General features: G+C 39.6%; 4 protein-coding genes and 3 long non-coding RNA genes across 8 annotated transcripts; 2 read left to right on the top strand and 5 right to left on the bottom strand.

Annotated features, from left to right (window-relative positions):
* Positions 1 to 9,150: 9,150 nt before the first annotated feature.
* LOC309496394 (uncharacterized protein) lies at positions 9,151 to 27,579 on the bottom strand (the record flags this gene model as incomplete). The annotated part of the gene is made up of 7 exons (XM_082166388.1): positions 9,151 to 10,082; positions 10,655 to 10,786; positions 11,119 to 11,169; positions 11,344 to 11,698; positions 13,663 to 13,737; positions 26,974 to 27,053; positions 27,222 to 27,579. 7 exons carry the CDS (start codon positions 27,577 to 27,579, stop codon positions 9,781 to 9,783), a joined length of 1,353 nt encoding a protein of 450 aa, XP_082022514.1. The 3' UTR covers positions 9,151 to 9,780.
* Positions 27,580 to 40,071: 12,492 nt separating this feature from the next.
* On the top strand, positions 40,072 to 40,835 carry LOC309496789. The gene is made up of 2 exons (XR_014205241.1): positions 40,072 to 40,589; positions 40,680 to 40,835. It is a non-coding gene; the product is annotated as an uncharacterized lncRNA (long non-coding RNA).
* An 18,531-nt stretch (positions 40,836 to 59,366) lies between these two features.
* Positions 59,367 to 61,119, bottom strand: LOC309497465. Its single transcript, XR_014205532.1, has 2 exons — positions 60,755 to 61,119; positions 59,367 to 60,009 (listed from the first exon to the last, which is right to left on the bottom strand). It is a non-coding gene; the product is annotated as an uncharacterized lncRNA (long non-coding RNA).
* Positions 61,120 to 62,846: 1,727 nt separating this feature from the next.
* On the top strand, positions 62,847 to 95,735 carry LOC309497406 (uncharacterized protein). Of its 2 annotated transcripts, none has more exons than XM_082167679.1 (2): positions 62,847 to 62,902; positions 93,687 to 95,735. In XM_082167679.1, the coding sequence occupies exons 1-2, from the start codon at positions 62,864 to 62,866 to the stop codon at positions 94,650 to 94,652; spliced, it is 1,005 nt and encodes a 334-aa protein (XP_082023805.1). In that variant the 5' UTR covers positions 62,847 to 62,863; the 3' UTR covers positions 94,653 to 95,735. The 2 variants fall into 2 exon arrangements, with proteins under 2 accessions (XP_082023805.1, XP_082023804.1); XM_082167678.1 differs by lacking the exon at positions 62,847 to 62,902 and adding an exon at positions 89,836 to 89,904.
* Positions 65,708 to 67,474, bottom strand: LOC309496393 (protein FAM13A-like; the record flags this gene model as incomplete). Its single annotated transcript, XM_082166387.1, has 7 exons — positions 65,708 to 65,753; positions 65,972 to 66,049; positions 66,254 to 66,309; positions 66,534 to 66,660; positions 66,873 to 67,050; positions 67,136 to 67,342; positions 67,417 to 67,474. The coding sequence occupies 7 exons, from the start codon at positions 67,472 to 67,474 to the stop codon at positions 65,708 to 65,710; spliced, it is 750 nt and encodes a 249-aa protein (XP_082022513.1).
* Positions 68,490 to 70,490, bottom strand: LOC309497290. Its single transcript, XR_014205467.1, has 3 exons — positions 70,198 to 70,490; positions 69,451 to 69,485; positions 68,490 to 69,147 (listed from the first exon to the last, which is right to left on the bottom strand). It is a non-coding gene; the product is annotated as an uncharacterized lncRNA (long non-coding RNA).
* Positions 95,736 to 113,388: 17,653 nt separating the features above from the next.
* On the bottom strand, positions 113,389 to 114,399 carry LOC309497261 (uncharacterized protein; the record flags this gene model as incomplete). Its single annotated transcript, XM_082167490.1, has 3 exons — positions 114,062 to 114,399; positions 113,628 to 113,722; positions 113,389 to 113,439 (listed from the first exon to the last, which is right to left on the bottom strand). The coding sequence occupies exons 1-3, from the start codon at positions 114,396 to 114,398 to the stop codon at positions 113,389 to 113,391; spliced, it is 483 nt and encodes a 160-aa protein (XP_082023616.1). The 5' UTR covers position 114,399.
* Between the last annotated feature and the right edge of the window lie 8,304 nt (positions 114,400 to 122,703).

Genomic DNA, 122,703 nt, shown 5'->3' with positions numbered 1-122,703 from the left:
TTTCGTTCTACTAGGGATTTACTTCTGAAAGCTCTACAATTTTTTAGAGAATGAGGTCTTTTGTGAAGAGGGCATTGTTTATCTGGATCCTCATTTAAGTGCTCTAGAGAGAATTTTCCAGAGTTTTCTACCTCTGTTCTGTTCACTGAGAAGGAGGCCTTCGGTTTCCATACTTTGGTGAGATGTTGCTTCTCAACTCTGAAAGGCCCAGTGCTGGGAGCGTAGAGGAAAAAACTGGGATCATTCCGCATCTCTGCCTGTTGAGAGACAAAGTCGACAAAAAACGAAAAAGGAGGATATGAAACACAATGCTCTCTTTTGTAGTAAGACCCCTTACTCATCCATTGCTCTTGAATGCTGTGAGGTAATTTCTCTAAAATTGGATTTATTCCTCTCGCTGTGTCAAGAAAGTTGAGCCCAGGGAAATAACCTTCTTTCTTTGCTGCTAATACACACATAGTATGTCTATATTAGTGAGTATGTTTGTAGTGTACTTTAGTGTATGTATGTACAACTTTAGTACTTTAGTGTATGTATGTAGTGCATGTATTGTCTGCACCTGTTCTTAACTTTAATTTTGTTTTATTGTTGTGTGTGAGTGTGTATGTGTGTGGTTGTGAGTGTGTGAGTGTGTTAGTGTATGTTTGTGTTGTGACTATTGTTTTATGTACTTAATTTTACTTTGTCTGTTTTTTTATTATGTTTATTGTGTGCTGCTACCTTGGCCAGGGCTCACTTGTAAATGTCTATCTCAATATCTCAATGTGATTTTCTTCCCTGGTTAAATAAAGGTATAATTAAAATAATTAAAAAAGTATGTATATATGGTCAGATCTGTTTCAGTCTGTTTTGCTCCCCCCCTTTTCTTGACCCACATGTTTCTTGTCTTATTTTCGATGGGCTTAGATGAAGATTGTTGCAACTTCGCCTTAGACAAGGGATCGTCCGTGATCTGATAGGGGTCAGACCAGTAAGGCAGGAAGTTTTCTGGCAGACATTGGGAGGCAGTTTGGCATGGATGCGTGAAGCTGTAGTGCAGATTTTCGTCTCTGTTGTTGCATTCCTCTTGTGATGCCTTCTGGTCGTGACAGACTTTCTGAACTTCTGTGCTTACTGTGGTTACTGTAGCACACACCTGATTCTTGAGTTTGGATCTCGTTTGGTGGTTTCTTGGTGAGTGATGGGTAACCAGGATGGTGTTTTCTGGTACCTCTAGGTTTTCGTCTGTGGTTGGCTGTGAGAGACCCCTTTGTCCTGTGTTGTTGTAGAACAGGTGGTCGTCATCTTCATTATGAAGGTGTACCAGATGATCATTGGTCTTCCGTTTCATTGCTAGTCATAACAAGCATGACTCATCTTGTTGGTCACCCATGTTTACCTTGTTTTTGATGAACACTTTCAGTTGCCTCATAAGTTTTTCCATGTCTTCTGAGGGGACACTGTCTTGTTCAGAATCTCTGCTGATGGTATTGGCGGAACTCCAGCAACTGCAGTCATTGTTAAGAATGGACAGCATGTGGTTATAGGCTCACTGAATATAAACCCAACAGATCACTCAGATCATTAGCATCGCATCAGCTAGAAATACCAAGGGTTCACTCTAAACATGGCGAGTCCGCTTTTAGCTATTATGCCAGCCGCAGCTGGAACCAGCTTCCAGAAGAGATCAGATGTGCTCCTACAGTAGTCACATTCAAATCCAGACTCAAAACACATCTGTTTAGCTATGCATTTACTGAATGAGCACTGTGCCACTGTTCGTCCGACTGTTTGTACTGTAGGCCTACTGTATTTAATTTTTCTAAACTGTTTTAATTCTTATTTCTTTTTATTATTTTAACTTCTTCTATGTAAAGCACTTTGAATTGCCATTGTGTATGAAATGTGCTATATAAATAAACTTTCCTTGCCTTGCCTTCTGTTAAGCTTCAGTATCACGGTCATCAAGCATTCACATGTGGATATACACTGGCAAAGAAACCTGTCATACCAACAAAAGAAAACAAAAAAGGAAAACAAAAGGGAAAAGAATACATAATCCAAACGACACAATATTTAAATCACAATTCATATCTAAAATAATTCAAGCTGTTTTAAGGAGCCAGACTACAGGAGTGTTAGTTTAATATAATAGCCCAAAAGACAAAAAAAAAAAAAAGTCCAATACTTCATCACATATCATACAGACCGATAGGGCAGAATCATTTTTGAAAACTTCGTCATCCAGCGGTTCAAAACACCAACATCCACTGCAGTCTGACACAGTCTGCCGTACGAACAGGAGAGTGAAACAGCAATACAAACGGGTATATAAAACAGCAGCACATACGAAACAGCCGCAATAAATCAAGCAACAGGCAATCTAAACCCCGATAGCCCTTTACGGCCCCCATAACATGAACACACGTAGAAGGAGAATGACACGACCACACTTAACTATGATTTTTATAAAGCCTCTAAAACCGCGCCTCAGTAATTGTGCCGTACTGGTGTGCTCAATGTCAAGACGAGGTTTAACGACAGTGGGCTTGTCTTCCTATTTGAGATCTAATGAGCCAAAACAAATATTAGAGACTCTCAACCTGTCACAGCTAATATTGATGTTATAGCCACAGGAAGAAAATCCTCTAGATTTTTGCTCTAATTTTTTTTTTAGGAAGGGGTCGTAAAATGATAAATGGTATAATTTTACCTTGTCTCTGTCGGCTCGTAGTGGTAAATCCCTCGATGTCCACATAAAATGAGATTACTGCTTCTAAATTCCTCCTCTTGTTTAACTCGGAGTGCAACCTCATCCATCTTGTTATTATTAAGAGATCTCATGTTAGACAGCGTTATTGTTATGATGTGGAGGACGCAGTAAGATCCAAATGCAGCTTTATTAGAGTAATCAACAGGCAAGGTAAATCAGGGGCAGACAGAACAATGGAGATAATCTCAGAGCAGAAACAGATAACAGGCAAGGGTCGAGGCAGGCGGCAGGAATCACAGTCCAATGAACAATCCGGGTCAAGACAGGCAGCAGAAGAATCAGAAGTCGGTATACACAATCCAAGGTCAGTAACAGTACAGCAAACACAGGGAAAACGCTCAGAAATTGTACGCCGGGGCAATGCAATACTTCGCAGTGAACTGAAGAGTGACAGAGGTTTATATGGGTGTATGTGAATGAGCTGCAGGTGGATGAGATGAGTGTGGATGAGCTGCAGGTGTATGTGCAATCAGTCCCAGGTAAGCGGCATGATGGGAAGTTGAGTTTGTGATGTGATCAGTCTGGTGTGGAGTGCCCTCTGGTGACTCTCAGAGGCACTCCAGCTGGTGATCGTTACATAGCCCCTCCCCAAAGAGCGGCTTCCAGACGCTCCAAAAACAGTCCAGGAGGGAGGTGGAGCGGAGGAGGATCCGGGGGCGGGATGGAGGGCCAGGTCCGTGGGGCAGAAAAGGACCTGTAGATTGCAGCAGAACGGATGTCCAGGGTGGATCAGGCTGTGCAGGCGACCAGGGCGGAGCAGGCTGTGCAGGCGACCAGGGCGGAGCAGGCTGTGCAGGCGACCAGGGCGGAGCAGGCGACCAGGGCGGAGCCGACCCTTCAGGCGTCCAGGGAGGAGACAACCCTTCAGGCGGCCATGGCACAGGAACAGACACTGGCTCAGGAACAGACAGCGTGACAGCGGCCATCTCTGTTGAGGGCTCAGGTTCAGGCGTGTCGGTGACTATCTCTGCTGAGGGCTCAGTCGACGTGGCAGCGGCCATTTTGTCCAGAGACACTGGCTCGGTGGCGGCCATCTTGTCTGGAGACACTGGCTTGGCGGCGGCCATCTTGTCCGGAGACACTGGTTCGGCATACGTGACTTGAACAGACTCTGGATCGGCGGCGGCCATCTCGTCCGGAGACACTGGCTCGGCGGCGGCCATCTTGTCCGGAGACACTGGCTCGGCAGACGTGACTTGAACAGACACTGGATCGGTGGAGGCCATCTTGTCCTGAGACACTGGCTCGGCCGTGGCCATCTTGTCCGAAGACACAGGCGTGGTTTCGGCCATCTTGTCCGAAGACACAGGCATGGAGTCGGCCATCTTGTCCGAAGACACAGGCGTGGAGTCGGCCATCTTGTCCGAAGACACAGGCGTGGAGTCGGCCATCTTGTCCGAAGACACAGGCGTGGAAAGAGGAAGAGGAACAGATTCAGGCTCAGTATCAGGATCATATTCAGGCTCAGGAACAGATTCAGTCTCGGCGGGACGAGACTCTTGACGGGCGGACGTGACGTGAAGCTCAGTCTCTGGGTCGGCAGAAGTGACGTGAAGCTCAGTCTCTGGGTCGGCAGAAGTGATGTGAAGCTCAGTCTCTGGGTCAGGAACAGCGCGCTCTGAGCTTGACGGGACCAGCGTCAGCGAGGGCTTTGAGCTGGGTAGGACCAGCGGCGAAGAGGACTCTGAGCTGGTTAGGACCAGCGATGAAGAGGGCTTTGAGCTGGACAGGACCAGCGGCGAAGAGGGCTCTGAGCTGGGCAGGACCAGCGGCGAAGAGGGCTTTGTGCTGGACGGGACCAGCAGTGAACACAGCTCTGGACTGGCGTGAAGTGCAGGCTCGACTGGAGTGGCGTGAAGCGCAGGCTCGACTGGAGTGGCGTGAAGCGCAGGCTCGGCTGGACTGGCGTGAAGCGCAGGCTCGGCAGGAAGATACCCAGGCAGGAAGGTCTCGGTGAAACATGATTTATGCAGGATTGTCTCGGCGGGACGAGACTCCTGCACGATGGCCCCTATGGCAACACGTACTGACCTCAGCGGGGAATCGGCCACACTGGATACCAGTCCTGGACGATAATAGACCGATCCGGTGACTAGCTTGATGGCTGCCGTGACGGGAACAGTCTCTGGAAACGCCCCCTCAGCAGTAGAGGGCTCGGGGAATTCTGCTAAGACGTAACGAGGCTCTGGACGGTCTGCTGAGACGTGACAGGGCTCTGGACGATCTGCTGAGACGTGACAGGGCTCTGGAAGATCTGCTGAGAAGTGACAAGGCTCTGGAAGATCTGCTGAGAAGTGACAAGGCTCTGGAAGATCTGCTGAGAAGTGACCGGGCTCTGGAAATTCTGCTAAGATGTAACGAGAGTACGGAGAGGTATAGCAGAATTCTGGTTCGACGGGTGTGGTAAGTTCATGGGAACCCTCATCCACAGGGCCCGCAGAAAAGGATGATCTGCTTAACCTCAGAGCAAATTCAATATATTGACATAGAGTCCATTGAGGGGTGTTGTCAGGCATGAGATAATTTAACATGTCCTCAAGCCCATATCGGAAACTGTCCTTTAAGACTGCCTCGTCCAAGTCTACCCCATGGCAGAGCTCACAAAATTGTTCAACATATTCGATCGGTTACCTTGACTGAGGCGGAAGAGACGGATTAGTGGGTCCATGGTGGGTCTCGGTCTTCTCTCAGCTGCTGGATCTGAAGTGGCGAAGTATTCTGTTATGATGTGGAGGACGCAGTAAGATCCAAATGCAGCTTTATTAGAGTAATCAACAGGCAAGGTAAATCAGGGGCAGACAGAACAATGGAGATAATCTCAGAGCAGAAACAGATAACAGGCAAGGGTCGAGGCAGGCGGCAGGAATCACAGTCCAATGAACAATCCGGGTCAAGACAGGCAGCAGAAGAATCAGAAGTCGGTATACACAATCCAAGGTCAGTAACAGTACAGCAAACACAGGGAAACGCTCAGAAATTGTACGCCGGGGCAATGCAATACTTCGCAGTGAACTGAAGAGTGACAGAGGTTTATATGGGTGTATGTGAATGAGCTGCAGGTGGATGAGATGAGTGTGGATGAGCTGCAGGTGTATGTGCAATCAGTCCCAGGTAAGCGGCATGATGGGAAGTTGAGTTTGTGATGTGATCAGTCTGGTGTGGAGTGCCCTCTGGTGACTCTCAGAGGCACTCCAGCTGGTGATCGTTACAGTTATCATTGGAAGGGGATGACAGCTTCCTCGCCTCCACAATCTATTGCAAATTCCTCCTCTCGATCCTCACTTCATAATTCTTGATTTGCTTCTTTTGTGCAGACATATACTTGATGGAATCTCCGTATCGACAGCATAATTATTATATATTAAAGATAGCAAGAAGTCTCTTGAATAAGTCCGGCTCGACATCATAGAAGCCAATTGATCTTCGAAGGCTTCGCCCGCCAGCACCAATTCAACTAACGCCAATACCACGCTGATCATAAACACATCTGCTCCCAATTTAAAAGAACAATAAAATGGATAAAATAACAACTTAGATACACAAATAAAATGTCACCAGACAACAGTGAGACACAGGGTCAGTCATTTGCAAAAAAAATATAGTAATATTGCCTACAAATTCGAGCACAGCGCATTCTGCGTCCTGACTGAAAGGGCCATTAGTGATTGAGAGTTCTTGGTGTGATAATGTAATGTAAGTATTGAATGTCAGTTATGGCATGTTCATTTGTGGAATGTGCAGTGAACATAGCCAAAGTTACAGCACAGTAACTGTAACGTTAATTTAAAATAATTTTCCGTATTTATATTTGACAAATATTTTACCCATATTTTAATTAAAATTGCATTGTGGTTACGATAGTGAATTAAAGCTTTACGAAGAAATGACTTTTCCCTCAACTGTATCATAAGTATCATTACTAATGTAATCAACACATTAGACACTAACAACATCTTGTGGACAAAACGTGGAAGAACCCGCCTTTCTCTCCGAGATGACCCAGCCATTTTTAGCCTATTTCATATAATAAATCCAAATAAAAAATACTCTTTCAAATATATTTTTACTTTAAAATGTTTATTAAATCAGTCTCTGAATAGCCTACATTTCTGCGGGGGTAAATGGGCAAAGTGTTGGAGATATTACGTACTTCAACTGACTATTTTATGATAAAGTAGCCTACATTTATTTTTATAAAATATGACTTGAGCGCTCAGACTCAGTCACCTGCTCTTCCTCTGCAAGTGACGTCACTAGCAATCACATGTTGAAACCACTGTATAGTTTACTGTACCTGTTTTTTTATTTTTTGGGGGATGAAAGCATTGTTAATAGCAAAATCCATCTTGTGAAACATATTGTAAAATACAACATGTAATAAATAAACACTGGGAAAATCACTTAAAAAGCAGTTGTTTTCCACGGTAGGTGCATTACACTATTTTACTGTAATTGTAGGGGCACAAACACATTTATACATATTTTTTTCGTCAAATAAACATTAGAAAATACTGCTCTGAAACAATTTGTGCTGAGAAGACCACTATATAATGACGTAAAAGTTGATGATGATGCCAAAAAGATTTGCATGTGCAGGGTAAGATTTGTGGAAGTGTACGTAAGATTGTAAATTAAATTTAAATTCATATTTATGTTTATGTCGTTAGCGTAAAGCTGCAGTTTCACAATACATGAATTACACTTATAGTACAGAACAAAACAACAGTAAATGTTGCAAATCTTTTTATTTATGCTTGAAACACAATTTACACGTTTACACCTGCCATTTTATAATCTTTTAACATACCATACCAACATTTTACACACGATTCCCCCTCCAGAGGACTAATTGTTGGTTAAACATGATGAATGTATTTATGATTATTATTTTCCTGCATTAAACACTTTAATTTAATCTATAAACAGTACTATTATTATTGTTATTATTATTGTGTGTGTATATATATATATATATATATTAGGGGTGTAACGATACACGTATTCGTATTGAACCGTTCGGTATGAGGCTTTCGGTTCGGTTTTCGGTACGCATTTTCAAACCGAACGGTTCGTTGGACCATTTTTCCTGCCGAGCAAAATTTCGTTATTTCAAATGTAGGCAGGTCGCGTGCGACCACAACATTGCCCAACATCAAATGGCAAACGTAATGGATGCGGAACGAAACTGCTTGTTATTGTGTGGTTGAAGGACCGTTTATCAGTTTGGACCAGTGCAGCGCGAGCCGATCGTGATCATGGGACACTGTTACCTAATAAGAGATCCTGTAAAGAAAGCATTTGAATTCGCCACAAAAATAATAACATTGCTGCGAGATCTAGTGAGAAATATTCACATTTCTCCGTTATTAACGGATCAAACAGTGTGTGGAAGCCAGGAAGAAACATTGTGCCATGAATGAACTATCCAGTGTCCACAGATCAGCAACATTCACCATGGATTTACTGTAGTAACACTAACTGCAACCATGGAAGTTTGGCAGGAATAGTAGGCTATAATGCCTTCAAGTAACATTACGTTGGTTTTATTTTTACATTATGAATACAATTGCTGCCCTCAAATGTTAATCTGAACTAAAATAAACCTTTGTTTAAAACTACTACAATATTACATTTCATTTTTTCCAAGGAGCTGTTTTGTTTTATATGCTCCTAAGAAGAGTCAATTATAGCTCAAGAATTGCTCAAAGTAAAAAAATATCATACTTTATGATGTTAGTTTTAATTAAAAAAAAGAATAAAAAAAATTAAATCAAGGAAATTTCTCTGGCATTTCTTTCTTTTTGCTGTATCAAAAACGTACCGAACCGAACCGCGACACAAGTGTATCGTATCGAACCGAACCGTAAAATTTGTGAACCATTACACCCCTAATATATATATATATATATATATCTCAGTGGCGGCTGCTGGTCTTTCAAAGAGGGGAAGCTAATTTTCGGCCTACATCATAAAAATTGTCTATTTATTTAAACGTAAATTCTACGTTCCTTTTCAGGAAAATGCTCTGTGACCCTGTCGTACCAACTAGCCGTCTTTTCCAGTGACTTGACCAGTGTCCTTTCAATGGCCAGCAGAGTTAAATATAATTGTATAAATGTAATAATATAATAAAGGTATAAATAATAATATAATATAGTATAGTATAATACTACTACTACTACAATTTTTTATTTTTTTTATAATGATTTTTTAATTATTGCTACTAATAATAAAAAGATATAAGTAATAATATAATAAAGGTAAAAATGTGTAATTGTTTGAAATGTATTATGAAAATTGGCAAGCAATTTCAACACGCAAATACCAAGAAATAGTTTGCAGCAGTTTGTCTTTCGACTACACTTGCAAAATCCGTCATGGTACTGAGCTCAAATAGCTTCAGCGTCAGTGACTTTTTATTGTATGAAATCGCTGTCAATCAAGAGGAGATGCAGTATTTCGACAGACCCTCCAATCATCACGCAGAAGCCCGGAGTCCAGTCCAGCCCACTCCTCATTCACTCCCAGAGACGCTGAGCGTCCGCGGGCGGGACATAATCGCAGCATTTATCCAATGACCGTCTAGTTTCGAAGCACTGAAAAAACTGTTCAAAGCTGCCCCACTGAAGTCAATGGATGCTGGGCTTCAACAGGGAAATGCACTGTGACTCTACGGGAATGTATGAGAAGGAAATCGAGTCAGCCGACCTGCTATATGTAACTGATTCTGAACAAGCTCGTCTTTGAGATGAACGTTTTCTAACGCATTTTTAGTCAATAAAATGTTAACACAATAGTACATATTTGACCATTCATTTTTTTTACATTATAGGGGAGGCCGAGCTTCCCTAACAGTCTTAAAGAAATCCCCACTGATATATATATAACCCAGCATTTTTTTGAGTGTACAGTAATCTATTACAAATTTCAAACACACACATTTTACCTCATTAATACAGGTTCATATGTTAATGATTCTTCATGGTTTTCATCTTAAATCATACACTGAAGGTTCAGAATTATTGTAATCACATTCTGCAAACCTCTTGTTCTCTTAAGGGAAACAGCAGGAAACCACTGAAAGTGTTGTAGTTATTCTGGTCATCATATATCCTCCTGCCAGACCAAAGTCTCACATAGACAACATCTCCAACCTCCAGGATCAACACAACTCCATTCGAGGAGTGAAACACATTCTGAGCTTGATGAGCATATGCCGAAACCACACGCTCTCCATTCTTATAAATGTATGCAGCTGATACAGTTGGGCCATGACCATGTACAGAGATTCTGAACATGTACGCTCCTTTCAGTGGGGCTGTGAAAACACCTAAATCAAATAACAAGAGGTACAGAATCAGCTGTTTCCTGTATGATCGCTTTATTATCAAGCACACTGTGTAATAGTTTTCGTTGTGAACTATATAATAGTGTTCGTGTAAACGTTGTCAAAACAATCCCCATTATCACGGATTCGTGGAAACTACTTTAAACGCTGTATTCTGCTGCCTGGCCAGTAGGTGGCAACATCACTTTGTAAAGAAACACCACGCACCTATAGACTGATCACGTATTACGCATGACATCACTGTTTACACAAATTCATGTTTTTGTTGTTTACACAGAGACGATAATAGTATTGTTTCCAAAAACTTGCACTTTGAAGCCCAAATTCAAACGTTTGCATTTTCAGTCCCCCAATGAATGAACGTGTGAATGAACGGCCAAAGCGCATAAACCTGAATCACATACAAATCTTTACGTGTTTAATTGAAACTGGTGTCGTGTAAACAGCCCCTAATTCTCTAATACACATTACACAACTGCAGAGAGGTCTGAATGGAGCAGAAGGGTTTTCATTATTATAAACTGAGTTTTATGACTCATGTCATTGATCATTACCTGTAATTGGGTTGTAGGCGTTCCCTATGTTTGTGAAGACGTTCCTGTAGGTTAGTGTGATTTCAGTGGTAAAAGGACCAATATATCCACTGCCAGATTGCATCAGTGCAGCTGAAAAAGCTATTTCTCTGTCTGTTATTGAAAAACATAAGCAATATTGTGATGTATTACTCTATTACACTGAGAATGTACAGGTGAAACTCGAAAAATTAGAATATCATATATATATTTAGTATAACTATATACATATGCATGATTATACTTTTCAGATGGCTGACATTTCTGTATTTAAAAACCTTTTTTTTATTGTTTTCATGTAATATTCTAATTTTCTGAGATTTTGAATTTGGGGTTTTCATAAGCTGTAAGCCATTATCATCAAAATTATAACTTTTGCAGATATTCTAATTTTTCGAGTTTCACCTGTATAGACTGAATTTAACATCGTTCAAGCACACTTTCACCTCTATTTTCCTTTCTCAACTCCACTTGACCCAGAGTAAGATTTGATATTTCTGTGAAGGAATAAAGATTCTGTTAAATGACATTTACACTGTTTATTGTAATAGATAACACAATTTACACAATATACATTCAATTTTACACTAACATTTACACTATGCAATGTATTGCATTGGTGTTTTACTTTGAGGATCATTGATAAAAGAATGAATGTTTTGGTGAGGTACCATCATTTTTCTTGTTCATCTCATCCCTCAGTCGCGTCTCTAAAGCTCTGATGTTTGTTTTCTGCTCTGTAACGGTGGCGGTCAGTTCTCTGATGTTCACTTTCTGCTCTGTAACTGTGGCGGTCAGTTCTCTGATGTTCACTTTCTGCTCTGTAACGGTGGCGGTCAGTTCTCTGATGTTCACTTTCTGCTCTGTAACGGTGGCGGTCAGTTCTCTCAGCGCTGCATGGATGTAGTTTTGTTGGCTGTCAGTTGAAGCTTCATCTCTCAAAGTGTCTGTTTGAGGTGGATTCTGTCTTCCGTCCTCAGATCTGAGCTGTTGACTGATCTCATTCTCATTGAGTCCTCCATCTACCTGATGCTGTACGACACACACAAAGGTTTCCAACAGCAGCAGTAAACATACTAAACCCTTCATTCTTCACTGATGTTTGTTTCCAGCTCTTGCTCTTCATCCTCACAGTCTCTCATGTTCCTTTTATAGTGTCCGGATTCACTGTTTTTTGTACTTTATCTGTATTACTTTAGATAAAGAAGTAGTTCAAGTTAATTGTTAATCATAATAAAAGGGATGTTCCGGGTTCAGTAGATGTTTATCTCTATTCACAACATTTGTGGCACTATGTTGATCTCAACAGAAAATAACTTTGACTCATATATATATATATATATTTTAAAATTATAATTATTTTATTTTTGTTATAAGATCAGCGGAGGGATAATCACAGCAGCACACACCTCCGGTCGTTGAATGGTTAAAATCTCACACTTTAATAATATTTATCCTAACAAAATAAAAAAGGCTGTGACTGTGAGGAAATTACCTCAAAAATGTACATCGATATGCAAGTTTGAGTGACAGTGATTATCCTGACCTCTGGTATATTTCTGACCTCTGATATAGATGGTCACATGATAGGTTTATCAGATTTATGTTGACAAAATGTTGCTGATGGAGTTTAATTCACAAAATTCCTTTAAATGTTTCCCCCCACATGCAACAACATCCTATATTAACAGAAGTAGAACTGAATAAATGCATGGATTAATAAATACAAAAAGGTAGTTTGAGGACAAAATCAATTTCATTCTTTCCTTGATGCTACTATACAACATATACATATCATTTGAATGACATGTATTACATGTATAAAACATTAAATGTAATTATTAACCTGATTTACAGCTTTTCATGTACAAGAATGGCCTAGATTTTGGGTTTCCCAGTAACTGGTTTACAATAACTTGTTTTATGGTACAGTAATGTGAGCTGTTGTTTTGTGGTGTGAACTTTGATCTTAACACCTTTAACCTTATTATTTATTATTACACGGCTCTGTGGAATACTTGATTCTGATTGGTCAATCGCACCATCCAGCGGTAAGTTATTCCCAGATAACAATTGCTCAAAACAGAAACACAGGCATTCACCACAGCATTTACCTATATGGGACAGTATGAAAATTTTCATATCACGATTATAGTGACTAAAATTATCATGATTATCAATATTATCACGGTTTTGTTCAAACGAGATGAAAGTGTTCAAAAAGAACTGATGCTCACACTAAAAACAGTTTAATATTTGAAAATCAACAAACAACAAATAAAACAAGCAGATTATAAGCAAGATTATAATCTTGCACTTTTTTAAGCAAGATTATATTCTGTGGCATTTACTTCCTTATAATGACCGTCGTCAATAGCAACGCATTATAACACAGCGCATATCCATGTATAGCAACAACGGACGCACTCTCTCGTTTCATTCAAATACAACTTGCCGTCTTGCTTCTCCGTTTTTTGGACGATTGTTTTGTACGCTGTACAAAATGGATTTATAAACAGGTAAGATTTAAAACATTAATCTCAGTTCAATATGTCCCCGTAATTATGTGGTAAAAAAAAAAAATGTTTGAACTTGATTGTTTGTCTTTGGCTCAAAGCCACTTGCCCCCTATTTGTAGTGAACAACATCCTCGATTAAGTTTTCACTCAGGACTTTTGTAAAAGCCAAAATATGACCACACCTCAGATTTGGTCCTCTCAAAAGGCTGAAAAATCTCCCGACTCCCGAGCATGGTCACTGCCTTCCGCCATTCCTTCTCAAATAAAAGAAAACCAACATTGCGCGCTGCTCCTGTGTCAGACTGTTGCTGGCTGAACAGGATTTAGAGTGAGTTATTAAAATCGCGATAATCAAACACGGTTTTAATGATAATAACATTTTTAACGATAATACTAACCGTCAGTACATTTTATCGTGGTTTATAGTGAAACCGGTAATCGTCCCATCCCTAATATGTGACACCCTCACACCAATCCACTGCATTCACTACAAGTAAACACCACACGTGCGCCCACTGCCCCTCCAGTGCCACCGCCTGGGAAAACCTAAAAAGAACAAATACAAACACATTTAAACAAACAGCTCAGCAATCCTTCATTCTCATGAACACCATGCTATGTCATTACTTCCCAACAAAATGTCTAGTCAAAAAGAGGGACTCACTCAACATATGCTGAGGACACTTAAAACACAATTTCCAGTGAGTTCAAAGACTCATTAAAACACCATATTAGATAAAAAAAAACAGTAGAAAACAAAACTCTAAATTAGACAGATAACAGTCGGTGCCAGAGTCCTACAATAAAAATGCACAAGTTAGTACATTTCTAAAACAAAACAATGAAATACCAACTATCGATACGGCTAATACCTGGTTTTAGTAGCTCATGCTATCCACTGATATATTAGTCATCAGCCCCGTTCCTGAAACATCAAAATGCTGCAACAAACAAGGAACATAACATTACGCTTAGAAAACAATAAACAAAACCACAAAAGCAGTTTCTACCTTGCCTTAGCAGCTTGAGTTATGCACTGCAATAATCATCAGCTCGCTCCTGAACGATCTAAGAGCTCAGCTTCCCATTCACCTTCTACTTTTCTGATCGTTAACTGTCTCCCTTTAAATTAGTTCTTTCACTTGGTCTAATTTGTGTGACAATTATTAATCCTAGCACCCTTACTGGTCATGCCTCACACAATTCTTCCCCAGGTCTCAGTGTCCCCCTACCTACCACATAGACTAAAAACACATCTCTTTGACCCAGCATACACATAACACATTATAGACTTCTATAATTCAATGTTAGGCTGCATAGATTAGGTTAGCCGGAATCGGGAACACTTCCCATAAATTCTGATGTACTCGTTACATCATAAGAAGAATGGCGTCTATGCTAATATTAGTCTCTCTGTTTATCCCGAGGTTTACCGCAGTCCGCCGGATCCAGTCCGTATCCAGATCTGATGAAGGACCTGCGCCTGGACACGATGATAACACAGTCCTGAAGTGTCAACTAGTCTCTCCCCTGTGAAGGGCTCCTTCCGTTCCCTTTACCTCTGTTCAAATAAAACGTTGTCAAAATTATTCCAGTTCACATGGATACGCGGAAGCAACAAAACAAATTGTATTATGAATTTTTAAGGCCAGACAAGTAATTTGGTGAGGTCAATTTGTAAAGAAAGACTACACGCCTGCGCACATATATATTCGAACGCGCATACCTATAGACTAAACACGCAATATGCATGTGTTCTCTCTGTTACTTAAATTTCCTATTATCACTGTAGCTATTTTGAAACAATCTATATTGTTAAAAGCGCTGTAAATGAACTTGACTTGACTTAATTATCTGAAAGTGTTTCAAATGAGCTTGTTAATGAAAATCTGCTTGTGTATTACAGGTGCTGTGAGAGAGTCATGCCTCCCGTGCCGCCACTGATGACGACATTGTAGAGCATGCAAAACGGTGGTTCAGCCTGGCATCAGAAAGAGGAAACTCAAGGAGCCGTCCCACTGGCAGCATCCTGACCCAACAGAAGCCTGTTTTGAAATGTGTTCGTTTTAATTTAGTAAAATGTTTTTCATTAAATAAAACAATGTTCTTGGTACAATTTATGATTGCATTTCATTTTTTACTGAGCTGTTTTTATAGTTTTATTTTTACTGGTTAAAAAGAATGAATTTAGATGTTCATGTTTTTATTGATTTCATATTTTACTAATATTAATAGAGCAATCTAATGTTGGTCAGATAGATTTAAAATATTTCTGTAGCTAGTTTGGACAGATTACTAGTTTTGAATGAGGGACCTGGAAGGTAACCAGACTGAATGACCCACTAAATTAAAGGGATAGATATATATATAAATAGATAGATAGATAGATAGATAGACAGAATGATAAAGTACAACAGAACACTAGATAGATAAGAAATATATAGATGGATAGAGAGATGGATATAGGACAACAGAGCGATACAGACAGATAGATAGAGATAGAACAACAGATAAATAAGAAATATTAGATATAGAACAACATAACAATAGATAAATAGATGCAGAGTGATAGAGATAGAACATCAGAACAATAGATAGATATGCAGTAAATATAGATTAGAAATAGATAGAGAGATAGAACAACAGAACAATATATAGATATACAGTTTAAATAGATTAGAAATATATATATAAACACACAAACAAACAAAAAAAAATCAACATTTTATTTGGTCCGGACCTAAGTAAGTGAACTAGCGGACTTTCCTGCTGTGAATACACCCTTAAAATCTGTTTTCAAACACAACACTTATTCCTTCACTATCCAACTTGTTACCATACTACACTTTATTTTACTTATTTTTAAGCAGATGAAAAATGTACAGATAATTACAAATGTCTTTAATATTATTATTATTATTATAGTTTATTTAGAAAGGGACAGATACAAAAAACAGAGAGAAACTTAACAGTCATCTGATGTATGTATCATAGAGTTTTTTGTCTCTAGTAGGGCTTTTAGTTAAACATAAAAATGCAGACTAACATTATTATAAATGAGATAGAGATCAAATTAAATGAAATACAATGAAAAGAGGAAAATTGTTCTTGAATTAGCCACATTTGTTTTTTGTTTTTTTGTTTTTTTTATTTGAAGGTGGGTAATGTTGGAATACATTTCAACTGGTCTGGTAAAGAATTCCATAATTTTGCCCCTTTTACTGAAAAGGCAGTTGTTCTACGGAAAGGGACACTACAATTGCATTTTAATGCTGTTCGGGTGGTGGGTCTGGTAACACTTTGCTGTCTTGTTATTGTTTTGCAAAGGGGTGGGGGAGCAGCGTTATTTAGGCATTTGCAGACCAATTTAACAAGGTGTAGGAATATAAAATTAGCAAAACTTAAAATCTTATATTTGCTTAAAATTTGGCAATGATGGTACCTTATTCTCTTCTTGTCCAGGATATTCAAGGCTCAGTTTGTCTTTAATATTGTCAGTGGTTTACAAGTGTAACTAAACCAACTTGACATTCAACAGTTAAAGCAATCTACTGGAATTTTTTTAATATGTGAACATATCAACATCAACAATATGCTAGGAGTTCCAAATACCATAGATAAACAAGTATAAAAAGGTATAAAATATAAATATCATATATATGGCTCTACAACCCTACAGTTATAAGCTGTAATGTTTCATATTTCACCTGTTCTCCCATCTTGATTCTAATACTTTCTTTGTTACAGATTTCAAATCTATCTGCAGCAGTCCACAGATTAGACGCCGCCAGCAAACCAGTCACTGCTTTTGGAGCTGAATGCGAATTAAAGACATGCAGCATAGCAGACAGCACAGGCACAATCAAAATGTCCTTGTAGAACAAACACATTCACCTTATTGAAGTCAACTGTTCATACAATTTCACCAACCCTACAACCCGAATCTACAACAGTACCCTTCATCTGACAACAACTCCACAAACCAAAATAACTCTGTTGCAAACCCCCATTGCTTTCACTCCTCCACACACCAGTCAGAAACAACAACCTTTACTAGAACAGATCACAGGAGAGGTTTAAGGTGCTGTGATAAACCTATCCAAGAGGTGCCCTAAATGCAATACTGCACAACAAGTACATTTGAAACAAACTTTTCACCGCTGTCAAGTCTGCAAAATAAACAGAAAAGCAACTAGCTATGTCAGCACATGCAGCGGACTGCCGACTTTCAAAACACCCGTCGAAACAGTTGAGCTAACCTGGAGAAGATTTTCTTATTCCCGAAAATACTAGTTAAAGGTGCTAAAGGTACTTTATTGCCTGTGTGTGAAGGGGTTGTAATCTCACATTAAAATGATCCACTTTGCGGGTTTTGCTATTACCTCGGAAAGCAAGTATTCTTATTTTTATGTGAAGGTGCCGGGTCGGATTTACCGCGAAAACCTGCACGCGCGCTCCCGAGCCTCTCGCCTCGTCTAGCCTACTGACTTTGCACTCAACAGTGACGACACTGCAACTTACGACATGGACTTATGACTTATGCAACTTATGACATGTCTGATAACACTAAGAAATGACCTGCTCCCAGCACAACACAGACTCCAACACAAACTCAACATATTGATAAAAAACAAACAAAAATTTTTTTTCTGCTGAAGCTCGTAAGGCCAGACGTGAATCGGATGAACTTTGGGTGAAAAAACACAGCTCAACATCGGCAGGGCATTTGAATCATGGAGAAACCTTATCTACAAACCTAGAATGTACATTTCCTGAAGAAAATGTGAAGTGGTGCTTGCAGTGGCAAAATTCGGCACGGTTGATAGGGTTCCATACTTATCATGGTACGAGCATGGAGCATTAGTTCAACGTCAAGCTGATAAAAGTAGCCTATTATTGTAACGTTGCAGTGGGAGTTTACCTTAGTTTCCAGCATATTGTGTGATGCTTTCTCCGGTGTGTTGCGTCTCAGTCTGGAAGGTACCCACAGTGCTCGCTCATAAATTCGAGCATGCGCTTGTAAAATTATTGGTTGCAATCTGAAACATCACCGCTAGAGGTCGCTGAAAACTACATACAGCACCTTTAAAGGAACCGTATGTAAGAAATGTATTTCAATTAATCATAAAATGGCTCTGATATGTCACTAGACATTAAGAAATCTTTAATTTCAAATACTTATATCCAGGGCTTGACATTAACTTTTTTCCTCACTAGCCAATGTGGCTAGTGGTTTTCCAAAGTTACTAGCCACACAGCATTTTTACTAGCCACATTTTTGTTGTTGTGAAATTACCTGATAAAAGTGGACTATGGCGTGCTAAAATTTACTTGAACTAGATTTACAACCCTTTTAAATGTAAAACCATTGTTACATCCACCCAAATCAAGACTACATAAATATATAACAATACAGGTCATTATCATTAGCTCTGATAAGGTTGTGTGTAAAGCTCCTTTTTTAAAATAAAACCATGTATTATGTATTATATGTTGCCACATTGATCCACCGGCATACGACATAACTCAAGCAGGGCAGCTAGCTGTCTCTTCGATTCTTTGTTGTCGGTCACTAGCGACAATACTCATTAGGGCTGTCAAAATTGCTCAAAAATGACCTTCGAATATTCCCTCTAAAAAAACACATAGCTTATCTTCGAACTATTCGAACATCTGGTTGCACATTTTGTCAATGACGCGCATTACGTCAATAACAGGACAAATTAATACAAAGAGACATAACTACTTGTATAGGTAGTTTATTTAAGTTTAAACATATTTGACAACGTATTACCTACACGAAAACAAGTAAATCAACTAATGGCCAAGACCGCAGACCTCACTCACTCTCGCTCGCTCACTCGCAGGCACTCTTTCTCTCTCTCTTGCCCTCCCTCAAGCTGCGTTCACACCAAACGCGAATAGAGCGTCTGGCGCGAGTGTAAAGACGCGTTTACGCGTTTCTGGAGGTCTTGCGGCATGAATGAGGCATCACGCGCTCTGTGCAGTTTAAATGAACAACAACAATAAGCAAATGTTGAGTGCTGATCAAGAGTCTTGTGCAAGCAATTTAAGGTCGCGACTCTTATATAGCAGGCTTCATTCAGTGATTGAAACAAATATTATTAACATTAATTGAAGTTTTACAGTAGAACCGACATTGAACGCTCCGAGCGAGCTGTGCTGTGGTAAACATGGAACTTTTCCTTGACATGAAACGGTAAATAATCAAACCAGTGGAAGCCTGCAGTGCATGAAACTGCTGTATCTACCTTATTCATGCAATATCTATTCAGTCAGTACAGTAGCCTACACTTCAGAAATGTTTGTTTAACGTTAAATAAAATGATCCCTCAGGCAGCGCGCCCACTCGCAAAGCAGACAGCCGCGCCTCTGCTACCGCGGGCGTTTTTCCACATTCGAATATTAATTTTCACCTTCGAAATTCTGTTTTTTAAAACTATTCGAATATATATTCGAATTTAGAATATACGTTGACAGCCCTATGGGATTTGTAGTGTCGTAGTGTCACACTTATTTCAGATGCCTTTTGAAAAGACTACAATTATTCAACCCGCCAAAGTGGCTAGTTGGAGTGACTGTGTTACCCGCCACGAGCAAAATCCACCCGCATTTGGCGGGTTGGCGGGTGTTAATGTCAAGCCCTGCTTATATCACTGACAACAGTAGTCCGGCCAGGATATTGTCATAAAAGTGAAGTTGCAGCCCTCAACTGATGTTGATGTTAGGCAAGGCAAGGCAAGGCAAGGCAAGGCAAGTTTATTTATATAGCACATTTCATACACAGTGGCAATTCAAAGTGCTTTACATAGAAGAAATTAAAATAATAAAAAGAATAAGAATAATTAAAACAGTTTATACAGATAAAAATAAAATACAGTACAGTTCAAACAGTCGGACGAACATTGGCACAGTGCTCATTCATTAAATGCATAGCTAAACAGATGTGTTTTGAGTCTGGATTTGAATGTGACTACTGTAGGAGCACATCTGATCTCCTCTGGAAGCTGGTTCCAGCTGCGGCTGGCATAATAGCTAAAAGCGGACTCGCCATGCTTTGAGTGAACCCTTGGTATTTCTAGCTGATATGATCCTAGTGATCTGAGTGATCTGTTGGGTTTATATTCAGTGAGCATATCTGCAATGTATTGAGGTCCTAGGCCATTGAATGATTTATATACCAGTAATAATACTTTAAAATCAATCCTAAATGTAACTGGGAGCCAGTGTAAAGACCTGAGGACTGGTGTGATATGTTCATATTTTCTGGTTCTGCTCAGAATCCTGGCGGCAGCGTTCTGTATGAGCTGCAACTGTCTTATGGTCTTTTTGGGAAGGCCAGTGAGGAGTCCATTACAGTAATCCACCCTGCTGGTGATGAAAGCATGAACAAGTTTCTCTAAGTCTTGTCTGGAAACAAAGCATCTAATTCTTGCAATATTTTTCAGATGATAGTATGCTGATTTAGTTATTGCTTTGACATGACTACTGAAACTAAGGTCTGACTCTAGTGTCACACCAAGATTCCTGACTTGATTTTTAGTTGTTTGACCCCTAGAGTGAAGGTATGCATTCACCTTGAGAACTTCATCTTTGTTTCCAAACGCAATGACTTCAGTTTTGTCTTTGTTTAATTGAAGAAAGTTTTGACACATCCAACTGTTGACTTCATCAATGCATTGGCACAGGGAGTCAATGGGGTTGTAATCATTAGGCGATAGGGCTAAGTAAATCTGTGTGTCGTCTGCATAGCTGTGGTAAGCAATTTGGTTCTTTCTCATTATTTGGCTCATTGGAAGCATGTACAGGTTGAACAGGAGTGGCGCAAGAATTGAGCCTTGAGGGACTCCGCATGTCATGGATGTCCACTCAGACTTATGGTCTCCTATACTCACATAATAACCTCTCCCATCTAAGTATGACCTGAACCATTTTAGGACTATCCCAGAAAGCCCCACCCAGTTTTCCAGCCTGTCAAGAAGTATGTTATGATCGACAGTGTCAAATGCAGCACTGAGGTCGAGTAGCACCAGCACTGATAATTTGCCTGAATCAGTATTTAAGCGAATATCATTTATTATCTTAATGAGCGCTGTCTCTGTGCTGTGATGTGGTCGGAAACCAGATTGAAAATTGTCAAAGTATCCATTCGAGCATAAGAATTTATTCAGCTGATTGAAGACAACTTTTTCAATGATCTTGCCTATGAAAGGAAGATTTGAGATCGGTCTATAGTTGCTTAATATGGTCTTATCCAGACTGTTCTTTTTCAGGAGGGGCTTGACAACTGCAGTTTTCAGGGAGTTTGGAAAACTCCCAGTGAGAAGTGAGGTATTTACCACGTCTAGAAGATCTGCTTCTAAACTGTTAAACACACTTTTGAAAAATGATGTGGGAAGTGTGTCAAGAGCACATGTTGATGTTTTAAGGTGCTTTACGGTTTCTTCCAAAATTTGGCCATCAATTTCTTTGAAGTCAGACATAGTAACTACTTTCTCAGGTGGTTTGATCTGTCTGACCTCAGTGCAACTCAAGGATGTGCTGATCACCTTTCTGATATTATTGATTTTCTCAGAGAAGAAAGAGGCAAACTCACTGCACTTGTTGTCTGATAGCATTTCACTGGGAATCTGGTTTGGCGGGTTTGTCAGTCTCTCTACAGTAGCAAAAAGAGTGCGTGTGTTGTTTAAATTACTGTTTATAATATTTGAGAAGAAAGTCTGTCTAGCTTTGCCCAGTTCCATATTGAAAGCATGTAGGCTGTCTTTGTAGATGTTATAATGGACTACAAGTTTTGTCTTCCGCCACATGCGCTCTGATTTTCTGCATTGTCTTTTCATATTTTGCACTGCTGTTGAGTTTCTCCAAGGTGCTTTTTGTTTGCCAATCTTCTTCCTGGCTTTCACAGGAGCAATATCATCAATTACACTTTTAACTTTTGAGTTAAAAGAATCAAGGAGAAAATCAACAGAGTCTGCAGATATGCTTGGTGTTAAGGATATAGCCTTCATAAATAGTACACTAGTGTTCTCATTTAAGCATCTCTTCTTGACAGACACAGATCTAGCTTCAATGGCAGGAGAGATCAGTATATCAAAGAAAATACAGAAATGATCAGACAGTGCTACATCCTTAATAACAATCGATGAAATGTTTAGACCCTTACTGATGAGTAAATCTAGAGTGTGTCCACGATTGTGTGTGGGTCCATGAACATGTTGAGTCAGATCAAAAGTTTTTAAAACAGTATTGATTTCTTTTGCCATTTTGGTTTCTGCACTATCTATGTGGATGTTTAAATCTCCAGCAATGGCAAAACAGTCAAACTCTGATGTAATTGTCGATACTAGTTCTGTAAAGTCCTCAGCAAAGGCTGGAGAGTATTTTGGTGGCCTGTAAATAATGATAAGTAAAATGCGTGGAGCACCTTTTAACACAATACCCAGATATTCGAAAGAAGGGTAATTCCCAAATGATTTTTGCTTACATTGATAGATATCTTTAAAAAGAGCAGCTAGACCCCCACCTCTCTTAACAGCTCTGCAGACACTCATAAAAGTAAAGTTAGGAGGGGCTGCTTCATTGAGGATTGTTGCACTGTAGCTGTCTTCTAGCCAGGTTTCATTTAGAAGCATAAAATCCAGATTGTTTGTGGTTATTAAGTCGTTGACTAGAAGTGATTTATTTTTAAGTGAGCGGATGTTTAAGAGTCCTAACTTCACAGTCTTACTTTTCCCCACAGCAATATTAGTTTGATGTGTAAGAGGCACCAGATTAGTTAGGTTTGCTGTACGGCTATTGAAGGCCTTAGACTTTCTATCTTGTAATAGAACAGCAATAGAGGAAGATACAGGCACACTGGGTTCCCGCTTGTTCTGTAAACATTTGAGAAAGTTTCTGTTTTCAAAACGGGGACCCGACACACATCACTGAGAGCTGGTATCAGTTGTTTTTGGTTCACCTCGAGCAGATGGAGGAGGGTGTGGGCCCTGACATTGTGTTAGAGACCGAAGAGTTCTCACAGGAGGGATAGGGCGAGCTGAGCCCGCAGGCTTTGCTGCAGGTTTCGAAGCTGGGGTTAATGGTGCTGGTCTTTTTTTGGTAGGTAACTGGGGGCTCGCAGCAAAAGAGTGGGATAGTCTGGTTCCAGCATGCACCAGTTCTTCCATTTTCTGTGAGAAGCACAGAAGGGGCGAGGCTGGAGAGAGGGAGAGAGTGTCTGATGAAAGGGACTGTTGCTCTGCTGTTATCAGAGGCTGTGATATGCTGTCCTGGCTTCCCTGGCTGTTTTCCAGGAAGTCGTCCTTGGGTGTTGAATCTTCAAGCAGTTCTGATATGTCACAGTCTGTCTGTGGTGAGCTCTGTGTGCAGGGCTCAGCTGATATTGTGTCCGTGAGCAGAGGTTGTTGTGGCGGAGTGGTGTTATCATATCCATTTTGCTGCTGAAGTGAAGTCCCGTGGTCATTCATACTGTGTCCAGGTGTGTGTGTGCCGTTCAGATTGAGTGGATAGGCACAAACTGCAGAAGGATGATTGAGGGAGAAGTAGATATTGTCCTTTAACACTCTTGAACCAAGTTTGTTTGGGTGATGGCCATCCCGATGAAAAAGTTGTCTCTGACTCCAGAAAAGATTGAAATTGTCAATAAAGTTCACTCCTTTTATATTGCAGGTTTTTTGCAGCCATGTATTTAGCCCAAGCAGCCGTGAAAACCTGTTTGTTCCTCTTGCTAGGAGTGGTCCACTGATGAATGTTTGAACTTTCAGTCTTTCAAGTGTTTCAAAAAGATCAATGAAATCCTTTTTAAGGAGTTCTGACTGCTCTTTATGAATATCATTCTTCCCCACATGTATGATGAGTCGATTTGCAGTCTTATGTTTCATTAGAATGTTCTGAAGTTCCCTGTTTACATCAGAAGTTGTTGCTTGTGGAAGGCAGCATGTAGTTGTATCCCTGCCGCTAATGTTTCTGATTATGGAGTCCCCCACTATCAGAGTCCTGGGCCCGGCTGCGCTCTGAGCTGAGTGCCGCTGTCTGCTCGACCTTGAGCGCCAGTTAGCACCAGTGTTAGCTACTGGCCCATTCAGTCTGTGTTCGATCACATTCAACACATTTGGGGATTCCTCATTTACATTCATTAGCACTTCAAATCTGTTCTCAAGATGTATAGGCAGTGGTAGGAGACCAGTGTTTGCAATCCTTGTCAGAGCTGTATCTGGGGTAGAGGATGCTACTGTGGCAATATGTGATGCTCGTGACAGTCTGATGTCTCGAGTGCCTTTGGGTCTCCCTCCCTGTGTGTGTCATCGATTAGTAAGTCGATCGGCTTGTTTCTCTACCTGTCGAGGAGCACTAGTTTCATGGGACTCACCAGTATGCTGAGGGTGTCCATGACGAAGCTCTGTTGTGTGCTCCGTCTGGTTTGGTGGTCCCGTAAGTAACTTTGTTTCAAGAACTGCAATCCTTTGTAAAAGTCTGTGGCAGTTAGTGCAGCAAGTAGATTCCAGAAGAGGCATTTTCTCTTATCCTTGTAGGCAGTTGTGTTTTCCTTTCCCGGAATGTAAGCTGGTCGGGTAAAAGAATTCTCAGTTTTTGTAGTAATCCAAACTTTGTCGTATGAGCACTGTGCTGATTTGCTGAAGTTAAAATTAGGTGATAAAAGGAAATAAAATAAAAAAATAAAAAAAAATAAAAAAATAGGAGATAAAATGTAAAAGCGATAGAGCAAAGCGCGGAGCAGTAAGCGAGAGCGTCCGGACAGCTGAGCAGGAAGTCAGAAATACCTTAAAAACAGTGATTTGCATGGTGGAACAAGCAATGCTAAATAGAAATATATTATCTATATCTTTGTTTTATTATTTTATTCGATTTAACTAATTGTTAACTCAACAAATTTAACTTAAAGAGCTGGGGTGGATTTCCCGATAACGTTGTCCCTTAGCGCGCCATGAAGACTCTTAAAGAGCACCTATTATGGCATTTAAAATGTTCCTAATATTGTTTTAGAAGTCCCCAACAACAGTTTTGCATGCATGCAATGACAAAAAAGACTTTAGTTTTCTTATAATATGCATTTATTTTTACCTGTTTTGACCGCGATTCTCAAATGATTCGTTTAGTGAATCACTTTTCAAAACCCCGCCTTTACGTGACGCTAATCTGTGGTGATTGGTCCGATGATGTTAGCAGTGTTTACAGAGATAATACTTATTGTTTAACACGGAGTACAATGATGCTTTTATCAATTAAATTGTGTTATAATAATGATTATAGTCCACTGCTTTGTAGTTTGTAGTAAAACATTTAAAATGAGATAAGGAATTTAATGTTATGTTAGCGAGCATAGCCCAGAGTTCATATTGTAAAAGCACAATCAGTCTTTGTTTGCGTTAGCCCGAGGCATAAACATAACGTTTAAAAAAAAAAAAAAAAAAAATGCAGTTATGAGGTATTACTCTATTCTTTAAGACAACTCCTAAAACAACGACAAACACTTCACATATCTCAATACAATTATCATTGAAGACCTAGAAGCTACACGGTGCTTGCACAACAAACCAAATAATTATTAAGCATGCTACATAAAACATAAAAGCAACACTTATTAATAACACTTACAGGTTGTGATACGGAGGAGGAAGTTGATGCAAATACACTTAGAACTGAACCTTCCTTCAATATCAGCCGGCTCGCGAATCCAAGTTTGATTGCATTTAAGTTGGTAAAGCAATCGTCTTCAAAATGGCGAGAACAAAGCACAAGGCTCGGACTATACTTCTGTGGTATAGTTGCATATATAAATTGTAGCCACTGATAGTCTTCAAATGCTTCAGAACACAGCGTCTCATCGCCGTGATGTTTTCAACATTGTTTTCAAGTTTTCCCTGGCCTTGGAGCGCAATAAGTGGGCGTATCGTATTCAAATGACTTGACAAGTTGACGTCATCTAGTCAGAGAAAAAGCTTCGGTCTTCTAACGATTCATAAAAATGACTCAGAGTCGACTCTTACTTTTGAAAGACAATAACTTTATATACGGTGCACTTTCATATTTCAAACTTTGCAGGATGTTTTTGTTCACTTAGATCTATGTTACACACTACATGAAAGGTAAATTTCAAAATTCCATAATAGGTGCCCTTTAAGGTATAACTTAACTAAAGGTATACCATTTCAAGGCGTGTTCCCCGAACCATACCTTAGGAAGCTGCTTAATACCTTCTTACGTGCGACGTTATCCGGTGCTGTCCGTGGCGATGCTGCTGAATTGGTTTATATCGATGGCTGATAGTTTTGGCAGATGCAGTTTCAACCTAAGAACAAATTTCATCGTTGAGACTGCAAAATGCTACAGAAAACGGATATGTACAAGGCAACTGCCACTGCACATGTCACTGTTTTTGGAGATTAAAGGAGATCTTGACAATCAACAATTCTGTCCTGAAAAAATGTGTGGATTTCTTTGAGGGTGAAAACTCTCTTGGCAGAACAGCTGAAATGGTTGAATGATTTTATCACAATAGTCTCCACATCTGTTTGCAGTGCATTGCTGGCATGTTTAACGGCATTGTGTATAATGTGAGCTGGGCAGTTTGCGGGCAGGATCTTGCTGTTGTTTTTTTTTAGATTTTGGTAAATGGAGTGTTTTCTGCCGTAATTCACTGCCGCATTGTCAGCCGATTATGCCGAGATGTTATGGATGCTGAGTTTGTGTCAGTAAGGTGTCAGTGCATTTGCATCTCTCGGCTGCCTGTTCAAAGACTCTGTTCTGGATGCCCTGCTCAGGAGTCCAGAATCTCACAGAGATCGGGAATGTTTTCACATTGCCTTTATTAGAGGCATCTGTTGAAATGGAAAAGAATATGTCTTTTGACTCAAGATACTGGGAGAAGTCAGATGCGAGGGGTGCCAGGACGTTTGTGACCAGTGCTTCAGCTTTTGTGCGATCGCAGGTGACGAGTTTAGCTATAGCCGAATCAGAGTACAGTTATGGTGTTAACTTCATCGCACAGTCAAGCAATCTGTATGATTGTTGGTGGGCCACACAGTGGAACACGGAGGTCAGCTCAGCAGCAGCTATTTTATTATACATGGAATCATCCTGCTTCTTAAAGAAGGACGAGACCAACGTGCTGGTCTGTACTATCGCGGTGTTGGTACAGTGTAGTTTGCTGCTAGCATGCAGCCTAACATCTGCCTCCCCTCCGTGAGAAACACCAAACTCTTTCCTACACACTTTGCAGAACGCTTTACTTTCATCGCTTAAGGCTGTGGCAATCCATGGATACTTCCCCACCCACTCCTCCCGGTACCTGCAGAGGCGGTTTTGCTTTTTAGCAGCGTGTTGGGGTTCCGGTACACCAGCCATGCCAACGGAATGAATGAAAATTAGCTTATCAATGCATATCTTAATTCGCGTCTAGCCGCCTACGGTATTTTTTTAGAACTTCAAAAAAAGAAACAAAAAAGATTCTGCAGCCAATGAGCAGCCGGTGGGGGCTGGTTGCAGGACGACTCAACCTCCGCAGACAGTTTTTAATGTTTATCATAACTACTCAAGATTTTGCTTTAGTATAATTTTCGGGACAATTAGGGCCAGATTCAGGATTCGGGACAATCGTGGTAGTGTTATGAATTGGAAGACTCAGTAGGATCCATTTGCAGTTTTTAATGAAGGAACGTCAAAACAGGCAAGGGTCAGGCAACAGCAAAACAGGGTGATCAGAGAACAGACACAGAGAGTAGTCAGGTCACAGGCAGAAGTTCAGGGCAGGCAGCAAGAGACAATAATCCAAGATCAATCCAAGTCGAGACAGGCAGCAAACAGACAGAAACAAGATAACAATCCAAGGTCAATAAACAGAACAGTAGAATAGGGGAAAACGCTCAGTGATTACAGTCCGTGGCAATGCAATACTTCGCCGTGATCTTCTGTTTGAGTGTGGTTTATATGGAGTGTCTGAATGAGATGCAGGTGAGTGCGCAATCAGTCCCAGGTATGAAGCATTATGGGAATTGTAGTTTTGTGAAGTGATCAGTCTGGTGTGGAGTGCCCTCTGGTGACTCTCAGAGGCACTCCAGTTGGTGATCGTTACAGGTAGATGGTATGGTATGGTATTCTGGGTTCTATGGGTTCTATGGGTCCACTTTTTTATGCGTCCACTTACAAGCGAAAAAAAAACATTGTGTTTTTGTAAAATAAAGAAAACAAACAGGGTGTGCTTTCTGCCTGTCCGTCTCGGTGAACTTTTTTTTTGGAGCACGTCTCTAAACTGAAACAAAACTCAGTGAATACTATTCACCCAGGCATGAGCAATATATCTTTATAATCATTCAAGTGTGTACTTTTAAATTATCTAATTCAAAACTAAATCAAATATTCTCTGTTTATGTAATCTGTATGAAAAGAGAGAGATATCAGTCGTTCTCATCTCAGATAATTATTTTTAATGTGATCCCGCCCACTGAGAGCGCGCGCTATTCAAACGCAAATGCTCTGAGGCAATCCATGCAAACTGTGAACGCCCCCACATCAGCTCGAGAAAACACATCAAGTTTAATCAGATCATTGTACTTGCTTACACCGTCTCGCAGCTCTGTGAGGAATAATACTATCGTAATAATAATAATGGAAAATGTTCCTCAGAAGTGCTGGTATTTCGAGGAGCAACGGATCCGGCTGAGCTGAGGAATACTGTAATAAGTTTTTTTCATTCTCAAGTGAATCGCGTTTCTGTGTGTGAATGAATGAACGGCAGAGATGTGCGCTGTTTACCACAGCTCGCAAAAAGACGGTTTAAATTTGAATCACGTTTCTGTGTGTGAATGAATGATCCGCTTTTAGCAAACTATATTGCTATACTGAGATGAGTAAAAATCGACTGAAATATGTTGAAATAAAATGTATTTGTATAAGCAACGTATTAAACTGCAAATTAACATTTATATTCCCTATAATAAAAAAACGATAGACATATGTTACAGACATATGAAAGACAACATTTCATTGACTAGTTTTGGATAGATTATACATTTTTACTGTAAAATAGACTGCCACATCAAATAAGCTTTAGTTTGCCAATTTTTGCTCATATGTTAAATATAGTATGTTTTATCAAAAATAAAGTAATCAAATAATATGTTATTATAGTGTTTGTTCCAATGTAGGCTATATTCAAAATAATGAATCCTTAACTTTGAAATATGTATGATAAAATGTATACTTTAGTTTTTACAAAGAAAGATTACACTTGAATTGTTGTTGTAATTGTAACCTTTTTAATAAAAAAATATATTTACAAGGTAGATGTAAACAAACTATTAAAAGGTAAATATAAGCCTTTTCTTTAAATAATTTTTATTGTGTTTTATTAGTGACAAATTTGGGGAGAGAATACATATTCCAAATCTGAAAATACAGTATGAGAATTAACTTCACAATTACTAGACATGTTTACCTTGGATATTATACAATTTGCAAGCACAATTTGTATATAAAAAAAAAAAATAATGCTTCCAATTGTGATATTGCTCTTGCATTCTTTCTTGTGGCTCAGTGACACACCTGAATGAATGGCTCATTATGTATGCAGCCCCATTATGCTGGCCATTGTCTCCTCAGGTGTGAACCACTCAATATGCATGATGGTGTTGGGTCATTGATGCCCCTGTGCATATTGCCTTTCCAAACAGAAAGTGTCTTACAAAATTTAAATCAATGTATTGTTTTATGTGAATGATTAGGCAGGATGATTTTCACATCATTTTGAAGAAAAAACTCTAGGCGACGACATCCATTAGTCAAAAGCAGAGGCGGACAGAGTACACAGCTTCATTACTTGAGTAAAAGTACAGATACCCCTTGCTAAATTTGACTCAAGTACAAGTAAAAGTACTACAGTCAGATGTCTACTTAAGTAAAAGTACTGAAGTACTTGTTTTTAAAAGTACTTGAGTATCAAGAGTACAAGAGTATATTTTCTAAATATTTTCTAATATAACTACTGCCACAGTGCTTACATTGGTAAACACAGCAAACACTTGAAGCGAAAACTATCATTAACTTGTTCAGAAAATTGAAATAGTCTGGCGAGGTGGGGCCACGGGTTGGCACATTCCCGGGATGGACCTGCTGCGTCTTCATCCATTGTTTCGTCCATGGTTTCGTCTCTTATCTAAATCTGACCATGGAGTTGACTTTGGCGGAAAGCTGAAGGTGATTGCTGATAGGCTGTCCCAATCAGTGGCGCCTGCACAATCCAATCACGTTTGAGAGGGAACCAACAAATTGAGGAACCAACAAAACAAATTTTTTTTTTTTCTTTTTTTTTTTTTTTTGAAGAAGTAACGGGTACTCACGGTTATGGATAGAAATGTAGCTGAGTAAAGAGTACAATATTTGCCTCTCAAATGTACTTGAGTAAAGTCATGAGTACTCCCCAAAAATGATACTCGAGAAAAGTACAGATCCCTCAAAATTGTACTTAAGTACTGTACACAAGTAAATGTACTCCGTTACTGTCCGGCTCTGGTCAAAAGTCTTGTGGACACATATTTAGTATGTGCTTTCCGGCCTTATTTCAGAAACTTTATTTTTTTCAATAACCATGCATAAACATTATTCTCTCAAAAATACAAACATGTACATACATGTTGCTCACATATTATGGTAGCCCTGTTTGTGCTAAATAAAGTGTAATTACACCTTTGCCATTAATATGTTTATAAGCAACTGAAAAAAGCATGAATGTCAGGGCATGTCAGAACATCTCAAGGACCCCAAAAACACCTTAGAACCCAGAGGGTTAAAGACTACTGCACTTGGCTTCCTCCTCTGGTTCAACCAAAACGTAACACTTTCTTTACAAATTTACCTCACCAAATTACTCGTCTGGCCTTAAAAAATCATAATACACATTTTTTTTGTCGCTTCCGCGTATCCATGTGAACTGGAATAATTTTGACAACGTTTTATTTGAACAGAGGTAAAGGGAATGGAAGGAGCCCTTCACAGGGGAGAGACTAGTTGACACTTCAGGACTGCGTTATCATTGTGTCCAGGCGCAGGTCCTTCATCAGATCTGGATACGGACTGGATCCGGCGGACTGCGGTAAACCTCGGGATAAACAGAGAGACTAATATTAGCATAGATGCCATTCTTCTTATGATGTAATGAGTACATCAGGATTTATGGGAAGTGTTCCCGATTCCGGCTAACCTAATCTATGCAGCCTAACATTGAATTATAGAAGTTGATAATGTGTTATGTGTATGCTAGGTCAAAGAGATGTGTTTTTAGTCTATGTGGTAGGTAGGGGGACACTGAGACCTGGGGAAGAATTGTGTGAGGCATGACCGGTAAGGGTGCTAGGATTAATAATTGTCACACAAATTAGACCAGGTGAAAGAACTAATTTAAAGGGAGACAAAACGATCAGAAGAGTAGAAGGTGAATGGGAAGCTGAGCTCTTTGATCATTCAGGAGCGAGCTGATGATTATTGCAGTGCATAACTCAAGCTGCTAAGGCAAGGTAGCTTTTTTGGTTTTGTTTATTGTTTTCTAAGCGTAATGTTATGTTCCTTGTTTGTTGCAGCATTTTGATGCTTCAGGAACGGGGCTGATGACTAATATATCATTTTGATGCTTCAGGAACGGGGCTGATGACTAATATATCAATGGATAGCATGAGCTACTAAAACGTACTCGGTTACCTAATGTAACCTCGGTTCTCTCTAGAAGAGGGAACGAGTATTGCGTAAGTTTGCTTACGCTACGGGTAAAGTCTTCTTTTCTCGAGATCTGAAACCAAAAATTATCCTTAATTTTGTATTTATTGTCAACGCAGTGCGGCAGCCAGCAGACCATAGCAGGCTGTATCAGTGTGCTTATTGGCTGACCTGCAGCAACTGCAGCAGCCTACCAGTGAGCCCCGCGTGACGTCGCCCCCTCTACGCGTCACAGCCCGCCAGAATGGGTGTGGCTTAGTGTATATAAGGACGGGCTCAACAGGCTGATCTCTGGTTTTTATGGATGAAGCGAATAAGCTTGTGGCGCGAACACGGCAGGTTACGCAGTACTCGTTCCCTCTTCTAGAGAGAACCGAGGTTACATTAGGTAACCGAGTACGTTCTCTTACGAGAGGTTCTCTCGTATTGCGTAAGTTTGCTTACGCTACAGGAACCCCTTGTCAACGGCGTGCGCGCCGAGCATCCGAGCATGAGTCCCGGGGAAGCCCGGGGAGCATAACATGCGGGAACAGGCGGCCAGCAACGCGAGCCAGCACATGTCGTAAGCACTTCATGGGGACACAGAGCGGCTCTGCCGGTCTGTGTACAACACATGGAAAAGACGGCCAGCAGCGCGGGCCGAACAAGTACATAAGCACCTTATAGGGAGAAAATAGAGCGGCACCGCCGGTCTATGCATAGAGAGCATCACCCCTTTACACAGCTGTAAGGCGGATAGGCGGCCAGCAGCACGGGCCAACACAATGCACAAGCATACGATAGGGCAGGGGTGGGCAACTTCGGTCCTGGAGGGCCACTGTCCTACAGAGTTTAGCTTCAACCCTAATCAAACACACCTAAACAAGCTAATCAAGGTCCTGAGGATTACTATAAAATTACAGGCAGGTGATTTTTTCAGGGTTGGAGCTAAACTCTGTAGGACAGTGGCTCTCCAGGACCGAAGTTGCCCACCCCTGCGATAGGGGGACACAGAGCGGCTCCGCCAGTCTATGTATGGAGAATCTCATCCCATAGTGCAGCTCAACCAGAAGAGCTAGTAGTACATGAGAGTAGTCTGCACATAACAACTGGGCAGAACGTACATATCACTTATAATGATAAAAGTTTAGCCTGCAAGGCGGGAACTTCCAGGTTATAAAACCTCACGAACGTGGAGGGGGAGGCCCAGCCTGCCGCCATACAAATGTCGTGGATGGAAATCCCGCTGGACCAAGCCCACGATGAAGCCGTGCTTCCTGTGGAATGGGCCCTGATGCCTATAGGGCACTGCAGGTGTTTGGACGCGTAAGCTGTTGCAATAGCGTCCACTATCCATCTGGAAAGGCTCTGTTTCAAGGCGGCGAGACCCTTGGTGCGCCCGCCAAACGAAATAAAGAGCTGCTCAGAACGCCTGAAAGCGGCGGAGCGTGTGATGTACACTCTCAGCGCCCTGACGGGGCATAGGAGGTTATCACTGTCCACGCTATCGGATGCTGGCAGAGCCGATAGGGAGATGATCTGCGCCCTGAAGGGGTTGCCAATCGCCTTGGGGACGTAACCGTGTCTCAGTTTGAGGATGACTTTAGAGTCATTTGGCCCGAACTCGAGACATGCAGGGCTAACTGATAGCGCATGTAGATCCCCCACACGTTTTTACTGAAGACAGAGCAATCAGAAAAACAGTTTTGAGCGAGAGGTATTTCAGGTCCACGGATTCTAATGGTTCAAAGGGAAACTCTTTCAGGGCCTCCAGGACCAAAGAAAGATCCCAAATAGGAACCGAGGGGGGTTCATCCTCCTAGCTCCCCTAAGGAAGCGGATGATGAGCTCGTTTCTTCCTAACGCACGGCTGCGCGTCGGCTCTGCGAATGCCGCAATGGCCGCAACGTATACTTTGAGCGTGGAAGGGGACCTGCCCTTTTCCAGCAGCTCTTGGAGGAAGGAAAGCACCCACGGAACCCCGCATGTGCGTGGATCCAGGCTCTTAGCAGCGCACCATTTAGAAAACATTGACCATTTAGACGCGTAGAGTCTTCTCGTAGAAGGAGCTCTAGATTGCGTGATCGTGTTCACGACCCCTTTTGGCAAAGCAACGGTTATTCGTTGATTATCCACGCATGCAGAGACCAGCGCTCTGGATGGGGATGCCAGATCGATCCACCGGCCTGGGGGAGAAGATCTATCCTCACCGGGATCGCCATGGGGCTACGTGCGACAGCCTCACCAGCTCTGGGAACCAGGTCTGGTTCTCCCATCGTGGGGCTATGAGAAGCACTGATTGGCGCGTTCCTCTGATCTCTTTGATTACCTGTGGTAACAGTGAGATCGGAGGGAAAGCGTACAGCGGGCAGCTGGGCCAGCGCGTCCTCGCTCTTCGAGATGAATCTCGGGCAATGAGCGTTGTCTTTCGACACAAAAAGGTCGACTTCCGCTTTGCCGAAAAAGCGCCATAGCGACTGGACTGTCTGAGGGTGCAGAGACCATTCTCCCGGGGGGAATGTTGTCTCTGGACAGTCTGTCTGGGCCGACATTCTTGTAGCCTGGCACGTGTGCGGCTCTCAGCGAGCGCAGTGAGCGCTGGGACCACACGAGAAGGCGTTCTGTCAGATTGCAGAGGGTCCTGGATCTGACACCGCCCTGGTGGTTCACGTAGGATACCATGGACATGTTGTCCGAACGGACTAGAACATGGTAGCCCCGTATGTGAGGGAGGAAACGTTTGAGCGCGTTCTCGACCGCTATCATCTCCAAACTGTTTATATGGAGACATTTCTCCTGGTCTGGCCACAGGCCAAAGACCGGTCTGCCCTCGAAAAGAGCGCCCCAACCTGAGTTGGAGGCGTCCGTCGAGATAACTTTGCGGTGCGAGATGGCTCCCATTGTCACTCCCCGCTGGTACCAGTCGGCCGCTAACCAGAGTTTCAGTGCTGAAACGCCGCTCTGAGTCACTCTGATTCGGATGCCGCCGGACGCCCAGGCTCGGTGAGGCACTCGAGCGATCAACCAGCGTTGCAGCGGGCGCATACGCAGTAGACCCAGCTGAAGCACTGCTGCAGCTGAAGCCATACAGTCCAGCATCCTCTGAAACGTTTTCAGGGGGGTGCGGTGCTGCCCTTCTGGAAAGACGCGGCCAGGCGTTGAACATGGCGCGCGCGCTGTGTCGACAGCCGGCCGTCATTGCCACAGAGTCCAGTTCTAAACCTAGAAAGGAGGCTGACTGACTGGGCAGTAATGAGCTCTTGGTCCAGTTGACCGTGAGACCCAGGCTTTCCAGGTGGCCGAGGAGCACTGTTCTGTGAGAAATAAGCTCTTCCTCTAACTGTGCTAGAATCAGCCAATCGTCCAAATAGTTCAGAATCCGCATGCCCTGACATCCCAGGGGAGCGAGAGCCGTGTCCATGCACTTTGTGAATGTACGGGGTGCTAAAGACAGGCCGAACGGCAGGACGGTGTATTGATATACCTGACCGTCGAAGGCGAATCTCAAGAATGGCCTGTGACGGGGTATAATCTGAATCTGAAAGTAAGCGTCTTTCAGATCGAGGGAAATAACCAGTCTCCCGGGCGAATCTGCGCGAGGATCTGTCTGGTTGTGAGCGTTTTGAACGGTCTTCTCATAAGAGCTTTGTTCAAATATCTCAGATCTAAAATCGGTCTGAGAGCTCCGTCCTTCTTGGGCACGAGAAAGTAACGGCTGTAAAAGCCTGACTCGCTCAGAGAAGGGTGTACCGGTTCTATAGCCCCTTTGCACAGAAGTTTCGCTATTTCTGCACGAAGTAGGTGTGCTACTTACCAAATTCACTCTCGTCTCGGTCCGTGCTAGAAGCGCGGGGGACGGCGAGCGAACTGCAATGCATAGCCCTGCTTTACTGTGCTCAGGTCCCATTCCGACGCGCCTGGAATAGCTTCCCATGCTTTTGTATGTGCGGCTAGGGGCAGAATGGCCTCCAGGTTTCGACTGCCGCATTCCGCGGGCTCGAGAACCTGATTCGGATGTGCGGGCGCGGTGCGCGCGCTCTCAGTGCTCGAATACGGCAGCTCGCGGATAGCGATGGCTGGCCGTTTTACACGTGATGTCCCAGTAGCTTTGGACGGGGAACATATTGTGCGAGGAACGGGGCGCCGGGACGGCGCCGGGGGCGAGACATTCGTCGGTATGTGTGAGCGCTCGTGAGCGGGCACAGGAGATACATCTGTGATGTGACCGGCAGGGAGCGGCCGTGTAACAGAGCGGGCAGTGGGTAGGTATGGGCACAGGGTTGTGGGCACATGACCAACATCTAACACTCGAGCGGCTTTGCCAGCTTTGTAAGAGTGGGCTCTGTGAGAGACACGGGGGGTTATAGTGCTTGTGTGTAGGGGTGAACACAGACGTGGGCACATTTTCTACACTTAAAACACATGTGGCGTGAGCCGGACAACCAGACATTACACTCTCATGAGATTTCTCTGGGTCGCCGTGGAAACGGCGGTTGCGTGCAGGCGAGCGGGTTGTATTACCGGCTCGTTGGATGCAAAATGCACTTCTGCAGTAGCTTTTCTAAAGGGACTGACAGAGTAATGCTTTGAAGGCTCATATGTTTAGACGCTATAATACTCGCGGGAGGGTGCGAGAGACGGGGTTAACTCTCTGTAAGTGAGAAAGCTGGCCGCGAACTCGGAGAAGCGGGCATCATAATTTGTATCTGCCGCCGGAGCCGGGATTCGAACATGGGTCTCTGTCGCGAAAGCCTAAGGCTTTGCCACTGAGCCACAGGGGAAAAACACATAAGCTTTTGGTCAATGTGAGCATATAAAGAGCGTCATCATGTCGGCGTTTGTTTGCAGGCGTGCATGTATTATAACAGGCTCGTTTACTGCAATATTAATATTTCCAGCCGCCTGAACTTGAGAGGGGACTGAGAAATGTGTGAGAAGTGGAGGTTGGTCCGACCTCGGTGGGACTAACAACACTCTCTCTCCTCCTTCGCCGGTGAGCGCTTCTGTCATCCCTTGTGAGCGGCGCAGTTGCGCGACTCGAACAGAGGGAGAGCGTTTTCGGGCAGCGCTTCTTCTTGCGCGGCCCGTCTCGACCCAGGCGGAGAGCGCAAATAACGTGGCGGTCTCCGTCGCTGAGTGGGGCTGGTAGTCCGGCCTCGGCGGGACTAACAAGAGCCACGGAAGTTGCGAGGCATTTTTAGAAAAACGCCTCGCGCTCTTTTAGGAAGTGTGTGTCGCGGCGGCGAGCGCACACACACACACAGAAAGCAATAAAGCAGTATGCAATAAAGGATATTGTCGCCGGATGGCGTAGCAGGCACGGATGGCTGAAGGTGCCGAAGACGGCCGGCTTCCTCAGATGCTTCCTGGGCTTGCTGGTCGCTTGTTTCGACGGCGGCGGCTCTCCAGATCCAGCGATGCGTAGAGCTTCGCTGAAGATATAAAAATCAGAGATCAGCCTGTTGAGCCCGTCCTTATATACCCTAAGCCACACCCATTCTGGCGGGCTGTGACGCGTAGAGGGCGCGACGTCATGCGGGGCTCACCGGTAGGCTGCTGCAGTTGCTGCAGGTCAGCCAATAAGCACGCTGATACAGCCTGCTATGGTCTGCTGGCTGCCACACTGCGTTGACAATAAATACAAAATTAAGGATAATTTTTGGCTTCAGATCTCGAGAAAAGAAGACTTTACCCGTAGCGTAAGCAAACTTACGCAATACGAGAGAACCTCTCGTAAGAGAACCAGGTATTAGCCGTATCGATAATTGGTATTTCATTGTTTTGTTATAGAAATGTACTAGCTTGTGCATTTTTAATGTAGGACTCTGGCACCGACTGTTATGTCTAATTTAGAGTTGTGTTTTCTATTGCTTTTTTATCTAATATGGTGTTTTAATGAGTCTTTGAACTCACTGGAATTTGTGTTTTAAGTGTCCTCAGCATATGTTAAGTGAGTCCTCTTTTTGACTAGACATTTGTTGGGAAGTAATGACATAGCATGGTGTTCATAAGAATGAAGGATTGCTGAGCTGTTTGTTTAAATGTGTTTGTTCTTTTTAGGTTTTCCCAGGCGGTGGCACTCGAGGGGCAGTGGGCGCACGTGTGGTGTTTACTTGTAGTGAATGCAGTGGTTTGGTGTGAGGGTGTCACATATAGGTAAATGCTGTGGTGAATGAATTGTTTGCTTGGAGTATTATTTATTTATTCACTCCACTTGTACCTCAGTTTATTGCCTGGGTTGTTTTATTTTGTTCTTTTTGATTATTATGTTTCTTTTATGTGTTCCTATGGAAGGGACTTTGTTAAATAAAACTGCTGTGTAAAAGTGTTTATATTAAAATCCTGACTGCTGGTTCATTTTTTACATGATTTACCTGTGAGCTCCTTCAGTGGGCGAGGTTACATCTAGCTTTAACCTGTTACCTTTAACAGAACAATAAAGCAGGGAGAAATTAGTTCCTGTTACAATACCCATTACACTACTTAGACACATTCTGACTCACATGTACAATACACTATATTAAACTGACAGTGTGTGTCTGCTTCCCGGACAATGTTAGGAAGACTGTTCCAGAGTTTTGGTGCTAAATAGGAGAAGGATCTACCGCCAGCAGTCGATTTTGATATTCTAGGTATTATCAACTGGCCGGAATTTTGAGATCGCAATAGACATGAAGGACTATAATGCGTTAAGAGCTCGCTCAAGTACTGCGGAGCTAAACCATTTAGTGCTTAATAGGGAGCCAATGCAGTGTTGATATGGGGCTAATATGGTCATACTTCCTGGTTCTGGTAAGAACTCGAGCTGCTGCGTTTTGGACCAGCTGTAGTTTGTTTATTATGCGTGCAGGGCAACCACCCATAAGAGCATTACAATAATCTAGCCTTGATGTCATGAACGCATTAACTAACCACACCATTGTCAAAGCAATCCCCATTCACACGGATCTGCGAAAACAACTAAAAATTCTGTTTTCTGCTGCCAGGCCATTAGATGGCGATGAAACACTATAGACTGAACACATAATACGCATGTGCATGACCCAGGGTCGTTTCTAGCCTTTTTGGCACCCTAGGCGAGATTCAACCCCCCACCCACCCCCTAAATGACTATAACTAAATATAACTAAATGACTGTCTACACACTCTTTTAATCAACGATTCCTCATGTGAAGCACATGACAGTCCAAAATGGTGGTGCAATGTTAAAATTGTAATGTTACACTGTTGTGAGTTCTTATACTTATGGCAAAGCATTAATGTTTTTCTTTTTAATAGGCAGGGAGAGAGGCCAGGACACACCAGGGAAAGGGGGAAACCTAACCTTAAATGTATATAGTTTTTTGTTGATGTTCATCTTTTTCATGTTATTAAAAGTTCCTTTTATAAAATGTCTAGATTCATTTTTATTGGGTCCTCAAATAACTTAATGTTATAGAAATTATGATTAACGTTATTAACATTACTTTTATGGCTTATAAGTAACTTAAACATATGTTTTTTTTGTCATTTTCTGGTGGGGGATCATGTTTTAAGAGCCGAGGTATTCTCCCCTCTTCCTTTTGTCCTGCCGGAAAATCCTACCCCCGCGGGTATCTGAACAGTCGTTGGTGTACGTTAGAAACTCACATTGATATCTTTGAAACGAGGCGGCAAAGATGACACGGATATATATAGATGCCATGACCTGAAAGTGTTTATTTATAGAATTTGCGGAAAAGGTCAGGTACCGTGATGTCCGAAATACAGTGAGTCTACGGTTAACTGACATGCGCACTGTCACAAGCATAGCACAGCAGCCATCTACTACATCACTCACCGATCAAATAAGGCTTTTGGCGGGACAAAAATGCACTTTTTTGCGGCCGCCAAATCAATTTCAATGCAGGAAAAACCCTGCTATAATATTCCGCTGCTGAAATGAGCATGACGTAAATCCGTCCCGTGGTGCTAATAATGCAGTCAAGAGCTGTGTCCCAATGTGAAGGCTGCATCCTTCGAAGGACTGAAGACTTCAAGGATGCAGTCAAGAGCTGTGTCCCAATGTGAAGGCTGCATCCTTCGAAGGACTGGAGACTTCAAGGATGCAGCCTATGCGTCCTCCAAAAGGACGCACCATGTAGCCTTCATAGGATTTCCTAATTGCGCAACCAGGGGCCTGTACCATGAAGCCGGTTTAGGTTGCTAGCCAGCTATGTTTCAGTTTAGTTTCCGCCAACCCTGGGTTTTAGGTACTATGAAAGTAGCTTGGCTTTAATCGGTGTTCGTTGCCATGGTATCTTACGCTGCACGGCTAACCTGCTCCGGGGCAGGTTATGTTCTGGATTCAAGATCTCAGACTGAAGTTTGACCAATCAGCTGAGAGCAAAGAAACATATAGGTGACGTAACTTATTCCCAGTGTCTGTTACAATGACTTCACCTTTTCTTCCAAATCCTGTGACATCGCAGCGCAAATTGTTTGACGAGCACTTCGTAGAGAAAGAGTTTTTAGCCAGACAAAATCCCCTTGCCTTTCCTGATAGTTAGCCTACTTGTATGAAAGATACAGATTTTCCGTGGAAGCAATGTCTTATCTTTGCGAACTTCTTGAGCCGCACATAAAGAATTTAACACGTCGAATTCATGCACTTACTGTACCGCAAATGGTATTGCGTTGCGTTTTTTTTGCAAGTGGTACATTCCTGCACGGTGGGTGACGCACAGAAGCTCAGAGAGAACACGGTTTGTCGAACCATTCGTAAGGTGGTCCTCGCTCTGCAGGAGTACATGAATAGTTTAATTAATAGTGTTCCCCGGACATTTATCGGCCATGTCCATAAAAGAGGGCTTTTATAAAATTGCCGGTAAGATATATTGATAGGGTGACATCACATGAACACATTTTTTTTTTTTTTTAAAGCAAATTGCACAAATGTACTATACAATATAATACATGTTAAGAATTATTTTAAATCTTTATTATTATTCTGTTAATCTTATGATAGGATTCCCTAGCTTTCTTAGTAGTACAAATACGTTCTATATTTATGTAAAATGATGTATATGTATGTGTAGCCTATGTGTAATATAGCCTATAGCCTATTTTTATAATATATAAAAAAATGTGCATGTATCATTTTTTATATATGATAAAAATAGGCTATAGGCTATATTACACATATAGGCTACACATACATACATAATTTTACATAAATATAGAACGTATTGGTTTAACTTACACATTAACAATCAGCAATCTTTCTCCGACAGTCTTCTCTTGCTTTGGCAGCAGAGACCGTATTGTTTCGAGCTTGAAATACATATTTAAATTCATCGTAATTCTGAATGATTATCTCTTGCTCCTCTGCGGAAAAATATATCGCTCTCGCTCTACCCGCGATTGGTTGTTCAGTGTCGACGTCACTCTTTTATGTGCACGCGCGCGTGGAGTAATCATAGCTTAAGGATCAAAGCCTGAGTTGACAGAGAAAGTTGATGAGCTTCATCATGGTACCAATAAAGCCTGATTACATCGGTTTGGTTTTGTCAACTCAAAACTAATCCTGTAACCTCGAGTTTGTTCAGCTACCTTCATGGTACAGGCCCCAGGTGTTTCTGATCACCGCTCCTCAACGGTGCGAGAGGACAGCTGCCAATCCTGAAAATTCATTTGATATAGCCTAATTGAGTAAACAGCTATGGAGCCAGAATTGGCTATTGTCATTTTTATGTTTTATATTTTACTGGAGGACATGGTGAGGATGTTTCAGCCCCGGCGCTGCCAGGTCATGTATTTTTGGTTTAGCCCTGTTTGAATATAAAACCCAATTGAATATAAAAAAGTCCAGTATTTCTCGCGCTCGTCATCGGCAGCTGTCACGGTTGCCAGGCGACAAGAACAGTCCTCCGTAGGCTAGACCGGTCCGAGCGCTTCAGATGCGCCCTTTGATATGAGACATATCAAACTTATATGAGACTTTAATTTTCGGAACTGCATATTTCATTAAATATTCACGTACAAATGTGAAGTAACCTACTGAAGTACCTTTTTTCCCCTCACATGATTTTACATTAAACTACACAAAAGTATATAATGTAACAACCTTGAAAATATTCAGAAGTAAAATGCAGGAATATCATAATATAAATACAAACTATAATAAAAACCCTGACAAGGAGTTTTTTCCCCTGCAGAATACATACCTCTAGTTTTACTCTTGATACTAAAAACTTGTTATTAAAAGAACTTTTTTCAGAAATTACTCTTTTTGAAAGTCTAATTATTATTCTAATAAATTCTAATAAAAGTCTACATAATTTTTTCTTATTTTATGTACTGTAAATGTTTGTTGATTTTGATATGTTTAACGTATGTTGTTAATAGTTGGAAAAAGTACTTTAATGTAGCCCATGGAACAAATGATTTTATTTACCAATTTTATAAAAAAAAAAAAAAAAAAAAGGTATACAAGAGTTTGTTTCAAGTAGAAATTATGACTGTCAAAAAAATAAACAATGTCCAGAACAATTCATTCTCTTTTATTTACACATTTAAAGTTGCATAAAAAATTATGTACAGATTTTCTTTCCTTTTAAAAAATAATGAAAAAAGTTAAAGAATATGTAGAAAAAATATATATTTTTCAATCATTTTCTCAAGAAGAGAAAACAGCCTGTCCATCCTCTCCCTACTCTCCTGTGCTCTCCTCGCCTTCCTGCTGGTGCTGGTGCTGGCTCCTCCTCACCGTGGGCACCCACTGCTGAACTGGGCCATGAGGACAAACCAGGGCCGAGTTTCAGCAGTGGATTTCCCACTCACACCCTCACCTGTCCCAGGACACTTGCAATCCTAAGGGCAGAGCAAATTAACCATGGCTTGTTAACAACAACAGCACAATACATTTCAGCAAAGACGTGTTTTTTTTCTCCTGAATTGCTCTAAAAAAGCTTAACACAGGGGTGCAATCTTAAGTGCATTGTTAACACTGCAAAATATGACACATCAAGACATGCATACAAAATACTTAAGAAATCATATTTCTATATACTCAAATTTGGTTAAAACCACATAGCTTGCATGACAGCACTACAAAAACACATAAAAGTGAAACCCCATTGCCTTATCTACTGCTTTTCTTATTGTTGTGGGCTTACTTCTTTAGCATATTTCTTTTAGCCTAAAACACAAGTGAGATAGACTAGTGCAATAGGTCGTTAAACTAATATTAGCACAAGTTTTGCCTCAAACTACCTGACAAATGAAGCCACGCAATGGTGACGAAGGAGTTAAGATGAAGTTTATAATAAACTTTAACTCGGTTTCGCTAGCCATTTAAATAAATGAAAACATAATACTTACATTTAAATGTGAATTTGCTGTCCACCACCGATCTCTAGTCTCGACCGCCTTTAAAAATAAATAAATAAATGCCGTCGTCAACGGCGCGCAATGACTTATGGGGTAGAATAGGGTAGGATAGGCCGCTAAGTGTTCATTTATGTATCCTTCCTTTCACGGGGAAACGAAGGACGCATTTTGCGTCGCTTTTGAATCAGGGAAGCCTTCGTCGCGTCGCGATGACGCAGCCGGCCTTCAAATACGGACTTCGGAGGATGCAGAACTGAATTGGGACAGCCTTCATCGAGCCGCGTGACGCAATCGGCCTTCAAATGCGACCTTCCAAGGATGCAGCCTTTGAATTGGGACGTCCTTCGTCGCGCCGCTGTGACGCAATCGGCCTTCAAATGCGGCCAATCGTCCTTCAAATACGGCCTTCGGAGGATGCAGCCTTCACATTGGGACACAGCTACAGTGTCATGTTTTGCTCGTCGTGATGATGGAGCTTGTAGTAGTAGAACAATTAACCAATTTGTAACATACCTGTATATTTTGCTTTCTTTTTCTCATCTTCTTTTTTCTTCATACGATACTGAGCCCCTGATGGCTTTGACCTTTTCATGATGATGAAACTCAAACATTTACTTCAAGTAAGCACGGATGACGACGTTGAAAGGCAACGGCATGAAAGGCCCTGGCATGACCTCATGGTCTTCAGAGACTTAGTTTTTGTTGTTTACACAGAGACCACTTTCAAAAACTTGCACTACAAAAAGTTGCGTTTTCAGGCAACCAAAAGCTGTTGTCGTGTAAACAAACGCCCAAAATGCATAATACGTTTTTAGTTGAAAATGGTGTTGAGTAAACCGCCCCTAAGAATGAGTGTCTGTGAGAGCAAGACTTGACTTACTTTACCTAACCTGAGAATAAACCCCCAACAAGGTGATGTACATGAGGTCTTCCATCAGACTGAAGGGGGTTTATTTTGAGAGAACCACCGGCTGGATGTACATTATCCCACTTATTACACGGCTACTTGAAATATTGATTTGACTTGAAATATTATAATAGGTCTTTAAACGCAAGGCTTCACGGAGAGAGCAGTTGCAACGTGGCAAGTTCAAACTAGAGACATTTAAGATATACGGTACACAGTCATATTACTTATTACACAGCAGTTCACCACATAAATAATTATGGAGATAAGTGATATTGATTTCAGATTAAACTGTCAGATTATAAGAAACAATTGGGTACGATTTTGAAACAGTGTACAAAACAATAGTCACAAAATGGCAGCAGCTGCGTTTGCATGAAACGATAGAGCGAGTCCATGATACTGGATGGCATAATTAAATAACTGTACACAAAATATTGATTTGACTAAGTTGTAATATTTTATAAGCTTACCAAATGCAAAACTTCCACAAAGAAAAACTGTTCCTAGCAAGCGTATAGCACTGCTGACTTCAGTAACCCGGATGAGCCTGTGTTTCTGTTTTCAGCGATTGTTATCTGGGAATAACATACAGCTGGATGGTGCGATTGACCAATCAGAATCAAGTATTCCACAGAGCCGTGTAATAATAAATAATAAGGTTAAAGGTGTTAAGATCAAAGTTCACACCACAAAACAACAGCTCACATTATGGTACCATAAAACAAGTTATTGTAAACCAGTTACTGGGAAACCCAAAATCTATGGCATTCTTGTACATGAAAAGTTGTAAATCAGGTTAATAATTACATTTAATGTTTTATACATGTAATACATGTCATTCGAATTATATGTATATGTTGTATAGTAGCATCAAGGAAAGAATGACATTGATTTTGTCCTCAAACTACCTTTTTGTATTTATTAATCCATGCATTTATTCAGTTCTACTTCTGTTGATACAGGATGTTGTTGCATGTGGGGGGAAAAACATTTAAAGGAATTTTGTGGATTCAACAAGTTAAACTCCATCAGCAACATTTTTTCAACATAAATCTGATAAACCTGTTAACTTTTGTAAGATAGAGAGTCATGTGACCATCTATATCAGAGGTCAGAAATATACCAGAGGTCAGGATAATCACTGGCATGTGACAATAGCTGATATATTTAATTTAAATAAAGTCACTCAAAAATAAAGTCACAGCCTTTTTTACTTTCTTAGGTGCTAATAAATACTATTAAAGTGTGAGATTTTAACCATTCAACGACCGGAGGTGTGTGCTTCTGTGATTATCCCTCCGCTGATCTTATATATAAAATGATAATAATAATAATAATAATAAATATATATATATATTTCTGTTGAGATCAACATAGTGCCACAAATGTTGTGAATAGAGATAAACATCTACTGAACCCGGAACATCCCTTTTATTATGATTAACAATTAACTTGACCTACTTCTTTATCTAAAGTAATATAGATAAAGTACAAAGACAGTAAATCAGGACACTATAAAAGGAACATGAGAGGCTGTGAGGATGACAGAGCAAGAGCTGGAAACAAACATCAGTGAAGAATGAAGGGTTTAGTATGTTTACTGCTGCTGTTGGAAACCTTTGTGTGTGTCGTACAGCATCAGGTAGATGGAGGACTCAATGAGAATGAGATCAGTCAACAGCTCAGATCTGAGGACGGAAGACAGAATCCACCTCAAACAGACACTTTGAGAGATGAAGCTTCAACTGACAGCCAACAAAACTACCATCTGTTCTTCACTGACATCCATGCAGCGCTGAGAGAACTGACCGCCACCGTTACAGAGCAGAAAGTGAACATCAGAGAACTGACCGCCACAGTTACAGAGCAGAAAACCATCAACAGAGAACTGACCGCCACCGTTACAGAGCAGAAAGGAAACATCAGAGAACTGACCGCCACAGATACAGAGCAGAAAACAAACATCAGAGCTTTAGAGACGAGACTGAGGGATGCTGAGAAGGCTGCAGAACAACAGACGTTTATCCTGGAAGAGCTGAACAAGAAAAATTATGGTACCTCACCAAAACATTCATTTATAAATGATCCTCAAAGTAAAACACCAATGCAATACGATGCATAGTGTAAATGTTAGATTAAAGTTGAGTGTATACTGTGTAAATTGTGTTATCTATTACAATAAGAAGTGTAAATGTCATTTAACAGAATCTTTATTTCCTTCACAGAAATCTCAAATCTTACTCTGGGTCAAGTGGAGTTGAGAAAGGAAAATATAATTTTGATGATAATGGCTTACAGCTTATGAAAAAGTTATAGAAAATTGAATATTACATGAAAACAATAATAAAAAAGGATTTTAAATACAGAAATGTCAGCCATCTGAAAAGTATAAACATGCATATGTATATAGTTATATATACTAAATATATTAGTTTCACATTTTAATTTGAATTACTGAAATACACAAACTTTTGCACGATATTCAAATTTTTCGAGTTTCATCTGTACATTCTCAGTGTAATTCAGTAATATATCACAATATTGGTTATGTTTTTCAATAACAGACAGAGAAATAGCTTTTTCAGCTTCACTGATGCAATCTGGCAGTGGATATATTGGTCCTTTTACCACTGACATCACACTAACCTACAGGAACGTCTTCACAAACATAGGGAACGCCTACAACCCAGTTACAGGTAATGATCAATGACATGAGTCATAAAACTCAGTTTATAATAATGAAAACCCTTCTGCTCCATTCAGACCTCTCTACAGTTGTGTAATGTGTATTAGAGAATTAGGGGCTGTTTACACGACACCAGTTTCAATTAAACACGTAAAGATTTGTATGTGATTCAGGTTTATGCACTTTGGCCGTTCATTCACACGTTCATTCATTGGGGGACTGAAAATACAAACGTTTGAATTTGGGCTTCAAAGTGCAAGTTTTTGGAAACAATACCATTATCGTCTCCGTGTAAACAACAAAAACATGAATTTGTGTAAACAGTGATGTCATGCGTAATACGTGATTAGTCTATAGGTGCGTGGTGTTTCTTTACAAAGTGATGTTGCCACCTACTGGCCAGGCAGCAGAATACAGCATTTAAAGTAGTTTCCACGAACCCGTGTTAATGGGGATTGTTTTGACAACGTCTGTCCGTGAAAAATGTAAAGAAAAAACTTGTCCATTTTTAGTACATTGTTGTCATGTAAACAGCCTGAAATCATCTGCCATCTTTTGAAAATATTACACAGTGTGTTTGATAATTAAACAATCATACAGGAAACATCTGATTCTGTATCTCTTGTTATTTGATTTAGGTGTTTTCACAGCCCCGCTGAAAGGAGCGTACATGTTCAGAATCTCTATACATGGTCATGGCCCAACTGTATCAGCTGCATCCATTTATAAGAATGGAGAGCGTATGGTTATGGCATATGCTCATCAGCCTCAGAATGTGTTACACTCCTCGAATGGAGTTGTGTTGATCCTGGAGGTTGGAGATGTTATCTATGTGAGACTTTGGCCTAACACGAGGATATATGATGACCAGTATAACCACAACACTTTCAGTGGTTTCCTACTGTTTCCCTTAAGATAACAGGAGCTTTGCAGAATGTGAATCCAATAATTCTGAACCTTCAGTGTATGATTTAAGATGAAAATCATGAAGAATCATTAACATATGAACCTGTATTAATGAGGTATAATGTGTGTGTTTGAAATTTGCAATAGATTACTATACATTCAAAAAAATGCTGGGTTAAATATATATATATATATATATATATATCAGTGGGGATTTCTTTAAGACTGTTAGGGAAGCTCGGCTTCCCCTATAATGTCAAAAAATGAATGGTCAAATATGTACTATTGTGTTCAAATTTTGCTAAAAATTGACAAAAAATGCGTTAGAAAACGTTCATCTCAAAGACGAGTTCATTCAGAATCAGTTACATATAGCAGGTCGGCTGACTCGATTTCCTTCTCATACATTCCCGTAGAGTCACAGTGCATTTCCCTGTTGAAGCCCAGCATCCATTGACTTCAGTGGGGCAGCTTTGAACAGTTTTTTTCAGTGCTTTGAAACTAGACGGTCATTGGATTAATGCTGCGATTATGTCCCGCCCGCGGACGCTCAGCGTCTCTGGGGGTGAATGAGGAGTGGGCTGGGCTGGACTCCGGGCTTCTGCGTGATGATTGGAGGGTCTGTCGAAAGGCTGCGTCTCCTCTTGATTGACAGCGATTTCATACAATAAAAAGTCACTGACGCTGAAGCTATTTGAGCTCAGTACCATGACGGATTTTTCAAGTGTAGTCAAAAGACAAACTACTGCAAACTATTTCTTGGTATTTGCTTGTTGAAATTGCTAGCCAATTTTCATAATACATTTCAAACAATTATACATTTATACCTTTATTATATTATTACTTATTATATCTTTTTATTAGTAGTAGTAATAATTAAAAAAATAATTATAAAAATAATAAAGAATATATATTATTAGTAGTAGTAGTATTATACTATATTATATTATTATTTATACCTTTATTATATTATTACATTTATACAATTATACCTAACTCTGCTGGCCATTGAGAGGACACTGGTCAAGTCACTGGAAAAGACGACTAGTTGGTACGACAGGGTCACAAGAGCATTTTCTTAAAAAAGGAACGTAGAATTTACGTTTAAATAAATAGACAATTTTTATGATGTAGGCCGAAAATGAGCTTCCCCTCTTTGAAAGACCAGCAGCCGCCACTGATAGATATATATATACATACATACAGTATATACTGTATATATATACAATAATAATAACAATAATAATAGTACTGTTTATAGACTAAATTAAAGTGTTTAATGCAGGAAATTAATAATCATAAACATGGGCGTCAGTTTGGTTTGAAATGTGCTGGGGACAGAGACGCATTCGGAAGTGCATTTTCAGAAGTGCTGGGTACAATGACGCATTCATTTTTTTCTCTCTTTCGCGCAGGTTATGTTTTGGAAGACGATGTCCTGTAAGTCCACTTTTCAACAGGCCCACCCAAAAGTTTCAAAAAAACAAACTTTTACTATATTCTAATTTTGTCAATAATTATAAAAAAAACGCCAATAAGCTCATAATTTGTGCTAAAATAGTGTTTAGTTTTAAAAACCATTTTAAAAAGCTGGTTATATTTTGATGTTTCTGCGCGATGTTTCTTGTATAACAGAAGATACAATACATTACAAAAATCTTCAAGATGTATAACGGATTGTCACCTTATAAACAGTCCTTTTTTAATGGAATAATACACCCTTATAATAAAGAAAAAGCTTCAGTGATAAAGAATATGAACGCAATGCATTTAATTATACATTAAGCGTTTTCCTTTCATAGAAACCCTTTATTATAAAGAAAATAGGTGGCTCTTAACGTGTCTTTCTATGGGAAGATGGCATAGCGGTGCATAGCAAATATTCAATGCAAATATTCAATGGTATTCAATGCAAAACAAATAAAATATATGGGCATTAATTAGCCCATAAACAATATTTATTTTAAAGCCTAAACGAATTTGTTTAAAGAAAAACACCAGCGTTGGGCGTTTATCTGTATAGGCTAAGTGTTTCAGCCGCCCTTTTCAAACTGGCGCAATAAAATGCAACAGAATTTGATTAGTTAAACATGAAGAGGATTATCCGTCTGGCATGGCCGCTCGCTCTAACGGTAACCTAGATAAATGTTTGCTATTATAAAGCGCATATCCAAGTGTTTGTGCGGAGTGTGGAGCGCGCACTATGACATGGATGGAGGCGCCGGTGCCATCACTCGCATTTTCCTATCAACAGTGGAAACAACTTAAAATACTCCATTTCTGGTCATACAGAATATAATAATACATCAGTCGCAACTACTTTTATTTGTGTAAACTCACAACAACAAGAAAACGGTGTGCCTTTGTAAAATAAAATAAAACGAACAGGGCGCGCTTTCATGATCTCTGTGAATTGGAGCGCGCCTCAAAAATGAACTGACAAACAGTGTATAGACAAGCCTCACAGACATGAGAAATATAACTATAAAGTTACAAAAAAAAATGTCCATCAACGAAAAAAAATCCAATCGAAAGCAAATACAGTAGCTACCATCTGATTATGTAATCCTGTCCATATGAAAGGCGCATCTAGGCTACATTAGCGGAGATATGTATGCAGGCAGCCTACACTGATTTAGAAAAGACTAGTTCATTAATAAACAATTAAATTTTACATAAGATCTCGTTATTAGACACAAATGAGGGGAAAAAATAATATGTATGTGGCAGCAATGCGTCACCGTATGATTCTGCTATATTTACTTTTTATAGCTATATTAAATCCAGGCAATTGGTTCATGAAACATTGATTAAAATTAAGATATAATTAATACAAAACGAAATTCACTTTAAAGAAAGGCAGCTGTTCTGTTTGAGGTCTCTGTGAAAGTTTTAAAGCAGTCTTTTAGTGCCGCTGTCAGACCGCTCACGTCCGTAACCGTAAACTGACACGTTGTTTTTTCCCTCATAAATGCGAACAAGGAAAATAAAATAAATATTATAATGTTTTTTTGTTGGGTCAGACAATAGCTGCATTTACATGGCTCAATCGGAATGAAATCAATCCGATTAATAAATCCGAACAAGGTGTTTACATGGACGACAAATAAAGTAATCGGGTTGATGTGCGCGTTTACATGTCACAAGCTTTACATCTGATTTGATCGTTTTAGACATGCGCAGTTACGCACAATCAGTGCACTAGACGATTCCCGCCGCCGTTCCACGATGCGCATAACAGCCACCCTCTTACCATTGCTTTTTTTTTTTTTTTTTTAAATCAGATTTAACATTTACATACTTCAGCTGCTAATTAGGAGACGACGAGCGCGTGATGCTTTGTGCCATGCTGCTTGTATTTATCAAGCAATTAAAATGCCTCTGCCAGAGCCCAGAACAAAGGCGTTTGTGGATGAAAGTCCGAAGCAAGGACTGGTGGGACAACGTTGTCTTGCACCACTTCACGGACGTGGAGTGGAAGGAAAATTTTAGGATGACACGACAGTCATTTATGACCCTATGTTCAATGGTAGAGGGGTACATGGCACCCGATGAAATTACGGTGAGAGCACCAATACCATTGACAATGCGAGTCGCAATCGTACTGTATAAACTCGGCAGCTGTGCGGAATACCGTGTCATCTCCAATCAATTTGGCGTCCATAAAAGCACAGTGAAGAAATGTATCTACATGTTCTGCAAAGGCATGGTGAGAGGTCCGTTAAAACAGCTGATCCAGGTGCCAAATGAGGAGGAAGCATTGGAGATCGCCACAAGGTTTCAGGAGATGCACAACATTCCTCAAATAATGGGAATTATAGACGGAACACATATTCCCATCCTTCCACCTTCAGACGGATACAAAGATTTTGTTAACCGTAAAGGCTGGCCTTCTTACGTTTTGCAAGCTGTTGTTGATCACAAATTATGGTAAGCCAAATTATTATTTAGCATGAATTATTTGAAATGTATTTTCTCAAAATAATTAAAAATGTAAAAATAATTAAGAGTAATAACATATCATGCTTGTTTTAAAAACTGCATTTTTGCATACAATTTTATAAACTATTTGCATACTTTAAGTGGATTTAATATATATATATATATATATATATACACACTTCTGTATAGTTTTTGGAGCATAAGCTGTAAAATGCCAGGCAGTGCTCATGATGCCAATGTTCTACGCCAGTCTGACCTCTTCCAAAGATCCCACCTGCTACCAAAGGTGAGGCTGGTGACAGCTTTACTTTTTAAAGGGAATATTAATTTAATAATACCATGTAATTCTTTTTTTATTTTTAGGGTGTGAAGAACATCGAGGGACAAGACAGTAGGCTTTTAATAGTTGGGGACCCTGCATATCCCCTCCTTGACTGGCTCTTGAAAGGATACATAAATTCTGCACATTTGACCCCTGAGCAAGAATCTTTTAATGCCTACCTGAGCTCACTACTGGTGGGAGTTGAGAACACGTTCGGGATTTTGAAGTCAAGGTGGAGGGTGCTGCTAAAAAGAAGCGATTTTCACTTCACCTTCACACCAACTGTGATTACTACCTGCTGTGCACTGCATAACTTTTGCCAGGCCGAGAAGGACAATGCCAACAGCAGGTGGTTGGAAGAGGCTTGTGACCTCAATGCTATCTATCCTCAACCTAACCACTCAGTGAATATGGAGTGCAATGCTACTGGTAGCAATGCAAGAATAGCTCTGACCAATTACATGTCCACCCACTTTCCCCTTCGTACAGGACATTTCCACTAAATGCAGCCTTTAAAAAACACCTCTGAGATGAACATATAACTTTTAATGAGAAACAGTTTCATACAACAAATACAAGGTAGCTCTTAAAAGTGCCAGTGCAATACTTATTGCAATAGTTTCAACAAAAATGTTCATGTTAACAGGTGCAATAACAAAGTGAAGTTGCAAAAACAATTTTGTTAAACTTAAACACTTCACTGAAGTGACACTTAAACAAAAAAACTGTTGAATACTCCAACTGGCTTACATTACTTTCTTTACAAATAGCTTAAACAACTGTCTCTACACAACTAAGACCGTTTTTGTTTTATTTAGTGCTGTTAAATCGATTAATTGCACCTAACACATTAATTTTACTATTTTAATCTATAGGTCATGCAGGCTGTGATCAGAGCTACTGGTTTCATTGCCGTTTGGAACATTAGCAGAATACTGCACTGGCCTATTGTAAAATTGTCCTGGGTAGTGCTGCGGAGGCTGCATATAAGGATTGAGTGGTGGAGCCTGTGCCTGGAAATGAGGAGCTGCTTCATAGGGTTGCGGAATAATACTCCTGAGACCATCAAATATTTGTCCCAACAGACGTTCAGTTGAGCGAGTGCTTTCTTCCAGAAACCTTGAGAGTAACATCTCGTCACGTTGTTGATTTCTTTCTTGGTGTTGTTCAATTCTATCCAAGAAGGCTCTTTGTTCAGCTGACCAAACGTGCATTAGTTTGGCATAACCAGATGAGGTCTTTCGTCCTAAATGAACAGAAAGATATGCATTATTTCCATTCAACCTAATGTGGAATTTACATTACTTAAAGACCAAAGTTTTCAGATTTCAAAAATGAGAGTAAGCGCAGATAAAGAAACAAGATGTAGATGTTGTTTTTACTGTACAATCACAACAAAATAGATGTTCCACAAACCCCAAATTCAAGACTGTGAGTTTGTGTTCTTCTTTAAACACAGGATATGTAAAACTGTAGTTAACATACAAGTTTAGTGGGGCATGTTATTTATTTTTTTTATTTTTTTTGGGAGAAATTACTAACAAAACGTGTTTCATTCTATTAAACACTTAACAAGAAAGCAAGGATGTTCCCATGTTTCAAAACGTGTTACTAAAATGTTCCTGTTGTTCGATTACTAAATGCCATGGGTCTAGCAATGCCAAATGTTATGGCTTTGATTGCTGGGCAACACAGGAATTAATAATGAATAATGCATTAATAAAAGCATTTGTAGAATGCAGTCAAGTTATTTTTTCTCATAATGAATGATTTGGCATGAAACTTACTCTTTTTTGCAGCGCTTGGTAAAGCATTGCCTTCAGCTGTCTCCTCTTCTGTGTGTACAGAGCTGCTCATTCCCTCTTCCTCAAAGTTGCTCTCAATATCTACATTTCAAAATCATTATGAATAATAGCTAACTATATGACCAATAAGTGTACATGTAATGTTAGTGTGTACATCTCTGCATGCGTTACGCTGCGGTAAAATTATCACAACTTACCAGACGCGTCTTCCGGGACGGTAGAAGCACTCGCATCAAGGGAATCTTCTTCTGGGAAGCCGACATCCACACCATGTGCTGTGATGTTCACCAGTGGTCTTCCTCCCATTATTTCATCCATAATGGTATAGAATGGAAAATTAGCCGGGGATTCTCCACTTTTGTTGTTTTGGTTTTTCGCCTTGTAGTAGGCTAGAGCCTGATAGTAGGCTGGATAATGAAGTCTTGTTTCTATGTCATCTTTGGGCTGTTTGTCCATGTAATGATACTTTTAAATGGATCTGTGAGAGAAGCATTTTTAAATCTAAGTTGATATATTTTAAAACATAAGGTTTTTGTGCAATATTTGCAGGTAGACTGGGAAATAATTTGTGGGCCCTTGAAATTTCTGAACCAGATCATCTCTAAATGTTTGTGTAGTGGGTTTGAACGGTTTTCTGGCTACCCACTCTTTGTAGTGTTAAGCTTCACCAGTGCACCGACGCACTGAATTTTTTTAAATAGTTCAAAGTTACTATTAGATTTAATGTTATTACCTTGACAAACTATACATCATTAAAAATAAATGAAAGCTTTAGCATAAGTTCTGCCAGGAAGACTCAATCAGCGCGTCACGTATTACCTCACTTCTAACCAATCATGTGCTAACACTCGCAATATAAAAGATTGGTTACTTACTATTGGTTCCTTTACCTCCAGGGGGTCGGCTGCGCCCCTGCCTTCGTCTTCAGGCAGGATATGCAGCTTCCGCTATCCTCGAATTGCGCGCTAAGGATGGGGTCTATGCTAAAGAACTTTATAAATGTATGCTTGCTTGGATGTTAATAAATATACGCTTGTTATATCAATTTATCTCCCGAGTCTTTCTGGTAGAAATAAGATTCAAGTTTCAGTATTTGACCACTATTGTATTCTGAGAAACTTATAGTGACAGTTATGTCTTAATTTGTGTCAGGAGTAATGTAATGAAAAAATGAGTTGATACCTTTAATATGAATTATGAGCGTCAGCCGCTCCCATTCAGAAAAAAACTCCCGTGCTGTCGTCATGACAGCGCTTCACAAAACAACGTTCCTCTGGGCTTTTAGCTCAAAAATGTGGAGATTTGGAGAAATATTGATAGATTCTCATAGGTTTATGTCAGATTTCTATAGACAGGAATAATATTTATTGGGTTTATACCCAAATGTGCCGATGTAATCATTATGAGCGCTGGAAACTCTGATGTACTGTGTTTTCAATCCATACCAGCAGCCTGAGGGCGCCCTATGCACATTTAGTCCATATATGGAACACATGAAGAAGAGCCATAATCATGTGACATTCCAGGAAGTCCCTGACACAAACAGAGATCGCTGTAACATGCCGATAAAGATGTTTTGGAGACAATAAACATGATTGCAACGATATATGATTTATCTGTGTTCTTCGAGCCATGTATTTTAATAATAATAGATTATATTTATAATGTAATGCTAATCGATATAGACTTTATCATTGTGCAGAATGCTATAAAATAATATATTTTCTGTCTGATTTTTTTGTCCGAAGCCAAATCAGATCACAGAAGGTTATTTAAAACACTCAACTTGCGTTATAAAGTAATTTTGGAGCACAAACATGGTTTTAATCTAAAAAATGTCATGTATTGATGGTGTGCTAAGCTAACATGCTACCTAGCCCAAGATGCACCTGCCACCAAGCTGTTATTTTTATGAAAGAAAATTAAATAGGAATGCTTACTGAAATGTTTCTTTATTCAAGAAGGGCATTTGATACAGTTTCAAATGTGAAGTGAGAACTTTGATAAAAGAAATGAGGGATTGAAACAGCGTGAATAGCCAGTCGTTAGTAATTATAATGCAGACAATTATATACAATAAACTGCCGAGTGTCAGCTTTCAAATGAGATCATACTTGTGCTTTTAGTGCAAAGGGTTCATTAACTGTATCTGTTTTAGTTTGGGTATGTCATTTCTGGGCATTTTTCATTTCTGCTGGCTAACAGGTTAAAGGGCATGCTAAATCCAGCAACCATGTGAATAAAAGTTTTAGAATAATAATAATAATGTCCATATGCTGCTTAAAGAATAATTATCATGTGAATATCCTTTATCTGAGACCTTTATTTTAAATCTACATTACCAACAGTATAATAGATGGCACAGAGTTTGTGTTTATTTCTGTTAGAAAATGAAAGTGTAGAGATGGAACTCTGGATTGTTCAGATAGTCCTTGAAGACTGGTGACTCCGGTAAGAGAGTAAGGGCTCGGAGAGTTACATTCAAAACTTTAATATGCTGGGCACATAAATAACATGTATGGGGTGTGTGTGTGTGGTCTGAAACAAAGGATAATAGTACAAATTAGACATAAAATAATATTACAGTACAGTCATTGTTAAATTGCTTCAGATATTATGCATTTTCATACTGAACATAAGATAAACAATTTACAAGCAATTCCACAATTATAATAGTGTAGCATGTCAAATAACTGTAAAATGGCAACAGATCAACATTTTAAATGTTAATATGACGACAACAACACATTACAACGTGTCTGAGGAACTAGCATGTTAGCTTTCTGACATTGATTATCAAATAACGTTATCTGGTGCACGTACAAACTCGCAAGATTAATACACCCTCATAATAATATCAACAACATTATTAACCCTCTGAGGTCTGAGGGGTTTTTGGGGTCCTTGAGATGTTCTGACATGCCCTGACATTTGTGCTTTTTCAGTTGCTTATAAACATATTAATGGCAAAAAAAAATTACACACTATTTAGCACAAACAGGGCTACCATAATATGTGAGCAACAAGAATGTACATGTCTGCATTTTTGAGAGAATAATGTTTATGCGTGGTTATTGAAAAAACTAAAAACTAAAGTTTCTGAAATAAGGCCATAAAACACATACTAAATATTTGCCAATAAGACTTTTGTCTAATAGATGTCATTGCCTAGTGTTTTTTCTTCAAAATGATGTGAAAATCACCCTGCCCTTATCATTCACATAACACAATACATTGATTTGAATTTTGCAAAGCACTTTCTGTTTGGAAAGGCAATATGCGGAGTGGGCGTCAACGATCATGCATATTTAGTGGTTCACACCTTAGGAGACAATGGGGCCTGCATACTTAATGACCCTTTCATTCAGGTGAGTCACTGAGCCACAAGAATGCAAGAGCAACAGTTGGAAGCATCTCAATTATTTTTTATTTTTCCACATATTGTGCTTGCAATTTGGCCTATAATATCCAAGGAAAACATGTCTAGTAATTGTGCAGTTAATTCTCATACTGTATTTTCAGTTTTGGAATATTTATTCTCTCCCCAAATTTGTCACTAATAAAACACAATAAAAATTATTTAAAGAAAAGGCTTATTACCTTATTACATTTTAATAGTTTGTTTACATCTACCTTGTAAATATATTTTTTTATTAAAAAGGTTACAATTACAACAACAATTCAAGTGTAATCTTTCTTTGTAAAAACTAAAGTATACATTTTATCATACATATTTCAAAGTTAAGGATTTGATTGATTATTTGATTACTTTATTTTTGACAAAACATACTATATTTAACATGAGCAAATATTGGCAAACAAATATTGGCTTATTTGAGTTGGCAGATATTTTACAGTAAAAATGTATAATCTATCCAAAACTAATCAACGAAATGTTGTCTTTCATATGTCTGTAACATAGGTCTTTCGTTTTTATTATAAGAAATATAAATGTTAATTTGCAGTTTAATACGTTGCTTATACAAATACATTTTATTTCAACATTTCAGTCGATTTTTACTCAGTATAGCAATACAGTTTGCTAAAACCGAAACATTCATTCACAAACAGAAACGCCTGACTGTAACGTTGTTTTTATGAAATATTAGGGCATATAAATGTTAATTTTCAGTTTACTCATCTCAGTATAGCAATACAGTTTGCTAAAACATCATCATTCATTCACACAGAGACGCAATTTAAATTTAAATGTCTTTTTGCGAGCTGTGATAAACAGCGCGCATCTCTTAGGCGGTGGGCCGGACCTCGAAATTACGAATTTAATACTTACCTCACAGCTGTGTACGTTTTTTTTTGCTGAGGTCATGTAATAAAATCGTATAAGTACTACAGACATTGTTTCCAACTTTGTTGTATGCACATTTGACGCAAAATGTCCTTACAAACTCTTACTTTTTTAAACCGGCAAAGAAGCAGGAGTACTAATCATAACGCTAGAAAACCTCCCGTTTCCTTGACAACCAATGTAAATAATGAACAAAGATTCTACAGCGAGCGGAGGCATGTAATCTTTGTCAGTGACCAGAAAGCTGGCCCATATAGTTAAACTGACGCATATAGCTTATCTAACGGCAGATGAAGTAAAACCGTAAATCTTTATTATGAGTCCTAATCATAAATACAGTGCATGTTCACAATAACAGTTTAAATAAATAAAAGAATGATTAAAACCAGTAGTTCTCAACTCCAGTCCTCGGGACCCACTGCTCTGCATATTGTGTATGTCTCCCTTATCTGACACACTGAGTTTGGAGTTGAGAACCACTGATTTAAACTATATGTTTTACTTCTGATATAAACATTTAGATTAAATATGCCATTCTCATTAATGGTGTTGTTAAACACTTTAACTACATGAAATAATTACTGAGAAGTTACAACATTTTTATATTCAATTTTTTAAATTTTTTGTTGTGGATGCAATGCTTTTGAACACTTCTCCTCTGGCATGCTGTGTTTTAATGTTTAAACTAATTGCTTATCATGATAATAGCAGATTGTCTGAGAAAATGGTTTCGTGCAAATAATGCACAAGGTCTATCTGTTTCCATTAAAAATATAAATCAATTAAAAATACTATTTGGCCAGTGGAAAAGATTGAGAAAAACTTTCTCTGAAATGTTTTTTACACTATTTGATTTATTCATTCAAAAACAAGGCAAGAATAGGCTACTAAATTATTTTTATTAATAAAATGAGAGCATATGAATAAAGCGGAGCGGTGTGACGCTTAAATATAAGTTAAAAAACTTAAACATACGTTATATGTGTTATTTTATACGTATACGTTTAACCCCTTACTAGTCAGCCCCAATTTTGGCAAGTGATGCATACATGACATACCCAAAATAAAAAGGTTGCTGCTCAGAAGTCATTCTGAATTGACACATAACCAACATATATTTAGAAATCCAACCCTTGAGAGTTTACAATTCAAGACTCAAAATTAACCAGACTGTTATTAATATTGAGATATACAAGCTCAAACATAGAAACAAAAACAACAAATATTAAGAATATATTTATTAAATGAATAAAAAATGTAAGTGAATTTAGGATTGCAACTTATAACCACAACTAAAACATGGGGATTTTTTTAAAGACAATCATCCCGCACATCCTATTCTATAATAAAATCAGCTAATCGAATATTCGAAAATCGTGACTCATCCCTAATTAATATAGTATTATTGTGTAAGTGGATGACATGACAAGCGGCAAAAGGCAGTGCAATTTTTGTGTAAGTGGGGTCAAATGTTCATAGCAAATTTCTAAATAAACCAATGTAGCAGCATCAAAGTGTAAACTACCAGTGTATTTGTGCAAGAGTCAATCAGCTGCCCTTAGGTTATTGGAGGGTGGGGGTGGAAGGAAGAGGCTCACTATGATTCCCATATAGAAAGTTAAGAGGATGGATTTTTGGGAGATGAGCCTTCCTCAACTGTGGGAGGAAGTGCAGAGGTTTTTGGGCTTTCTTGGCCAGGTTCTGTTGGTGGTGTCGATAGATCAAGATGGGTCATCTGTGATGTGGATACTAAGCAACTCCGTGATCTTGACCTGCTCCATCATGGTGCTGTTGATGTGATGATTGTCAACGATCACCTCTGTAGTCATTTGGGTGTGGAGAGATATGATGTTGTCCTGTCCATGTCTGTGTGTTAGATAAACAACTGAATTTAATTCAGATAAATAAACACAGAAAGCACACATTACTAAATAATTTTAAATCACACTTTTAAACTTGACATTTGTATTAAGATGCTAACCATCTTGAGCTTGACAAGACTACTGCAGTTCTGACCACAAATAATTTTGTTAAATAGCTCAAAAACAGCCATCTTTAACTAAAATATTTTTCCACCATACCTGTTCTGTTATGTAGGTGAAGCCCAACCACTATCAATCGTGACAATCAACCATAATTGGCTAAAATAACTCCATGACTACCACTATAAAGTTAATTTGAAATAATTTCTTTGTTTTGGTTTGCACTCTTTTTAGCTGATAATTAGTCTAGCTTACTTGTAGCCTAGGTAGCTTGCTGTAACCAACCTGGACATACCCTCCCGTTTACCCCTTGATTCTCCCTTAGACTTATTTCCTGCTGTCTTCCCGTTTAAATATTTTTCCCGTAATTATCCCGTATTTGTATACTCTTTGCTTAGTTCATTGTGTATGTACCGAATGCTTATTTTGGATTAGCCTAAGCAACATACCGTTAGACCTCACGTTAGCTTTACTGCTCCACTACCAACATTCTTTCGTGGCTAACGTTACTGTTCTCATCAACGACAACGCATATATTCACGGCGAACTATAGCTTGCAGTCTTAAATACAACTTATATGAAAAGCATTAAGATATAGGGGTGTATAATCATTGTAAAACAAATCTTACCTTGACGTTGTCTTGCCGAGACACACCGGTCTCTCCAGGTTGGGTTGTAGACTCAAGGATTTGGCTTCAGACTGACGCGACGCCGGTTCAACGAATAATGTGATTGGCCAAATCAATTCAACAAGGTAACAACACAAGCGTTGATTGGATCTCACTCCGGCCAACGTTTGTGATCAGCAAGCGAAATTAAATCTATTTTTATACTTTAATGTGCAACAATTGGCGTTGGAAACAATCGGTAATCTTTTTGTGAATTATTCATACAGACAAATAAAAAAAATGAGCCACACAGCTGCTGGGTAACTGTCAAATCAAAAACTAAACGAGATAGACGGACTTGGCCCACTGCCTATGTCTCTCACTCTGCTTGCAAGTGTAACTGTGTTACTATGGTTACCAATGTTTATAGTAGCGGATTCATTTCGAACTGTAACTGTAATCAAACTGACTGGAACTACCTGTGCATTAAAGGGTTTTACTGCACACCTTCCAGCCAATCAGAATCGAGTATTTAAACAGCCCATGGTATAAGACACAATAACGACAATGACAATGATAGTTATCTAACTCTCTGACACTACTACATCTGCTTTTTACTACTGCTGACAACACCCACAAGGTGGCGCGAGTTTTGAACTAAAGCCCTGCATTTCAGCCCGAGCCCGACGGGCCCCGACTTTTTTACGCCCCTAGGGCCGGGCTTCGGGCCAATTTTCACGTCATAGTTCACATGCGGGCCGGGCCTCGGGCCTTTTTTGGGTTATCCTTCTTTTTATATTTTTAGACATTAATTAAAAAAATATGAGAAGTTGACGTCGACGATAGAAAAACAAACATAGAAAGACATTTAATAACCTCATAACTTTCATAATCGTAAAATTACACTGACATATGATTGATGACAGTCTCAATCAGTCTCACGCACGCACGCACGCACGCACGCACACACACACAGAAGGTTTCCCGTCAGCGCAACCAACGATTCACCTCATGTGCAAATAATGGAGAATATTAAGAGAAAAATCGCAGAGTGATAGAAGAGAGGACTGGGTTAAAATCTTCCACTGTGGATGCTATTCTTTTTCTCCACGATACTCTGTAGAGACTGTTCTAACTTTTCGTCTGATTGGACTTTATTTCCGTTTAACTGTTGGAAACTACTGGAAAAAAGAATGGCCATGTTCGGTGGTGCATTTTTTAGGTAAGATAACCTGCAAGTTTGTTTTTGATTTATTTAATTTAATTTGTTTAGATTGACTATTGCTCATTTCGTTTGCGAGCGCTGTTGCGAGCAGCCTGAGCCTGCCTCAGTATTTCAAAAAAAATTTACTCACTGTGGTTTAATAAATAAACATTAAACTAACTGTCTGTGTGATATGCTTGAAGTGTTTTATATCTATGGATTTTATTGTAGCCAAGTAAAGTATTAGCGTTGATTTGAGAGGCTAAATTGATCAAACATGTTTTACTCGCTGTTGGCTCGGCTTGCTTGGTCGTCATTTATTTTATTTTTTTTAATGCTCCAAACATTTGTCTAAATTAACTTAATAAAGAAATGAAAAGAAAAGAAACATAACGAACAAAACTGACATATTTTAATGGCTGCAAATAGGGCAGGCTGCCGCTGTAAAAAAAAAAAAAAAAACGGGGTCGGACTCGGGCTGATAATTCTGATGAGCTGTCGGACACGGGTCGGGCTAGGGCCTGAGCGTCTCGGGCCAGGGCCGGGCTCGGGCCTAGATTTAATTCCCGTGCAGGGCTCTATTTCGAACCGCCTTTTATCCGGAAGCGACAGTTAGACCAAACCGATGACGTATCCACACAAACCGAGGCCTCGTTTGTCATCAGTCACGTGATTTTCACGTTAACGACACAAGCCTCGAATCGCGGCTTCATCTGGCACGCCCATATTTTCTCTACACAAGCTCCGACGCCTCGGTTCAAATGTCACATCACTACCATTGGCCTCTTTGTCTTCATCAACCTACACCACACCCTGACACAGGCGTGGCAGAATGAAAGACTTTATAAACCTGCAGAACAATGTACTGGCTTCACTTTTTCACAAACAGTGACCAACAGCAACACAATTTGCTTAAACCTCACAAAATGGCAGAGACAAGAACGACAGATAGACAAGAAAGAAAAGTAAGTAATTCTTGACAATTCATTTCTAACATCAGTCACAAATAGGTAATACAGAGATAAACGAATACTAAAGCATTTGATAATCATTCAATAAACGAGAACTTTTTTGTTTTATTAATTAAAATGAACCTAATGCTATGGGAACACAGACTGCAGGTTTTTCTTCCTCAGGAGCTGAAGCAAGGCTACGGCACTTTTGTTTTTCTCATTTTTGGTAAAGTCCTTGAATTGAGCAATTTCATCAGGGAAATCGTCTTGCAAATCCGTGTGGTATTTCTTCTGAAGACACATAGCATTAGAATGTAGTTCTTTAGAGGTGATTGTATGCATGTTGCTTAGAAATCCAAAACTTTGCTCAAGATCTTTGTATGATTTGTAGCGCCGATCAAGCTCAGCCACAAGTTTGTCAATTATGACATTAAACACACAAACTTGAAACTTCTGTCTTCCTGACATTGTACTCAGTGAATCTGCCACAGATGACTCATCTGGTTGCTTTTTAAGTCGTCTCTCCCTGTGTATGTCACTTTTGTATGTCTGAGATACACATGACGACATGTTTTTGGCTGTTGACTCAAACCTCTCAAACTGATCACAGAGATCTGCAATAAAATCTCTCAGTGAACCCACCAGAGCAACAGCATTAGACAGGTCAAGGGCAACCATTTGAAGTTGTGTGCTTGTTTTTTGAACACGCTGCAGCACAGAATGGCAACTTCAAGCTTCTCCATCTGCCTAGAGAGAGATGTGGCCTCATTGCGAGTGATCAGGTTTTGATGATCATCTTCTGCTATTGTTTGAAGGGACTGGAAAATGTTGTCATAATTTTGACAAAGGGTGCTGGTTGCTTGTGCATGCGCACTCCACCTTGTGTTTGACAAGGATTTTAGAGTTTGAACACGGCCCTTCTCATTTTCTTCCAGGTTGGATGTAACAGTCTGCCACCTCAAGGTGGATTTTGAGCAGAAGTTAAAAAGAGACTGTACAAATAAGAAAAACTCCTCAGTCTCAAGACAAAAATTTACAGCATTTACCCCAACTAAGTTCAGAGTATGTGCCGCACAGGGAACCCATTCAGCTAACCGGTTGACTTCACGTATGCGAGATTGCACACCTTTATAAGCACCAGACATATTACTGACGTTGTCAAAGGACTGTCCACGGCAATTCTCTATGTTTCTGTTCATCTCCGTCAGAACTGATATAACTGAATTGAACAGTGACTCACCAGCGTGACTGCTTATGGGTAGAAACTTAAGAAAACGCTCCTGTGTTTCCTTCTTCAGATACATATCGGACAATAAAAGTGAGCTGGTCTGAATGTGAAATGTCTGGGGTGGAGTCAACGATTATCGGAAAATATTTGGCCATCCTGATTTTATCCAGGATTACAGAAAGCAGATTGTCACCCATCAAATCAATTAACTCCTCACACACAGTAGAAGAAAGATATGAAGGAGTCCCCTTGCCTGCATTGCCAAATCGTGCAATATGCTCTTTAAGAAATGGATCAAATTGACTGATTAGTTCAAGGCAACCCAAGTAGTTTCCATTCTGGGGTGATCCAAATTGTTGGTTGTCTCCTCTGAAAGCAAGTCCTCGCTCAGATATAAATTTAATAACAGCAACTACTCTTTTAAGAACCTCTGACCAGTACTGGCTCTCTGTTTCATACTGCCATTTCAATTTATTGTCAATTTTACCCTGCTCTGCAGTTCTTGAAATCCACACAAGCATGCATTTCCGATGCGACTCAGATCCCTCGTGCTCGACAATCCATTCATTTGCATGCTTCCAATCGTTAAAGCCATCAGCACATCCAAATTTTGAATGGGCGTTATTGTCATTTACACCAAACAGCCGGCACACAAAACAATACACTGCTCCCTTAGATGGGGAATAGAGCAGCCAATCTCGTCTGACATTTTCACCATTCACTAGTCTGCGATTAAAAAGACTTTTTGAAAATCTTCTCTTTTGATTTTTATATTGTTGTTCTGATGCAGAGAAATCAGCAGTCATATTTTGACAAAGCTGTGGTCCTCTATCAGCCCAGTACTCCCGAACCTCGTCGTTGATCTCTCCCCAAGTTCCAGGATCAGTGCTTGTGTACGCTGGGATATCAACGGCGTGCAGGGTAGGAGAGGAAGCCGATGCAACGCTGATCTCAGGTTGATCTGCAGAAGGCTGTCTCAGTTCATTAATATTTGCATCAACCTCAACCGAAACATTATCTCCTTGCAAAGACGCGTTACGCGCGGTAGACGCGACTACGCCTCGTTCGCGCGAATTGAGCGTCTGGCGCGTTAAGCGCGAATGTTTTATGTAGTGCTTTTTGTGCATTCTCGCGTTTGACGCGAATTCGCGTCTGCCGCCCGAGTTGAAAAATCTGAACTTCTGCGTCAATTCGCGCCGCGTTAACCAATCAGGAGCCTGCTTGCTGCTGTCACGGGGTGAAGTGACAGTTTATAATGTTATTTTATGTCTAAAACATATTAAAATGTCTTGAGGTGACCCTCATCGCCCCCAATGTCTTTCAGGGACCCACGCCAGCCCTAGTGTCTGAGGGTGAAGCTCACCAGCCTCAGTGTCTTACAGTGCCGGGCCCAGTATCTTACATTGAGGTTCACCAGCCCCATTGTCCTCTGGTGATCCTCACTGGCCTCTTTGTCTTCCAGTGACCATCACCATGCCTAGTATCTTGCAGTCGGGAGTCCCCAGTCCCATTGTCTTCCGGTGATCCTCACCAAGCCCAGTATCTTGCAGTTGGGGTCACCAGCCCCACTGTCTTCTACTCACACATGTCTAGGTCTCCATTTTTGCAGAGGCCTCTTCACTCTCGATTTTGTTACTGTGTGGTGAAGTGATGAAAAAGTAAGAAAACAGATCACGTTTGTTCACTCTACACATTCATTACATGTATAACTAAATCTAACTTTACCTATATCTTAACTTGTTCACGATCTACCACAGTAAAACTTAATTTCAAAATTCCATATGGGCACATGCAGGGCAACAACCAGATCAGTCTTAGGATAAAGATAAAAAGATAAAGATCCTGCTGCATACCTGCGAAAGCATGAGAAAAACGTTCTCCCAAATCCTTTTCTCAGTCGCCCAAGTCGTCCAATTTTAGGTAGTTTTGATCTGGAAAAAACACAGAACAAGCATGAAGATGGACTGACAAGCACTCAACAATAAATGGTTCTAAATAAACCCATAATGACCAGAATCCTACTGTATGTGTGCATGTTTGTGGGTGTATGTGATCTGTGCATGCATTTGATCAACAACTGTTTGCCAACAACACAGGTCTGCATGTGCTTGTGAGTGTGTGTTCAGCATATTTACCTCATTTCTGTGAGTGGCAGCTGTTTGACACACTCTTCGTCAGTCCAGTCCCCTGACTCCTCAAACACACAAACACATTTCTAAGCATTTTCAATCTCTCATACATATACAAAACTAAAGAATTAGCCTATCTATTATCATTTTCACTCTTAAACACTAGCAATGACTAATAATTTAATTTAATTATTTTTATAATGGCAGATTCAATTTCATAAACCCAAGTCACATACAGATGCCACCATCATTTGAAACATAAACTTATAACACAGTATAAACTCACTGCTCTGTTGCCGGTGGATGCATGAGGGTACATGTTCGGCAGCAAATGTTTCAGGTTGTTCAGCAGGTGCTCTGTCAAAGCGTTACACAACCCCTGTTCCTCAATCATGGTGGGGCCGAGAGGAACGCTGCACACACAGATAACAAACGTGTCACATCACTATATAACAGACACCCATCTTTCTTTTATGATTGACAGCTCCATCAGACTGGTCTCTGTGTCTCATTGGATCCTGAAAACTTGTGCATGTAATTCTTGAAACCTCAGTACTTGAGTTACATTGTAATGTGCTTGGGAGTACAGACTCTATCAGCTGAATACACACACACAAACACTTACTGAAAGATGGTGGGTCCAAAAACTATTGACAAGTTCTTGGATGTCATACGATTTTGAAGACTCTCAGCTGCCACACGGGACAGGAAGTACAACAGGTAGCAGAGGACGTTAAAATGTTCCTCCGGAAGACTGTTCAGGATCATCCTCACAGCCTGATTCAGTTCTTCCTCTTTTGAATCTGCAAGATACAATGAAGAAGATTCAATCAGATTTGATTTTCTTATCCCAAAATGTTCACTCCTCACCACCGCAGCTTCACCTACCCCTGAACACCTTCAGCAGTTGTGTCCCGTGTGACTCTGGAATAAGTCCACCAGGCAACTCCCTGAGGAAAAGTTTCAATAATGAGGCAAGAGTAGGAATATCCCCACTGTCAAACTCCGGAAAGCTTCCTTGATCAAAACCATTCCTTAATCCCTGGCAGAGTTTCACTTTCCCACCAATTCTGAACAGGCCACTCTGACTGAGACCTAAACACACATTTTAGAAATACACATAATCTCAGCATACGTGGAGACTGAGAAACAGTGTCAAACACACTCACCATGCTTCTCCACAAACTCCACTATGTGCATGAGCGCTAGAGGAAGACCCTGCCTCATCTGTCCACTCTTCCTCAGGTCAATCAGAGGCACACCAAACACATCCTTCTGTCCCACATGGAAAGAACCTATATAAACATATATGTTTTAATATATGTTTTTAATATATGTGACATATATAAAATTGGCCGTTTTCCTATATTATATGTACATATATGCACATATATGCACCTACATGTTCACCTATATATGCTCACCTATATGTTCACATATATATGCACCTATATGTTCACATATATGCACCTATATGTTCACCTATATATGCACCTATATGTTTACCTACTATATATTAGTAAAATTATTAAAATCCATAGCTACTAGGCCTACACTGTAAAAAAAAAAAAAATCCCGTATACAAACGGTAAATCTCTGGCAGCAAAGTTTCCAGACGGATTCCGTTAAATTACAGCAAATAACCATTTCACAAAATTACAGGCAAAAACAGTGAAAATACAGAATTGACTTTACAGTCAAAATTTATTAAATTACAGTACATTACTGTTGATAATGGCTTATTAAACCGTGGAAAAATGGATAAATGATATCAAATTACATTTAAAAAAAACATTTAACTTTCAAGTTAAACTGTAAATTTAGGGTTTTATAAAGTTATTTTATAATAATGCTGTCTATCTACAGTAATTATCTTTTAATATATAGTTTTTCCTGTGTATAATAACTATGAAGTTATGTATAAAAATGCATTAAATACATAAATTCAAATTCAAAGTTTGTATATTTACAGTTAAGGCATTTCCAATTTCACAACTTTGACCAATCTCTAATTAAGTACTTAATAATAGCAAATGTACAGTCAATTTCTGTTAAATTAATTAAACGTATAAGTACAAAATACCAGCACATTTACAGTATTACTCATTAAACAAACACTGAACATCAAGATATGTGAATGATAGGAAATACAATCTTAGTATATAATTTAGAACATGTAAAAATATCTAAATTAAAAGGCAATTGCTGTATGCCTTTATACTGTAATATAACTTATTTTACACATTTACAATTACATTTTATCCAAAGTGACTTAAAAATTAAGAGAACAATAGAAGCAACAAGTGCAGTGACAAGTCCCAGTTAGTGTAGCACAGTACACAAGTTTATTTATTTATTATTAAAACAAAGATTTAGTATTATTGGGTCAAGTGTTTATGAAAAGATGGATCTTTAGCAGTTTCTTGAAAATGTGTTAAGTTGGGCAGGTCATCCCACCAGCAGGGAACAGTCCAGGGAAAGGTCAGTGAAAGTGGTTTTGTGTCTCTTTGGGATGATTGCACCACAAGGCGCCGTTCACTTACAGAACACAAGCTTCTGGAGACACATAGATCTGAAGCAGTGAGTTTAGGTCTTGCTGCAGCATCTGGATCAGTTGCAGAGGTTTGACTGATGCTGGAAGGCCTGCCAGGAGAGCATTACAATAGTCCAGTCTGGATAGAACAAGAGCTTAGACAAGGAGTTGTGTGACTCCGACAGGAAGGGCCGGATCTTTCTGGTGTTGTATAAGGCAAATCAGCAGGATCGCATGGTTTGGCTGAAAGTGAAACCATAAGCAGTTTTGTCTTGGCAAGGTTGAATTGAAGGTGAAGGTCATTCACCCAGCAAGAATTTTCCATCAGGTAGGCTGAGATGCGAGCAGCAACCGTCAGATCCTCTGGCTGGAATGAAAGGTAGAGATATATGTCATTATAAGTGATAGGAAAACCCATGTTTCTAAATGACAGAGCCTAGTTACAATACAAAAAAAAAATAATAATAGATGGGTGGAATCTAACACAATCGTGGTCTTACTGAAGCAAAACCAAACCTTGTGCAGCTCCAGTGGCCTCACAAGGATCAAATGAATATTCACATGGGAAAATATAGTATAAAACAAATTAAATTTTCTGCCACTTTTAGTGCAATCATATGGAATCAGAAGACTCGGCCATTACAATATTTTAAATTACTTCTTCCCATACCTTGTTTGCCATGATCATTCTGCTTTCCACTTGACCTGAAATCACAAATATATATATATATATATATTTTTTTTTTACAACTCAGTATTACATTTGCATATGTCAGAATATGTTCCACTGGGACAATGCAAAACCTCAACTGACGTGTTGGCAAGCATGCAGCCAGAATATGGAATTTATCATGTGGTGTTCATATTCTAGCCTCATGTGTTTTCCTGTATCAACAACAAGTACAGTATTTGCTGAATTCGTTTTCTTAACGGTCTTGATAACCACATTAACCCTTATGAAAATTAACTATGGTTTAACCAAAAAAAAAAAAACCTTGGTAACGTTAGGCCTATTTGTAGTATAAATGTGGTTATTAAAAATGGTAATAAAAATCCGCCAAAAACGTGGTTACTATTTTTTAAGAGAAGAGTTTTCAGCTTCCAGACAGTGTTTAAAAATGTCCCGCCATTTAAGAGATTGATTTACTGACAGATACTATCGCGTATTAACAAAGATTTTATACACAATTAAACGGACTTTATGTATAACAAGTCTACGAAAGCTTATTTTAGGTATTTTTTGAGGTGTGGGTTCAACTGATCTTTCTTAAAACAGATGGAAAATATAAAGATGCATGCTACATTTTCAGTGTTTTGCCTCCAGCTCATCATTTAAAATGCTAATGTTAGCTTGAAAACTGTAACGTAAACTTAACACAAATGTAATATAAAATATCGTTCACATGCAGACTCTTACCTCAGCCGGTGATCGGTTGGCATGATGTCCGCTGTGACGAACCAGGCTCACTGAAAAGGGTGCTATTTCCGAAGAATCCAAACTGACAACAGCTAGGGCTCCTGCTCACGGCTGCTCTCGACGAACACGATTGCTTTGAATTATGAGGTGTCATATTGAACCCCTGTTAATCTCACAATCCACTTCAGGAGAGTAGACTGAATTCAAATCTCCCACTTGCACTTGATACAGATCCAAAGTCGACTGATCAGCTGACCGTTGTGGGCGGGACTAAACAGCGGAAACGTAATGGCGGCGAATTTGAATCTGCGTCATCGCGTGCGCGCGCGCGCGCACACACACACACACACACAAAGCCCTGAATGTGCAGCAACGGAGATTTAGAAAAATATTAATAAAATATACATGAAATTATGGGAGAATAAGACAATGAAATAATGATCAAAATGAGCATCTATTTGCAAGACAAGATTAAAAGACTATAAAAAAAAAAAAAAAAAAAATCCTTTCCCTTTGAAACATCACTTATCAGGCTTATGCTACTCTGAATAATACCTGAACTTCGTATTTTGAGCACTTCCTGCGTTGTTGTTGCTTTTGCCTCTTTATGATGACTCGCTGAACTTAGTCCTAATTTGTAAGTCGCTTTGGATAAGGGCGTCTGCTAAATGACTAAATGTAAATGTAAATGTAAAAGACTATAGCCTAAAAACAATTCAATACAGGTCTACTGTAGCCTATGTAGGGTAGGCTGTATACAAATACTATTATTTAACCTTAAAAAAAACCTCACTTTAACCCCCACATGCTTAATAATCTGTAAGGACAACATATTGAATAGATGCAGATTTCTGCAGTTATACCTTCTTTTCTTTGTTTTCTAATTTCACAGAAAAAAATCTGTAAAATATTACTTTGTAAAAATACAGACAAGTTCCTTAAAAAACGTAAATTGATGTAAAACCAAAATACAAGCAATTACCTGTAAATTTAATAGTGGACCTTTAAATTACAGCAAATATCTGTAAAATAACAGGCATTCACTATAATGACAAAACGGTAAAATTCTGTTAAAAAAATACAGACCATTACCTGTAAAAGTACACTTTTTTTTACAGTGTAGGCAACATAAATAAAACCCCAAAATGTAGAAATTTACATTATTTATTTACTTAAGAACAATCAAATAGTACAAGAACAAAAATAAGACAAAAAACTGAACAGAATTTTTTTTAATTTTTTAATTTTTATCTTTTTGATCTCAGCTCCGTGAGCTTCGAATTGATAGATGTGCCTATCTGAGCTAGGCATCATGTATGACAGTTTCCAAAGTGAGAAATGAGCTACAAAATGACCATCCTGCCATGAGCTATAGGAGACATATCTTGTATGTACATATAGGGCTTATATGTATATATAAAGAAGCAATACAGGAGACCTATATGGCCTGTATATGCACATATATGCACCTCAATTATGCCTATATGTGGCATATATACGCATATATGCAGCATATATATTATCATATATGTGCATATATGCTGTATATATGCAGCATATATGTGCATATAAACTGCATATAGGTTTCATATATGCGCATATATCCTCATATAGATTCTTTCCATGTGGGGTGTTTCCACCTGCACAAAAGTTCAGAAAAAAATTAAAATCAGGACGGTTAACTAGGAAATGTAGGCTACTGTACAGGACAGACTGCATAAGAAAATAACTTTACAGGAAGCTGTCTACCAAGTGTGCATTTTAAAGGATGTATAGTCAGGAAATATTACATTTTACAATAGCATTTCTTCATGTGGGCTACACTTAAACCAATTTATGGTTTGTCGTTTGTTAGTTTCAATCAGGGACGGACTGGGGCTAAAAAACAGCCCTGGACTTTCTCCCAAATAGGCCCATCATCCGGCCATTCGTCTCCAGCCGTGTGCGACAGACACTAGCCAGGATGTCCTGATACTATGCCACAATACTGTAGCCTATCAAACAAGCTATTCACAGCAAGTAACATCTCAAAACAATGATGATAATTGGGGTTGTGTTTATTAATGAAGCCTCAGCCTTCAAAGCCCCAAATTACACAAACTTGTAATTATAAAACATACTATATACCAGGGGTCTTCAACCTTTTTGTGTGCCTTTTTATCCCCTACCTCAAGGGATAAAATAATCTAGAAGGGATTTTGTTTGTTATACTCAAATATTTATTATACATATAACATGGTGGTGCTTTTTTACTTTTCACCATCATATGCAAAATAATAAAATATCTTGATATTCTGGTTCAGACTTACAAGCCTTTAAAAATAATAATAATAAAAATAAATCAACAAAAATTATGAAAATATTTCTTGATTTTTCTATAAACCTATTGTATGTGTTATCAAAAACAGTAGCCCAAACATTTAGTATAAATATAAATAAACTGCCATAACTTCTAAACAAAAACATTACTGCATTACATTTAATAAATTTATACATGACTATATTAATATAACATCATTTTTAATATGAATATATACAGGCACATTTCTGCCAAAAAAGTTTGTTTTACTACAGTTAATGTTGTGGAGTGAAATGTTTTCTAACTGGTTTATTCTTGGAACAATGTTTCGCCTGTTTTTTGCGTCAATATGTTGAGAATATCAGCGCTGTTTCATCTGGCTTTTTACAAGCTTAAATCACAATGTCATCTGTGGGTTTATAATAGAGATAGAGAATTCTGCGCTGAATTGAACTGCTTCTCAGTGGATCGCACAGCTCTGTGTAATAGCCCCAATGTTCGCGTGATCGAGATCAGCCCGCGCAGATGCTTTGGCCGCGATCGCTGTTTTTTGGGCCGAGCTAATAATGCTCTGCTCTGCTCAGATCAAACAAGTTTTGTTCCGCTTTTAGAGCGTTTTGATGTTTCTCATACGTTGTGTATGCAACAACAAATGACAGTGTATAGCCTAAAAGAGAGTTGGGTAATTTTGAAGAGGCAAAAGTGCAAATTGAAAAGTTTAGTTGAAAAGGTCGCAAAATGATAGCCTACCACGTTTTTTTTTACACGTAGTGTATAAGTGATCGTACCCTCGGTTGGACGGCCGTTCTGGACTTTTCCAGAATGCACAGATTGTCAGTCCGTTACTAGACATTAAAAACAAGAATGAAAAAAAATAAGAAAGCTTATAAAAAAAAATTATAATCGGACTTTCGCGTGCGCACGGGAAAGTCTGTATTATTCTTTTTTTTGCAAAGGTAGAAAGCTCCGTAGAAAGCTGATTTTAACACAAATTTATTACGTTATTTTACTGGAAGTCAATCTTTGTCCAATTGTTAGTATTAGTCTGCTGTGTGCATATCGCATACTCACACACACTGATAAAACTCCCATCTCCATTTCAATGAAAGAAACAAATTTGCAATTGTAAGTTGTAAAGTCACAGATATTATGAGGAACAAATACGGGATTATTGTATTTGATACCAAACAGTGTTGATACCAAATGTTTCAAACCAAAATGTTGCTATGGTTATCACATTCTCATGTTGCTATGGTTACTATGTGAATCATCGCAATTTCATATAGTCACAGGACTAAAATGTAGCGGATTCACTCCCACATTTAAATGGCCGCCACATATTGCGTTTCGTTATAAAAAAAAATATTAAAAAAAATGTTTTTACGCTATTTAAAACACGCAGCGTATTCATTAAGCTGCATTTCCTCTCCCTGCTCTCCCTCCGTCTCTCTGTCACTCACGCGTCTCTCTCACAAGCGAATTTTTGTCTCGCCAAAGCCTTATTTGATCGTTGAGTGATGTAGATGACTGCTGCGCTTGAGATAGGCCGCATGTTACTGAAAGAACGAGCAGAGAGAGAGGCCCGGTCACGTCTTCAAACTGTCTTGCTCTCTCTCGCTACCGAGTCGCACATATTAATCAAAATCAATTGAGAATTGACACGATGGTAAAAGATCGGAAGATCGAAGTTTCACGTGGAGCATTCGGATGTTTTTTTCCTGAATTACCACTGGGTGTTAATTGTGCAAAAAAAAAAAAATAAATAAAAAAATAAAAACCTTTTTTACGTTGCCTTATCTTCTCTGAAAAGCGTTCCGCCCATTCAGCTGACATAAAAAACACTTTCAATAAACAAAACAAAACCTATCCAATGATGAAATGTTTTCTGTGTTGACAAATCTTGTGCGATGTCCTAACTGCCGGGATAACATAACGCAGTCCGCTAATGATACGTCCGATCCGCGAACTAATGACTCCTTTGAACCGATTCCATTTAATAAATGGTTAAAACAACTGATCTGTCCAACACTGAATCGGTGTATAACAAATCGGTAACACTTTACAATAAGGTTCCATTTATTAAACTCTAGTTAACTACATTAGTTAACATTAACTATTAATTAAATGCACTTCTACAGCATTTATTCATCTTTATTAATGTTAATTTCAACATTTACTAGTAGCTTACATTATTTAAATCAAAAGTTGTATTTGTTAACATTAGTTAGCCTAATGCACTGTGTGAAGTAACATAATAAAAACAGCTGTTCATTGTTTGTTCAACTAAGATTAACAAAGATGAATAAATACAGTAACAAATGTAGGCTATTGCTCGTGGTTCATGTTAGTTAGCCTAATACATTAACTAATGTAAACAAATCAAACCATATTTAACACCTCTTAAAATGAGAATGTAAGTGTGCTTACCCCATTTTTTTAGTAAGAGTGGTTAGCAAGATTTAACCTTAAAGGTATAGCGGAGGATCTTTCCAAATTTTAGATAAGACCCGCCCTCTCCACTTTTTGAAAAGTTTGATTGATTCTCCAGAACCCACTAAACATTGGACGTCGGATAGACGTGCAGATCATGTCTATATTGGGTCCGTCGGTCCATGACCAATTCTGGACATCTATTCGACGTCCAAACTAGGTCCACTATTTGGACGTCCAACCATGACCCAACTTGGACGTCATATAGACGTTCAACATTGGACCTTTGAACTGGGTAATTTTTTTCGACGTCCAAACTAGGTCCACTATTTGGACGTCCAACCATGACCCAACTTGGACGTCATATAGACGTTCAACATTGGACCTTTGAACTGGGTAATTTTTTTCGACGTCCAAACTAGGTCCACTATTTGGACGTCCAACCATGACCCAACTTGGACGTCATATAGACGTTCAACATTGGACCTTTGAACTGGGTAATTTTTTTCGACGTCCAAACTAGGTCCACTATTTGGACGTCCAACCATGACCCAACTTGGACGTCATATAGACGTTCAACATTGGACCTTTGAACTGGGTAATTTTTTTCGACGTCCAAACTAGGTCCACTATTTGGACGTCCAACCATGACCCAACTTGGACGTCATATTGACGTTCAACATTGGACCTTTGAACTGGGTGATTTTTTTCGACGTCCAAACTAGGTCCACTATTTGGACGTCCAACCATGACCCAACTTGGACGTCATATTTACGTTCAACATTGGACCTGAACTGGGTAATTTTTTGGACGTCTATGACAGGTGCAGGAAATTTACATGATTATTATAATTTTTTTTAATTTACAAATGAAGAGCTCTTTTCCAAAACGCGAGTTTGTCGTGTCATTTTGCTGTGTAATGAACCTATTCACTGCTCCATCCACGTTTCCAAATCGCTATATTTAAAATGTAATATATTTTTAAAATATTTAAAATATTATATTTTAAATATTTTAAATGTACTGCAAGATGCTCGTGATCCAAGCGCCGAACCTATTTTTAGCCTAAACGCGATAATCATAAATTATATCACTCTCTCTGTAGCTCAAACAGTAGGGCGTTGGCACGTGGAGCAGATGATCACGAGTTCGAGTCCCAGGTAAAGCAAGGTGTGTGTGTGTGTGTGTGTGTGTGTGTGTGTGTGTGTGTGTGTGTGTGTGTGTGTGTGTGTGTGTGTGTGTGTGTGTGTGTGTGTGTGTGTGTGTGTGAGAAGCCGATGTTTTGTTTGAGAGCACTGAGCGCGATTTATTGTAAACAAACTTTTGTGGATGGACGTCGAAAAATGACGTGCGGAAGACGTCGAAAAATGACGTGCGAAAGACGTCGAAAAATGACGTGCGGAAGACGTCGAAAAATGACGTGCGAAAGACGTCGAAAAATGACGTGCGAAAGACGTCGAAAAATGACGTGCGGAAGACGTCGAAAAATGACGTGCGAAAGACGTCGAAAAATGACGTGCGGAAGACGTCGAAAAAAGACGTCGCCTGGCGTTACAAAACAACCCCTTCAATGGACCAAATTTGGACGTCCAAAAATTACATGAAAATGACGTCACTACGACGTCACATTGCGCAGTGGGAATGATTGACAATTAGGAGGACCAATAGTTTAGACTACCCACCAGGAAGTAAAACATCCTCCGCTATACCTTTAATAAACTACTGTATTTTCAGGTTATCTATATGACAATGTGTAAAAATCTTTTAGTTCTGACAATCTGACAGAAATCTGACAATCTTTTAGTTTAGACTGTTTGCGGTAATACAGTTTGGTTGTCGAGGTCAAAACTCTAAATAAGCTGTGAATCAAATAAACTTACTGTAAATAATGTTATGTAATTTTTTTACTCTTACACTGAATGTTTGGATTTTGTGAAGGTGTGAATCATTTTTTATTAATATTTAATATAATAAAGTTCTGTGTAACGAATTATTAACGAAGGAATATATTGTGTCCTCCAGTGCCTGGACTCGACTGTACTCTGACATTTTTCAGAGTCTAAAATGTCTGAGTCCGTGTCAAGTCCGAGTACATTTTCATCCGAGTGCGTGACAAGTCCGAGTTCATTCAAAATTGGACTCGAGCCCGAGTTCGAGTACCCCAACTCTAGTGGAATTCATAGACAATTGGAAAAGTTTTTGGGGCAGACCTGACCTGTTGAAAAGAGATGGTATTCATCCCTCCTGGGATGGTGCTGCTCTTCTCTCTAGTAATATGGCACATAGTAGAGCTCAAACATGAATTGGGCTCAGGTCAGGAAGCAGACAGACTGGCTAAACCGACCGTCTGCCAGCTGTCTCACTGAGGTCAGATAAATCCCATCACATAGAGCCTCTTTCACCAAGATATCATCATATAGAGACTGTGTCTGTTCCATGAACAATAAAATTTTAAATTTAAATGAGTCCATACCCCAAGATTACTGCTATAAACATGAGCCTCGTCTGAAAGGCAAAGGTTGCTGTAATTTATTGTAATATCTTCAGAATTACTGAGAAATCTTGTTTTAAATATAATTCTTTTGAAGTGTTGGTGCTTAATGTAACACTATCTAGTGTAAATGATAAATCACGTTTGAGATTTGTGCTGGCTACTGTCTACAGGCCACCAGGGCACCATATAGACTTTATCAAAGAATTTGCTGAGTTAGAGTTAGTTTTTCAGTTATCAGAGTTAGTACTGGCTGCAGATAATGTCCTTATTGTTGGTCATTTTAATGTACATGTAGATAACGAAAAAGATGCACTGGGATTGGCATTTAAAGACATTCTTAACTCTATTGGAGTTAGACAACACGTGTCAGGACCTACTCATTGTCGTAATCATACTCTAGATCTAATATTATCACATGGAATCAATGTTGATGCCGTTGAAATTCTACAGCAGAGCGATGACATCTCAGATCATTATCTAGTCTTGTGTAAACTTCATTTAGCCAAGGCTGCAAAGTCGACTCCGTGTTATAAATATGTTAGACCTATCACTTCTGCCACTAAAGATTGCTTTTTTAATAATATTCCTGATCAGTTTCATCTCAGCATCCCAGATAGCTTAGAAGAACTTGATATTGTGACAGAAACATTTGACTCTCTCTTTTCCAGCACCTTAGACACAGATGCTCCTTTGCGCTTAAAGAAGATTTAAGAAAATAGTCCAATATGACTAAAATGCTTGCTGTGCAAAGCAAATCTTTCACATAAAAACTCGATTTCAATATATGAGAGATACTCATTTTGTATTGAATGCTATTTATTTCCATATCTATTCTAGATTATATGAAACATTATTATTCTAATGTAAAGACAACAAACACAATTTAGTGTATAAAAACGTTTTAAAAAATCACAGGACAGGTTCACTTTTGGAGGCTGGCTCCATTTATTATCAAAAACAAAAATAAATGACAGATTAGGTGGGTGCGGGCGAGGGTGAACCTTGTGCCGGGCTGTAGAGCGCGGGCTCGACAGGCATAGACCACTCGAGGCCGAGGCCTTATACGGCCTACGCTGTCCTCGTCAGCGTCCTCACCGTTAGGTCCACCAAACCTAGCTCCTGGAGCAAATTGTGAAACTCCTGAAACCCTCCGGAGGGTCTGGTGGACCCGAGTACAGCGACGATGTCCCCTACGCAGCTGTTTCTGCTCTCCAGAGCATATACGAGCGGTGACTCTCTCGATTAATGCTAATGCTAATCCTCGATAAACATCTAAAAAAGATGGCCGCCAACGGGTTTCGAAACTTTCGCCTCCGGATTTCGCCTCTGACGCGTGTAAATTTCGCTTCAAACTTTTGTTTTTACGCGCGAATTAACACAAAGTGGTCAAGCGTCAAACTAGACGCGGTAGACGCGAATTTGACGCGCTATTCGCGTCCTGTGTGAACGCACAGTAAGACCTCAGGGTCTGAACTCAAGTGCGCTGTGCAAAACCGTCTCAAGTTCACCATGGTCTCAAAACGAGCATTTACAAAATGAATTCTCTCCCGCTGCTTACTGTGCCTGAGCAGTTTAAAATAATTTGTATCTAAACCACAATGCTTAAAAACCCGTTTAAATTATAAACTTACATCATGATGGCGCAGCACAATTCACATATATATTATCGCCAGCCCTTTAGGCGAATATAGAGTTTGATCAAACACAAAAAGCAATATCATACATCCATCAAGTTAATAATCAAACTTACCGAAAATTGGTGGGGTCGATGATGACGCTGTGTCTTTATCTGCTCCAACATGTGCCCGGCCCACATGCTGTTCCACAACTTCTCCGTGATCATCAGCTTTATTAGTAAAATAACCCGATAGCTTGGGGATTTTACTGAGTAGCTCATGTTTCCTCTGCTGTTTAGCTTTTAAAAAAAATTAATTTTTTGAGCCCCACATGTTTTTTTTAAAGATGACATTTTTAGCTATGCTATTGAAGACGAAGATAATGCGTGACAATTTTAAGAATAGTCTAGAATGAAGTAAAGAGTGGAGGAGATTGATTGGTTGATGCGATTATTCTAATAAGGTGCAGGCAGCCATCATCTGATAGGCCTACTTGCAACAGCAGGTCGGTCGTTCACAAGTTAAATATAGAATAAATGCATTTGATTGATATATCAAATTAAAACGTGATGTGTCAATTCACCATGCCCTGCTGCCCACGGGGGTTTGATTGACAGGCGACCTGACCAATCATAACGCCGAATACGCAATTTTGTCCGACAACAAAGCAGTCAGTAGATTAACGTCGGTGGACTTGAACTTGAAAAACGGTATTGTTTAAATTACTTAAATGACAATATTTGAAAGTTGAGACTTTGTTTCATATCAACAGTAAGCTGCTCTGAGCTCTCTCTTGTATGTCGGCGCGTAGTCACTCAGTGTAACGTTAGTATTTGCCCCGCGATGTATTTTTCACTGCGTGAGTGAGAACATGATGTGCGTGACTCGTGAGAGCGGCCTGGCTTGTCACACAGTAACTAAACGAGGCGGGTATTTGCGAACGGTCACTATAATATATTAATGATAAATTATTCCATGATAATGCATGGAATATACGGCAAAGCGCCACTAAATAACAGGGATAATTTGTGGGGGGCGTGGGGCTTTGGCAATCAGATGGCTAGTAGTAGTCAATCTGCTCCACAGCCAATCACGGGCCCCCTCCTTGCTCGGGCCCCGGGGCTTTAGCCCCACCTAGCCCTATTGTTAATGCGGCCGTGATTTAAAGGTGCAGTCTGTGAGAACACACATTTCAATTGGCTATAGAAGTGTATTTCAGAGAAACGAGTACTGTATGTGAACTCAGCATGTTTCCTAAATATCTTCATATATTACATATTATGGTATTTTTATGATTTAGTAGAGTGAAAAAGTTACATAGAGCACCTTTAAAGATTTTACAGCAAAAAAAAGAAAACCTTTTTAGAATTATACTAAAAGGCCTTTTAATAAAAAAAATAATACTGCTGTGAAATTTGTCATTTTGGCCAAGTATTTAAAACTGATAAAATTAAGATACAACATTTTTTTTCTTTCCAGTATGACTTCCACGGGAGAATAAATAAGCGCAAATGTCCTGAGGTCAGCCATGACGGACACATTAGCATAAACGATCTGAAAAATGCACTTCAGGATAATACTAATGTACAACAAATACGGCGTTACTTTAGAAATTATGAACTTAACATTCTCGGTTATCTGACTGGAAACATCCCGGAATAATGTTTTTTGCAGGGATGTTTTTATTATTGGTGGATAATGTTCACAGAATGGTGAAATTATGAACATGAAGAAATCTGTCATGGATTTGTTTTTCAGATGACGTTGCAGCTTCCATAATGTTTGTGGTGAGAATAAAAACGGGTGAATGAAATTAAGAAATAGCATAGACAAATTAAAAAGCATATAAAATAACAGATATGTGAAATGGGATGAAACTTATTTAACTATTTCTAAAAGTAAGTTTTAACCTTTTAAACACAACATTATATGAGTTAAGAATACAAATGTCTGTCTGATAGTCTCTCAGGAGTGTATAAATAGCCAATCGTGGAATTTTCTGCGCCGAAGAAATATGTCAGAGTGAATTGTTTTCAGATTACACAGTCACATCCATAAATAAAACAATTTAGATTATATGAAACAAGATGTTAAATGATCAAGTATAAGTACTTTAATGTAATACACAACAAAACAATGACTTACATAGATAAAACATAAAATAGTGAATAATAGTTCATATTATTTGAAATGTTAAATTATCAAGTATAAGTATTTTAATAGTGAATATTAGTTCATATTATTTGAAATGTTAAATTATCATGTATGAGTATTTTAATCTAATACACAACAAGACACTGACTTGCATAGATAAAACATAAAATAGTTTGTTTTGTTTGAAATAAGACGTTCAATTATCAAGTATTTTAAGATTTAAATGTGTTGAGGTGAACTTACCATCGGTGAAATTAGGAGGTCTTTTTGTCTCTGGTTAAAATAATAGATTCTTGAATTTAGAATCCTTGAGCAGAAGAGAGGTATGCAGGGGTGGCGCCAGATAATTTTTAACGCATGTGCTGAGGGGGTGCTTGATCATTGACAGGGGGAGCTGCGCAATCATAGGCTATATATATATATATATATATATATATATATATATATATATATATATATATATATATATATATATATATATATATATATATATAATTACATGGCTTGGTTGAATTCTAATGTAGAATGCGGTCTGCTTTTTCTTGATAAGACCGCTGCGAAGTATAACACACCGTTGCCATGAAAAACAGAGCATTGCTATGGACGCAGGATTCTAACCGTAGAGACGGAACGGACTATTTTCTTTAGCGAAAGCAATACAATCGTTTTTAAATCAATAAGCTCCTTTTTAAATCAATATTTTGTCAAATTATTGATTTATTTGGTAGGTAGCCATGTAATAAGCGTGATAATGTAGAGCGAGGCGGTTGTTATAGCGAATACAACCCCGACAGGCTGATTCAAGACCCCCCCGCTTCGCGTTGAGGTCCTGATCAGCGCGTCGGGGTTGTAATCGCTATATATATATATATGAGGTATATACTATTTATAAATGAGCAAAACTTGGCCACTAAATAATTCATATTCAATTATTTTAATGATCACAATTAAAGTTTTAATTTTATTAAATTGAACAAGCGCAACATTCAGCATTCAATCAAATATTCTAAAAGACTTATTATTAATAATAATGTTATTTCAACATAATATCTCGTTATTTCGACATATGTGTGCATACAACAAGCAAGATGTGCATTTGTGAATCCGGTGACGTGTGCATTGATTTTTATTAATAAACTAGTGTTTTCTGTGTCAGTGTCGGCTGCAAAGATGAAGTTGACGATCGCCATATTCGTACTGAACGTGTCTATAGAGAGAAATGCACATAATGGATTACATAATCAGAGAGTAGCATATTTCTTTTCGTTTTGAATCATTTCGTTTAAAGACATTTCAAGCTTTGTGTATTTGATGTATTTCTCATGTCTGTGAGGCACATGAGTTTCGGTTAAAGGGATACTCCACTTTAAAATGAAAATTCTGTCATCATATACTCACCCTCATGTTGTTTCAAACCTGTATGAATTTCTTTCTTCTGCTGAACAGAAAGGAAGATATTTAGAAGAATGTCAGTAACCAGACAGTTTCTGGTCTCATTGACTTCCATAGTATATTTTTTTCCTACCACATTCTTAAAATAGGATTTGGTATGTAAATATTTCAGTATTAAAAATAAATATGTTTAATAAGTTTCCATTTTAGCATTTAGCTCTATTTTAAAATCATAATACCATTTTTATTACTATTATTAATACCACTGTTTCAGGCTGTGGATGACAAAAATGTGCCAGGGATGGATTGGGTGGATAGACTGGTAGATTATCTAGTGTAGCTGAGTGATAAAACTGGACTAACACTCTTCCCTCAGCAGGTCAGTCTTTAAAATGTGGACCGAGAAGCAATGCAAGGGTAACCTTTGGCCAAGGGTATTATAAATTAAGAAAGCAAGAGAAATTAAGAAAGCCACCTAGGGGATGTTATCAACCAGGAAAATAAGGTCAAATAAAAATAACAAATAAATATTCTACCCAAATGGTCACAATAATATAAAGGATAAAAACCAGAGACATGACCAATCATCCAAACACAAAAGGATGATGTGAAGGTCCTAAAGACGATGTTCAGCAGCTTATTGATTCCTCCTGTCCAAATGAGTTTGATGCCCGCTATGATGCCTTTGCAAGAGGATGGTCAGAAGAATTCCTGTGATACTTTGACCATCACCAGAAAGCAGACATTTTTAATAAAAATGTAGCTATAGCTATAAACTACAAACAATACTGTGCATTCAAAGACAAAACACTAACAAACAATACAAGAGCATCAACAAAATGATCAAATCCCCAAATGAATGGCAAGACCTGTACTACATGCAGTCTTAATTCTTATTTGAATTTCAGAGGGCAAAATGTGTCTTGGGAAGTTAATATGCAATGAAGCTGAAACTTAGAGTAGCAGTGACGGATGTGAAAATGCCCTCTTTACTTCCTTTGGAAGATGTTATCAAAAGGATCAAGGCAAACACAGGAAATGAGGCGTGCAAAGTTGAACGAGTTAAACTTCTGTCATCTCAGACATCTTTGGCCAAGACAGTCATTGAAATGGATCTAGTGAGTCTAAATACATCATTGAGAGTGTGTGTTGTGAAAAATCCCTAAAATGAATCTGTTCATGTAGTTTTAAATACTGCCAATGGTGCATTATTCTCTTGTACCAGCGCTGGGAAATGTCACCACATATTTGCAGTAGAAATGGCTACAGGACTTCACTTCACTAGAAAGTGAACACACAGCCTCTCAGTGATGCGGAAGAGAGGGAGAGGCAATGAAACAAAATCTGCTGGCTGGAAGAAGGCCCAAACTAAAGACTAAAAAGGCAGTTAATGTCTTCATTCACCAACAACAAAAGTCAGACTCAAAATCTTGATCCTTTGTTCACATTCTTTTGATTACTATAGAAAAGTCAGAATGAGTGGTAACAGAGATTAAACCTATAATCACCTACAATACACATTTGCAATAAACAATTAATACATTTCATAAACTGTCTCTTTAGGACGACCACAAGTCAACATGGTATTCTGCAGAGAAAATATGATGCTGAAGAAATGTATGGCACTATGGGTAACAGACCAAAGGACCAATAGAATGTCAAGTGTGTTGTGAAATGCCCATTTTTCAAATCCTATTTGCAACTCCACATTTAAATGACAAATTCTTTGTGATTGTTTTGTACAATGTCTTTTTTCTACACATTTACAGTACATTCAACCATATAAATGAGGCAGTTTCGCCACTATATGGTGACACTGTTGAATCTTGTGTACCGTATTTTCCGGACAATAAGTTGCACTTTTTTTCATAGTTTGGCTGGTCCTGCGACTTATAGTCAGGTGCGACTTGTATATCAAAATAATTCATACTGACTGAAATGAACCAAGAGAAAACATTGCCATCTACAGCCGCGAGAGGGCGCTCTATGCTGCTCCTGTAGCCTACCCCTGAAAAAAATTACTGAAAAACTGTTAAGTGAAACATTAACTTAAAGACAACTGAGAAAGACACAGAGGATGAAGAATTCAGTGGATTCAGTGATGTGGAATGAGATCGGGAGCTTGGTGAACTTGCTTACTGGTAACTTATGTTAATTTAGCCTATTCAGCCTCCCAGGTATATGTTCTTTATGCTATTGTGTAGCTGAATAACTGTTAATGTGTTGCGTCAACATACCGGACACCTATCCAGCCTGTTGTTCTGTGTGCTATTGTGTAGCTGAATAACTTGCCTTTCCAGATTAAATGTCTGTTCTTGGTCTTGGATTTTGCTAAATAAATTTCTAAATAAATGCGACTTATAGTCCAGTGCGACTTATATATGTTTTTTTCCTCTTCATGACGCATTTTTTGACTGATGCGACTTATTCTCCGGAATGACTTATAGTCCGGAAAATATGGTATTTGTGTACTGTTCCATTGCCCATGTAAGGGACAAACAGGTCAGTTTAGCTCAAAGGGAATTGTTCATTAATTTATAGGGAATTTTGAAAGAATCACTTATTTTACGGCTGAGCAAATGACTCATCCAGCGTTCACTTGAACGGGTCATAACTATCAGCTCTGTAGCAGATATTAATTTCCAAACTATAGTGAAAACACTATTTATTAGCAAGGTAACTTAAATCTGGGCCCGTATTCATAAAGATTCTAAGAATCCTCTCAGAAAACTCTTAATTTATCTTAAAAAACTTTTACGTAGGAGTCTTAGCTTAAGAGCAATTCGGGACTGCTCTGAGAGCAACTCTGAGTAAGGAAAAGACAAAAACTTTCATCTTAGTGAGGAGGCGGGGTTGACCCCGTTGCTATGTGTGACACAATCTTTTGAAGACTGTGATTGGTTGGTTGTCCAAGAAGGGGAAAAAAAGTGATTTTAAGTATAGGGTCTATTCTAAGCCTTCACTTTGAAATTACATGCGTCATTTTTCCTATTTGACTGTTCTCACACACACACACACACACACACACACACACATTATATATGTGTATATAAATCCTTTTTATTTTTATTTACCATGCTTTCCTCTAAGGTATTTGATTGGCTTAGAATGATAAAAATTGTTCCACTCTTTCCAATTACACTGATTGCTGGCATGTCTATTTAAGTGGTGGTTTGAATGTTGGTTTTAATGTATCAAACATGGAATTTTCCCAGTTGCCAAATATCATAATGTAGTGATTACTTTCATTTCTGGCGCTATGGCATATGCGCTGTATCGGAGATGTTAGCGTGTCTCTAATAAGATCAGTCACAAACATGATCCCTACACGATCTAATCTATAGCGTCTTATTAACTCACTGTTATCCATTGTCTGCAACACATTTCTTCTCCCTCTTCGTCTTTCTGCCATTTTCTCCTCTGCTAAAGAAACTCTTAAGCCTCTTAAAAGTCCTCGTCCGTGCTCCTAACAATTTTGACCTTAAGACCTCTTTTAAGGGTTAAGATGCTTTCTGAATTACTTTTTTCTTTACTAGGATTTTGTCTTTAATTTTAGGAGTAAACGCCCACATTTCTAAGAATTTTCTTAGAATTTTGTCACTAGGAGCTACTCTTTGCATTAAGATTCTTTATGAATACGGGCCCAGCAGTTTAAGACATTAAATTCGTAAGCACATAACACAAGAACACATCTTTAAAATACAAACAAGACTTTATTGATTATTCTAACACATAAAACTAATATCTAACACAAACACATGCAGACACACACATACGAGTTGCAGAAAGAAAGAAAGAAAAGGAGGAAAGAGTTTTAAGACTGAGATGATGAAATCCCTAGAAATATATGCACTTATAAGACATGACCTGAACAAACCATCAATCATTCATTTAGCCAATCTGTCATTTCTTAGGCAGGGTTATTGAATATTATATCAAAGCACCATTTCAGCTAAGAGTCTGGGCCCGTGTTCTTAAAGCTTCTAAGAATCCTCTCAGAAAACTCCTAATTTAGCTTAAAAACTTCTACGTAGGAGTCTTAGCTTAAGAGCAATTCGGGACCGATCTGAGAGCAACTCTGAGCAAGGAAAAGACAAAAACGTTCATCTTAGTGAGGAGGCGGGGTTGACCCCGTTGCTATGTGTGGCAACCACAGAGACAAAGGACATTATATGTTAGATGTTTTAATTTAGACTACGCCACCCTGGGAATTTCACCCAGAGAATATTACCCGCGCACAAGTTCCCCACTAATGACAGAAAAGTATGGAGACATGGGTATTTATACAAAATTACAAAAAGGGTTTTATTATAATTTATAATAAAAAAAACATACACAGGAAAAAGAGAACAAGCTTCAATCAGTCAAATACAAATACAATGTTCACAAAAAAAGAAAACTGCGGCCTTGCAGCAGGTACATACGTTTTCCCCTCACACACACACACACACACACACACACACACACACACACACACACACACACACACACACACACACACACACACAACTAAGAGCCCCAGTGAAATAATCAGTCACGGCACACGTTGTAGACCCCACCACCAAAGACAAGCGAGCGTTCAAAAGACGCGCACGTCGAGCCTAAATGCCAGCGCAGGTGAATGACGTCACATGACTTAGGGCGTTTTTCCACTGGGTTCGTTTGCTGCGGTCCGAACCCGAGTGCGCTAGTTCCCGGCGCCCCCTGCAGCGTAGGTCTGGTTTCACACTCAATTAGTTGTATCGAACTCAGGTGCGTTTGCAGTGATCTTACGTCATCGCAAACGCACACGGAAAATGCATGGAGAATACAACTCGACTGAGCATAGCTGTAATTTGTCTGTTTTTTTGGTGCTATTATGCACAACATAGTGAGAGACAACACCTCTTCAGTGTCCCACAACGTTCCCCTGCCACTCATGGTTGTCGTGTGTGAGGAAACAATGATATCGACAGTGATACGCATGCGCGGGATACTATACTTCCTGAACAAGCGCGCACCCGAGTCCGTGTTGCTTGCACATTAACGCGAACCGCGCCACGGTTCGGGAGCAACCGAGCTCAGACCACCTCCTCCAGGTAGTCTCGGGTTCGGTACTCTAGTGCGCACCCGGGTCCGATGACAGCGTTCACATTAGCGATTTTTCATGCGAACCGTGCCCCTGTCCGCACTAAACTGCCAGTGTGAAAGCGCCCTTAGGAATAAGGACAAATGGGCTTTCAGATCATTATGCCACATATGTATGACACAATCTTTTGAAGACTGTGATTGGTTGGTTGTCCAAGAAGGAAAAAAAAGAGCAATTTTAAGTATAGGGTCTGTATATAAATCCTATGTTAATTTCCTATAAGTTATTTGATTGGATTAGAATGATAAAAATTGTTCCACTCTTTCCAATTACACTGATTACTGGCATGTCTATTATTTAAGTGGTGGTTTGAATGTTGGTTTAATGTAGCAAACAAGGAATAAAAAACAAGATGAACGAGAAAGCCCAACTGGACAGAGGAACAGTGTTTACTGTTAGCCCAGTTAGTGGATGAACACAAGGCCATCCTTAAAGGAAAAATCGGGCCGGGTGTCACAGCACAGGGCAAGAATCAGACGTGGGAGCTCATAGCTCAAATTATTAACGGTTCATTCCCCCTGCTTGTGTGCATCAGGAAAGGCTGCTATATTCATAAATGCAGTTTTTCGAGCCTGCAAGGTGGGAATGTCCAGTGGAAACGAAATGAACTGCGACACAATAAGAGGTTCTGAAAGTGCTGTAATTGTTTGTGTGATCAACAGTTTGATTGTGACAGACCCAAATCATCACTGCTGCATTGTTGCATTTTCCCAGTTGCCAAATATCTTAATGTAGTGATTACTGTAATTTCTGGCGCTATGGCACTTCTGTGCTGTGTCGGAGATGTTAGCGTGTTTCTAATAAGATCAGTCACAAACATGATCCCTGCACGATCTAATCTATAGCGTCTTATTAACTCACTGTTATTCATTGTCTGCAACACATTTCTTCTCCCTCTTCGTCTTTCTGCCATTTTCTCCTCTGCTAAAGAAACTCTTAAGCCTCTTAAAAGTCGACCAACTGTCTTTTTTTTTATTTTTTTTTATTCAGTTGTTTAATTTCCGTAGGTTTTGTACTTTCACTCAATTAAGGAAGTTGTGTACTTTGTCCACCAAAGAAATAAAAGAAATCAATTCTTTCATTCATCAAGGATGAATTAAATTAATCAAAAGTTACAGTAAAGACATTTATAGTGTTACAAAAGATTCTATTCCAGATAAATGCTGTTCTTTTGAACTTTCAATTCAACAAAGAATTCAGAAATTTACACAACAGTTTTCAACATTGATAATAATAATTAATGTTTTTTGAGCATCAAATCATCATATTAGAATGATTTCTGAAGGATCATGTGATGCTGAAAATTCTGCTTTGATCACAGGAATAAATTACATTTTAAAACATATTAAAATGGAAAAGTTATTTTAAATTGTTATAATATTTAATTATCATATTTTGTTGTTGTATTTACCGATGCAAAACTTTTGAACAGCAGTTTATTTTTTGGCTAACTTATGGTTGCACGTCGTTTTTTAGCACGCATGCAGACATCTTTAAATTTGAACAACACCTTTACAAAGCACATCAAATAATGATCCGCTTTGCGCTCATGTGTAAACAGATTTTTTAATGTATTAACATATCAAATATTTGTGTCTAATTTTATTTAGCCTATATTGTGGTTTTCACACAATCACAACATTACATGCAGTTAATTTATCAGACACTGATAATTGTTAATTCTATTTTTAAAATGCAACAGTAATAATCTAAGCATATTTAACAATCGGTCGACGACGAATAATTGCAAAGTGTTGACGAGCAATTTGGTCTGGCCTGTAGATACAGTAGCCTATGTTGTTCCATGTGCCATCTGGTAGATATTTTGTGAAGCACAACGCATTTATTTAAAATCTAAAAAAATGTGCTGTCTTAGTTGCCACATCTGTACAGTAGCAGTGAAACACAAATATTTTAATTTCAATTTATGCACTTGACCGGCACTTGACCGGCGGGGTCTGGTTCAGACCTCCTGTTGCAGACCTCGCTGAGCCACGTGATCTCATTTCATACAATAGGTTTCTTTTTAAAAACTAGCCCTGCCCTCACAGACGTGGCAGAATGAAAGACTTTATTAATCTGCAAAGCAACGTACTTGCTTCACTTTTTCACAAACTGTGACCAACAGCAACACAATTTGCTTAAACCTCAAAAAATGGCAGAGACAAGAACGACAGATAGACAAGAAAAAAAAGTAAGTAATTTTTGACAATTCATTTCTAACATCAGTCACAAATCAATGTAATACGGAGATAAACAAATATTAATGCTTTTAATAATCATTCAATAAACGAGAAGTTATTTTTTTGTTTTATTAATTAAAATGAACCTGTAACCCTCCCCAGCCAGGTACACTCGTATAATACCATTAAAGGAGCCCTGGTATACCAGCAGTAGTAAAGGGTAATGTCTGGTCCTTCCCCTGATGAATGGATAGTTAGCTACAAGAATACTACAAGAATAATTTGTTATATTGTAATATTTGTGCCTCCAACTAATAAACATATATTCTAATGTGTTTGAGAACAGATTGACCATAAGAACGTTATAATAAACCCTGAGGTTTATTGAATAAATAAATCCGATTATCTTTGTATCCGATTGGAATATGATCTAAAATGATGTCCACACTGTGTATCACAACTGTTCAGATCCGATTTGTGTGTCCACGCAGCTCTTTGACAATACGGCATTGATGTTGCGTTGATGGAGGGGTTTGCATTTGCAAAAGAGATGTTGTCTTATTTAAATTTTACAACATGGAGATGTGTAGCCGCCACGCTGGACTACTGTATCTTGAGCTGCAGAACTGTAGGAGGCTGGTTTGCACAACTCTTTTTCTGCGCCAGTTTCAAAATACGTTTCAAAAATAATTATTTTCTGCTCGTCCGGCACTTTGCAACAACACAGCCTTGTTTCGGCAGAGACTTTCAGCATGTTCCCTATAACAACGTCTGATTTTACATTTTACGTGGCGTGAGAAAGTCATATAAACCACGCGAAATCCGATCAGAGCGTTCAGATTGAAGTGGATTTCCTGATATGTGATTTGAATAGGATTTCAAACCACATATGGATGTAGCTTGAAACGGATTTCATGTGCTTTTTTTGGACTGACAATCTGAACGTACCAATGTCGGGATAAGAAATAGAAGGAAGAATTGCAGTAAGGACTAGAGAAGCTAGCTCGTTCGGATCTTTACCACATATTAACTTAAGTTTGTCAAAATTCCGCGCACTTTCCTGCTTACTAAGTCCTTCTCTATATGATTTCGCAGCTTCCATGTGTTTTTTCCGTGGTTTAGACATCATAAATTAGTGTAACAATGTGTTCAGTAGTACATAAACAGTGCAATCCATGCCGTTGTTTACATCCGAGTACCTCCAATATGGCCGCGCATCCGGGTAACTGACCAAATCGTGACGTAGGTGCAAACCCTCTATTAATATCAATTAATACTTATTTGAACATATATGACTCTTAAATGTACTCGTTCAAAACAGAATAACAAAAATTTCCTTAAATTTGATCAAATGACCTTTAAATTGACTCAATTGTAATCAAATGACTTTTATAAAGTAATATATTATATAAAGTTTTATAAAATAAATTTACTCAGTTGTAGTAAGATGACTCTTAAATTGACTCGTTCGACACAAAACAACTCAAATTGTCCTTATATGTAATCAAATGACTCTTAAACTGATTCGTTTCCCTAAACCGAGTCTTTGATAATCAGTTCACTCATTACAAATATCGTTCACATGTCAAAACAAATATTAAACACTTAATACCTCAATAATAAGAGAACCTCCAAACTTGGTCTCTAAACCAGTAGGCTACATATGAAATTGCCATGAACCTTGGTACACTTTTCCTCCAAACGATTTGATAGTCAACAGAGCATATGCATGTGTAATGCGCGATGGCAGTCCAAGGTCCCGAATGTCTTCAAACCGAAACAAAAATAAGAATGGAACGATCTCGAAATTTCCGATCCAGTCCTACGCTCAACGCTCGAAATTTCGTAACGAAACTGGTCGGCAACTCAGTTCGGACAGCGCAGAGAGGGGTTAGTCTCTGTCCCACGTAAAGCTCATCCAACAAAAAATTATCACACACTCTTATATCCTTCCCCGATCTCCCTCTCTCTCAAAAGGGGATCCCCCTCAATCCCCATCAGCACATACTCTCATTGGTTAAGAGCAGACGCATACAATTTCAACACATTTTTACCCAACTTAACATACACACTTGTTACAAAGCTTACATTGAAAAAACATTTAAACGAAATTTAAAAGAAAAAGAAAAAATAATACAAATATAAAACTCATTATTTTGCCAGTGTGTATTTTTTATTTTCTTTATAGCCCTGAATTTTCAAAAAGGCTACATGATCTAATGCTATGTTGCAAAAGCAAATTATGTTTAATTCACTGCGTCACAGAGCTGGTCTTTGTTTCCTGAAGGAAAGCTGTAACAAAAGGCTTGTTTGAGATGCGCCTTGCCTCGCCTGAAATGTATGCGAGAGTAGGCGGCTGCAGTGAGAGGAGGAGTGAAAAAAGTGCAGGCAAGCCGGACAGATCTCTCTTCTCGCAGTGGATCTGACACCTGTGAGATCAAAGATGGATATCGCGGGATTCACGCTCGTGCACAGTGTTGCTAATAAACTGGATATAATTTAAGTTCTGTTGTTTTTATATGAAAATAAATATAATGAACCCAAGAAACCCAAAGTACTTATTTAATTCCGTTCCAAATGCATGTTTATCAATAATTTTTTCATTAATACAGACATATGTGTTTTCTTTTTAAATAAAAATTACAATGCATAACCCATAGAGATCGCACTGTCAGATAGTTTGGGAATATTCACACATAACGTACACAAAACATGATATAAGAGTTTTAAAATATATATTTTTTAAAGAGAACAATAGGCTTGTTTGAGATTAGCAAAATCTGCGCAGAACCGATCACCGGTGATCACCGTGAGATGCATGCCGGTTGGAAATTTGTCCTAGTGCGGTCCGCCTGGCTCTGATGTCATGCTGACGTTTGTCAAAAAAACTGACAAAGCGCAAGGCAGACGTGTCGAATTCTGCAGTCGAGCGCAGTTGCTCTCCACTGACTGCGCTGATCAAAAGCATGATGGGAAACGACTTGCTGACGACACAGCTTAATGCTCATTTTTGGTTTTATGTTTTGTACCATAATTGATAGTTTACGCTTTTTATGCCCTATATAGTATGATATAGTGAGAGTATGGAGCTTTACACTTAAGGAGAAAAAAAAACTAAGCAAAAATATGCAATATGCAGTAAAACAATTCTATTTTTTATAAAAGCATAACAGTCTACTTGCATAAAAAGTTCCTTAATGTCATTTGTCACTCTATATCTCCCAATAATGTCTTTAGTCAGATGATATTTACATGCTTAGTTTTATAAACAAAGCAATGTAGTTTTAATTGTGAGGGTCAAAACACATAATGTAATGCAATACAAGGATGATTGAGAGATGTACAAATAAACGTTTCTCAAAAACCTGTTGTATCAAATTGTGATACATTTTAAACTCAATATAAAAAAAATGATAAAAATGATGGATAAAAGTAATTTTTTTGTTTACTCCAATCATTAAAGGTGCAGTCTGTGAGAACACACATTCCATAGATGTGTATTTCAGAGAAACGAGCATGTGAACTCAGCATGTTTCTTAAATATCTGCAAACATATTATGGTATTTGTATGATTTATTAGAGTGAAAAAGTTACATAGAACACCTTTAAAGATTTTACAGCAAAAAAAGAAGACCTTTTTAGAATTATACCTAAAGGTATACCTAAATTTAAAAAAATAAAAATGTCAAATTTAGCTTCTTCATAAAGAACAAATTAAGTATAAACTGCTGTGAAATGTGTTATTTTGGGCAAGTATTTAAAACTGATAAAACTGACTCTTTTTTTTTTTCAGTATGACTTCCACGGGAAAAAAAATAAGCGTGACTGTCCTGAGGTCAGCCATGACGGACACATTAGCATAAACGATCTGAGAAATGCACTTCAGGATAATACTAATGTACAACAAATACGGCGTGACTTTATGATCATTGACTTGAGAAATTATGATCTTAAAATTCTCGGTTATCTGACTGGAAACATCCCGGAATACCCAACCCCAGTTGAATTTCACATCTCAGAAGTGACTCATGTCACAGACGAGAATAGTTTTGACCAAATCTGTGAGTCAGAGGGATTCAAGGCTTATGGTAATGATGATGAGAAGTTCTCGTGGTGGAGCCTGAAGATTGATGAAAGGAGTATAGAAGCAGCTGAGCAGCGTTATCTGGAGAAGGTGTTCCCAAACAGATCCGAAGAACAAAAGAAAAAACAGGATGAGTTCCTCAACAAATTCACCACATCACCTGCATTCCACATTAAAGAATCACGCTATGGAACCTTTCGATTCTCTTTTCCTCTGAATGAACTGATGAAAACATATAAAGAGCAGGTGTGTGGAGACCAAGGAGACCCAGTTCTCAGGGAATATAAGACAATGTTTTACCAGAAGGAGATCATGTATGTTGTTCTTGTTCACAGCCCCGAGCACAATGACTGGTTCGAGAAATTCCCAAGGATTAAAAATGAAGATTATGAGGAAAATCAAATTGTCTGGAAAGCACAAGAAAATCTAATTGTCTGGAAAGCACAAGCCATTGGTGATGCCATTGTATTTAAATTGAAACTGAATGAAGAGGACAAAATGGCAGACATTGAACCTGCGCAAAAACCATATTATTATGTATGGGATCATGTTTGCCTGGCCTTTCATTTCGATGGTGTCTTAAAGTTCACTAAAGAAGATCTTAAAAAGAGCGTCACCCATTGTGAACTGTCTCAAAAAAACTGTTCAATAAGAAATAATTTACAGCAGTCGTAAGAGGACAATGGAAACAAGCACAACTGATTTCGATGTGTGTGCAGGAAATAGACCTCCACATCAGCATTCATAGAAGGGGTGAAATTAAAAATGGGTTTAAATGCACATTAACAATTACTGGTAGAGGGAAATTCTGGAATCCCTTGTCTCTTCAGTATATCTGTTAAGTAATGATGAGTGATTTACATATATGGTTTACAATCAAGTTATTAATTAATGATCAATATTTGACCTCCTATATAATATGAGTGTGATTACCAAAAATGTTCTTTTCATGTATTCTGTTAATGTCTGTATTAAATATCTGAGAGGTGACTGAAGGGTCCGGCCCATGCCAGGAATCCAGTAAAAGTGCTTGCTCATTTAGCCCGGCTTCCAGAAATTAATTTTGGACTCATTTAGACATTTGTCAATACATCCATCTGCTTTCAAAGTGACAATTTCTTAGTTAAAGTCTTAGTCACTTTACTGTGCTATATTAAAGTGTCCTCTCCTTGAGAGAAAGAACATGTTATCTGTTTGTTTTGGGAAGAGTCTCCTGTTTGAAGTTAGAGCATGACCAAATCCAACCCTGAACAAGCTGTGTTTCTGTCTTTGTTAGTATTCTTTATTACAGTTTAAGGAACAAGTGGCATTATTAGAGATTGATTGACTTGTTTCCGGACAAGCTGGCGCCCAGAAACCCAGATCTGCGACCTGTGAAGGTCACAAAGTGGCTAACTTCAGGGTCCGAGTGTCAGCTGCATAATCAATGGAGATCAGTTTATCTGTCTATGTGTGGGAAATGTGTGTTTATCTATTTCTTAGCCAATCAGAAGAATCATTCAACCTGAAGCAAGGACTTAGTTTAGACCTTGGTGAAGGGTATAACTGCTGTGATCCTTGTAGCATCTGGACCAATCAGACACACACAAATTATTTATTATATTTAACCTTCACTCTAATTTCTACTAATGGCTACATGTGTAAAATATCACAATGTTATTTACATTAAAGACTAAGACAGAAATGTGTATGTGGACCCTACAAGACATGTATAATTGTGCATAAATCAATATAAAGATATGACTAATGTGTGATTAACATGTTGTGTGTGTTACTTGCATTGACAGCCAAAGCAGCCTCATAAATGACAAATGACCCTAATAAATGAAAAGAAAAACAACTATTGATAGTGAATCACATTCTCAAAAACAAAAAGAAAACAAACCATGCAAGAGAGACACTGCTTATTTGTATCCGAGTATTAATGAGGGGAATGTGAATAAGTGAATTACCTTGAAATGAAGGTGCTGATGGCAGTTGGCGGTGGGTATGAGGCAGTGGATATTTCAGCAGAGGAGATATGAAACCTAATGGGTAAAGTAAATGAGTAATCTTGATTCCAAAATTGTTATTCAAATCTTAAGAGCTTAATAAAAGAGGGATATTACATGTTGTGAAATATGCTGATGTAGATTGCTATTCCATATCTATTGCAAATGCAAATACTGAGAATGTGACAGTCAGTTAAAAATATTACTTACCGCAATGGATGCAATGAACTGGCAAGATTTTTACAGACATGTGTTTACATAAAAGAAAAAGGGAGGAAAAATAAGAAATCACATATGAATCACTATTATACAAGTCAAATATTGCACAGGCCTGCATGGATGGACATGTACAGAAGAACTGTAAAGTCTTAAAAAATATCATTGACTAATCTGAATCATATGAATATGTAAATTTGAAATTGATGTACAATGGTACAAAGTCCATGCCTTGCACTGCCAACATTGAAGCCACACCTCTCTCGGTCTGAAGTAGCTCTCCAAACAGACAATGCAAAAATCTTCTTTCTCAGAGTCACTGTCCTTCTCTGTATGCTTTTTCTTCTCGGTTTTGGTTTGTTGGCTTGTTTCCAGTGTGTTTATGTCAGTTTTCTCTTCATTTTTGTTGGCTTTCTCTTAACTTATGGCTTTCTCCCTCTCCAAAGCCTCCATTTCGGGGGTGTCAAGATGGCTGATTTGCATTTTTTTCTACCGTTTGCTTTCGTTATCTTCCGTGGTCCTGCTCTGGGGTGCTGTCTAACAGTCTCAGGTGAGAACTCAGCTTGCACTGGAGGAACTGTAGTAGAGGCAGAAGTCCCAGATTGCACTGGAGGAACTGCAGAAGAAGCAGAAATCCCAGCGTGCACTGGAGAAACTTCCAAAGGAGCAGATGTCCCAGCTTGCTCTGGAAGAACTGGTGCATGGCGGCCGGTCTGTCACCAAAGATGGTGCAAAGTCACTGTCTTTGAATTTATCACGGTTATAAGGCCAAATTCCAGTGCTGCTAAAGCCATTCTGCACATTGCCTGGTGTTCCAGCCAATGGGAGGGCCAACCTAACAATTCCAGGAATGTCATAGATGGACATCGTCAGGCCTGGGTGACTTCTCATCCAGGTATCGCAAAATGTGTTGACATGACATTTTAGGGGGCCATAAACGGTACGATCCAGTGGCTGTAATTTGTGGGAGCAATGGGGTGGAAACGATAGCATGACAATGCCATTTTCTCTACAGAAATCTATTACTCTTATAGAAAGATGGGAGGAATGATTATCAAGGATCAAGAGGACTTTGACATCCAATGAGGACCTTGTGTGATGGTGGAAATGTTTAAGGAACTGAAGGAAATGGTCCTCCATCATCCGCCCTGATTTATTGGCGGCTCCAATGCATCCAGGCGGGCCATCGCGGATGAAGTGGTCCTTGAAGTTAACCCGCGGGAATATGAACATGGGTGGAATCATGTTCCCTAATGCACTGCCTGCACATGCAACTGTTACCAGTGTTCCTCTCTCCCTGGAGGTTATTGCCCCCACCTGTCTGACACCACGCCCGGCAACAACATTTTCTGGTTCTTGGACAGTTGTGACCCCGGTCTCATCCATATTCCAGATGTCCTTCCCTTCAAATTTGTTTTTGTCAAGCACATTGGCAAGATTGTCGTAAAACAAGGATACATTGTGATGGTTGAAGACACCGTATGGACAGACTGGGCTGTCTTTTCATGAACCCCATAAACCAATCCCGGCCAGCCAGGGAGCACTCATTCCAGGTTTCAGGGTAGGAGCACTTGTAGTAGACAGCCAGTTGGAAGGCCAATCGACGAACCTGCGAAATGGATGGTAAATGAAAATGGAGGTAGAATGGTCATTTCTCTTATCTTATTATTTCAGTTTCAATATTCTTATATAATTCTCCATACCAGCCCTCCCTTTAACCCTACACTCTGCTTTAATACCTTCCGCATGCTTACCTCTTTAGTGCTGAGACCATAGAAAAGATCAGCTGCTCTTTTTAGGTATTCTGCCAGGCTATCATCCTGTTGGACTGAGAAGATCCTCCTCAGGGTCCAGTAACCTGTGCTCATCTCCTCTCCTGGACATAGCCTCTCTCTCTTTTTAATAAAGCGGTAGAGGGTTGTATGGCAAATTGAATACTGTTTTGCCGCCATTGATTAGCAGTCCATCACCTGCTGTTAGCATTCCATTGATTCCCATTCATTTTGGCGTCACTTTGACAGCGAATAACTTCACATCTGAGGCGTTTAAAGACTCCATTAGTCCATTATTTATTTCTAAAGAAACACGAAAATGTATAAAAGGCTCCATTACCTTGTATCTTACGTTATGGCCCCGTAGAAGCAGTTTTTGTAAAAATAGGCTAACGATTGCGTCATAACCACGCGACTCTCTGTCGCACAGTAGAGAGATTACCGTATAGACAGGAGGAGAAGCTCGCAGGCAATCTTTTACTGTCTATGAGGCAATCGGGGGGACGTGGAGGCATAAAGTCAAGGGTGAAGCCCATAGAGAGTCCATAAAAGCAACGAGACAACATTTTTCAACAACGTTTTGAGGAATTGAAAATAATTCGGTATGTGGCAAGTGAATAACCTACATATGAAGTATCATTTATCCACGAACTTTAAATAATTGATCTACTTCATTAAATAATGAAGTATGGGTAACGGGGTATCTATATTAACGGGGGATGGGGAAATTATCATGAAATTATTCATGCAATGGAAAAAAAAAACCATCTCAATGTCAATCGCGGTTAACGTTATTCCTTTGTTTATTTACAGATACGCTTGAAGATGAATGTGATCCCTTTCATCCTGGGCGGAAGCCATCTACAACATGTCCTATCCTACATAACCTAATGTGAAATAAAGAAAAACGTTTCTGTTCAAATGTTTTTCTTTTTGACCATGATTTATTAGCCAAAACTACATGATTTAACACTTAGCTCACAATTCTTTATAAATTGGAATATTATATGGTCAAATGTTTTACGTGAAGAGATGAAATCATGCAGAACAATGAGCAATTTTAAGAGACTATTTAAAATTAATACATTGAATGGATACGAAAATGACTCGAGGGGACAGTATATTGTATACTTACAGTATGGTTCCTTGGCTTATATACTAAGTTTGTTTTGGATGGGTTATTATTTAGTTTGATGTAGATAGAAGGAAACGAAGAAGATAGATGGAAAAAAAATAGTAAATGTGCGTTTATGCATGTATGTGTGCATCTGTGCCTATTTGAATCACTTTTAATAATTTTGGAAGATTGTGCTGAGATGTAGCCTACATGTAAGGGTTAATGCTCTTCGAGGTGTCCATTGTCAGGTATTAATGGACGACGGCGAGGCGTGAACCGTTCGACGCGCAGCGGAGGTGTTGCAAACATGGTGTTGCAAAAAGTTACCTTTTGCCTCTGCCGAAGTCCATTAATACATGACAATGGACACCTCGAAGGGCACTAACCCGCTTATACCATGGTCACTTGCCAAATAACAAATTTTTAAAACATTAGTTTATATTTTAATTAGTTTTACAATCGAAATCTAAAGTTTTTACAAACAATAACTTGGTTTCCCTGGTTACGCCTGACGGTTTATTTAGCAACCGGAGATATTTATAGTCCACTCAGCTCTTAGAACCCTTCAAGTTTACTGCCTGTTGCTATGGTTACTCACAGCTGATGTAGCCAGCGCATTTATTTATTAATTTCGAATGGTAAACAGTCAGTTTCACCAGAACTCCTTTACTAGGTGTCCTCTATCACTTTTTAATGGATACCCTGCAGCCCGTCAGAATCGAGTATTTACCCAGACCATGGTATAAGTACTTATTTATCTGTTATTTTTGTCCAATTAAATTTGTCCAATTAAAATCCAAAAGTAGGCTATATTTTAATGTCGATTTAAGCCACTTCTTTTGTCAGGCCTATAATGTTTATATGTAAGATGTCATATTGTAATTGTATAGCGTAAGATGTTATATTAATATCATTGTAATATTAATATACATTATATTATGTTATTACTATACTATGCAATTTGATTTCCAAAACACACACACACACACACACACACACACACACACACACACAAACACAGGTTCCTAACCGACGACGAGGACTGGACAGAGCAGCCATCAAGTGTTAGACAGTATTCTGGATTATTACTTGAGGAAGTTTTTTGTCCAGTAATTAGAATCTCAGTTTTTTCAGAATTTAGTAGTAGGAAGTTGCTAGTCATCCAGTTTTTTATATCAGCTGTACATTACAGTAATTTAGTGAATTGGTAAGTTGGTATGTGTGGTTCAGCGCCTGTGGCCGACATACATGATTGTAGTTTGAATAAAGCTTTGTTTCATGTGTTGACTTGTATATGCATTTGTTTGTTGTGTGATGGTGACTTTCATTCATTCTTTTACTAATTTATTAATATTTCTCATTGTTGTCAGTAAAAAATATATAATTATTTAATTAATGCATTAATTAATTGTTTGAATGAAAATGTAGATATGTTCAGTATATACACATCTAGAGTGTATTCATGCATAGCAATGTCATATGACATACGTTACATTTTGTTTGTTTTATTGAATTATATCATTTTCAGTAAAAAGTAATATAATTAAGTATTGGTCAGCATTTATCGTCGTTATTATTGTATGTTTTGGGGTGGGATAGCAATGCAATTCATTCTGGGGTAATATTAATTTGTAATATTAATGATACTTAAATTTTTCGAGTATAAAATCAACAGTTTTCTCCAAAGGTGAATCTTCTCACAGCTGCCCGTCTCCTCTGTGCAGACATTACACACACTGAGGAAACACGTTCCAGAGCTGTCGAGTTACTGATGTTATGATGTGTGTGTATATATATATATCATGGGTTTGCATACATAATATGAGATTTTTTACACAGGAAAAAAGAACCTACAAGGTTGAAAATCTTAATAATATATATTTTCTTAAATAATTTGTTATAATACATTTAAAAAAATTTTTTTTTTGTTATTTATGATTATGACAATGAGTCGGTCGTGACACGTGTTGTCTAACTCCAGTAGAGTCCAGAATGTCTTTAAATGCCAATCCCAATGCATCTTTTTCATTATCTATGTGTGTATTAAAATCACCAACAATTAGGGCTTTATCTGCAGCCAGAACTAACTCTGATAGAAAGTCAGCAAAAATGTATTTAAAAAAAAGAAGAAGAAAAAAACATGGAAATGTATTTAAAATACAAATACAAAATACTGTGTGAAAAAACATATTTAAATACAAATACAGTATTTAGTATTTTGATAATACACAAAAATACATGTGAAATTGGCCGTCCAGTGCCGGGATAGGCCTAGGTCAGAGCGAATGAGGAAACTACACAGGCCTATACTGACTAACCTCATCTCTGCCCTCTCTCTCTCTCTCTCTCTTTCTGCCCTCTCTCTCTGTCTCTCTCTCTCTCTTTCTGCACTCTCTCTCTCTTTCTGCACTCTCTCTCTGTCTGCACTCTCTCTCTCTATCTCTCTTTCTGCACTCTCTCTCTGTCTCTCTTTCTGCACTCTCTCTGTCTCTCTTTCTGCACTCTCTCTGTCTGCACTCTCTCTCTCTCTCTTTCTGCACTCTCTCTCTCTTTCTGCTCTCTCTCTCTGTCTGCACTCTCTCTCTCTCTCTCTCTCTCTCTCTCTCTCTCTCTCTCTTTCTGCCCTCTCTCTCTCTTTCTGCACTCTCTCTCTCTCTCTTTCTGCACTCTCTCTCTGTCTCTCTCTTTCTGCACTCTCTCTGTCTGCACTCTCTCTCTGTCTCTCTCTTTCTGCTCTCTCTCTCTGTCTGCACTCTCTCTCTCTGCACTCTCTGTCTCTTTCTTTCTCTCTCTCTCTCTCTTTCTTTCTCTCTCTGCCCTCTCTCTCTCTTTCTGTCTTTCTTTCTCTCTCTACCCTCTCTCTCTCTCTCCCTCTCTGTCTCTCTCTTTCTGTCTCTCTCTTTCTTTAGCAGCCATTTATATACTTATTTCTGGTTATAATGTAGTCAAAAAAACATGGAAATGTATTTAAAATACAAATACAAAATACTGTGTGAAAAAACATATTTAAATACAAATACAGTATTTAGTATTTTGATAATACACAAAAATACATGTGAAATTGGCCGTCCAGTGCCGGGATAGGCCTAGGTCAGAGCGAATGAGGAAACTACACAGGCCTATACTGACTAACCTCATCTCTGCCCTCTCTCTCTCTCTCTCTTTCTGCCCTCTCTCTCTGTCTCTGTCTCTCTCTCTCTCTTTCTGCACTCTCTCTCTCTCTGTCTCCCTCTCTTTCTGCCCTCTCTCTCTCTTTCTGCACTCTCTCTCTGTCTGCACTCTCTCTCTCTATCTCTCTTTCTGCACTCTCTCTCTGTCTCTCTTTCTGCACTCTCTCTGTCTCTCTTTCTGCACTCTCTCTGTCTGCACTCTCTCTCTCTCTCTTTCTGCACTCTCTCTCTCTTTCTGCTCTCTCTCTCTGTCTGCACTCTCTCTCTCTCTCTTTCTGCCCTCTCTCTCTCTTTCTGCACTCTCTCTCTCTTTCTGCACTCTCTCTCTGTCTCTCTCTTTCTGCACTCTCTCTGTCTGCACTCTCTCTCTGTCTCTCTCTTTCTGCTCTCTCTCTCTGTCTGCACTCTCTCTCTCTGCACTCTCTGTCTCTTTCTTTCTCTCTCTCTCTCTCTTTCTTTCTCTCTCTGCCCTCTCTCTCTCTTTCTGTCTTTCTTTCTCTCTCTGCCCCCTCTCTCTCTCTTTCTTTCTCTCTCTACCCTCTCTCTCTCTCTCCCTCTCTGTCTCTCTCTTTCTGTCTCTCTCTTTCTTTAGCAGCCATTTATATACTTATTTCTGGTTATAATGTAGTCAATTAATTCAATTCAATTCAAATTTATTTGTATAGCGCTTTTCACAATACATTGTCTCAAAGCAGCTTTACAGAAAGTGCATTTCAGAAATATACACAGGCGTCGAGTCGTCCCTTCACGGGCGTCGAGTCGCCTCTTCACGGGCGTCGAGTCGCCTCTTCACGGGCGTCGAGTCGCCTCTTCACGGGCGTCGAGTCGCCTCTTCACGGGCGTCGAGTCGCCTCTTCACGGGCGTCGAGTCGCCTCTTCACGGGCGTCGAGTCGCCTCTTCACGGGCGTCGAGTCGTCTCTTCACGGGCGTCGAGTCGCCTCTTCACGGGCGTCGAGTCGTCTCTTCACGGGCGTCGAGTCTTCTCTTCACGGGCGTCGAGTCGCCTCTTCACGGGCGTCGAGTCGCCTCTTCACGGGCGTCGAGTCGTCTCTTCACGGGCGTCGAGTCGTCTCTTCACGGGCGTCAATGAACAAATGGAAATTACTGACTTATTGTCTTAGTTGTACAGAATATGTTGAATTGAATGACTAAATCAATCTGTGTCTTCAAATTGCTGATATAGCCTATAATTTAGCTGATTCCTGTTGTCGTCATTGGCATTTGTTATGAATAACAAAAGCAGGTTAATATAGTTTGGTCTGTTTTTGTTTAACGTTAGCCTAACTTAACGTTACTACAGGTGTCCTCATTCTCTCGAATACCATTTTAAAGCCATTTACTGGTCAATAAATATTATGTTGTGAATAATCAGCTTTACATTTACATTTATGCATTTGGCAGACGCTTTTATCCAAAGCGACTTACATTGCATTATCCTATACATTTATACATAGGTATGTGCAATCCCCTGGGATCGAACCCACAACCTTGCGTTGTTAACGCAATGCTCTTACCACTGAGCTACAGGAAAGCTTTGTTCTTTTGTTTCCACAGAACTACCAGTACATTTCTAAAATAATCTGAACATTTCAGTGGCAAAATTGAATTACAGTAAGTAATAGGTAACTACCTATATTACCTTATTACTATGAATTTTCTCCGTGTGAAATTGTATTGTTTGACTGTGTACTTGTGTTTTTTAATCAATTATTCTTTGAAAATCTTCCCTCATGCTCTCAAATATCATTAATGTTACTGTATGTCAATGTTATGTTAATCACAGGTTTGGTGCCAATAATGCTATGCATTTTTTCTTATATCTTTATCATTTGCATTTGAATGCAAGACATTTTAACTCTGAATTACAACTTCAAGTTTAGTCTTTTTCGACAAAAAAAAAAAAAAAAAGGAAAAAGCTATATGGCTTCAGAAGACTTACAACACAACCCATAACACATGAGTTGTGAACTCATTGATTATTTTTAGGATCTTTTCTGGGACATTTTTGGAGCTTAACCATTTTTACATAAATTGTTGCATTGAATTGAACTAGACAAGTGTACATAAGAATGGTTTAATGAATGATTTACACAATTTTGTTCTGCTTGTGTTTCATGCAGTGAAATTGAATGGTGACAGGGGTTGCATTATGCCTGAGATCTGCTTTTGGGTTCCACAGACAGAAAGTCAAACAGGTTTGGAACGTCACAAGGCTGAGGAGATTATTTAAATTTCACAACTATCACTTTAATAACCTTACTAACTGTAAATTTTGTACTTTGCAGGGATCTCAGTAAGCTGAAATACTGGCCACTCGACCAGTCACGGATATATGCGCCGGCCACTCGACCAGTCACGGATATATGCGCCGGCCACTCGACCAGTCACGGATATATGCACCGGCCACTCGACCAGTCACGGATATATGCGCCGGCCACTCGACCAGTCACGGATATATGCGCCGACCACTGCGTTATATGCGCCGGCCACTCGACCAGTCACGGATATATGCGCCGGCCACTCGAACTTACACAATATGTAAGGTTTAAAAAACAAAAAAACAAATGCAGCGCGAGTCTCGTGGCCCTATTAGTATCGCGCCGGCCACTACCAGCCACACGATCTCTCACTGTTTACATCTATCAGACACTCCTATTGATACACAAAAGCACACATACAGTGCAATACATATCTTATTTACCTATTTCTCATCTAAATCTTATATTCTTTTCGCTCTTTTTACCCGTATGAGAGCGCGCGCTCTTGGCTCTATTAGCATCGCGCCGGCCATACCAGCCACACAATCTTTCACTGTTTACATCCATCAGACACTCCTAATGATACACAAAAGCACACATACAGTGCAATACATATCTTATTTACCTATTTCTCATCTTATCGGTTTTCTTATTTGCTCTTTTTACCCGTATGGGAGCGCGCTCGTGGCTAAGCGAAGCGTCGCACCAGCCACACGATCTCTCGCTGTTTATGGCCACTACCAGCCACACGATCTCTCACTGTTTACATCTTTCAGACACTCCTAATTATACACGAGAGCACAAAGACAGTGCAATACAGATCTTATTTACCTATTTCTCAACTAAATCTTATTTTTTATTCGCTCTTTTTACCCGTATATGGGAGTGCACGCTCGTGGCTCTATAGCATCGCGCCGGCCACTACCAGCCACACGATCTCACTGTTTACATCTATCAGACACTCCTATTGATACACAAAAGCACACATACAGTGCAATACATATCTTATTTACCTATTTCTCATCTTATCGGTTTTTTTATTTGCTCTTTTTACCCGTATGGGAGCGGCAGTGGCAGGCGCATATATCCGTGACTGGTCGAGTGGCCGGCGCATATAACGCAGTGGCAGGCGCATATATCCGTGACTGGTCGAGTGGCCGGCGCATATTTAGAGTGTCCCAGTCATGAGTCACACCACTGAGAATGGCCGAAGTTACACACGGTGTTTCACTCAATTGAGGCTAAAGCAAAGGTTTTTTGATTACTCACTCACTCTCGAGTGTCTGGCGCTGGTGATTTAAATTTGGTAGTGGCCGGCGTGATGCTAATAGAGCCACGAGCGCGCACTCCCATATACGGGTAAAAAGAGCGAATAAAAAAATAAGATTTAGTTGAGAAATAGGTAAATAAGATCTGTATTGCACTGTCTTTGTGCTCTCGTGTATAATTAGGAGTGTCTGAAAGATGTAAACAGTGAGAGATCGTGTGGCTGGTAGTGGCCATAAACAGCGAGAGATCGTGTGGCTGGTGCGACGCTTCGCCTTGGCCACGAGCGCGCTCCCATACGGGTAAAAAGAGCAAATAAAAAACCGATAAGATGAGAAATAGGTAAATAAGATATGTATTGCACTGTATGTGTGCTTTTGTGTATCATTAGGAGTGTCTGATGGATGTAAACAGTGAGAGATTGTGTGGCTGGTATGGCCGGCGCGATGCTAATAGAGCCAAGAGCGCGCGCTCCCATACGGGTAAAAAGAGCGAAAAGAATATAAGATTTAGATGAGAAATAGGTAAATAAGATATGTATTGCACTGTATGTGTGCTTTTGTGTATCAATAGGAGTGTCTGATAGATGTAAACAGTGAGAGATCGTGTGGCTGGTAGTGGCCGGCGCGATACTAATAGGGCCACGAGACGCGCGCTGCATTTGTTTTTTTGTTTTTTAAACCTTACATATTGTGTAAGTTCGAGTGGCCGGCGCATATAACGCAGTGGCAGGCGCATATATCCGTGACTGGTCGAGTGGCCGGTGCATATATCCGTGACTGGTCGAGTGGCCGGCGCATATAACGCAGTGGCAGGCGCATATATCCGTGACTGGTCGAGTGGCCGGCGCATATATCCGTGACTGGTCGAGTGGCCGGCGCATATAACGCAGTGGCCGGCGCATTAATCCGTGACTGGTCGAGTGGCCGGCGCATATATCCGTGACTGGTCGAGTGGCCGGCGCATATATCCGTGACTGGTCGAGTGGCCGGCGCATATATCCGTGACTGGTCGAGTGGCAGGCGCATATATCCGTGACTGGTCGAGTGGCCGGCGCATATATCCGTGACTGGTCGAGTGGCCGGCGCATATAACGCAGTGGCCGGCGCATTAATCCGTGACTGGTCGAGTGGCCGGCGCATATATCCGTGACTGGTCGAGTGGCCGGCGCATATAACGCAGTGGCCGGCGCATTAATCCGTGACTGGTCGAGTGGCCGGCGCATATATCCGTGACTGGTCGAGTGGCCGGCGCATATAACGCAGTGGCCGGCGCATATATCCGTGACTGGTCGAGTGGCCGGCGCATATATCCGTGACTGGTCGAGTGGCCGGCGCATATAACGCAGTGGCAGGTGCATATATCCGTGACTGGTCGAGTGGCCGGCGCATATATCCGTGACTGGTCGAGTGGCCGGCGCATATATCCGTGACTGGTCGAGTGGCCGGCGCATATAAGGCAGTGGCAGGTGCATATATCCGTGACTGGTCGAGTGGCCGGCGCATATATCCGTGACTGGTCGAGTGGCCGGCGCATATAACGCAGTGGCTGGTGCATATATCCGTGACTGGTCGAGTGGCCAGCGCATATATCCGTGACTGGTCGAGTGGCCGGCGCATATAACGCAGTGGCCGGCGCATATATCCGTGACTGGTCGAGTGGCCGGCGCATATAACGCAGTGGCAGGTGCATATATCCGTGACTGGTCGAGTGGCCGGCGCATATATCCGTGACTGGTCGAGTGGCCGGCACATATATCCGTGACTGGTCGAGTGGCCGGCGCATATAACGCAGTGGCAGGCGCATATATCGCCTTTCCTCCGGTGAAAATTCTGCCTGGGTGGGCTGTAAGTGTTCCTCTGTATGCTCTCAATGTTCTCCGAGCTTGATGTGCTGGGAGTCGGCCTGTTTAGAACCTGTATAGACTACAGGTGCTGTCCTCAAACTTCGCTTGCCTCTTTTCTTTCCTGAACATTTGAGTGTTCACCGCTTCAAAGACCTTGGCCTCCATGAAGGCCTGGCAGAGGCGAACCGCTTTGGAACGGGGCACTTCGGCATCCCCACAGACTTTGCTCTGAATGATGTGAGCCAGGACCACGTCCACGGCCTCGGACCCCAGAAAGCAGTCATGGTAGATTTTCAGATTGTGGCGTCTCCTCTTCACCTCCACCTGCGTCTGAAGGTCGTTGATGATGTTAGTCCAGATGTGCGTGGCTCGCCATTCCGTGTCTGTCGAGAGATGGACTGGATGAGAAACGGCAGTGATATTCCAGAATAATGATCTCAAACTATTAAATAAGTCAAGCTTTAGACTGAAAGGACACACATTTTGGAACATTTAATAGATTTAAGCTCCGTTTACACCAAGAACGATAACTATAACAAAAACTATATTAGCCTCAACACCAGTAACATTATGTCTTCTGCCTCTTTAAATCAAGCTCTTTATAAAGAGAATAGATTCTGATTGGCGGGTCAATGTGTTTATCATTCATTAGCAGAAAAAACATAATTCTGAAAGTGATTCCAATTATATTGTTCCTCTGTCATATTTGTGGTGTGGACTTACCTAGGATAATTATTCAACTTTATAGTTATCATTGTCATTACAGTTTTCGTCCTTCGACCTTAAAACGGTTCCATGATGCTTTAGATTGATTGGAAGTTTCTTTACTTCTTATAACATCATGTACCACGGTGGACACAAACTAGACATTATATGCCAATATTGGCATATTATGCCAAAGTTCTGCACTTTAATGCGGTTTAAAATCAATTATAACAATAAATTTCGCAAACACTTTGGCACTGGGGCGGCAGTGGCTCAGTGGTTCATGTAGATTGTCTACAAACCGGAAGGTTGGTGGTTCAATCCCCGGTTCCACCTGACCAAGTGTCGAGGTGTCCTTGAGCAAGACACCTAACCCCAGCTGCTCCCGACGAGCTGGATCGCCTTGCATGGCTGACACCGCCGTCGGTGTATGAATGAGTGAGTGAATGGGTGAATGTGAGGCAATATTGTAAAGCGCTTTGGTGGCCATTGGGTCTGTGAAAGCGCTATATAAATGCAGTCCATTTACCATTTACCATTTACCACTGTCTGTTAAAGCTGGAATACGTCTACAAAAGGAAGCTTCTTCAGACTTTTGAAACTGGACCAAGAGGTTTCAGTTTACCCATATTTAAATCCGCCACTTTATCATTTTAATCAACGTGACGGTTGCAGAACATTAAGTTTCCCATATTTGTTTTTCTCAAAGCTTTTACAGATCCTTCTTCCAACACAAAGAGCATCTGCTGCCAAGATCAATACCTCACTAGCCTTATAAATGACAGCGCGGGAGGTTGATCGTTTCTCGCTAGGAGTGTTTCCTGCAGAATTTTATGTTCAGCCCTGAGGTAATGATGAAGGTCTAAATTACCCATTAGCGATCAGGATATTTACCTCCAGGATAACTGTCTCCCCGAGTGTTGTTGCTGTTAATAAACTAAAAATAATAGGCCTATAATTTTATTAAACAATAAATGAAATGAAATTGTAATTGTATTAAAAAAAGCAACAAAAAAAATTCCTCTAAGCAATTTTTTTTTTTTAGCGATGCTAATTGCGCATCAGTTCAGGTAGGCTACTGAGTCGCTGTCCTCAGTGCGCAGAAAAGTGCTGAAACGGAAATGAAGGGGAACCCGTTTTTTGGGCTTATTTTAACTGGCCCATCCAGACTCACCTTCTGTCGGCTCGGACTCGATCGCTTCTGGCTCTGGTGTTTCTTTAAACCAGTCATGATCTAGAATGTTCATTAAGTAGATCCTTGACTCTCTGTCACGAAGGTTCTGAAGTAGATCCAGGCATTCTGTAAAAGTTTTCAGAAGAGAGATGATTAGTCCTGCTTGATTTTGAGATATGTAGTTTATGTGAGGTAATGTTGCTGTTACTATGGCATTCTCTTGATGCCCATGAACATTTATTAATGGCTAAACATTCACTGTCAATCCGCTGTGTTTTAAACTTTGCTTATTTGTCATCAAGGTAATTTTACTGTCACTTGTTTAAGAGCTTTACATGTTTTCAAGCAATGCGTTTTCCATTTCGTTCTTGTTTTTGGTCTCACCTTTGGACAAGTCTGTATTTTTCCGAAGAACTTTCAGAAGACCTTCTCCTTCGACCATCCCATTCAGCGCTCTGTATAAGACTTCATTTGTTCCCATTAAAGCGTGAACTCTCCTCTCTGCTTTTGATTCACAATCGCCTATTGTAAGGAGTAAGTTTTCAGTAAAAAAACCTTATTTCCATATCCTGTGCATAATAAATCAGTGACTTGTGCTCAAAAAGCAAGCTCACTTGGTTCTCTGATGGCCAGTCCTCTGTGAAAGCCGGCTAACTTGATCTCCCTGGTGAATGGGTCGATGAGTACTTTTCTCAGGCTGATGTGTTCGTAACAAACACCCTGTTCCCTGCAGTGCTGAAACGCAGCGATGAGATTCTGCATGATGTCATTTGCTTCTGCTTCAGTCAGACGACCTCTGTTTTGTTTGATGAAATCACACAAGGTTACGCTGACACCTGGATGTTCCATGATTAGGATGTCGTGATCTTCCATGCCAAACCAATCATGTAACTTCACAACATGGTCGCTATGTTCCACCATCCGCATTATAGTTGCCTCTCGACAATAAGGTTTGGATTCCCCAACCTGAAAGAAGAGATTGACAAAAGGTTAGTTGACTCCTAACCTCAAACCTCCAGACTAAAGAGTGAGCGAAATGGATGGATTTCAAACTTGACAGGTGTCTCGCTACGGGCACGAGTAAGTGCAGTGCCAAGTTTGACGTTGTTTGGATTAGAAATGCTAAAGACATCCTTAAATATATTGGTCAAAGAAGCCCCAAGAAGGTTGTGGTTTAAAAATAAACATTCTGAAATAAACACCGTCAGCTAAACTGTTTACTTCTTTATTCACGGCCATCATTTGTAGTAACCTATTCACAAAAGCTGTGTCTGAAACCGCTCACTCGTTCACTCATTCACTAATCCCTACATAGTGAATGGCAGTTGAGTGCACTACATCAGCAAAGAGTGAACGAAAATGAGTGAGCGAATTCGGACGCTGACATAATTATCACGCGCTGAGAGCTCGGACAATTTCGTCATAAACATTACTTACCCATCTTTGATATTTCCTTTTTTGGCTGTATGAATTGTATGTAACAATTGTATGTATGTATTGGTCACGTTTATTGCGTTATTTGATTTTAAAAAAAGACTTGCTTGTCATATTTATTTACTTTTTACATTTATATGTGAAAATAAAAGAGAACAAAACACCAGACAACACATTTGTTTATTCAAATATAGATATAACGTTATATATATAAATAAATAAATACATAAAACTGTCCAAAAAAACCCCTCCGTTATTTAAACATTACTTCCATTACTTTCGCGGGGTTTCAAGTCAGTCAAATGATTGTTAAGTGTCCTTCAAATGATTGTTTTCTATCTCGCGTGCGCCGTTGCCATGGTGACATTGTTGCCGTCCGTCATATTTATTTTTCATTCGCGCTCTATCGCCTTATCGTGTTGGATTGTGGGAAATAGTGTCTCAGCAAGTGTACATCGGATGTACACTCGAATTCAGAGAGGATTGTGGGTAAAAGTAGTGAACGAATGTAGGGAATGATGTCGTTCACTCAGAATTCGGACACCACTACAAAATGGCCGACACCCTAAATAGTGCACTATATAGTGGATAGGGAGCGATTTCAGACACAGCTAAACTGTTTGCTCAAGCGTAGCAGTTCACTGTGTAGCCCGCTCGCTGAATTGTCGCGCTTATTCATTTGTGGATGTTAACTGAATTTGTAAGTCACCTACGCTGTTCTGTATATTATATCTATCTATCTATACATTATGGGAACACGTGTGTGTGTGTGTGTGTGTGTGTGTGTGTGTATTATTCGCATATCTCTCGAACCGTTAGTCCGATGGATTTCAAACTTGACAGGTGTCTTGCTACGGGCACGAGTAAGTGCAGTGCCATGTTTGAAGTTGTTTGGATTAGAAATGCAAAAGATAAATATATATATCGGTAAAAGAAGCACACACTGGCTTTTGCCGCTCTAGCCGCTGGCCACTCCCCCTCTCACACACACACTGAGTGAGCACAGCTGGCCACTCCCCTCTCATCTCATTGATCGGGGCTTACTCGGGGCCAACGGCCAGGATCTCTGGCCTGTCGAATACCTTGGGCCAGAGCGGGCCAGCTCGGGCTAGAGGAGTGGTTACTAACAGAGGCGGAGTTCACCTGAGTCGGGAGACGGCAGCGCCGGATGATTCTGTCAGCATTAAAGACTTTTAAAATAACTTAACTCGCGTTCATGTTTGAATGCCTTGTGTTTGTGATGCAAAAGACTATGCGCGCTAACCATTACCATAGTAAACATAGTAAACGCTTGAAGATACGCATAGTAAAAAAACATAGTGAAAGCTTGAAGAAATCAAACCAATCATAAAGGCTATCACAGTCATGTTTTTATTTTATCTGACTGCCAGTAGTCTACGTCTCGTCTCTTTATACCGGACTATCATAAAATAAAGCAACTTTTTTTTCGGGAGCTTCCTCTGTTTCTCTGACTGAAAATATCTGTATGGGAGTCGAGAGAGTGCTAAAGCTCCTCAGGTCGTATTTTTGGTGGCATATATTTGTAGAAATTATCATTCTTTCTAAATGTGATGTAAATATGTCCTGTAACTACCAGATAAACAGTAACAGACGCGACTGAAGAAGTAAGTGTGTCCTCTTTCTTTTGTGAAATAGACCTAACGGAAATTTTTTTCTGAGTGACTAATGTGCAATTTTGACATAAATTAATTCATTATGATCAATGTATCACTTTTTATTGTAAACCTGTGGTAAAACATCGATGCTTGGGTTTTAAATATTCAAGTAAACAACAAAAATGCCAGCAAACGGCCGCTTTTATCATGTTTGTTTTCAACGCTGTTTCCAGTGATTTCTGATTAGTTTTCTGATAAAACTTCCATTTGTTGGTGAATGAGTTAGTGTGACGTTGTTCCAGAGAGGCGTGTTACGGGCGTGTTTTAGTGAAGCGCTGTGGAGCTTCTGGCCCGACAGTGGAAACGCAGGCCCGGTGCTATTAGCCCGGCACGGCCCGTTTATAGCCCTGGCTCGCACTGGCCCGACAGTGGAAACGCGGCTAATGAGTGAGCACAGCTGGCCACTCCCCCTCTCACACACACACTGAGTGAGCACAGCTGGCCACTCCCCCTCTCACACACACACTGAGGGAGCACAGCCCAGGACCAGAGACAGAGAGGGTCGAAGAAAGCAGTGGAGCTTAAGTAGCTCGGAGTTCACTGTGTATCCTGCTCCCTGAATCGTGTAGTTAAATTTTCCACATTTATTGTATGTCATTATGTCAGTATCAGTATTTGCTTTCTACCATGCACAAATAAATATGTCACTGAACTTTTGCTGTGTAATTGTAACAATGAGCACTCAAACACACCAAACCAACAATTACTAAAAACACACACAAAAACTAATTTTGCACAGGCATTTTGCACTAGTAATAGTAATTTTCATAAAGAATAAGATCGTGTCAACTTACGTCGAAATCAAACTGCCGCTCCTCAACAAGTTTGATGATCACCTAAAAAATAAAGAAAATATTTGTAAACGTAAGTGAACTGACTCATCTTTGTTGTTTACATGATAATCTACAATCTTTTTTAAAACATGTTTTGGTCAAAACTGTAAACACTGATGTTTTTGTCAGGACTCGAGAGACAGAAGGAAACAAGAGGCAAAGAGTTTGCTATATCCAGAAGAGCAACATACTTGAGTGCCATCTGATTTCCGGATTCCTTCATGGACAGTGCCATGGGGTTTCGATGCCAGTTTCTTTCCCAGTTCATAAAGAGAGTCAAAGGGTTCTGGAAAACACACAACAGCATGAGAGACTGAACTGCTAATGACTAAACACACCTGTGTAGATCAGGCGAGGAACCAACCAGTGTGAAGAGGGGGGGGGGCATCCCAAACAATAAGTGTAGGCTATTGTGATTGTCAAAACATGATAGAAACACTGCCCGACAATGTCCTAAGCAACAACGGTCCTAATTTCATTTAAAATAACAAATCTGCATTCTTATGTTCTCATTCACACTGTTATCAAGTTTGAGTTGAGTGAGAAGTCCCCCAGTAATCGTGTCCCACCGTTATTTCTGCATACATGTGAGTTAGGGTTAGTATTAATGTCCTCAGACAGTTACCTGTCGGCTCGATCTCAGATAACGTATCAGCGCTGGTCGATGGTAGAGTGCTGCTGCTGCTGCTGCTATCTGTTCCTTCAAACTGCATGTAGTCTGAGGTAAAAGTCAAACTAACATCACAAACACCAGGCTGAAACAGGCATGAATCAGAGAGGCAAAAAGCAGTAAAAGGAGTCGGCTCCTGTCCGGCTGGAGACTCCAGTGATAACGCATTAGCGCTGGTCGATGGTTGAGCGTAATCCACCATTGGCTCAAGCGCATCTGTGGCTGGAGTCGGCTCTTCTTCAGGTGTTTGATGACCAGCGGCGCTGCTGTTATCTATTGCTTCAAACTGCATGTCGCCTGAGGAAAAATAAATGAATAAGAGTGGTATTAACTAGACACTCACAAACAATAAGTGTAGGCTACTGTGATTGTCCGAACAATTGGTAGCCAAACTAAACACTATTTTATTGAGTTTGGTGACAGCATGATGCAATAGTTAGTATAGGCTACTGCTTTTACTATTGGTTGATACAAATTTTACAATTTCAATTAAATTCTTGTGGTTTTATTCCGATCTTGATTCCGATTGGATCCGTATTAGGTACAGTAGATACATGTTAATTTCTCTCAAGAAAGAAAAATCACACCTAGAAAATCACGTCTTTCAAAAGTAAGAGTCGACTCTGATTCAGTTAAATGAATCATTTTTAAAAACGAATCCAAAGCGGTTTCGTTGTGATGTCAAGACGAGACATTAGCATATTAGCTGTCCACTTATTGCGCGCGCAGGGAAAACTTGAAGTGGACACTGGACAGCATCATGTGGAGAAGACGGCGCTGTGCTCTACAATGTGAAGGTAAAGCCAGTTTCTTTTCACCGCCCAAGGACGAGCATGTGAAGAATCAGAGGTTAAAGTTCATCTTTACCATGGTATCACAGCAGTATAATCCTAAACTTTTGCTGTGTTCCCTTTATTTCACTGACGACTGCTTCTCAAATCTCGGAGTTCAATGCAGGATTCGCAAAACGCTTGTACTTGAAAGACCCCCAAGGTAATTTTTCTGGTCCTTATGGGAGGTCTGGTATGCTAAACACAAGCATACTTTTAACATATTTCTAACAAGTGCACTAGAAGTACATTGGTAATAAATATACGCTTAGTCACGCTTTTAAGAAATATGCAAAAAACAAGCATACTTTTAGTGAAGTTTTAGTGTATTTAAAGAAAACATACTTCTGTTGCTCTTACTTAAAGTACATTTTATGAGTACTTTGTGTATGAACTATGAACTAGGGATGGGCATTCGATTAAATTTTCTTAGTCGATCGTCGGGAGAATTAACGATCGACTGTCGATTAATCATTAATATTTTTATATTGAAATTCATTATTTCTTTAACTTTTTATAAATTAAAAATGCAATGAAAATACAAAAATACAGTTTGTTTGTCCTCGATGAGATCTTTATTACAAGAAGATCAACTTGTGGCAGTGAAACTATGGAGTGCCGCAGGGATCTGTATTAGGCCCTCTGTTATTTTCAATATATATGATGCCACTTGGAAATATTATAAGGAAACATGGAATTAGTTTCCATTGTTATGCTGATGACACTCAAATATATATTTCATCACGGCCGGATGAAAACGCAAAATTTTCCAAATTGACAGAGTGTGTTAAAGATATAAAAGATTGGATGACCCGTAATTTTCTTTTATTAAATCCAGACAAGACAGAAGTAATACTTATCGGTTCAAAAAACCACCCACAAAACCTCGCACAATACAACTTTAACATCATAGGATGTCCTGTTACTTTATCCTCTACAGTAAAAGACCTGGGTGTTATACTCGATTGCAACCTGTCTTTTGAAAATCATATTTCATATGTTACAAAAACAGCATTTTTCCACCTTAGAAACATTGCTAAGCTACGTAATATGCTATCAGTTTCTGATGCAGAAAAGTTAGTTCATGCATTCATGACCTCGAGACTGGATTACTGTAATGCTTTACTAGCTGGTTGTCCTGCATCCTCAATAAACAAGCTACAGTTAGTCCAAAATGCCGCCGCTAGAGTTCTTACTAGATCAAGAAAATATGATCATATAACACCGATTTTATCATCACTGCATTGGTTACCTATAAAGTTCCGTATTAATTACAAGGTATTGCTACTGACCTATAAAGCCCTAAACGGCTTAGCTCCAGTCTATTTAACGGATCTTTTATCACCCTATAATCCATCGCGCTCTTTAAGATCACTAAATTCAAGGCTTTTGGTCATACCTAGGATATCCAGAACCACCAAAGGAGGGAGAGCATTCTCACATTTGGCTCCAAAACTCTGGAATAGTCTTCCTGATACTGTTCGTTGCTCAGACTCGCTCTCCCAGTTTAAAACTAGATTAAAGTCGCATCTCTTCAGCCAGGCATTCATATAATCCTACAGTTCAAACTACAATCCGGCCTCTAGCTCATAAATGCCAGAGGAGAACTGGCCCCCGACTGAGCCTGGGTTCTCCCAAGGTTTTCTTTTTCTCCATTAGGTCACCTGATGGAGTTTTAGGACACCATTAGGTCACTTGATGAAGTTTTTCGGTTCCTTGCCACTGTTGCCTTTGGCTTGCTCAGTTGGGGATATTTTGGGGATATTTAATTTAATTTTATCAATCAATAAATTCCTCTTGAAACAAACTTTGTTGTATTATTTTAATTTAATACTGTGAAGCTGCTTTGATACAATCTGTATTGTGAAAAGCGCTATACAAATAAACTTGACTTGACTTGACTTGAAACTGGACGTTCGGTAGACTTGAAGATTCCTGCGGTGCTCTAAACCAGCGGAACCTGCAGCTGCGAGCCGGCGTTCTTAAACAGAGACCCATGGCCACTTCATCCGTTTTCTGTGATTGGATAGCTACCCGGTCGTGAAAAGACCAAATCTAAATGCCCTCCGAAACGCATTCGAGACGGATTTAAATCCGATCGCTCACTTCAGGAGGAGATCTGAGACGCATTCCAGACGAAACTGGACAAGAGTAAATGCATCTGGTTGTTGAAACCACATATGTAAATTTGACTTATCCCAAAAATGATAAGAAATAAACGTGTGAGAGCGTGTTATAGGCTATATGTCATGTTATATCCAGATATGACGACGCTACTTCAACACGCATCACCACAGATGAGCATCTATTCATCAAGCCAACGTGCAAACTATCGCAAATCAAAGTCAAAGTCATTCATCAACACACAATCATCTTCATTAAAAGTAAAGAACCGAAATGATCTTACCAGGGCTGTTGCCGCAATATCTTGTTGCGGTCTTTGATTTAGAAATTTTCGCTGATGATCAATAAAATGCAGCTCATATCAGTTGCTTTCGATGACGTGCAACAATTTAAATATGCATATAGCGCGGGAATTCAAGATCGGATTTATATCCGTTTTGCAAAAACACATTTATGTGACCAGGTGTAAATGGAATCGTTTTGATAAATCAGATAGCTATCCGATCTGAGAAAACGCATGAAGTTCCCATAGAACTTCTGCACCAGTCTACTGATTTCTGTTGAGAAAGATAAGCATGTTGACATGATCTGGGATCAGACGCGACCGCAACCTGGTGACGGCCAGTCCAGCCGCCGAAAACACCCGCTCTGAGGGGACTGACGTTGCCGGGATGCGCAGGTACCTCCGCGCTAAAATTAATTCCATTGCTTCAAGACTCACACTACGCAACGCAACCTGCATTAGTTTAATCGATAACAAATAAACGTGATCGACGAAATTCTTAACGATCAATTATCGATCGTCGATTAATCATGCCCATCCCTACTATGAACGTAGCAAAATGTGTGTTTAAAATATATGTACCTTATTTACAAATATATGTACCTTATTGGCCTACTGCAATATATTTAAAATATTTATGTATTCATCATTTATATGTATTTATATTTTAATATATTTTAATCAATTAAACTGTGCTAAAATGGAATCACTTCAAGTACTGCTAGGTGGCCCAAACTTGCTGGCCCAGAAAAGTTATTAAAGAGATCGTTAATATAGTCCAAGTGACTACAGTGGCTCAATCTTAAGTATATCAAGCGACGAGAATACTTTTTGTACGCAAAAACAAACAAAAATAACGACTTTATTCCACTATTCACTTCCTTCTCTCTGGGCCTCGTAAGTGTTTTTGCGCAGCGCGTCTGTGTTACACGTCACCACGTAGGCTCACTATTGGCCGACGCTGGTCATGTGTGTGACGCGAACCAACTAGTGGCCCAGAGAGAAGGAAATGAATAGTGGAATAAAGTCGTTATTTTTGTTTGTTTTTGCGCACAAAAAGTATTCTCGTCGCTTGATATACTTAAGATTGAGCCACTGTAGTCACTTGGACTATATTAACGATCTCTTTAATAACTTTTCTGGGCCAGCAAGTTTGGGCCACCTAGCAGCCTACGGAGAAGTTATCAGCTCTCAGATTTCATCAAAAATATCTTAATTTGTGTTTCGAAGAGGAACGAAGGTCTTACGCGGTTGGAACAACATGAGGGCGAGTAATTACTGACAGAATTTTCATTTTTGGGTGAACTAACCCTTTAACACACCTCACTCACACCAAGGGAAAATCTGATAAGATAATCTGTAGAACCATCAAGATAATCGGGACACAGCTAGGATTGTCGGAAGGGGGGAAATCGGCCCAAAGTCAGCCCGATTATCTTTTGGTGTGTCCCCAGTATAATACATACAAATCTTTGCAAATTTAATACACACTAAGTATAGTATAATTTAAAGGGGTACAGAGCATGTGAGCGGAGTGGAGCGGGAGCGAGCAGGGAGCGGGAGCGGGCGGATCTTGGACAGAGCGCAGAGCGGCATTTTTAAAAGGACGGAGCGTCGCCTTATTTCCCGCTCCAATTTCGCTCCAATTTCGCTCAGTTCACACCACAAGTCTGAAGCATGCCCAGTCAAACCTAAACCAGGATCCATCTGTCTTGCACAGTCATCAACAGTAGACTATTTTCAGTCAAAACTCGGCTCAATAATGGAGTTCAAAAAGTAGGCTACTTAAAAAAGGAAAATGAGAAGTCATACAGGTGTAGGCTACTATTAATATAAAACTAACTAAGGGACTGTTCGTTTTTTATTTAAGGGGCCACCGGAGGAGTTTTGAGATCTGTTGTCAAAAAAGACATGACCCTCCCTTTGCCAGCAATACGATGACCCTCCAAAATGATTGTGAAAAAAGACATGACCCTCCCCGATAATTTATTGATTAGCCTACTTCTGTACTGCGCTTGGCAAAGATGTTCAGATTGTTTGTTTGTTTTTTTAAACCATAAACTCTTGCTTTCTCATCTTACTAGGGCTGTAACGATAGACCAAACCTACGATTCGGTTCGTATCACGATTTTTGATTTTAGATTTGAAAAAAATCATGTTTTTGGTGCTGATGCGGTGTGACACGTTCAACATGTGGGTGGCGCTGCCAACAAAGCATCTAAAAGCTGTCACAAACAACCGGCAAAAGTAATTATTATGAATATGTCAAATATAGCAAGGAGACATTTTAATTGTTTATTAATAAACACGTGTTTTCTGTGTCGACTGCAAAGATGAAGTTGACAATGCGTCGCGATCTTCTCAGAACGCGCCAGAGAGAAATGCACATTTCATAAGCAGAAAGCAGTCTGTTTTCCTTCATTTTGAATTGTTCTGTTTAAAAGTAGACATTTCAAGCTTTCTATATATTTCTCAGGTCTGTGAGGCAAGTAGCATACCTTACGCTGAGTTTCGGTTCATTTATGAGACAAGAGTCCAGTTCACTCGCCCGCGCCTCCGTGTCATGATTATCTATTTTCTACTATATTTACTTCTTAGGCTATTTAAATCCAGATAAAACATTGATTAAAATTAAGATACAATTAATAAAAAAACGAAATTCACTTTAAAGAAAGGCTTTGTGCTTTCTGTTTGAGGTCTCTGTGAAATTTTTAAAGTCGCTTTCAGAGCAGTCATGTCCATAATGGAGAACTGTCACGCCCGTAACATTGTTTTTTTTGGGTTTTTTTACATAAATGCGACCACGAAAAATGAAATAAAAATAATATGTTATGTTCTGTGGAGGCTGATCTTTATTCATCCGGTGGGTATATATCTTTTGGTTTGCACAGTGTAATTTATAGAATTACTAAAAATATTTTGCCACCTAAAAGTTAAAGATTTTTTGTGTCACGTCACATGTGTATTTCCCTCATATAAAACGCATACGTAGACTGATATTTTTCTAATGTCTTGACTCCTTTCAGACGTTTCAAAATATTGGTATTAAATGCATTTTCTGAGAATTTATATTTCACGTATTGACTGCAAATGTCACGTCCATAACACTGGAATCGCCCAAGTTTAACGAATTTATCCTCAACTAGTTTTTGTGGTGTAGGTCTACGTATTTATGTTAACTTAAATAAATCTAATAGTAATTTAAAGATGTGGTAGCCCTACATCTTACACATCGTGGAAACAAAATAAGAATGGAAACTAAAATATGGTAGTATGCGCCTCAGTCCCAATACTGTAAAACTCGACGTAGGCCTACGTTCACATCACATGTTAATGCAGCGGTAGAGTTACACTCACAGGACACTGTGCACTTATTCGCAATCACAAAAGTTCATTATTTGCTCGTGCTTTAAAGCTTTGCCGGGTAAACATTTCATTGGCATTCTGTTCTGACATGATGCACTTTTTCTAAGCGCGGAACTGAAGTGCGCGCGCACTGTCAAACAGCGCCAAACTGGATTTTTGTTGGGTCAGACCCATCTGATATCGAAGGGGGGCTGATAACGCGAGATCAACATCGATCTAAATGGAAAAAAAATAGCACCAAACAAGCCACTTTGAAATGTTGCTGTTTTCATGAATATAAAAGTTTGGTGACCCTCCCCCTAGACTAAAAAAAATTGGATGACCCTCCCCTCAACAAAGAATAAAAAGACATGACCCTCCCCTATTTTCCTCCGGTGGCCCCTTCCATAAATACCGAACGGTCCCTAACAATGATAATGTGGTACAAGAAAACGAATGTGGAGACATCGTGTCAGTCAGCAAAGATTCATTTTGGAATCTCAAAAGACACATCTCTCGAAAACATGAACGTGACCTACGCGAACACGCAACAAAAGGTTAGCAAATTGAATACGGTAACTTGTAACAAAGTGTAAATTAAATATAGCGTAATATTCAAACAAATTCGTTTTTTCATTCAAGTAGACCAAATGGTTCGTTTTATTTAGCCGAATTTGTGTCGTCCGTAATACTATTTATATTATTAGGCCCATTTATTCGTTTAATTTTACAGCAGTTTGTGTGTATGGAAGCCAATTTAAATTTTAATCGTGCGCGTTGCGCAAAAGTTCACTTATCAAAATTCTGGCCTTATAGTTAATTTACTTTTAAAAAATGTATATGTATATTTTTGTTTATATAATTTTATTTTATTTTATTAGGGCCATTTATTCGTTTAATTTTACAGGACTTTTTGTTTAGGCTATATTCCTTCTTACATAGGCCTATAATTTGAAATAAAACATTTCAATTTGAAAAATGTTGTTGTTGCTCATTAGTTGTTTAGGAGGTAAGGCTGTGGTCTAAGCTAAAAGTGATATACATGTAGATTTTTTTCCTTTTTCGGAGCGAGCGGGGGGCGATTTGAGTGGAGCGCGAAGCAAACCTCGTTGAGCGCTGAGCGATAATGAGCGGAGCGGCCTGATGTAGCTTAGAGCGGGGGAGCGGAGGGGTGAACAGTTCCATGAGCGATGAGCGGAGATTCTCACCGCTCCACTCCGCTCACATGCTCTGAAGGGGTATAATGGCCTTTTCAAAAGTCTTTAGTGTCCCCAGAGTGTGTCCTATTACCTTAAACTGTATTACCTAAAACTGTGTCTATTAATCCTGTTGTAGGAGACTCCGAACAACATTAGGAGCCTTTAAAGTAGCATTATAGGGGCCCTTTAAGGACAAGCGGCAGTGTGTTTAGTATTGGGCTACTGTCACTTTAAGATCGGTACGCGTCTAATATACATGCATATGACACGCACTCGATTTTCTCTCAGATATTTGCTTTCACTTTAGACATAACCAACTGTGTTTATGTGAAGCTTGTGTGTATTTGACAGTATTAGCACGATAAGACTAGAAAGATATCTTAGTCAAGTATCCAGGCGTTGTTTGACATGATAACTGGCAACTTTTGTGAATGGGAGTGTCCCGTGAGTGTATACAGCATGTGATGTGAATGTAACAGAACTGCAGCTGATAGAATGTGCGCAGTAACACGATACTACGACATTTCTTCAAAAGCAGATCGTGGAGACATTTTAATCGTCCACGATCGAATATTGTGATATCGCACCCCCCCATGTGTCCCACAGTTATTTACACGGCCCTGCTGCTGCGATCCAATCCTTCGGGAAAGTTGCATGATGTTTACTCTCTGCATGTTGCCTAACATCAGAAACATCAGGCTGAAGCGGACATGAATCAGAGAGGTAATAACTAGAGACTCACCTTCTGTCGGGTCGGACTCGATCGCTTCTGGCTCTGGTGTTTCTTTAAACCAGTCATGATCTAGAATGTTCATT

The sequence above is a fragment of the Leuciscus leuciscus genome (assembly GCF_965113295.1).
Source record: "Leuciscus leuciscus genome assembly, chromosome: 4".
Classification (NCBI taxonomy): domain Eukaryota; kingdom Metazoa; phylum Chordata; class Actinopteri; order Cypriniformes; family Leuciscidae; genus Leuciscus; species Leuciscus leuciscus.
The sequence above is the reverse complement of the archived record's forward strand: the minus strand, read 5'-3'. Positions and strand labels throughout refer to the sequence as shown.

Coding starts and splice junctions, on each gene's coding strand:
- LOC309497406 (XM_082167679.1), top strand. CDS start 62,864: ATGGCAGAGACAAGAACGACAGATAGACAAGAAAGAAAA. Junction 62,903..93,686: donor CAGATAGACAAGAAAGAAAA/GTAAGTAATTCT, acceptor TTTTTTTTTCAG/TATGACTTCCACGGGAAAAA.